The sequence below is a fragment of the Eleginops maclovinus genome, chromosome 24 (assembly GCF_036324505.1).
Source record: "Eleginops maclovinus isolate JMC-PN-2008 ecotype Puerto Natales chromosome 24, JC_Emac_rtc_rv5, whole genome shotgun sequence".
Taxonomy (NCBI): domain Eukaryota; kingdom Metazoa; phylum Chordata; class Actinopteri; order Perciformes; family Eleginopidae; genus Eleginops; species Eleginops maclovinus.
This window is the reverse complement of record NC_086372.1, coordinates 5,382,212-5,519,998: the sequence shown is the minus strand read 5'-3', so window position 1 is coordinate 5,519,998 and position 137,787 is coordinate 5,382,212. Positions and strand designations below refer to the sequence as shown.

Sequence of the window (137,787 nt, the reverse complement as noted above, 5' to 3'; positions counted from 1 at the left end):
CTTCGTCCTTCGTGCGGGAGGCCAAATTGGCATACTGATTCTTGACACTGTTAAGGATTTCGTCCATATCAAGGGATCGTTTGCTGTTTTCGCGTAAGACCACTGACTCGTTCTGGACCTGTGACTCCATCTCCTTGATCTCCTGCAGGGGCCAGACATGGGTACAACAAGGTTATTTATTAAAAACTCACTTCTTCTATGTTCAATAAAAAGGCAATTATTATTACCTCATCATAGCCAATCCTGAGGAAGTCCAGTTTTCCCATCAGGTCTTCCAGCTCCAAAGCCAGATCTACTGCATCCAAGTGGCCCTCATCTACTTCCTGTTAAATGCATACACATGTTACACATATATTTGGATTAAATATTGACATCTGTTGCCTGAAACTGTGTGAAAGTACCCCAATGTATATTAACCTGATATAGCAGAGTATTTACTGTCTTCCTAAAACTTTCCCAACTTTACCTTTTTCTTGAGGATAAACTCGTTCTCCAGATCAGCTTTCTTTACAAACTCAACTTCATATCTGAAACAAATAGAAATAAAGCATGAAGACTCTTACACAAATCAGGACAGCTTGTATGTGTCCCTGTGTTTTATTTATAGACATAATACTTGACCATTGGACATATTCAGATTTAGTTTGACCCCACTGACCTTTTCTTGGTGTCTTCCACCGCTTCCTGGTTCAAGAGCAGCTCAGCCTTCAGTTTTGCTTGGTCTTGGAGCAAGTTCTCGATCTGTTGCTCCATCTCGTTTTCCAGCTGCTTGACAATATCATTAATTTTCCCATCGTAGTCCTCCTTCTCCTTGAGGATCTTCAGTTTTGTGTCAAGCTTTTTGTTGTCATCCTCCAAGTTCTTTTTCTGAATAACACAGACCAAGTGGGGTCATTGTACACATTTGCCTCTTTGTTACAATTTATTCAGTTTCTATTTCGGAAATTACACTTAATATGTTGGATGAAAGAGGCAAACAAAACAGAAGCAATAAAACATAGATTATCTAATGAAGTATATGTGAACAAAACAAGATAAAATAGTCAAAACAGTTGTAATAATACAAAATATGCCATTGGTTAAGTCTGAGTTATGTCAGGTCTAAATATACATATACATATTTTTTGGTTAATGTTGCACTAATAGTAACAGGTAAGGACATAACATATCACATTAAATGATGATACTAATTGTAATAAGTCTGTTTTTGTTTTTAAATTGTTTTTTTACAAGCCACGACAGCTACTTTGCACACTTGTGTACATATAATCCAACGTCGATATGTTTCTATATCTTTCTTTTTCTTAGTTAAATTGAATACTGTACAGTATTCAGTATTTTATTTATACTGTATTCATTTGTGGGGAAAACCTCAATGCGCATGCCCAGAGCTGAAGGCATGTTGCCACGGTTACACCGCTGTAACATGATTAGCTGTTGACAAGCACTAGTTAGTAGTTCACAGCACCTGTTGGGTTTTTAACAACAAAGTAACTGCTGGATTTTATTCTTTGAGACAAACTTAAAACTCAGTCTTGTGAAGAAAAAACGTGGGATAAAACACCCCGGTGACAGTAGCCGCGAAATATTATCTTAAGCCAAAATGCTGGTTAAAGAAATAATAATTTAACACGGAGTTGCTAACCTTAGCTCCGCGAGCATCTTTTGAAGAGGATTACAAACATGAAAGCAGCACGAGCACACACAAAGCAAATACAAGCTGGAGCAGCACAACAGGAAGTTGAGGGGAACAGGTATGTGCCATGGATTTGTAGTCATCATGTAAAACAAAAGTGTAGTGTATCCAAGTTATGTTGACAGACCACAGTCTACGTTATCTAAGTATCCACTAGGGGGCGTCCGACATGTTTCAAGTTGTAACTATCGTTGTTTACGTGCAGAGAAGCTTGTAAAAGGAGGCACTTTTCATGGCTTCGGGTTACAGAAATAATAGCAGTAGACAGAAACAGGTTTTACATAAAATGATTTCCTCTACACATTTTTTGTTTGTTTACATGTACTGAATATTGATATGCCTTTATGAATGATATCGACATTTGTTTGGTGATTTAAATGAGTGAAGGATGAAAACAAAAACCCAAAAATATTACTTTCAGGTTGAAAAAAATAACAAAAAAATGCCCAAACATATTCCATTAAAAATAAGACTATTTGTCATTATTTGCCACTTTAAAAAAAACACGAAAAAATTAAAGAATATGATCTATTATATGCCTTAATGTTCGTATCATTTTTGTATTTACGTTTTTTTTAATCCGTCATAATTATCGAATACAAAAATGTGATTTACCAAAATAATTGCGTAACCAATAATTATTTGAGCTGAACTGTTAAAGAAATCATTATCATGACTTATTATATAATAAAATTAAAATGCACACACCTTTTCGATCAACCTGAGGAACTTGTCGTTGAGTCCCACCATGTCGTCCTTCTCTCTGGATTTGCCCTCAGTGTCGATCTTTTTTCCCGCAGTGCTTTTGACCGGTGCACTGCTCCCGGGAGAGTATGACTGGCTGCTGTAATCTCTCGTCTTAGACATATTGCTGCTGGTTAGAGGGAGATGACTCTCAGAGGAAGATCAGGTGAGAGGTGAGGATACCTGCAGTCGTCAGGAACACTTGCTTTTAAGGTGGACAGGGACCACCCAGTCCCTCCCAAAAACGATGCATGCGTCCAATCCAGAGAGGCCAAGTGTAAAATACAGTGAGAGAAATAAAAAAACTTGACCAGAAAAGCTTGAATTTTGAGTGTAAACTAGTTTGTCCAGGAGTGATGCCGTCACCGGGAGCCAATGGCATCGCTGTTAGGGGATTTACGCGTAAAAAACAGGTATAAAAACCACCTGTATCCATCACATCCGACATCTGATCTCTAGCCTGAATCGCTCCGTCGCTGTCAGCTCTCATAGAAATCATGCCTGCAAACACCTCAGCCAGTATGTTCGGTGGAGCCGGGGGAAGGGGCTCCAGGGTGTCCGTGGCGAGTCTGGAGGGGCTGCGCAATGTGCTGCGCAACGACACGGAGAGAGATGCTCCGGCCCCACCAGCTGCAGCTGCTCCTGCAGCCCCCCCTGCTCCGGCCGCCCCTGTTGTCCCCGCCGACGACAAGCAGACTCTGCGGGGTCTGAACGACCGTCTGTCCGGGTACCTGGGCAGGGTGAGGCAGCTGGAGCAGGAGAACAGCGACCTGGAGAAGCAGATTGATTCGATTTTGTCCAAGAGGAAGACACCTGAGGGTCGCAAATGGGATGAGGTTGAGAAACCACTGGATGACCTCAAGAAGCAGGTTAGTCTTCAGTGTATACCTTACCTTATTTCTTTGTAAAAATAATATTAAATTAAATAACTTTGAGTTTTTTCTTGTAATATATACCATGCATGTTATCTCCTTAGATCAAGGAAATCACCCGGGACAATGCCAAGTTGTTGCTCCAGATCGACAACACCAAACTGGCTAATAATGACTTCAAGAACAAGTGAGTTTAGTTTTAAAATGAGAAAAAATGTATATCCAATAATCCAGATCAGTCAGTGGTGTTAGTGTGAACATCCTCTCCCTGTGTGCAGGCTGGAGGAGGAGAAGAAAGCCAAGAAGGAATTGGAGAACGACCTGGAGGATCTGAAGAATACCATCGAGGACACCAAGCTGAACAGCATCCAGACCCAGAAAGAGATCGACTGGTGAAGGAAGAGCTCGACCGCCTCGAGAAGGAACACAAAGAGGTGAACACACACTTCAAGATCAAATAACAACATTTCAAGATGTAAAACTGAGTCTAACTTATAACCATGGCCTTTGTAGGAGGTGGATGCCCTGCAGGATAAGATCAAGGACTCTGAGGTGACGGTGGAAATCGAGTCCCAGGACTCCAACCTGGCTGAGATGGTTAACAACATCCGCGCCCAGTACGATAAACTGGCCCAGAAGAACCTGAAGGACACGGAGGACTGGTACCAAAACAAGGTGCATTACCTGCCAGAATTAATTCATTAATTGATGTTTCTTTAAACCTCTGTTTATCTCATCACTACTGTCTCATTTCCCTTCCTCCAGTTTGAGACCATCAAGGTGGAGGAGGCACAAAATAACGTGGAGCTGCAGTCCGGAAAGTCGGAGCTCAGGGAACTGCTCAAACAGAAACAGTCGCTAGAGATTAAAATCCACGGAGAACACAGAAAGGTAACCACACACACAAGCTTTCCGGACATAAAAGGACACTTTAGATCCAAAATGTTCCACTTTTTTACACCATCAATCTGCAGCTTTAGAAAGGCATCAGTCAAACAGTAGATGCCAAATTCCTCAAACCATTTTAAGCAATACTTCAAACATCTAGAAAATCTTTCCTTTGTCTGGACAGGAATGGTTAAACCGCCTGAGGGTTTTTCAGTGTCCCAATATGTTTCACAAGAATTCCTCACCAACCTGTCATTACACTGTACATCCTGGAACCTTAAACCTGACAAACAATGTCTCACTGACACAGGGATCTGCACTTACATAAGAAAACAAACAAAAGAAAAGGCTCCCAAGAATTCAAAGTGACCTATTCTATTAAGGACCTGACACTTTTGACCATGTTAGGATTTGAGTCCAAAAAAAGGGGATCAAAATAACCTCGCTTTGTTTCAGATCTATCATCTGGAGGAGTGCGTCACCATGACCAAAGTGGAGAACGGCCAGCATCTGGCTCCTCTCAACAAGGTCCTCCTGGAGCTGCAGGCCGAGCTGAAGGATGTGAGGGCCGAGGTGGAGCGCCTCGTGAGAAACAACAAGGACCTGCTGTGTGTGAAGATGAAGCTGGAGGCCGAGATGGATAACTACCAGAGACTGATTCATGGCATTACAGCCGACCCTGAGAGGTGAGGAACTCTTCCTGGTGATCGTGTGATGTCCCAGCTTTAGATTGGCTCAAACTAAATTCTCTTGTTGGGTACGGCCAGCGAGCTTGGCTAAATGTTTTCTAATCTTTCGGCCGGGCTAAGCTAACCGTTTGCTTCCTCTGCTATCTTAGAAATGAAACTAATAAATAAATCTGTAGCATAAACACACACAAAAGCATGGTGTACCTGCACGTTGGCATACTCATCCTCCTCTTCCTCGACAGCTTGGAGTTTGCTTTGGAAGATGCGCTGGACAGCGGTAAGTTCTGGATCGAGCCTGAAGCAAAAAATCAAATCACAGACACTCCAGCGCCTGTCTGTAGATTTGATAGGGTGTAAACAATATTGTTGATGGCATTCTTCACTGTTTCTGTGGATAACGAGGCCGTATTGTTTCCACTCTTTGTATTCTGTTGAAGCATGCAAAGGTCAACGGGAAATCTAACCCTCACGTCGCTTCTTGTAGGAGTAGTTTTGATAAACATGCTTATTTGCGCTCCTGACAAAAGAGGAAGAAAACCCTTTCAGATCTTTGTCTCTCTGCTGCACAAAGCACATAGGCACGTTCCCTTTAAAGCTGTCACTTAACTGCACACTGTAACTGCATGCACTACACTCGATTTTAACTCTACACCAACAAAATCAAATCGAATTGAATTTCTTTGTCCTGTGTTTTTAGTAAAGGGTCGCCTGACTCTCACACACACAGATTGCTTCATTCTTTCATTGATGTATTTTTTGTTTCCAGCCAAGCAAAAGCCTGAAGACAAGGCGCCCCAGCAGCAGGAAGAGGTGAAAGAGACGCCCCCGTGAAGAGAGAAAGCTCCTCCACTATCAAATCCACACCCCCCACAGCCCCTGCAGCAGTTGACCCCCTCGATGCGTTGGCGAAAGATCTCTTCAAGGAGGGTGCTGTTAAAAATGAAGCCGATCCTGTTGCACCAAGCGAAAAGAAAAAAACCTCTGAAAAAATTAGGAAAGATTCTTCCTCTTCCTCCTCTTCTTCCTCCTCCTCCTCCTCCTCCTCATCTTCTTCTTCCTCATCCTCCTCCTCCTCTGACGACGACGACAATAAAAATGAAAAGGCCCAGAAAGAAAAAAAGGGTGAGGGTGAGAAGGCCAAGAAAGAAAAAAAGGGTGAGGGTGAGAAGGCCAAGAAAGAAAAAAAGGGTGAGGGTGAAAAGGCCAAGAAAGAAAAAAAGGGTGAGGGTGAGAAGGCCAAAGCTTGATTTTAAAGATATACAAACCTGTGAAGCTTCTTTAAGTTTGTCCTTCAATAAATGATTTCAGAATGAAACGCACAGCCTTGTTTTATTTCCTCTCTTTTGACACGTCATTTAGAACAGGTGGCATTTTTTATAAGAATTAAACTAGTTATTCCTTAAACAAAGAGACTGAAACACAGAATATGTTTTGTGGGAAACAGTTTATCTCTGCCAGATCAGCACGGATAAACGTCCTGCTGGTACGCCATAGTTCACTTGACCACATTTATTAGGACACATTTACCTGGAGCGGAAGCTAAAGGAGTTCTGTCTCCAGAATAATCACTTTTTTACTCAACGGATGACTGTATGAATCAATATGTCTGTACAAAATGAAAACTACATCTCATGGGTCCCATTAAGGAACAGTAAACATACAAACTAGAACTCTGAGGAATGTATTGTAATACAATATATTTTAAAACCACTTTATAAAGACTTTGAAAGCAACGTTTATACCAAAGAACACAAGTGGTTGTACAAAATGTATCCGACCAGAGACGCTTTTTTGTAAGAGTGATTTATTTTATTTTTTCAGATGACAATGGTACAGACGACATGAAGCACAGAGAGGAGGGAAAGGGTTGGGGGGGGGGGGGGGGTTTGAAATCATCCAATGCGTGGATATTGCATGGTGAGGGGGTTGAGGGGCAAGCAAGAGTACCAAATGGAGTAAAAGATATCGTATCAAAAATTTCCTTTTTTTTCATATATATATTTATATAGGACTAATAATTCTCTTTAACTACGCAAAGCAAGGAATGCCCTTTTTCCATTTCTCCCCAAGCAGGGCCGACATTATTATTCATTTCAAAAAAAGAAAAGACGGGACATGTACGGGGGCTGGGCGGGGACATTTAGAGGCGTCCTGCGGTCCTGTCCGATGTGGCGTTCGAGTCTCAGTGTCGCACGTTTAGGTGTGTCCACAGGGGTTTGGATTACTGTGGTTGGGGGGGGGGGGGGGCGGTGCCTCAGCGGGAGAATGTTTTTCCACTGAAAAGCAAAACAAATACCAAGTTAGTACGATGGAAAGGAAATACAGTTCCACTGTACTGTCTCAAGAATCCTGCCCCTACAGGAAGTTGGAACACGTTCAAAGTTTTGACTCCACAGAACAAAGACTCTCTGTGTATAAGCACTGTATATTTCCCAATTATTTCAGAGATACGATACTAAAGCAAACTGAAACTGTAAAGCTGTTTAAATTCCTTTCTGACTCACTTCAAAAACACCGACACCTCAAAAACACACAAAAAAAGGGCAAAGATAGGGTGTCTCAGAGCTGTATTTCATTCTCTTCGGAAATATTTAAATAAAGGCTTAAATATCTTTAATGATAGATAATTGGATTAATAAAACCCACATCTTCTTAATTGAATAAGAAAAACACCATCAAATCATGGCTATTAGATTCAAAATGTCTCATCTTGTTTCTGCTGCTGCCTTTTAATCCGAGGAAGAGCGTAGAAACGACAGGAGGAGGACTACTTACGACATGGTCTTCATCTCCTTCTTCTCGGCGTCGGGGCGAGCGCGGTTCAGCACCTTGAGGAAGTCTGACGTCTTGGCCCTCATGCGTGTGTGAATGTAGGCCTGTGGAGGAGAGGACGTTATGATAAGGAGCTCCTCATCGCACACACATTGTTTATTTATCACAACACACGTAGACTTCTCAAGTGGAGACAATAGCAGGTGTTTTTACAAAGGTGTAATCAACCCAGCGCCTAAACCACTCATTAATCCGTCAAGCAAGGCTCCGGCTGCTGGTGTTTAGAGAATAACTAAAGAGCCCAAAAACAATCCTGCTATGCGAGCCATGTGAAAAATGGCTTTGATTAGGTTTTACAATCGAGAAGCGTCCATAGCTTGTGTTTAATTGCACAGCGCGCTTCCTTAGAAAACCTGAATGGCGAGTCGGGGCGGAGGAGAGCGCCGCCACCAGTCTGGATTGTGTTTGATCTCCGCTCAAAGACAGACTTTCTACTGTGAGAGCGACTCCAAAGAGGCTGGGATGAACTTTACCAAAGGACTTGATTTGCATCCTGTGTTTAAAGCAAAGTCTGTTATGTGAGTATTTGACAGGGCCGGCCTTATTTGTTTGGCTCCGGCGGTGGCTCAATTTAACGTTTGAACTAAGAGAAGGATAAAAACCAGTCCTGAACAGCGAATATAAACTCGAGGACAGTCGCATGAGTGAATGACACATTTAGAAAATAAAAAGAAACACAATACTGCGTTTATATCCAAAAAACGGCATCCTTTATTCTCCATCATCATAGGGTGTTTTTTTAAGAGGATCTGTTGCAAACAAATGTATTTTTTTGTGTCACTGACCTTGGAGCACTTTATGTGGTAGTGCAGGTAGTCCCTGAAGGTGTGGATGAGGTTGATGGTGTTGTCTCTGGCATTGGCATTGGTGTGACGTGGGAACAGGACTGTAAACAGGAAAGCGGAGCGTCAGTATTTGAGGAACGGATCAGTTCAGGCGATGTTGTACGGGAACTGACCGAAGGTGATGTATCCGATGTTGTCCCCGACAGCGGCGTCCGTGTCCTTCAGCTCCAGCGGGGGCTCCCGGTGGCTGAACAGCACCTGGGGGGCCGTGTGGCTGGCTCGCCGACCCTCTTTGAACTCCTACAGAGGGACATTTACAAAAATATGTTTTTAAAATGTCATATTGAAGATGATATACAAGTAAAAAAGACATATCAGCAGTTGCCCTTCAGTCCTTTGAGAAATCAGCTCACCTTAAACATTTCCCACCGTCATAAATCCTTTATTTCTGCCTTTTGATAATGAAAATATAATCTCTCAGTCATTTCTAAAAGGATTTAAGAGGAACTGAAATATTGAGAGCCCTTTTCACTTTACAAAAATCAAGTATGGTTAAATTCTTAAATTTTTTCATTTTAAGTGAAATGAGTGGATCAGATAAATACTAGCCAACTATTTTTACCCAAAAATAACAGAAAAATGCCATTTCTTTGACAAAACAATATGTAAATGTCCTGCTTTTCTCTATTTGACATCTTATTAAACTGAATATTATTCGAGTGATTAGTGGGTTTTAATTTAATGCCACTGTTACCTCAATGGCAGACTTTTACACACACGTGGCCCCACACACCTGCATGAAGACTTTGCCGATGATGACGTCGTCGTCGTCTTTGAACACCGTGCTGAACACCACCGTCACTCGGTCTTTCTTAGCCTCCAGATACCTGAGAGAAAGAAACCAGGTTTAAAAAAATGAATTCCTCCACTGATTCTGAGTGAATGTGTGGGAATGTGTGAAGGCTGTATATGTGAAGTGCTTGAAGGGGTCTTAAAAGCAGTTGATTTACAACAACCATTTCATTTAGGCAACAAAACCACTTGGTGAGTTCTAGGGATAAGTGACGACGTGTGTCAGACATCTGAAACCGAAAAGTTCCCACGTACATGGACTCATCGTCTCTGTAGTGGACCACGGCCCTCTTCTCGCCCTCCTTCCCCTCTTCCTGAAACTTGAAGTACTTCTCAAACACGGAGGCGAAGCAGTTCCTCTTCAGCATCCCTGCCTGGTGGATCACCTCTTCTTTGTTGGCTGGTAGCGCATCCAGGTCGTAGAGGAGGGACACGTTGTAGCCTGGGGAGGAAGCAGAGCAACAGATTGTACAAAATCAACAGCGAGACACTTTTAATTTGAGTTTTTCAAAACGGGGAACAGAGCTCCCGTAAGCTAACGACTACTGGGGAAGGAAATGAGGAACAGAGAAGCCATGTGGTGATACTAAAACTGATCTAATGTTAGCAGTGAAGTACATTTGTGAGAACTTACAAGCCTCTGTTGAAACCAGGAAGTCTCCATAGATCCTCTTGAGCAGCTGTAATAAAAAAAACATCATTTAGTTGAAGTAATTCCCCCCGGTAAAGGACACCAACAGCAAAAGAAAACAAGAGTGTATATTATGAAAGGCAAAACAAGCACCACAGGACTGTGACTTCGAAAATGGGATACTTTGATGCTAGAATAGAGAAAGGGTTCCCGAGAGTGAAGAAGATTGAAAGTTAGGTTCTTTCAAAGCCATCCTTTCATTTTCAACATACCCCGCAGAAATCTCTGAGACTTAGTAAGGGGGTTTAAGCGAGACAAGATAATTGCAAAAAATGTCACTAAAAAGCGGATAAAGACACAAACTGGCTGTCAAGCAAACGTTTTACACTATAGGGGATGGGAGGTATGTATTCTAACAACGAGGGGCCCCCATAATGGATACTTGTTACTGAGGAATGCAGTGGAAAAGACTTTGCAGTAAAATGCACATTTTAGAACTTCGATATGGCGATAACGGAGTAGAGAACTGTGCTCTTCCTCATTTCCACATCAGCAGCAGAGTTGGATATATAACAGGGTTTCTGCAGGTTATATTTAATACTGTTGCTCAATGACATGCTACTGAATTTTAATCTGAAGAAGCCAGAAGGGTGGCATGGCGTGACGTTTAAGACCCATTTATTGCAATTAAGACACTTTTAGAGCAAATATTAAGACTGCAATATCTTATATGGAGGATGCTGAATTCATTTCGGACATTTTCAGGATCGTATATGGCAGTTTTAACCAGAAAGTGGCCATACTTGTGCTCTCGGTTGGCTGATATGGACTACCGTGAGTAGTGTTGCAAGATGAAAATGAGTATCTCTACTGTTGACAAATCCTTCTCAAATCAATAAGCAATGTGTCCAATCCAAATGATCTGGAGTCCCCTAAATCTTCCAAACCGACCCAAAATGAATCAAAACCAGCCCGTACAGAGTACAAATCTAGGCATCTGGTTAAAAGAGACATTTTTGATATTAAACATGTCAGAAATGGATCTCAGTAACCCCCAAAACTACTCCAAAATCGGTCAAGCCATTTTTGTCCCTATAGGCTCTCGTGGTAATTCATGCTAATTAACGCAATTTATCCTAATTGTGCAAATTGCATAACATATGCAAGTTAGCATGCGGCAGTTTCTATATGCAAGGGACCCGTACTATACATTTCTATCATGACTACAGGCTTAATAACTGAATCTGATTCTCTTATTCCTCTGCTCTACAGTTTGAGGGAAGTCTCTGGACGGCAGCCAACACACTCACACAGCGGCGGTGGCTGCTGCTCACAGTCAGCATTTCCTCGGCTGGGGTGAGCCACACACACACACACACACACACACACACACACACACACACACACACACACACACACACACACACACACACACACACACACACACACACACACACACACACACACACACACACACACACACACACACACACACACACACACACACACACACACACACACACACACACACACACACACACACACTTCCTGTTTCTACCAGAAGCCTCGGCAGCTGCTTTCTTCCTTACATGGCAACAGAGCCTTTGTGCTGGAGGTGTGTGTGTGTGTGCAGATAGAAATCATGACCTCATTCTGACTTTTTAATACCCCTCATGTCACCAAATCAGACCGGATTCAAGCCTCAGAAAGCTTTAAGTGCTGCAGTAGTTTGCATGGTGACAGCACAAATGATCTTAATACTCAAAGGCATATCATGAAAGCAACTGTTGACCTCCACCTGGCCAGCTCATTTCAGCACCAGAGGTACATTTTTGTGGAGGGAAAGGGGAAAGGGGTGTTCGTATGAACTAGGAATATTTTTACAGGTTTTTTTTAAATTAGTGTTGCTCCCAAATGTCATACCTCGTCAGCTCCATGCTCCTGCAGCTCCTTGTAGAACTTCAGGGAGATGCTGACCATCACTTTGGTCTTATCCCCGTTGGGGTTGGAGATGTGGTACAGGACGCCATCGAAGTCTGCAGCAGAGATAAAGATTACAATCCTGCAGGTGGATAATGATAGACAACCTCCTAACCCTTCTGCCAACTTGCCTCCTTTTTTACTATCTTAATTAGTAACCTCAACCCATGCCTGTATTTAAGATTATTTCAGTCAATTCCACGTTTGTGATGTAACAGTTTGTGTCATCTAGCAGCGATTACTGGCAGGGCTGAGCATGTGCAACAGGTCGATTTGCATAATAGGAGCATAACTGCAGTGACAGCAGCAGAAACAGAAAATATTTTGAGACCGATAAGATATAATCTCACCTGCAAATGTCACATCGAGGGCCTCTGGCTTAGTGCTGCAAGGAGAAAAAAAAAAGAATGAGACATAATAATGAATTTACATAATACTGTACAATCCCTGTCAAAAGTATCCCTCAGAATAACAACAAATGACACGTTGAAGTGCAGATAGCTTTAACCAATAACTTCCAGCTTCTAAATTGTGAGGAATTGCTTGCGTGCCATTTCAAGTACTTACAGGTAGTTTAATCAGCATACTTTAAATATTTTCTGACATTTTAGACACTAAAACGACTTGGCGTGTAAGCAATATTAATATAATAGTAATACATTATTTGGAGGTGCCATAGTCTGCCAAGATAAGATTTTTTAATGAATTCAATTCAAGGGTTGGCGATATCTATGGTAAGATATGCATCATAGGCTTATTTATTGAGTGGAACAAAACAAATATATTTATCCATTTTACTAGAGCTATACACGTTAACAAGAAATGCCATCGGATTTCCAAAACAAAAAAAATAGACATGTTGACATTTTCACTCTGCATCAAAAATACTGGATTTTCTTTTTCTTCAAGTAGATATTAAATTGAGAAAAATAATAAAAGATAAAATCACATCATCACATTTATTCACGCTCTGATTTCATTTTAACATGGATTTTTTTGTTGTTGTATTAAACCAATTTTTCTGAAACCAGCAGGACACTATTTAAGGGACTTCCAGTTAAGTTTTCACATTTTTTAGGATGGTTTCTGCAGCAACTTGTCCAAACTGAAGAGCTACTGCAGCACAGACTTGACTCAGCTTGACTACAGGAATGCGGAAGCTGCAGCGGGGCGATGGTAGGCTAACATGTAGCCGCTAACGGGTCAAGCAAATAGCCTTAATTTAATAGAAGCAACCAACTTCAATTCCACATTACCAGCCCTGCGTTGTAACACTGTGGTTAATGATACATGACGTGCAGAAAGGACACCGGAAATGAGTATTGTTCTATTTTCAGACCTGTGAAATACTTCATTCCTTTGATATTATTTACCACTGCGTCCTGAGTTGATCCCCTGCGGCTGAAATGTCTTTAATAAATAGCTAGTCAAGTTTAATGTTGTGGTTTGACATGGGATATCCTGCAGTCCATTATTAGCTAGCCTACCACACATACTGCGGTTGGCTAGCTACTGTTAATCATATGCTAAACGTTTTAATTAACAGTTGTAGGGTAAGTAGTTGCACAATTATTAAAAATATGTTTTATTTTACCCCCAGGGATTCTGTGAAATCAACCAGGGAGATTAAAAAAAAATCATAGGGGTTTCAAATTGTGTCACAACACTGCCCGTGGTCAGCAGACACACCCCAGCTTTAGGCAATCCAGTCACGGAGTATCAGCGAGATAATTCACGGTGTTATATTTCGGTATTTTTCACAACAAATGCGAACAATTAGCCGACTTGTGTAAAGCTGCAAACGCTGCGTCTGATCCCTGCTCTGCTTCATTAAAATCAGTTTCATCTTCGGCAGAAAGCTAAAGGGGAAGCTAGCTGACGTTAGCTTAATGCTAGCCAGGTGTAACAATGATTTCTCACCCGTTGGACGCGCCGTCGAACTTCAGCGACAGCGTCTCCTCTATAATGCGGTTATTGATTTCTAACAGGATCATTGCGACACCGGTGGCGAGGAATAGGGGGGAAGATCGGTGCTATTTGGTGGGATTAACCGCTTTGTGTCAAATTCTGCTATTTCTTTTCCTCCCTTGACAGACCGAACCGCTTCCGTCGAGGCTCCTTCCGCCTGTCACTTCCGCGTATTTTACAATCAGGACCCCAAGAGATGAGGGGGGCGCAGTGATGCCGGTCGTAAATTCTTATCAGCATCAGCATTACAAACAGGTTTATTATTGCCAAGTAAATTTACACATTCAAGGAATTTGCTTTGATGTACATGGTACATACATAAAACATAGTTACAGAAGATACCAATAAATATTCCAAATACAACTATTATACGTTAAGATATCCAACATTGCTAACATGAAATCTGGATATATCAGAACAACTACGTATAGTGTATAGATATATGTAGACAGTAGTAGAATATATCAAAAGAAATGGGTCAGTTATTCAATGAATGGATGAGGGAGATGAACTACTTTTACTTTGCAGTTTTGCATCACAAAAATGTCCAAATATTGCTACACAAAACAGGTTATTACTTCTTGAAAAATGTATTTATTTTATAATCATATACTGATTTCACAAGCCCTCTACACTAAATGATTTGCTTTCTTCTTTAACTTCTCTCATTGTGTTTCCATGTTTTATACTTGTTGCTGTTTTAGGTTAAAAAGATGGCAAATTGTTTATGTTATTTTCTTTTTCCATTGTTCCAATGTGTGGGTATAAGAGGAAAACATTGTAAAATATAAATAGGCTATCAGATATATGGGATTGTAGTACATTTGTGTTATCTTTCCTTGTAATATACAGTATATATATTTTTTAACTCCTTAGGTTTCAGTTCAATATTTGTAATTTCATATTTAGAGGAGTTAGTCACATTGGCCAAGATTCCTGTAGACAGCAAAAGTCACTTGATTGTTGGTAATTGTTGTGTTTTACTCATAATTATATGTATTTAAACAGATAAATGACACTGCTGTTCTCCTGTCATCTAAAACGGGGTCAACATGTCATATATTTTCTTTTACCATGAAAAGTTTTAGGAGTAGTAATATATTACAGGTGTCAGACTACATGTCATGTCCTAATTGTCAGTTAGGACAGTAAAGGCTTTAACCACCAACTCAACTCACAATACTGGTTTGATTGACATGCGTGACAGCTCGGTAATTGTCTGATCGAGCAGTTTGATAAAAGAAGAAGTTCACGAACGTTATCAACAAACTATTGTTATTCTTAGTTAACGCCAATAACAAATAAATGTTAAAAGTAGACACAACTAATCATATTACTGATAGTTTGCCAATTTATGGTACATGTTGAACAAGAGTTATGAAGTCTGATATGTATTTAAAGAACAGCAGGATTTGAAACCAGTTTTTCATGTTCAATGAACTGTTCATGTTCAAATCTTAGATGGTTTTATTTAAATAAATGTTCAAGTTTATAAGAAAAGAAAATATCCCCGAAATATATGTAAAACAAGATTAGATAAGACAAAATCTAAAACAGTTCAATTATATTTGCATGGAAGCATCAGTGTTACAAATCTCATGTCACAGAAAGTACTCTCATTTTGGATACTTTAAGTACATTTGCTACTTGGTTATTGAATGCAGGCTTTTAATTGTAATGGAGTACTATAAAGGTAAAGGTTGTATTGGTACTCGTGTTATCAGGGCTTTAATATTATCTCAAAATGTTAAGTATTACATATGTATATCCCAGAGTACTATAGAAAACAAACAGTGAGTACAGCAGGGTGAGGACAGCAGAATACTGTCCAAAAGACTAACCTTTTTCAAATACAGAAACTAATAAAAAGTGTTATCTTATAGGAAGAAACCGGGATACTGCCACACTCCCAACATAAACCAAATTCCAAGCATAGTTGGGAATTTTAAAGACATGAAAGCTTTATGCAGGAATGACCTCCAGTTTGTAGTGCAACTTTAAGACAAATTATTAATCACTTATTACAGGATTTCATGATAATGCTGTCATTCTTGACAATATGTGGTTTTATAAAAGTGTTATTGTATTTCTGTTGTGGAATTTTGTTGATGTATATTTAGTAGTTTAGTTATATTGAGTGTATATTTCTCCTTCCTTCTTTGTATTGAACTGTTGCACCTCAATTTCCCTCGGGATGAATAAAGCTTCTTGAATCTTGAATTGTTTAAATATAGCCATACATCTGCATTATTATTTATTTTTATTGAAGAACTTTGAACAAAACAGCAAAAACTAAAAATGTAAACAGCTCAATAAAACGCAAAAATGAAGATATTTGCTTTTGCCTCACGGCCTTTCTCTTGGTTCATTTCCTTTTTGTTATAAATCTTAACAGCCTTTACCAGAGTGCACTAAAAAATTCAAAACCGGCCATGCTACGATGGAGGTGTGACACTACTACTGTCATTTGTGGAGGCTGTAAGTCTTCATTATGAAACAGCTGGAGGGTGAAAAGTTTAAGTATTGGGACATTTTGTACTCTTACAACCGGAATAAAGTTATTTACAAAGGGGGAAGAATAGGAGTTCATTTTGTGTCTGGGCACACATTTAGTTAGACTTTACAAAGGAGTGGTTTGTAAATATGGCCCTTTCATCAGCTTCCTCCTCTGTCATTACCAGGAAACTGCACAGACGTTTTAAGAGGCTGTGGCATTAACCTGACAAAAGAAGAAAAACCACAAATATGTTTGCTGCATTGCAGAAAAGCAGACATATGAATCAGAGACACTGGGTGAACTTCCGAATCCAATGCAGTTCATTTATTTTACATTCATTTTTTCATTTTGAATGGCTCTGGGTTGTCCCGCAGAGGCCTGGGTATCAAAAATAATAACGGTTTTGAATATATGGGGATTTATTGGGCTGACTTTAGCAATTACGATATCATATTTTCACTGCACTCTTACATTACCTTTAAAAACAGAACCCCTCGTAAGTTATTAAAGCAGTAGTCTCAGTAAAAAAAAAACAGGAGGAGGCTGGACTTGTGCAACAGTTAGAATGAGAACAAAACATCTAACTCATTTCCAGAAAATGACCCAATAAAACACCTTACCACACACACACACACACACCACCCTGTTACCCAATGACTTGAGACCAGATATTTTTTCTGGAGATCTTTTGAGCTGTTTGATAAAAAATGCTTCCACGAAAAAAAAAATATAAAATCTTTCAGTTCATCTAAGATATTTAGTCATAAAGTGATTTGCTTTTTCTTGTTTTGCAAAATGATATAGTACCATGTGATAAAAAATCCAATAAATACTAGAGAAGTTTTTAGAAAGTGACATTTGTGAATGAAATATTTATCCAATATAATCAAATATATTAATTTAGTTAAATAGGGCCATTTTCTAAAGCTTTGAAGAATATCTTGTTGCTTTGGCCTTACTACTACTTTATAGAGAAACCAGCAGCAATCATTGCTTTTACTATAAGCACGTATGCTTTTTCTATTGTGACATTTCAAAATCTGTGTGTCAAAAAAAAGTGATATGGCCCCGGCCGTGGCGCAACTGGCTGGGGCACCTGCACCGTACGCCGGCGACCCTTTCCGGATCCCACCCCGACTCTCTCTCCCACTTTCCTGTCACTCTCCACTGTCCTATCCGATTAAAGGCAAAAATCCCCTAAAAAAGATCTTTAAAAAAAATGATATTGCATCACACATATGTCGTAACACATTAGGTAAGGAAACAGGACATTGGGTCAACTCCATAAAAACGTTTAAAGGGATCCTCATTGGCATTTGAGGGGAGAGCTGCTGTCGTCTCTAAAGGATTTAAAGGTGAGCCTATGGACTATTTTATTATAATATGTGTGTATTAAAAGGAGACTTTATAAACACATTAAGTCAATATTGTCTTTAACCTTTCCATGAACTAGTATTGTGCATCATTTTGTTATCATTTCACCTTTTCTAAGTTGATTGAAGAGGAATATTTCAGCCCCAAAAATATAAGTGGTATATCAATATGTCACTGTGTCATCTTCTGAAGACGACTTTGTTTATCAGATGATGAAAGAATGTGCTGCCACTGTATGATAAAGGAATAATCTCGATCTGTCTTCCATCCATAGTCATGTCGTTCTTCTACTCATTTGAGGACTACACTTCAAATTATACCCATGACAATCACACACCCTACGTTGTGAATCCAAATACTTTATCATGTGAGACGGAACCGCTCACTGCGACACCAGCTATCATACTGTGTCTCATCCTCATAGCCATCTTTTTACTGGCCATACCAGGGAACCTGTTAGTGGGGTGGGTGATCGGCACCAGCAGACAGGCCAGGACTCCATCAGACATATACTTGTTCCACCTGACGATAGCAGACGGACTGATGGCCCTGACCATACCGTTCTGGGCCATCGCGTTGCTTAAAGGATGGATCTTTGGGGACTTCCTGTGTAAGTTCCTCAGCCTCACATTCGAAACAAACTTCTACACCAGCGTCCTCTTCCTGGCCTGCATTAGCATCGACCGTTATCTGGTGATCGTGCACGCAAGTGAGAACGTTGGGACTCGACAGAGGAAGTGCAGCCGGATCCTGTGCGGGGCGGTTTGGGCCTTCGGTTTGGCCCTTGCTCTTCCCGCACTTTTCAACGATGCCTTCAAGCTAACCACAAACTCAGAGAGGATTATCTGCCACGAAAGATTCGACATCGACAGCGCCAGCTCATGGAGGAATGTCACGCACGGTTTCCGCCATATTTTTGGCTTCTTTCTCCCTCTGTTTGTGATGATAATGTGCTACAGCATCACCATCACCAAGCTATTGCAAAGTCGAGGTTTCCGGAAGCACCGTGCCATGAAGGTCATCATAGCCGTGGTGGTGGTGTTCCTGCTGTGCTGGACGCCGTACCACATGACCACGATTATAGACCTCCTCATGAAGACAGGTCTGATTCGCTATGACTGTGCTTTGAGGATGTCAGTGGACCGGGCTATGGTGATAACAAACGGCCTGGCTCTGTTCCACAGCTGCATCAACCCTGTCCTCTACGCCTTCGTGGGAGAGAAGTTCAGGATGAAGATGATGCAGCTTTTTCACTGGAAAACCAGAGCGGACTGGGTGTCAAAGATCAGCAGGTCCACATCGCAGACCTCAGAGGGCAACGGAGCTGTTCTCTAAACGTCAAGCCAAGTACATTTCACAAATTCGGTCCTTTATTTTTTGCTGCACTGCTGCCATCTACTGAATGTACTGTTGTTGACATGTCTACTATTGAACCCTCCCACTTTTCAAGCCTCTGAGGTGGTTTTTTTTCATTAATTGATCATTTACGTTGCTTTAAATGGACCAGAATTATGATTCAGGAAATGCTTTTTCAATCAACGAATCATGGAGTGCATGCTATTTTAAATAACCATCAGATGCCCCAAGAGTAATTCAACAGTGACACCGCTTTCATAAAATGTTCCTGTGTTTATTGAAATGCTGTAAAGTATATATAAACTGTTATATACTGTAAATAGTGATGTTTTTATCATTACAACTCAATAAATGTTTCAAATGTTATTCACATTTCATGATCTGATATGTTCCTTCAAATAAAATATTTTGCAAAGTTACACAATATTCACATATCACGTAGGTATAATAGGAATTATAACATCATAATATTGCTATACAACATGTAATGAATTTCATATTTTATCATTAGAAATATCGCTAAATGATTTTGTTGATTACACTGTTATTTGTCCAGCAGAAGGCGAACACTTGCAATAAAAAAAGTTCTATAAAAGATGAAATGTACGAACATAATCGTCATTGTGTGTCTTCTTACATCGTATAATACATTTATAAATCCAGTTTGATTCACGTTTAGCTGATAATTCAGGGTTTTACCAGCTTGTCCTACAGCAGTTCAACTACATTTCCCAGAATTCCTTGCAACGACAGAAGCGCATGCGTGCAGAGAGTGGGGCAGCTAATTAAACCTCTGCATTCAGATGGACCACACGAGGTATGTGACGTTTAATCAGTTCCTTGCACACTAAAAAGCAAACAATCATTTGTCAAATAGTGCTTTCTTGACCTGTAGCACGCATGTTGTTTCGTACAGGGGCTGTCAGTTAATTTCTCTAAAGCTAATGTTATTGACATTTGTGTGGCAAAAAAAGCTACGAGACTGCATTGTTTTGTTAGTTGTACACTGTTAGCGAGCTGGGTAGCTAGCTATAACTTAGCCCCGTGTCATACTTTGTGCTATTAAGTGATTACACGCATTTTAGGTGCGTTGTGATACATAAACAACAACACCAATTAGCACCGTTAGCTCATTAGCAGCTAACTCACTGTGTTTACCATGAGCTGCTCGTGTTACTTGTTTGCGTTGCCCCTAAAAAAAATGACACGTAACGTCAAATCAGGCCAAGAAACCCTCTACACCCACCTCTCAGGAGCACACTTTCATTTAGTTTATTAAAGTACCACTACTCATTTTGAAGAACTATCCTGTAGGCTACTGCTTGCATCACGGGCAATTATATTTATATATATATTTGTCTCCATTATCAGTCATCCAGCATGGAGTAAATCAGTGTAGTTGTAAAGTGTGTACATATGTTTGTAGATATGTATTTTTGATTTTGCGTCATTTTTATGTATAACGTTTTGAACAATACATCTGCTGCATCAAGCACATTTCCCCACTGTTGAATCAATAAAGTTGTTATCTTATCTCTACTGAGCAATTAGTTGGAAAGTCCTGCTGTTTCCAAGTATGAGTGTAACAGAAAAGGGTCAATAATCCGGATTCCAGCTCAGTATTTTTCTACTATTCTATGACTAGGTTTTGGCACAAACTTATGTGATGGGGATGTTCCAGTGTCTCATGTTTTATACACCAAACAAGGGATTAAGTGGGAAAATAAGCCACAGATTTATTGTCATAGGTGGTAATTGTAGCTTTATTAAAGAAAACTCAATTCCTGATGTAATGTCACCTGTCTGCACAGTGTCAAAAATAGTCTGACTTACTGACAACATTGCTATCTTTTCAGGTTAACAATGACCCCACACCAGGCCACTGGATAGAATATGTCACAGTGTGGAATGGAGCAAAGGTCAGCATTTTACCTACCTTGTTATCCTCTGTTACATGGTTAAAGCTATCCCATACCTGTCATGGATACGCAGTTGGATTGAACTCCCCACAACATTTTGTTTCCTCATTTCATTTAGGCTGCTGACCAAACAACCTTTCACATGGTGATTTAACTCGGGAGTTAAAAAAGTTACACCCTGCATCACAGTTTGACACCATGGTCGCTGATGACACAGCAGGAAGTGGGGACAAATCAGAGGCGGAAAAAGAGATGGACTTGAAGGAAAATGGAGACGTGGAGATGGTCGTCCCTGCTTCCAAATGCCCTTCTCCCTCTGAGGGTCCCACAGAGGCAGCCGTAGAGCCAAGGAAGTGGAAGTGGGCTGTAATATTCCTGTGTTTCTTTGGGTTTATGTCATCGATGAAGCCTGGGGAGCCTTTCATTACACCATATCTACTCAGTACTGAGAAAAACTTCACAAGGCAAGAGGTAAGAATGAAATATAGGATACATCTTAGTCATTGTTTTGCAGAGTACATATGCAAGATACTAAGCTGAAAGTAAAGAAGTGAAGTTAACCTGTAAGAGTCTTTCGTAAGGTTGTCTACATGCAGTCAGGCACTCATTACACAGCACATTTAATGAATGTCCTGTCGAGGGTCTGCTGATCCATCTTACTGCGGTCAAAGTTCGCATTCCTCAAAACTGCTTTTTCAAAAGTCTACAATCAGAGAAGTGGATCTGGGATTTTTAGTTTCTTTTTGTCATCCTGACAACCTAGATTTGTTTCCTGTCAAAGTGTTTTTCAGAGAGGATACAATGTTGATAGTGGTAGAATTAGTCTGTGAAACTACATGTGAAAAACACTCTGTTAGGCAACTTTGCAACTAAGCCCTAGTGCTTATTGTCAGGGAATAAGCTGCTCTGACCTAAGTTGTAGTTACATGTGTATACAGCGTTGTTATGGATAAAAGTCAGACAGACTTAAACCAACGTCGCTATGTCACCAATCGTCAGGAAAATGGGTGGATGATATCATATATTGTTGTTGTATAAAAACTACATTTTCCAGACTAATTTTACCAAGCAAGCATGGACTAAACTCCACAAGCATTTTAAGGAGTTTGGTTTGAAATGCATGCTGGGTACTGTAGTGCTTAACTGTTATAATATATTTAATCAGACGTATCCTTTTTTTTGCCCGGCTATGTATAATACAGTACCAGAAACAAATTGGGAACTAAATCTGTAGCCTTCACCTGCCTCACTGATTGATTAATGTCTTTTCCAGGTGACCAATGAGATCACTCCTGTGCTGACATACTCCTACATGGTGGTGCTGGTGCCGGCCTTCCTGCTGACAGACTTCCTGCGCTACAAGCCGGTCCTGGTCACCCAGGGCGTCAGTCAGGTGGTCATCTGGCTCATCCTGCTGCTGGGCAACACCCTCTTACAGATGCAGTTCATGGAGTTTTTCTACGGCATCACCATGGCGTGCCGCGTGGCGTACTCATCCTACATCTTCTCGCTTGTCAGCCCCTCTCTCTACCAGCGAGTGGCGGGATACTCGCGCACCGCCATCCTCCTGGGGGTGTTCACCAGCTCGGTGCTGGGACAGTTATTCATTTCTGTCGGCCACATGAGCTTCTACACCCTCAACGCCATATCTCTGGGCTTCGTCAGCTTTGGTCTGACGCTGTCTATGTGCCTCCCCTGGCCTAAACGCTCCCTGTTCTTCAACCGGACGCAGAATCAGGAACAAAACGAAGTGGCGGCAAAGTCAGAACTTGACGTCATGAACCCGAAAGGGAAACCCGCGTCACGCTGGAGGAATTCTGTGTTGCTGCAGATGCTGCTGGAGCTCAGAAATGTGGTGAGGATTCCCAACCTGAGGCTCTGGTCCCTGTGGTGGATCTTCAACTCCACCGGGTACTACCTTGTCCTGTTCTACGTTCACATCCTGTGGAACAAAGTCTACCCAGCAACGGAGAACAAGCACATTTACAACGGGGGAGTGGAGGCGGCTTCTACCCTGCTCAGTGAGACTTTTATGCACATACAGTTTGTATTTATGGTATAACGATTTGAAAATACACAGACGGAGAACAGATGATATACAATGCAGGAGGAGGCAGGAAACCCATCGGGCTTATTTGAAGCCTCTGCCTAAATTATGTTAAAAATCAAAGAAAAAGAACAACAGCAACATTCAATTGTGGTGGCACACTTTAAGAACAGCTAAGGATATAATATCATAATGTAAAAAACCATGGGTACATCTTTTCATGTCAATATTAAGCACCAAGATATCAGTATGGCATTGAATCCAGGGATTAAAGTCTGAATCCGAGTGTTGCTTAATGTTTTATTAACCTTAATGGCGCTTTAATCAGCTGTAACGAACAAAGGTAGCAGCTTGTTTAAATAACCTGGAAGTCATGCCAGCAGTAAAAGTTGTGAAGTAATAAGAAACACATTGATGGCTCCTACCAGAGTTTTAGTGACGTCTCTCTCCCTGCAGGTGCAATCACCTCCTGCGCCGCCGGCTTTGTGAAGATCCGCTGGAACGTGTGGTCCGAGCTGGTGATCGGCGTCATCACAGCGCTGCAGGCGGCTCTGCTGCTGCTCATGGGAACCACAGACAACATCTGGGTCTGCTACACCGCCTACGTCCTCTTCAGAGGCTTCTACCAGTGCCTGGTGCCCATTGCCACGTGAGTCACAGTTCAGACACGTTGCTAAAACACTTCTTCTGAAAGGGGGGAGTGGTACTGATGCATCCCATGCGTGGTCGTTCTTTACTCCTCATAGTTTCCAGATAGCCTCGTCACTCACCAAGGAGCTGTGTGCCTTAGTGTTTGGCATCAACACGTTTTTCGGGACCATACTGAAGAGCATCATCAACCTCATATTTTCAGACAAGAGAGGCCTGGGGCTGGACGTGCACTCTCAGGTAAAACTGACATTTAATACCTAAACGCTGGCCTTGTGTCACCGGATGTGACTCATTCCACGAGGACATAGAATACAAATACTAGAATTTCAACCATATGGATTATTATTGTGATTAACGGGATAACATCTCTAAATAGATTCTGAAGATATCTGTTGTTCTTACAGTTCCTGGTGTACTTCATTTACTTCACCATCCTCACCGTTGTCTACCTGGTGTGCGCCGCTGTGGTCATCTGCCGTCACTATCGAAACGAGGCCAGGGAAGGGGGCGGAGCCGAAAAACAGGCCGCACCCACAGAGCTCAGCCCGGTGACCACGGAATCAGAGGTAGAACCTTTATCTAACGGGAACAGTGTCAAAGCTTAGCGACAGGAAGGGTTTTATCAGTTTTTACTGGGTCATTTTAAGCCTCTGATGTCCACAGAGGAGGTAAAAGTGTGTCTTAATCAAGTGCCTTGGGGAATCTTTTTGTAACTGAAAAGAGTCACTTTTTAATTTTATACCAATGTGGTACTTTGCTTTCATACAGAGCTCAGATCTTGAACACAGGGCCATTTCTGTTCTTCTTACAGGATGCTGACCTGTACTGTTTCACTGATGTAAAACGCTGCGTCACGATTACTATGTGATCACCTAGTATATTACTCTAAAACAGCCTTGCATTAAACACTCCTATCATAACTGACGTTACAAATAAATGCGCCATTTTGGATCATTTTGGGATATTTCTGAATAAGATACAGTTTTGAATTCTGTTTTTAAAATCACATTTCACATCATCTTCTGATAATCAGTTTATTTGAAGCTGCAGATTTGATGTAGCATGTTATATAGTGTGATTGAATGATTATATTGAATGTTATGGACAATAGGAGAACGTAGCATTAGTTTTGCTACTTATTTGCTCACTTTTGGTCCAAACCTGCAGGAAGCAGAACGTAGGAACACAGTGTTATGTGATGAAACAGGAACCACAGACATTCAATAGTTTTATAAAAAATGCTGATTTGTGTCCCTTATTTTAACACAAGGGAACCTTACACGACAGTGGTGTTTTGAGCTGTACTTGCATACAGAATGTATAATAATTGTTGATTGAAATCATTGCTGAAATATATTGTGACTGTGAATCTGTCCCACTGCTGTAAAGGAAAAACACTGACTTTAATCAAATGTTTATTTTTTAGTCACAAATAAAATAACCTTTGGTGGATAAAGAACACTTATATCCTCTTTATTTATAACAACATGAATCTATTCCCTGATACCGGATTTGCTGCTGAATTGTCAGTTTAAGATATACAATTTAAAAGGAGTTGCTTTGTCAGCTGCAGCCACAGCATGAGGACAGATACGCCTCGGATTGTAGTTTGTTTTTCTGCATTTCTTAGCAGGAGGTACATTTTTCTGTTGTTGCTACAGCTGAACACTGGCGTCTGATGAAATGTCTTCTTTAAAATGTTCAATTCTGCTCATTTTGAGGTTCATATTTTTATTTTGTGCCATTTTTCCATGCTTTTTAAAGTTAAAAGCTCTTTATTTTTCTCATTCTGCCTGTGCTGCAGCTGTCTTAATCAAATATACAATATAATCTGCAGCTGCAAGGTCATTTATAGGTTTATTAATAACTACACATACACATAATGGCATTCGACATTCCTTTATATACAAAAAAAGACAAAACCTTGTGAAACAAACAGGTTAGACATCAAATTAGGCCCAAAGTGACAGTGAAATGCGTCGACTTGCTGCCCTCAAGTGGTTAAATGTTGTACTACTCGGTTATTTAACAAAAGAAAGAAGACTAGTTAAAACACACTAACTGGATTGATTTACGTATAGTTTTATTACACACAGCCCGTTCAAAAACTCAAACGTCTTCTTTGTATCTACAATACATCTACAATAAATACTAAGCTCACAGGGTTTGGATAGCTTTGGTGGAAGTATGGAGGGTCAAGAACCCTACAATGTAAAAATATCACTGCCATCCTTTCTTTAGTATTTTTAAAAACACAGGTTTCAAAAATAAATCTTAAATCCGCAGAAAAAACACTGAGTAACTCACATCTATTGCATCTACACACACAAACCACACATTTCAACCAATTCCTTCAAAATAAAAGCAAAGTGAAATGATAATAACAATAACGAAACCCCAGAAAAAAATTCTGATTGACTTTTTCAAGCTTGATACGTCTGTGTTCACGCCTCTCGTGGTGTTCGCTGCAGTACAGCACAATGCTTTGTTTGTGGGCCACAATGGCGTCTTTTTTCCCCCTCTGATATCAGTGCACTTCCTCCCTTGACACACTCCTCTCTGACACTGTGAGGCTGCTCCAGAAATACGTGGCTTTATCACCCGTCGGTGTCAGGTATGATGTCTTATCTCAGGAAAGGATCTTTTGCGGAGGCTTCCTGGCATTGTCTAAGGCTTGAGGTGCCTCATAGGAACATTTTAAAGCTCTTCCCATTTTTTCTGCACTGCAACGGTAGTTTTCTTCAGTAACTTAAACACTAAGTGTTTTCAAAGTAACATTTCTGCATTTTAAATGACTGTTAAGTTTGGCGCTTATCCTGTTTCCCCTAAAGTCAGCATTGTGGTTGTCTAGCCGAAAGTTCCCTTTTTATACCTTATTAAAACATTCTTTTATGACACATCTTTTAGAACTAGGTTGTTTTTAACTATATACTTAATCCTAAGGAAACATTAGTGTTAACTGGTCCTTCAGGCCCTCCACCCTACACTATATCCACCAAACTGCATTGGAGAAACACTGATTTCGAACATAAAACTGCTTAATCAGAATTCTAAACCTCCAAAATTGTTATTACTGGTCTTAAAAAAGTATTGTTCAACAGTCTCTAACATGCCTTTGTATCCAGTTTTGTGTCTAAATTATATATTTAAAATAACCCCCAAGATATTTCCCTTCCTTTTGATGCTTGGCTATGATTTGAAGCATGGTAGCTGCCATTTTCATTAAGGGTTTTTCAATAAAATGTGTACTGTAAATAGGACAAACCCATCCAATTCGCCCTTCTACATTTCCTCTTCACTCTGCTTCGTCGTTGTTTGCACACCTATGTCATTGGTGTTTCCTCTGTCAAAGAAAAGGGAAGTCACATATAGTGATTTTAATTATAGAAAGTACATTTAAAGACAAGCAGGTGAGTTTATTTTAGTGTCCTACCGTCTGTCGCTCCCCTCTTTTGAGCAGGAGTGCCATTAGAATCAGCAGCATCTGTTTATGTAGTAATGATATGGAGGATTTATTATAGTGCAAAGTTAGAGATAAATAATTACGGGAAACTGTGGGTGAAACTTACATGTTCCCTCGTGCTTCCTCCAGAAGTCTGTAGTGGTGGACAGAAAACAGAAGAAGTTATTACATGTTTGAATGTCCATGGTTTGATATTACTTTGTGATATCCATAAGTTAGTTTACTGACTTGCTTCCCATGGCATGGACTCTGCAGAGTGAGAAAAGCAGCAAATAAGAGGTCAGGATTGATCACGTTTTCCCTCATGTTAAATGCTGCTGTATCCTACATTTCCCAGAATGCCTTTCAGATAACCCCCTACAAAACGGTCATACATTTATGGACTTCAAATTCCTCTTTGTTAAACTGTGTAAAAAGTATTTTAAGTCTACATTTTAAATGCTTTAAAAGATTTCTTACCTTTTTCATAGAACCACATCCCTAGAGGAAATCAGACAGAAGGATTAAATGTACTTCTGAAATTATTATCTGAATAACTTGAAATACAGACACCAAAATCTACTGGTCAAGAAGCCATTTTCAAGTGCGAATATTCCAGAATATATTTTATTTCAGCCAAAAACCCCTATTTAAATATCTCTTATGGCATATTTTTATATTTAGAAAGGATTATATATAACATTAACATGATCCTTTAAGGGTTGGAAAGGCCACGATGGAGCGAGCATGACCATGTTCATATATTTATGTTTCTAGGATCAAAAAAGGTATTTAGGAACTTGTATGGAATAAAAACACGACACTGTAGTAATGTATCGCAGAGTGTAAGCACTTGATAGGTCAATGTAACTAATTGGGTCGTTATAAATGGATGTAATTGAATTCATTATCGTAAATCCCTGATACAGAGTTCTGATTCTCACCTGCTTTTACTCTATGAATGATGATGGTCAGGAACACAGCTACCAGCAGAACGAAGAAGACTGTGAGTCCGACGTAGGGGTTCACTTTTCTTGCAGCTGATGTGAAAGACTTCAGTGAATGTTTTGGGTGGGAACCGGATGAATCAGTAATGAAATCTTGGTGTAGTTACTCACGAATGAAAGGGTTGGGAAACAGTTCGCTGCTCCCGATACTGACCGGGTTCTCCAGCGTACAGCTTAACTCGCTCGCAATATCGTCCTAGAAATAGAGACAAAAAGTGAGTATTACCTGACATGTATGCCGATATGCTCTGTCACTGTAACATCTTTAGTTGGATGATATGTATTTCCTGGGGTAATCGCAATATTTTTGTCATTTAAAGGCCGTTTCATGCAACTGATGTAAAGGGTAGAAATGTTCTGGGTAACATCATCACACTTTGCCGTTATAAAATACCTTTGTAATGTGTAGCTTCTCAGGTGAATCCATCTTGTTATCACCTGACCACCAGCTGATTGTGACCGGCTTAGCGTCTTTGTGGATGTCTCCTTTGCACGTCAATGTACAGAGGGTCATCTCTTCATCACATGATTTACTGACAGTGGGTTTAGGAACGGGAGCTGGAGAAAACATTTAGAAATAGGCCTTTTAGAGTCACGATGTAGCATTTCAGTTTCTACCTAGCATCACCAGATTACCCTATTTGAAACACCCTGCTAACCTGATTTATAGTGAGAGTAATTTAAGCACTTACACATGACTGTGAGATCATAAGTCTTGGCGTGCACTCCATTAATTTCTGCTGTGTATAATCCAGTGTCAATCACAATCAGTCCTTTGAGCGTCATCTCTCCACTTGAAGTGTTCAGGTAACTACGCCCTTTGAAAACACATGGATAGGGTCGGATCATCAATTAAACTCATGGACATATTTGACCCCACAGAGCTCGACCCCGCTCAGTATACCTTTGAAATGACGGTTATATTCAGTAACGTGTCCATCCCATTCGATAGCGATGTTAGGCCCGTCTTTCCACGATATCTCGTTGATGGGGACGCTCACGAAGGCGATGCCTGGTTTGAAGACAACATCATCGCCCTCCTTCTTATAGAGTTTCTCTGCAGGGACAAAAAGACGCTGCAGATTTTCTAAACATACTTTACACTGTAAAATGTCAGAAAATATTCAAGAATGACTCGTGAAAATATCAAAATAAACACTAAAAGAATATATAATTTAGGATGAAGCACAGGGCAAAACCAAAACAAATGCTGTTGGAACAAAACAATAATAATGTACTTATTCTTGACTGATAAGGAAAAAACGACCTGCTTTTTTTTACATCTTAATCTTCAGAACTATTCATCGATTTGAGATATTTCGATTATGGTCCTCTGCTCCTTTATACGTTTATTCTACTCTATTCCACTCCTAAATATGTCTATATTTCTTCTTCCTGAACAATTTATTCTCGTCCAAACTAGAGCATCAAATAGCAATACAGGACTAGGTGATTAGTGGAGAAAGTAGTTGTCACGATACCAACATTTTTGGTTCGATACCAAGTCAAGAATTGCGATTTCGGTACTTTTCTTTAAAAAAGGGGGAAACAAACAAACTACTTATAGTAGATGAACTACATTATTCAAAAGTGTACATTAACTTTGGAAAATCACACAGGATAAATGAATGGAGTGCTCTCTTTTCCCCTCTCCCTCTCCTGACAGCCAGTCTTATCCGTCTCATGCATCTCAATGATCCAGTGATGAGGGACCCGACAGTGAAGAATACACATATGTATAACTAGTTTAGCTGGTTCCAGAAGAAGATGAGGCAGTTAAGTGTGTTTTGCTCCGCGAACCCGTCCCGTCACAACGAGCTGCAGCGGTCATCACGTAGAGCTGCGTGTTCTCCGTCAGCAGAGATGTAACCAAAATATTTCCAATGTTCGTTTCTTGCGTCTTTTCTGTCAACAAGCCGAGGCGCATTGGCAATAGCACTCAGCACTTGCAGCCATGCTCTCATTTTGTCAATAGATATGACAGCTAGAGCGTGCACGAGAGAGGGGAGGCACCGAGGGGAGGCACTGAGTGGAAGCAGAGCATTGAACACACACGGGACATTTTCAAAACAAGTACCTGTACTGATGAAATGGGGGTCGTTTTTAACGGCAGGGTGTCGCGATACCTTTCTAGTATCGGTCCACCGTGCAACAAGAAAGAAACAATTCTATTAAGCAGCAATGTCGCTCTCGGCCTCTCAAACACTACTTTAATCATATTATTATTCTTTATTAGTATTGTATTGTTTCCGTTTACCTTACATTGTATTAAATAAACATGTCATAATCATAGATAAACACACACACACATGCTTTACTCCAAATTATTAATATAGCCTACATTGTTTTTTTTTTCATTAATAGGACTATTTATATTGGACCAGTTTCAGTAATTAGAATATTGCTGTTTGTAAGGCTTGATTGAGATATATTTTCGTAATTTTCTGACATATGTAGATGAGACCTACACGTTTGTTGTGGTTAATTAACCTGTTTTTATCTATATATAAACGACAACTAGCTCTCTACTCGAAATATAATAAATACACTGTGTTCTGCTTAATAAATGAACCCCTGTCTTGTTCCTCACTGTTCTATGGTTCAATAACTTTCCTGCTTTACACTTCTTTATTATTTTCCATTCAGTTCCCCCCCACGTTGATGCACTCTGCTGTTTACTTGCTTTGCTGTGACTGTAACGATCGCTCCATGCTGGTTCTCACAGGGCGCGGTCCTTGCTAAGGAACACCTCCATATGTTTCCCCCGAATATAACGCACATTTTAACGCATAAAACATGTAAGCTACGAAGTGATCCATCCGTAATAACCTTACCGGGGTCTGCGGAGACGACAGCCAGGAACAAGCACAGCAAACCGGCCACAATCATGGAGAACACAGGCGGCCACATTTCCGTCGGTTAAACTGTCAAAAACGCAACGGAATCTAAACTGCTTCTGTTGTGAGCCGACATAAACATGTCAAACCAAGTTATGTTAAGGATGAACCCATTACAAGCAGATATTGCTAGATGAAATGGGAAATGAAAGTTTGTGATTATAGTCGTGGGAGAGGCTAAAGCGAAAGTTGGGATTCAACAGTCTCCGCCTCCATCGGGACCAAATGTGGATATTTAATACTCTTACATTTAATTAATTTTGTTTCAGAGTCACCATGTATGCGGTACAGGTCATTACGACAAAAATATCTAGTTATTTACTGCTGTAAAAATACAAAATAAAGTAAAAATAAAAACAAAAAACAAATACAGAATCAGAAACAGTGCTATACCGCCGCCCAGTGGACAGATGTTGTCACTGCAGCCAGAATACACTACAGGCTATTTCTATAAAGTGGTACATTTTGGGAGTTTGCAAAATGTATTCAAAGTTGTTGTTTTTCTAATACTCTGAGCAAGAATTCTCCACTTCAGAATAAATTATTTTTAAAAATGTTGTTTGTTCATATCACAGCCATACCTTATACCTTAAATGCATTTTCCGCTGAGAACAACAAAGCAAAGTAATAGCAGAATTTACTTGAGTTACATTTGTAGTTCCAGGTTTTCTGTAGCTGCACGATGAGCATTCACACAAATTATATCACAATTTACTTTACATTAATTTCGTAAGAAACAAAGCTCCGAATGCATGTTACAACACAGTGACTGGTTTCATTCATCCATGTCGTGCAGGGTTATCGGCTCCAGCTGCAGCCACAATCCTCCCTCTGCACGTAGCACAAGTTGGGGGAGACGGCGAACTCCCCCTGAACTGCTTCCCACTTCAGGGTTGGATCCCGGGGTCAGACTAAACCTGAGCAGGGTCAACGCCACGACGACTCGCAGCTCTGCCATGGCGAATTTCTGACCAATGCAGTTCCTGTGAACACATACAGCACAGACTCTTAAACAGCTATCATCGTGTGAGATCTGATTTACCTTACTCCAATCAGGACGCAGTACCTGGGGCCCGAGGAGAAGGGGATGAAAGCGTGAGAAGACCGGCCATCTTTGTTTGCAGGGTCGAAACGCAGAGGATCAAACTCCTAAAAGAGAGAACATAACACAGGTCAGACAGGACACAGTTAAACCAAAGTGAAAAGGATAGGGTTATTTCTTACGTGTGGGTTTGTCCAGATGGCAGGGTTGTGGTGCGTCCCATAAATACTGACCAAAGAGATGACTCCTTGGAAATAACAACAGAAAAAAAGCAAATACTTTAAGAAAATGTGGTCATGTCTGCCTCTTTGCCTCTTATGTTATGTCACTGTAGTCATATGCTGTCTCTTTATGGTTGTTTTGCATCTCTTGGTAGTCATTTTATGTCTCTCTTTGTTCATTTAGAGTCGCTTCGTTATTGGTACATGTCTGTTTGACATGTCTGGCTGTTTCTCTCACCTTTAGGTACGGTGCGGTCGCCGGGCAGGTCCATGTCCTGGGTGTACTTCCTGGTTACAGCCTGCACAGGAGAGTGCAGCCGCAGAGACTCTCTGATGCACATGGTGGTGAAGGGGAGGTTGACCAGATCCTCCCTTTACATATAGATATCAACTTATAAATACCATGCATTCCAATCACACTTTCAGCAGCATTTCCATCTATTAAGCATTTGTGTGTTTTTTCTGACCACTGTATTTCATGTGTTTCTCGTCCTTCCATCAGATCTGTCACTTCCTGCCTGCATTTGTCCTGATATTGTGTGTGGCGCGCTAAATTATACAGCACCCAGCAAATCGCGCTGGCTGTTGTGTCGTGCCCTGTGGACGCAGTAGGACACTTTTCAATCGACATTTTAGAGTCTCAAAGTAATCGATTGTATGATAAGAACATTGTAAGTACTTGTGTCACTTGGTTCTCACCTGCAAACATGAAGGTGTTTGCCTCCGCCTGAATCTCCTCGTCTGTTAGGCCTCGTCCGTCCTCATCCTGTGGATAGACAGAATACTTTTTTGACAAATGTATAACCCCTGTAGAAGAAGGACAATAAAATAAATAGTTACAAAAATCAGAGTCCAATAACTAAGAATTATACAGAATATTTGATCTGATTCTTGTTTCTTCTTCTCTCCTACCTTAGACAGCAGGATGATGTCCACAAAATCCATCTTCTTCTTCAGTGGTGCTGCGGGGAAACCAGCTCCTGTCTTCTTCCGCTGGCTGATCAGGGCTCGACGCTTCTGAACCACCTCCATGGTAAACCTAAAAACACGTTAAAAAATCAAAAGATGAGACTGGTTTGAACACATGAAGGTCCCCCTCGTGCAGGTGCTGTACCTGTGCACGATGCTTAAGGCCTTCTTGAAGTGTTTCCCCTGCTGAGTCTTCCAGTAAATAAAATCCCAGTGGTGCAAAATCTTTGTGCGGCGATCTATGATCAGGTCACTCAGCTGCACTATGGCTGACACGTACTCGCTGGAAGACCTGAAGAGAGAAACGTATAACATTGGAAGGGAGAAGAACAATGGAAGAAGAGAATAAAAGTGTGTCCTCACCTCTGACAGTTGCTGTTGTAACTAAAGGCACACTTCAGTAAACTGTCGAGTGTCATCAGAGTGACGTGGTCAAACATTTCTACATGATTCGTGCCTTCTGCCAACAGTTTGTGCCACTTATCCTGAAAGCCATGAAAAGTACAGCAGAGATATCATGATCAGATTTGTATTTGGTTTCTTTGGTATTCATTTATTAGGATTTATTTATTATTGTATCATTTTTATACATTTGTAAAAAAGCAGTATGTAAAAAGACATTCCACACAAATGTGTTTGAAATTTAACAAAATAAATTATACATTTATTTGGAATGAAATGTATTTCATTATATGTAAACAAAGATAATAAAAATACCAGGCAATAAATAAAAATAAATGTATTTAAAATGCAATAAATTAATGTATTCATTTATTTGACATTACATCTATTTTTAAACATGTAAAATAATTGAAAAAATCACAAGGAAACCTGGCAAACTCAATAAACAACATAATCAGGTATTTAATGTTTGAGAAAGAGTGGCCCCCTAGTGTTTACCACACTGTAGCAGACAGATACTAACGTGTGTATGCAGCAGTGACAGCATGTGTGTGTGCATGCATTGCTGTGTGTCTTACGAGCATGGTGTTGGTGGAGTCGTTAAACTTGACGACGTAGTTCTTCAGGATATCAAAATGAAAAGCGGGACTCAGCAGCCGCCTCCTGCGAGACCACTCGCGTCCGTTTAAAAGCAACAGGCTGTGTCCTGGGGGGTGAAGGGGGGAGATGTTAGGAGGTGAGGATGACAGCATCAATACATACATATGGATCACAGTCGTCTCACTTTAGTTACAACAGCAAAGAGAATACTAAAATAGAAGGCACGAGTTAAATTAAATGAACATTTAGAGGCACAACATCATAATCAATCTTGTTTTTGAAATCCAAATCATGTTTGTTTTGGAAGGAAGGAGACAGTTGAGGGAAATCCTGAAAAACCTGAAGTACTTTACCGTATGCTCCACATCTATAAAAACAGGAAGTGTTATAAGCTCTATTGAAGTGGGTCAACCTGTTTTGCCTTCTTCTTATTCTGAATCAGAGAGCCATTTGACTCACCAAGCCACGGACGCAGATGTCCATAGATGAGCTCGTCTTTCACTGTGATGCTGGCTGGATGTCGTGGAAAGAGAAGAGAAGATTAAAGAGGTCGTATTCTGCTCGTTGTCAGGTTCATATTTGTATTTAGTGACTCTACTGAGACATGTCTCCATGTTTTAATGTTCAAAAAGCTCTTTATTTTTCTCATCCTGCCTGTTCTGCAACTCTTTTCACTCCCTGTCTGAAACCAGAGCCCCATCTGCTCTGATTGGTTAGCTGTTTCCAGTAATTATACAGTACCAGGTGCCATGAGCAGAGGTTTGATGTAGTCCGGGTGGAAGAGTCTGACCAGGTGATAGAAAGGGCCGATGAACCAGCTGCAGGAGTGTGTGTACATCTGCACCAAGTCATCCACCTGCAGGAGGCCTTCCTCTGTGCTCTGCATCTGAAGCACACACAATATTACTTTAAACAAACATTAAAATGCACCATAAGTAACGCTTGTAAAATGTGTAATGGTCTGTTGACACTGACCTGAATTCTCACACCACAAAGATTTGCAATAAAATATGTTGCAACATCCTGTATCTACATTTCCTTATCTTGTTTAACATTTGCCAAGAATTCAAATTGTAACACAACCTTTAACATGCCACCGTTGAGGCACAAAACACAAATATGCAGAATATGTCCTATTAGTAAATGATCCGAACACTTCCCTCACCAATGGTTCTACCAGTGTCTGTGTCCTACCTTGCCCATATGGCCCAACAACCAGGAGGGTGCATGTGGCTTGCTGAAGCAGGAAAGTCTGTGTGTGAACCAGGCGTGACGCACCAACAGCTTCACCGTCCACACTGCAACCACAGCTCCCAGTCCGGCACCGACCAGAACCAGCAGCTGACAGAGGCCCGTCCAGCTGAGGAGCTGAGAGAGGCCAACCCAGAGGAGAGACATCCTGAGAAAGTGAACAGTTTCCAGAGGTGGTTTTACACCGGCTCTGCTCTGACAGTGACTGTGCTCACTAGGAGTAAATTACCAATGTTGAAATATGCAAAAACCGTTGCACCCAGGTAACGAAACAGGAAGTGCTGTAACCATTAAGTTGACACCACTTCTTTTGTCTGTTACAATTGAATTTATGCTGTTGAATTTGGCTGCACAGGTTTCAACACATTGTACCCGATAGGCTAAGGGGCGGGATATCTCTTAAGTGGTTGACCAACCACACCAGAGCTGGTCAGCTAACCAATCAGAGCAGACTCGGCTCTAGTTTCAGACAGAGGGTGAAAAGAGGTGCTGCAGCACAGGCAGTATGAGAAAAATAAAGAGCTTTTTGAACATTAAAGCATGGAGACATTAGAGGCACTAAATACTTATATGAACCTGAAAATAAACACGATATGTCCTCTTTAAAAACTCGTCACTATAAAGTGTTATTAATTAGTTGGAGGTAGAGCCCAAATTGTTTTTTTTAACCTAGACGATAAAATAAGCAAGATAAACCAATCAAACAATTCCTATTAATCAACCTGCTATTTAATCATAATTAAAAAGTGCATAAGTTCATTCAAAAATACAGACATGCTCTTATTAAGAAAGAGAACCAAATCATAATCTCGTCTATACATTGAGATACGTATAAAACACAGATATTTGTATTACTTTTCAAATAACTTATGTTGGTGACTGTTAACTAATCTTTATTTCGGTTTTACGAGGAGCTCCTGAACGCCACACTGATTGGAACAGGTGCCCGCCGCGCACGCACCTCGCGGGAGCGCACGGAGACAACGAACAAACATTTGAATGATTTCTGCGGTTTCTGGTAACGTTAAATACTGATATAACATGACTTTGTGTGGTGGAAGACGGTTATTTCATGTAAATATGTTTGGATATCGACTTTAAAGTTCAAAAGCTTAGGCTAAAGGCTTAGAAGCCGTGGTAGTTTCATTCACTAGCCATTCTGAAAATTCAAACACCAAAGATACTAGCCTACATCAGAAAATCGCTGAATCCAATTTCTGTTGCAAGTGTTGCAACAACAGAAAACATTTTTGGGGAAATAAATCCATCTTTAACTTTATTTTAGTCCCTTTGAGCTGCTCTGAATAATTTCTGCATTTCAAAGTAATATTTAGTTAATCATTTATCTGCTTTTCACCAATATGAAGATACTTATATATTTTAATTGGGCCTAAATGAGAAGTATTCATTGTTTTTGGGATATTCATTGCTTTTGGGGATATGGAAATGTTGGTTGAGTGAAGAAGAGACAACCTAAAACTAATGTGTTCAAGCTGTAAAAAACACTACCACATTTTGCAATGCTTCATCAGTTGCTCTTGTAAATCTAACCAACCTTTAATGAAATGACTTAAATCCTTATGTGCTGTTCACAGTATTTTTTAAAGTAATGTTTATCCTCCTCTGTGTTCAGCTTGAGATGACTGAAACTGCAGAAGACAGATCTCTCCATGCTCCCTGCTCCTCTCTGTGGTCTCTCAGCTCCAAACAAACATGTCTACCATCTGAATCCCCTCTGCGGCCTTCCTGGATGAACGACCAGTACGTGGAGATGCAGTCGAGTCCGGCGTCTCCTTACAAGGGACTCTTCTGCACCTCCAGCTGTCTGGCCCCTCTGTCCGTCGCCCTCCTCACCTCTGCAGGGCAGCAGAGCGACGTGGTGAAACGAGGATACCTGGGAAAGCTGGAGAGGAAACACAGGAGCTATTTTGTCCTGAGAGAGGGAAGCCACATCGGGCCGAGCCGACTCGAGTGGTACAAGAGCCAGGAGAAGTTCACAGCGGTGGAGAAGTCTGCTGGAAGTCTGTTCGGCTCTAGCAAACAAGGGTAAGTAACTTAAACAATATATTGTAGGTCTCAGATGTATAGAAAACAAGACTTTTTGGGTCAAAATACCCCAAAAGATCATGCATTATAGCATCCCCTCTGTTTCAGCCCTGTTTCAAAAGTGCTGATTCTGTGTCTGTAGCTTGAAATGCTAATGAGCAGCTGCTGGCCACGCCCCTCTGTGAAGTGACTGATTTAAACAAACCAAATGGTGCTCTAGGTGGGGATCCAGGTGATAAGGTGGGTGGGGGTAACCTTGTTCTGTTATCAGACTAATGGAAACACAACCCAAAAAAACACTGTGACATCACAAAGTGGCCAAAATCTGATTTAGCTCCTTACTTTACTTTTGTACATTTAGTTAAGTACAAGACCCGAGTACTTCTTCCACTGCTGCTTCTAAATAACGTCCTACCAATTCCTTTTCCCCAGGGTGATCTACCTGAGGTGCTGTGTCGATGTGAGCCGCTGTGGCAGCTCCAGGAAAGGCCTCACGGTGGCGCTGTATGCCAAAAACCAAACCATGGTGCTGATGGTGGAGGAGGAGGAGGAGCAGGAGGAGTGGTACCTGGCCATTAAGAAACTGATGGAAGAGGAGCGTAAGGATGAGGAGCAGAGGGATGAAGATGATGACGGGTACTGCACTCTGCCCCCTGCTGCTTTCTTCAAAGAGGTCAGATCTTTAATGTTTTAAATAACTCTTATTGGCCTAAGGTGTATTATCTTCCCAAGATCTGGTGTTTGCATCAAAAGCCTGATTCTCTGCAATGTCTATATATATATATAAAATAATTACAGCAGGAGGTTATGTTATTTATTATATTAAATAACAGTCTTCAATAAAAGCTCCTTTTGAGTAGCTCTTCATCAGATTTAAACCTCCCCCTGGATCTTCCTTCACCGTCATCGAAGGTTTGGCCCGTCGCGGTGAAGCCCCGAGGTCTGGGTTGTACCAAGTCCCTGGCGGGGGATAGTCGTCTCTGCCTCACAGCTTCGTCGCTCATCCTGGTCAGAGCGGCTGCAGGCGGTGACTTGCCGTCGGTCACGATCCCCCTGCTGAGCGTTCGCCGCTTTGGCCACCTGGACGTTTCGTTCTTCCTGGAGCTGGGCAGGTCGGCGCCAAACGGTCCTGGAGAGATCTGGATGGAAGCAAGAGAGCAACGTACTTAAAGATTAAAACATCAACGAAATAGAGTACAGTTAAAATAAAGTAGTGCCAGAAGAAATGAAATAGTATAGAAGGCAATCATAAATAGGACCTCTAAATGTGTGCTCTGTGCAGGGAGCCCAGCAGTAGCCCGGCACATCCACGAGGCGGTCCGAGAGAGAGTCACAGCGCTGCGGGCCCTGCCTGACTTCAGCCGCTCTCCCACCTCCAACCATCAGCTTCAAACCCTTCTGGCCTCCAAACGCTGCAGACCCAAACTCCGAGACAAGCAGGCAGGTGTGGGACCACTCGCTTCTCGTGCCAGAAACCCTGAAAGTCCGACCAAATGTGACCTGGAGCCCCTCAACCCCCACGAAACAGACCCTCATCAGAGCTCCGAGTCGAGGACTTGCGGCTACATGGAGATGAAGATGGACCAACATCTCCCGGTGAGCCAAGGGAGGGAGAATGTGAGCAAAACGCCCTCTATGCTTACAGGGGAGGAGGACTCGGGTCAGCAGGGGCTCGGGTACATGGTGATGTCTCCTCAGTTGAGCCACAGTTTGTCTGCGCTGCCTCAGGACGACTACGTGGCAATGGCGAGCCCACAGAAACACACCAGGCCATCTTCCTCTCCTCTCCAGACATCCTTCAACAGGTTGGTTTGAGTCTGTGATATATTGTAGAGTTTATTGAATGACAGCACTAGTAAATGTAGCTATCACCTTTAAGGTGTTTGTACTTTAGGAAGGTCCTATTCTGCTTTTTGGGGTTCCTGTAAGGTTGTATAGGTTTTTGTACAAAATCCTGAAGTCCCTGAATACAAAAATGAACCTGAAAATGAACACATGTCCTCTTTAACTTAAATAAATGATCTTTTTGTAGCTCCACCTCTGAGAGCTCCTCCCCGCTGCACCATCAGACTGAGAGGAGAGACATCTGGCTGCTGGCAACCTCCATGCAACAGTCGGAAACACAAACTGTCCAATCACAGATGAGCATCAGCCAGGCGCAGGATGACGAACGAGGGGAACGGTCGCAGCAGATCCGCCTCCCGGCACACACCAGCACCACTCCCCCTCCGGCGAGTAGTGATGATGGCTCTGGTGGGATGACTCCATATGACTCGGGCGTAACGAGGCTAGTCCGGGCCAGTCCGAACTCTGGCAGACTCAAAGCTGCTACGGAACGATCCGTCCGAAGATACCGCCTGTCTTTGTGTCTGCCTTCCTGCCTGCAAGCTGAGGACAGAAACTGAGAACTATACAGTGTTTACATACAGACAGATATGGATGTGTTAAATATATATATATGTGTACATTTGGAAGTGCAAGTCATAAATACAGAAAGGTCTGTTCACGAATCAGGGCTTTAAACTCCTCAACAGAATGTGTTTGAGAAAAATAAAGTTGTCTCGGTGCCAGTTATAGTCTGTTGTTTGTCTGTAAATGCACTTACTGTAGTTTTGTCTCGAGTTCCTCGTTGTTTTTGTCAATTATTTGTCTCTTTTGGTGTGGATTAAGTCATGTCTTTTTGGTTTCTACACAGGTTTATTTAAAATGTTTAAAAAAATAAAGTCGTGAGAATGCATATTTGTATATGTTGACAGATTTAATTCAGACGGCTCAGGATAAGACAGGTTTGTCCCACCTATCAGAATTGTCATTATACATGACCTTGTACTTCCTCATATTTTGGACGTTCTATACTGTTGGATTTTTTGTAGCTTTATTGTTATTGTGACATAAATAACTGTAGAAAAGAAAAAACAAGCGAGAACATGCACGTTCAAACATCTTGCAGCCATATTGTTTCTGCAAAATCCATGAGTCCCTTTTAACACGACTGCATAGTCAGCCTTTCTAAACACTGACAAACATGGTATGTTTTAACCAGGGGTGGAAGAAGTACGTAGATTCTAGTATAAGTACAAATACCATGGTCTTAAAATACTCCTTTACAAGTAAAAGTCCTGAATTCAAAATAGTGCTGAAGTAGAAGTACAGAAGCTTCTCCAAAAACAGTCATTTGAAAGAAAAGTGAGTTTGTAAATAAATCCAGTTGTATCCAGTCCAACATTTTTAATAATACAGATGGTGTCCAAACATATTTCCTGGTTGTCTGTCAGAGAGAAAGCTCAATTATGGCTTCCAGCTTTGAGGAACATTTCATAAAGCGAGTCCCGTTTGTTTTTGGAGCAACACTCCCGCAGCATCTGTATACTCAGAGGGCGGGTGAGTGGGGTCAAAGGTCAAACAGCTTGACCCAGAAGGTCTCATCTTCAGATTATCTGAAGGTCATGTCTGAGGGCGGCTTGAACAGTCAATTTATGAGAAAGAAAGAAAGTTTGAAAGCACTTATGGACACGGTTACAAAGTGTGACAAAACAGCACGAACGTAACAGTCCACTTAACATAAATAAGGTTTAATAAACCCAGGTTCACATTTCTCTAACAAAGTACCTTTTCCTCTGTTAATATTCAGGCAAAAGTGAAAATGTGGCTCTATAAATAACCACATTTGTCATCGTATCTCTTATTCATTTCCCCAGTATTTATCGTTTATAAAGTATATATTAATGAGATTTACTTGTTTCACTTTGCTGCCACCTAGTGCACCGTTAACCTTCCACATGCACCGTTAATGTAATGCTGTTGAAGACTTCTTCAGTGAAGTCATTTTTAGTGGAATAAATGTATCTTAAAGGGGGAATAACTCACAGGCAGTATGAGAAAAATAAAGACCTTTATTTAAAAGCATGGAAACATGTCACAAGATATGAACCTGAAAATATAAATGCAGCTGATTTAGAAAACTTTGATTTTAATACTAAGGGGTTTTGTGTTAACGTCCCCAGTTATTCATTCTTATTACCACGGGGAATATCACACTGTGTGTTTTGATTTTCACACGTGGAAGTGAAAGCATGAAAAAAGGGGAACTGTGTCTCTGCCTCTCTGTGATGCTTTTGATGCCAGGAATTAGTCGGATCCAGAGATACAAAACAGGAGATTTCAGACAGCACTTTTCCTGTTAATAATCAGAGTTTTTATCTTATTAGAACAATGATTAACCTGACGCTGAACACTGAGAGGTCAAAGAGCATCTCCACAGCAGATGAGTGGATCTGTGTGTGGAGAGGACGCTCTTCTGTAAACTGTGAGTTTCTGCTTCATATATGTCATGTTCTTCTTTAAAGAATTGTACTTCATTTCAAATGTTAATGTAGATTTTTGCCTGATTGGATTGTGAATCAAAAACAATTATGGGTGTCAAAGCTCGGATATTGCCTAAACTTATAATTTAGTTCATTCATCAAGAGTGAAAACTTGCAGATTGTACAACAACATATCTTTAAGTTAAAGATACTCCATAAAACTGGGGTAAAAAGTATTAATTTTTGTAAAGCAGTGTTAATTAATGCAATCATTTGTGTTTTTTTTATTATAGAGGGCACATTTGTAGATTTATTTCCAAAAGAAGAATGCCTATTTCACTTGTTATTCAACCTTAACTAGCATGGGTTGTGAGAATGTTGGACATTAAATCAGTGCCCTTTGGTTTATCTCCTAGCTTCTGATTGGCTACTTCAGTCACATGTTAGTCAGAAACCCGGAAGTGTTGTGATTCTGAACTGTAAAAGCTGCTGACGGAAGTTATTTACCTCCTCCATTCTGCAGATTTTATTCATTGAAAGTCATCACAAACACAGCGTCACTTTGCAATATGTCACGCTTTAAAGAATGCCGTGTCTGCAGGCACAGTAATGGACCAGTTTGTGGGTTTAACTCCGAGGGAAACTCTGGCGAAAGTGTCCGCCTCTTTGGGTTGCAGCCCGACCTCTCCAAAGGTGGCTGCTTACCTGGACAAACACGACCCTGTGAGACACCTGCGGAAGGAGTTCCTGCTGCCCACTATAGCTGATCTGCCCCCTTGTGAGTAAACACGGATGCATTCAAGTACTGGAATATTTAATGTGTTTTTTATATTACAAGTATGTTGTTTTAATTGTGTTTTATGAATATGACCTTGTAAAAGTACCTTTAAGTACCCTAAAACCTGCTCATAGCATTTGTTATTATTTTTCGATTATTCATATTTAATAAATGATTATTATAAAAAGCATTATTATTATTTTAAATAAATGTATTGTTATCAGAATTTAAAAGCAGAAGAGCTGTACAGTTTGTAAAGTCTGAGAATAATTATGTAATACTTCCTGTTTTTTATATTTGTTGGCAGCTGACCTCTCTCAGGTGGATGGCAGTAAGGAATGTATCTACATGGTGGGAAACTCGTTGGGTCTTCAGCCCAAAAAAGCCAGGAAGTATTTGGAAGAGGAGCTGGACAACTGGGCCAAAATGTGAGTCAAATGTAATTTGAACAAAACCATTTCAATCAGAAATGTTCTGTCTGGAATGGCATTTAAAATGTGCTTTCTCTAGGGGTGTCCACGGCCATGTTTTAGGCCCTCGCCCCTGGGCCTGGGCTGAAAACACCATAGAGGAACTCATGGCTAAGGTTGTTGGTGAGTCATTTGTATGAGGTACAGAAAGATATGAACCTGAAGCATACTTTTTTATTTTATGAAATACTTTTACACATTGGTGCAGCTTTTTAATCCCTCTTAAGCTCCAGGTCACTGCACTGTTTGCAGAGTGCAAAGTTCACATGAAGGTCTGCAGTTAGGGAGCAGTGTCTTTATGTTAGTACGCTGCAGTGCAAACACCTGAGTTCATCTTGAAATGTCATACAGCTGTAGTTACAGTGAACCCTCACTTGATTTAAATGAAATCCACAGAGGATTTCCAGATCAATATCATGAGCCTTGGAGGCATCATTTAGGCTGAGAATCACATCATTTTCATTATGGACACATGTAGTGATCGTGTTTATAATTAACTGAATGTTTAGTCGTGAAAAAGCAGATGAATCTTAAAGTAACAATGTCAAATAACGACTTTTTGGGGGGGAAACCAACAGTTCACTCATTGTGATACATACAGATGAATATACGATCCAAAATACGTTTTGTGTGTGCTAGAATGGACCGTTAACATACATTTGCAAAGAAATAACGAATCCCTTCTGAGAACATGTTTTAATAATGATGCAAGCAGAATATCTCATCACGGATATACATTTCATTTTTAAAATGTCCATTTTAAATGATTAAGACTTTTTATGCTGTTCTTCTCTCTTCTTCAGGGGCTAAAACAGAGGAGGTGGCTCTGATGAATGGCTTGACAGTTAATCTACATCTTCTACTGGTAAAATACACACCATGTTTACGTTCTAAACACCTGTCCAAAGATTGTCAGATCAAGGTTGGGTCAACCAGTGGAGTCTTTGTCCTGTAAATATGTGATATCCATTCATCCGATGTCGACATTGAATCCACTTCAACACCAATATTGTCTTTATTCTGCAGCTCTCTTTCTACAAACCCACAGCGACTCGGCATAAAATCCTCCTGGAGGACAAAGCCTTTCCTTCAGACCACGTGAGTGAACCTGCAGAGGTCAAAGTCCCACAATATGACACTAAAACTCCACTTTTCTATAAAATTCTTTCCCTGCTAAAAGAACTGCTGCTGCACTTAGTATCCAGAGCAAAGGAACAAAGCCGACTTAGCCTTTGCAGATCATTTACATGCACAAAAACCTAAATAAATACCCCCCCCCCCCTTTCCTGTCCTCAGTATGCAGTGGAGTCTCAGATAAGACTGCGAGGGTTCGACCCTCAGACGAGCATGCTGCGGATTTCACCCAGGCTGGTACTGGGGCACCAAACTTCACACATTATTATTTACAGAGTGTATTCATGCCTGCTGCTGCCACTTCAATGCACATAAACTAAATTCCGCTTCCTGGTTGTGGTGCTGCTCTTCAGGGGGAGGAGACCCTGAGGACGAAGGACATCCTGAAGCGGATCAAGAAGGAGGGAGACTCCGTGGCCGTGGTGATGTTCAGTGGAGTCCAGTATTACACCGGACAGCTGTTCGACATGGCCGCCATCACTGAGGCCGGCCACGAGAAGGTAACACAGCCGATTGCTTTTCCACATTCTTTAAACATTTAGCCATGCATTTAGGGACTAGTTTCTTTGCAAAGTTAGAATATATATAGCAAAGAAAAATACCAACCCTGTGTGATATAAAATAGTTTAAATTTGCACTGTGTTTCAGGGCTGTTTTGTAGGTTTTGACTGTGCTCACGCTGCAGGAAATGTTGAGCTGAAGCTGCACGACTGGGGGGTCGACTTCGCCTGCTGGTGCTCCTACAAGGTCAGCAGACTGTATTTAAAACATGTTTCCATGAGAGTACAGTTCCATGAGGGTGATAAAGATATGAATGTCTGCTCACAGTATATAAACTCAGGTGCTGGTGGGATAGCCGGGGCGTTTGTCCACCAGAAACACAAACACACCGTCAAACCTGCGTGAGTCCCGACACCTCAGAAGCTGTGACTTAATTTCCTTTGTGGAATTTCAGTCTTGAATGACAAGCAATCTTAAGGAGAAACATAAAAGGTATACAAAATATTACAAATAACTTTTTCTTTTGTCCCGTGTCCTGCAGGCTGTTGGGCTGGTGGGGACATAACCTGAAAACTCGCTTTGAGATGGATAACGGTAAATTAAAAAAATATATACACATTTCCAATCAACCGTTCATGTTTATGTGGCGTAATGCTAGTTGGTAAATAATCAATCATTTTCAATCAAGCCTTATTTTCGGAAGTCAGGGAGGTCATTTTAAAAAGGTGTTATGCTGCCCTCTTGTGGTCCTTTTGGGTAACACACCTACCTAATTATTGTTCTTAATCGTCTCAACCAGCTGTATTTGTACTGTTACTGTGTTTGTGTGTCCTCAGTGTTGGACCTGCAGCCGGGTGTGAGCGGCTTCAGACTCTCCAACCAGCCCATCCTGCTGGTGTGCCCCCTGCAGGCCAGCCTGGAGGTAGTGTAAGGAAATAACTTCCCAAAACTTTTCCAAAAATATGATCTCCATTTTTTATTTCTTCTTCTTCTTCCCTCGCCCAAACTCTTAAAAAGTCTGAATAAATATAACATAATAAATACAATCCCTTCCTTGTTTCTTAAATGTCCGCTCTGTGGGATGCATTAAGGTATTCTTATTTATTGGTATATAAAGTTTTAAAAATGTTAAAACATGTTAATCAGGATTTTAAAAGCTGTTTTTTTCAGACATGCAATGCAATATTCCAAAAATAATTAACAATTTCTTCCGTTAAATAAACATTTAGCAATTTTTTTAAACAGAATCTTTGACTAAATTGACCAAATCCAATAGTAACTGATGTTTTTTTGTGTTCAAATTCACAAATGCACGTGTTCGAACATCAGACTTCTTCTTGAGAAGTGATTAGCATAGTCATCATTTCCCATTTTCTCCAGGTGTTCAACATGACAAGCATGAAGGTGCTGCGCAGGAAGTCCCTCCTCCTGACGGGGTACCTGGAGTTTCTGATCCTGCATTATTTCAGTGAGGATACCTCGCAGCCTCACAAAGCTTGCATCCGCATCATCACGCCCTCCGACCCGCAGCAGAGAGGCTGCCAGCTGTCGCTCTGCTTCTCCGTCCCCATCAGGACCGTGTTCAAGGAGATGGAGAAGAGGGGAGTCGCCGTGAGTACAGAGAAGAGGTTTTTATGCTGTGGTTTAGACAGCTTTGCGAAGAGGATGTATATTTATAAGAGGTTCTGATTGTTGTCTTTGTTCAGTGTGACATGAGGGAGCCCAGCGTGCTGCGGATCGCTCCGGTGCCGCTCTACAACTCCTTCACAGACGTTCATCGCTTCATAGAAACTCTGGGAGCCGCTCTCACTGCCAGCTGCAAATAAACACAGAGGTGTGTGTGTTACTCTGAACACACACCTTCTCATTGCTGCACACTCATAGGGGTGAGGTTCAGGGAAAACGTTTTAGAGATTTATCTATGTTTAGGAACTTAAATAATTTAGACGTATGTTCGGATGGTTTAATCCACTGGTTTCTAACTTGGGGGTCGTGAGGCCTTTTTGATTTGAAGGGGCTAGCAATACGGTTTGATTTAAATGATTCAGTTGGTCGGTACCGCAGCATTTCATTATTTTTTAGAGAAGAAAACGTAATATTATTATTATTTTTCAAATGAATTACTTTAGTTAAAGCAACCAAAGAGTGTCAAAACTATGACAGAGGCTCAGGGAAAAGAAGCGACACACGATACTATGTGTTCTGTTATTTCAGCATACTGTTCAATGTTTGGTATTTCTGATACTTTTGGCATACGATGCCGTTTTTCTAAAATACTATGACTTTCTCAGACTCCATGTCGTCCTTCATGTCTTTTCTTCCCCGGATAATAGTTTTTCACATTTTCCCAGGCACTTGTGTTTATCAGAGGACATGAAATACAGAGGTTTCATCTTTTAGTGATGAATAAGGACTAATTGGAGAGATGTGCATTACAGATTCACAATAAAGCCAGTAGTTTCAATCAGCTGCCAGCAGGTGTTTTTCTTTTAACATGGGTAATCAAAGGTATGAAATCTGAGTGTGTGTTTAAAAGTAAATTAAAAATGTTGGGGATTTTAAGACTCCTCATGTGTACCTCCACAGCCAGGATTCGATATGATGAACAGTTTTTCTATGTGGCGCGATTGTATGACATTCTTAACTCTGACTGTTTGCACTATGACTTGTTCTACTTCCATTTTTCACATTTTCTTTGTGTGACAAGATCTACCAAATAACCTCTGTCTGTCTCAAAGAAAATGGCTCAGAGATATCCAACACTGCTCAGGTAAACCAAAGCCTTGGGTTCGATCCTCATGTGGTGCAGGACTTTTCTAAATCTCACACCCAAAGTTAAGAATAGATTTACCAAATGAAAGTTGGAGATGTCAGGTCAAATGGCTCAGAGAGATAAAAGACAGACTGCAGGTTTTGGGTTCAAGGCTTTTCAGGTGTCCTCACCTTTAAGGTCCAAAAACCCAAATGAACAAGTCATAGGCTCTATGGAACAATAGCATCTCTGGACAAATAGCTCAGAGGATATGTGACCAGTCAGAACACCTGAGGTTGTGTGTTCGAATCATCATCAGGCATAGTGCTTTTAAAAGTGCTTTACTCTAAATGAAGAAGATAAACCCGCCCAGAGAACAGCTTTTCTCATACCTGAGTTGGTGGCTGATTGGGTTTGTTCTCAGCACTTATATTCAGGGATTTATTTATCATTTCTAATTAAACATATCTTTTCTCAGGAAACATCAACATGATTTTTTAATGATAAACTTCAATATAACATTTGTCACGCAGGATCCTCCACCACTGGTTTCAGGGACTTGGTGAACAAACAGGTTAACATTTGTCAAAATACCTGATCATTAATCTCCTGTATTTCAACATGCAGCTTTATACATGTTACTAAAAGTGTTCAAAGTAAATCCCTTTCTGAACACATGCAGTCATCCGGAGACTGATGAGTTGAACCCCCGGAGATGGAGATTTAAATGCTCATTCAGGACAGGCAAAGAAAGCCTGACTCTCGCGCTCACCAACAACTCTGTCTACTAACAGTATTTACTCACCAACGCTGAAAGGTTAGCCAGAGGCTGAACGCACACTTAAACAAAACAAAATGAAAATAAACTAAGAAGTAAAGAAACAAAGAAGCAAACAATCCAACACACGTGGCCACTGTGTGCTAAACTCATTTTAAAAAGGTGTTATGCTGCCCTCTTGTGGTCCCTTTGGGTAACACACCTACCTAATTATTGTTCTTAATCGTCTCAACCAGCTGTATTTGTACTGTTACTGAGTTTGTGTGTCCTCAGTGTTGGACCTGCAGCCCGGTGTGAGCGGCTTCAGACTCTCCAACCAGCCCATCCTGCTGGTGTGCCCCCTGCAGGCCAGCCTGGAGGTAGTGTAAGGAAATAACTTCCCAAAATGTTTCCAAAAATATGATCTCCATTTTTTATTTCTTCTTCTTCTTCTTCTTCTTCTTCACTCGCACAAACTCTTAAAAAAGTCTGAATAAATATAACATAATAAATACAATCCCTTCCTTGTTTCTTAAATGTCCGCTCTGTGGGATGCATAAAGGTATTCTTATTTATTGGTATATAAAGTTTTTAAAATGTTAAAACATGTTAATCAGGATTTTAAAAGCTGTTTTTTTCAGACATGCAATGCAATATTCCGAAATTATTAACAATTTCTTCTGTTAAATAAACATTTAGCAATTTTTAAAAACAGAATCTTTGACAAAATTGACCAAATCCAATAGTAACTGATGTTTTTTTGTGTTCAAATTCACAAATGCACGTGTTCGAACATCAGACTTCTTCTTGAGAAGTGATTAGCATAGTCATCATTTCCCATTTTCTCCAGGTGTTCAACATGACAAGCATGAAGGTGCTGCGCAGGAAGTCCCTCCTCCTGACGGGGTACCTGGAGTTTCTGATCCTGCATTATTTCGGAACAGCTCTGTGTGCTAAGCTAGCTGCTATGCTAATGCCCGTATAGTTGCTGCAGTCAAGGCTAATAAACCAACAACCCAGCGGTACATTCAGGAGAGATACATCAAACATTTAAACAGTAGAGATCATTGGGGAAAGAACATAGATTACTGTTTTATGGATTTAGTATTTGTTGTCCTACTGTTATTGTCAGAGGTAATCAACAACAGCTGTGGGTGAGCACTTCTGGTTACAGGCTCTGATGATGTACACACTATGATCCTCCATTAGTTTTCTCCTCCTTTAACCTGCTTCTATAGGTATGACATATGTGTGTGTTATATATTTAGCTGTAGTTGTATTTTTTGTGCAGGTGCATTTAATTGATGATGCTCCTATTTTCTTTCACACCTCTCCCCCACAAGGGACACACAATCATTCGCTGTGCAACAGCGACACCCAGTGGCCTGTCAGGGCTGCTACCACATTTACATAAATGGTGGGCAAACCGTTTGAGACCCATTGAGATAGCTTAGACTAAAGTTAACTCTAAACTCTGGGAGAGTCCTTTACCTCACTGAGCTGTAGTTATCTGAACCTCTCAGTCTGACAGGAGAGGACTCTCCTCGACCTTGTTCTAGAAACAGATCCTTTATATCCGTTAGCGCAGCTAGCTCCAGATGCTAACAACAACAATTCAATTCATTCATGAGGTATGACGCTCTGCTGTCCGTACGCTTCTCCATGTTTGGGATTGCAAGCACACGTGATGCATTCAGCCTCTGCAGCCTCTCTGCAGGACACACCCCGGAAGTATCATCGTGCAACACCTGGCAGAGAAGCAGCTTGATGGCGCCGGTGTGGATACACTTGTTGGCGTTTTACCTTCACTGCTAACAGCCTGCACATTGTGCTATCCCGTCAGCGTTGGTGAGTAAATACTGTTAGTAGACAGTGCTGTTGGTGAGCGCGAGAGTCAGGTTAGCTCCCAGTAAAGCACACAGTAAAAGTCCTGCAGTGAAAAGGTGACTTGATGTAGAATGGCTGGATTTAGAGTCATATTAAGTCATAGTTTAGAATCGTGTGACAAATATAATATTGTAGTTTATCATGAACAATCATGTTGATGTTTCCTGAGAAAAGATATGTTTAATTATAGATGGATAGAAGTACTTTATTGATCTCAATTTGGGAAATGTTTTCCTTGCAGCAGCATAAAAATCACATTTTAAATATTTGTTGTAATTACAATAAGATAAAATAGCTTTTAGAAAGAAAGTAAAACATACTGATAAATAAATCCCTGAAAAAGTTTAAGATGTCTTAAACCAGAATAATCCTAATGCTGTCCCTCTCTTCATTTCTCCCCAGGTGAGTGCAGAGTTTCTGGACCAAACCTGAGGACAGCCGGGTTTCTTCACATCATCCTCGTCCTCTTCTTCCTCCACTCGTGGTAAAGTATGTCATTTAAAAGTCTTAGTAAGCACACACTTTTAAATGTCAGCAGAAAGTCCTAGGATAGTAAAAGCTTTAAAATACCATAATAGTTTACCATGCCATTAGTAATCTGATATAGTGTCTGAAAAAGTCATAGGAAAGTCATAAATATAGCAAATAGAAAACCATCGCAAAAAGTAATTAAAGCTCACAATTATTTCATTGAAGTGTCACAAAAAAAAACGATTTAATTTTTGGTAAAAAGTCAGAGCTAATGATATAATATATAAAATCATAAATAATTTGAAAGAAATGTCTTAAAAATGTGAAATTTCTTTATAAAATCATAAAAAGTGTCAAATAAATCAAAGTTTATTTTAGAAGTCATTAATTAATGACTTCTAAAATAAACTTTGATTTATTTGACACTTTTTATTTTTTTAAAAGGTGATATTGACTTATTATGTTAAATAGAACTTCAACTTATTTCTCTTTGTATTACCCGGTGGCTCACCTGGTAGAGCAGGTGCACAGTGAGCCAAAAAAGAATCCTGGCAGCCAGGGTTCAAATCCCCCCTGCGGCTGCACTGCTGCTTTCAGGAACCAAAAAAACAAAAAAATTACAAAAAAAAAAAAGTTTTTCTCTTTTTCTGTACTTCCTTATCCTGACCCCTACTTTACTCTATCTGAGTCCTGCCTCTCCTTGTCTGCCTGCCTTCCTACTGTGTCTGCCTACGTCTGCCTGCCTGCCTGCCTCTCCTTCATGCCTGCCTGCCTACGTCTGCCTCTCCTTCATGCCTGCCTGCCTACTGTGTCTGCCTGCCTCTCCTTCATGCCTGCCTTCCTAATGTGTCTGCCTCTCCTTCTCTGCCTGCCTTCCTACTCTGCCTCACTGATCTACCTCTGATCTATTGTAACTATCTGCCTTGTTCGATATTCGAACCCCGTACACTTAAGTGGTGGATCTGAACTCGACACGGGCGCCTACGTGCCGAGAACAAACCCCTGAGGCCACATACATGTACATGAAGCTCTGCTCTCCGGGCACATTTAGCTTCTTCATTGAGTAAAGCACTTTAAAAATCACTACAGCTCACAAAGGATTTGAACACACAACCTCAGGTCTACTGACCTGTCACTTATCCCTCTGAGCTATTTGTCCTGAGAGACAGAACCTTCATTTGGTAAACTCATTCTCCACTTTGGGTGTTAGACTTGAAAATGCCTGGATGTCCCGGGATTCGAACCTAAGACTTCAGCTCACCAGAGAAGTGTTGTATCACAGCGAGCTATTTCACTTGAGGCAGTTATCAGTTGTTTGGTAGGATTTGTCACAAAGAAAATGTAAAATAGGAAATAGAACAAGTCATAGTTTAGTCCATCCAATAAAACTGTCAGTGAAGTATTTCATTAAACTGTGCCTCCAACATTTGTAAATGAGAAACTCTTCTCTGTTCTTTCTTCCATCATTGTGGATGTTCTACCTGAAAATCTGTGCAAATAAAGAGGATCGAACCCAGAACCTCCAGTCTTAAAGGCAGTGTTTTATCCCAGTGAGCCATATGACTTCAATAAAGGCTGTTTCATTTGGTAATCTTATTCTACACTTTGGGTTTTGAACATCCAAAACCTTTGCACCTTATGGGGATTGAACCTGAAACCTCAGTTCTTCAGAACAAAAGTGCATCTCACTGAGCCGTTTGACCTGAGAGTTTGGCATGGTGTTCAGTAGCCTATCATACAAAGTATATCTCAAATAGTCACAGTGTAGTCTGTCTGAGAAAGCAGTAATAGTTTAGTATGTCAAACAATTGATGCACAAACACATGTGAATGAAACTCTCTTCTCTTTCTTATTTCAGTTCATCATGTTTGATGTTTTAGCTGAAAAATCAGTGCAAATAATAAGGATTGAAACCAGAACCTCCAGTCTTTAAGGCAGTGTTTTATCTCAGTGAGCCATTTGACTTGTGCAAATTCTGTTTGGTTTGGTGATCTTATTCTGTACTTTGGGTGTTGGACCTGGACTGAAATCGCTGCACCTCATGAGGATTGAACCTAAGACTTCAGTTCCTCAGAGGAGTGTTGTATCACTCTGAGATATTTGATCTGAGAATGATTTTGTCTCACAACCTGAGCGTGTTTGACTCATTTATTATTGGTGTTGGACTTTAAAAACCTCAGCTCTACTGAGCTTCCTCACATCTCTCTGAGCTGTATGACAGGTCACAGAAACGTCTAAATATGAAAACCTTTCAAAGTAATTCTCTTTGGTGTTTGACACACACTCAGATCTACAGCCCACAAAGCCTCCACTCTGAGCTATAAACAACACGGTTGATTGTTGTCAGGTACACATTTGAACTTTTTCTGTGGGGAATTTGACTTGCAAAGTTACTGCAATGTATAATAATCAAACTCACAACTTCTTATCAGTGTCGTCTCCCTGTGAGCTATATGGAGAACACACTGGTCTTTGTTTGGTTGAGAATGTTGCAATAGTTATCATAGTCTTCGTTAATGGTCTTATTCTTAATTAGTTCTATGTATATTTATTCTAAACATTTCTTTATATTACATGTATGATGATTTTTATAATAGCTAAATAATTGATACATCTTTTTTTACAATTTAATTCAATTGACTGATTGGACTAAAGGGGTAACACTGAACTGACATTCTCAACAGACTAGTTCTGTTTTATTTGTAAGTTTGTTGACATACTATACAATGCCGGGTTTTCTTGCATATTTTTGACATAGTATACAGGGCCGGGTTAGGGCAATTCTTCTGAGGTTTATTAGTTATTAAACACCTCCCTCTACTCATACAATATTAGCTACATGCTATCTGAGGCTAAAACCAACATCGGGTTACAAAATAAACACTTTCAAAGTAAAACGGTTTTCACAATAAGACAGTATTCTAGTTACACATAATGTTGATTATTATTTCTTACAAAGACCAAGAGTTGGTCTTAAATGGACCCGGAAGCGTTGTTGTTTAAGCTTAACAGTATTTATTAATGCAATAGTATGATAGTTCTACAAAGGAAACCTAGCTGCGGTCCCCCACGCTACCAATCCACAGTCCACATTGAAGCAGTCAGCTGTCTCTTAGCAGCACGGAGAAAAGGCTCCGCTCTTGTGTTCACATCAGGCATTTTTACTCTCTGGCTCTTCCGGTCTCCTCTTCTCCCATTGGTTGGCGGCGGGGGCCGAATCCTATTGGCCCCTGGTCGTCACATGCACATACCCCGTCTTCGTCTTTATGATATATATTATACAGTTCTTCTAAGGATTATTGGTTATTAAACACAAACCAATATCAGTAATGCAGCGTTGAGTGAGAGTTGAAGACTGTGTGTTTAGTACGTGACTCCACATGTGAATGACTTTTACTCACATCCTCCATATACCATTAGCTACATGCTACTTGAGGCTAAAAAAAAATAACTTCCTATTTATTCTGTCATTTTGTATAACTATATTAATCATATTGTAGGAAATGTTCTTTTATTCGAAGCCCAGGAGTCGATTTAAAAGAAAACGAAGTGAAGCCTCTCTTATAAGTTTTAAAAGGAGTATTTAATTAAAGGATGCAGCAGTAGGTTTTACAGAGGTTTCACAGCTGTGGCTCAATAGCCCGGTACACGCGTCCACAGGCCGCTGACTGAGTGGAGCTCATCAATAGTTACTGTCTGGCGGTCCGGAACAAAAGAGAGATCGATTTCACAATACAAACACGACTTATAGAACCACCTCTTTCCGGCCATACAAAAAACAACTTTCAAATAAGACGTGCTCCGGTCTCGTGCTCTCATTGGTTGGCTGCTTGTCACATGGGGTTCTCTGGACTCTCCTATTGGCTGACGTCGTCGGGGGCGGGTCCTCCTATGACGTCACAGTCGCCTTCTTGTTAGTGATGCCCTGAAGCTCTCACATACGATATTCTATTATGCAATCCTTCTGAGGTTTATCAGTTATTAAACACGCAATAGTATCATTGCAGCATCAATGAGTGAGAGGTAGAGGCGGTGTGTTTAGTATGTAACTCCACTTGTCCTTCTCCCTCTGCTCATATACAATACAATATTAGCTACATGCTATCTGAGGCTAAAAACAACATCCGGTAATACTACCAGAATTGGACATATATGCTCCGTCATGAAACAGTGAATTATCTTTTAATGTTCCGTTTCAATATATTGATTATTTCTTACAATATCAATATAAGTGTCTTGGACATATGTTTACATAAATGATGACCAAACCGTTTGAGACCCACTGAGATAACTTAGACTAAAGTTAACTCTAAACTCTGGGAGAGTCCTTTACCTCACTGAGCTGTAGTTATCTGAGCCTCTCAGTCTGACAGGAGAGGACTCTCCTCGACCTTGTTCTAGAAACAGATCCTTATATCCGTTAGCGCAGCTAGCTCCAGATGCTAACAACAACAATTCAATTCATCCATGAGGTATGACGCTCTGCTGTCCGTACGCTTCTCCATGTTTGGGATTGCAAGAATATATCATACATTGACTTTATCCAGTTTGAAGACACATTTTGCTGCAGAGTTTGATTAACTGACGGTTTACTAACATGCTGTCTACAGAGCACATGTGATGCATTCAGCCTCTGCAGCCTCTCTGCAGGACACACCGCGGAAGTATCATCGTGCAACACCTGGCAGCGAAGCAGCGTGATGGCGCCGGTGTGGATACACTTGTTGGCGTTTTACCTTCACTGCTAACAGCCTGCACATTGTGCTATCCCGTCAGCGTTGGTGAGTAAATACTGTTAGTAGACAGTGCTGTTGGTGAGCGCGAGAGTCAGGTTAGCTCCCAGTAAAGCACACAGTAAAAGTCCTGCAGTGAAAAGGTGACTTGATGTAGAATGGCTGGATTTAGAGTCATATTAAGTCATAGTTTAGAATCGTGTGACAAATATAATATTGTAGTTTATCATGAACAATCATGTTGATGTTTCCTGAGAAAAGATATGTTTAATTATAGATGGATAGAAGTACTTTATTGATCCCAATTTGGGAAATGTTTTCGTTGCAGCAGCATAAAAATCACATTTTTAATATTTGTTGTAATTACAATAAGATAAATAGCTTTTAGAAAGAAAGTCAAACATATACTGATAAATAAATCCCTGAAAAAGTTTAAGATGTCTTAAACCAGAATAATCCTAATGCTGTCCCTCTCTTCATTTCTCCCCAGGTGAGTGCAGAGTTTCTGGACCAAACCTGAGGACAGCCGGGTTTCTTCACATCATCCTCGTCCTCTTCTTCCTCCACTCGTGGTAAAGTATGTCATTTAAAAGTCTTAGTAAGCACACACTTTTAAATGTAAGCAGAAAGTCCTAGGATAGTAAAAGCTTTAGAAATACCATAATAGTTTACCATGCCATTAGTAATCTGATATAGTGTCTGAAAAAGTCATAGGAAAGTCATAAGTATAGCAAATAGAAAACCATCGCAAAAAGTAATTAAAGCTCACAATGATTTCAATGAAGTGTCACAAAAAAAAACGATTTAATTTTTGGTAAAAAGTCAGAGCTAATTATATAATATATAAAATCATAAATAATTTGAAAGAAATGTCTTAAAAATGTGAAATTCTTTATAAAATCATAAAAAGTGTTAAATAAATCAAAGTTTATTTTAGAAGTCATTAATTAATGACTTCTAAAATAAACTTTGATTTATTTGACACTTTTTATTTTTTTAAAAGGTGATATTGACTTATTATGGTAAATAGAACTTCAACTTATTTCTCTTTGTATTACCCGGTGGCTCACCTGGTAGAGCAGGTGCACAGTGAGCCAAAAAAGAATCCTGGCAGCCAGGGTTCAAATCCCCCCTGCGGCTGCACTGCTGCTTTCAGGAACCAAAAAAACAAAAAAATTACAAAAAAAAAAAAGTTTTTCTCTTTTTCTGTACTTCCTTATCCTGACCCCTACTTTACTCTATCTGAGTCCTGCCTCTCCTTGTCTGCCTGCCTTCCTACTGTGTCTGCCTACGTCTGCCTGCCTACGTCTGCCTCTCCTTCATGCCTGCCTGCCTGCCTGCCTACGTCTGCCTCTCCTTCATGCCTGCCTGCCTACTGTGTCTGCCTGCCTCTCCTTCATGCCTGCCTTCCTAATGTGTCTGCCTCTCCTTCTCTGCCTGCCTTCCTACTCTGCCTCACTGATCTACCTCTGATCTATTGTAACTATCTGCCTTGTTCGATATTCGAACCCCGTACACTTAAGTGGTGGATCTGAACTCGACACGGGCGCCTACGTGCCGAGAACAAACCCCTGAGGCCACATACATGTACATGAAGCTCTGCTCTCCGGGCACATTTAGCTTCTCATTGAGTAAAGCACTTTAAAAATCACTACAGCTCACAAAGGATTTGAACACACAACCTCAGGTCTACTGACCTGTCACTTATCCCTCTGAGCTATTTGTCCTGAGAGACAGAACCTTCATTTGGTAAACTCATTCTCCACTTTGGGTGTTAGACTTGAAAATGCCTGGATGTCCCGGGATTCGAACCTAAGACTTCAGCTCACCAGAGAAGTGTTGTATCACAGCGAGCTATTTCACTTGAGGCAGTTATCAGTTGTTTGGTAGGATTTGTCACAAAGAAAATGTAAAATAGGAAATAGAACAAGTCATAGTTTAGTCCATCCAATAAAACTGTCAGTGAAGTATTTCATTAAACTGTGCCTCCAACATTTGTAAATGAGAAACTCTTCTCTGTTCTTTCTTCCATCATTGTGGATGTTCTACCTGAAAATCTGTGCAAATAAAGAGGATCGAACCCAGAACCTCCAGTCTTCAAGGCAGTGTTTTATCCCAGTGAGCCATATGACTTCAATGAAGGCTGTTTCATTTGGTAATCTTATTCTACACTTTGGGTTTTGAACATCCAAAACCTTTGCACCTTATGGGGATTGAACCTGAAACCTCAGTTCTTCTGAACAAAAGTGCATCTCACTGAGCCGTTTGACCTGAGAGTTTGGCATGGTGTTCAGTAGCCTATCATACAAAGTATATCTCAAATAGTCATAGTGTAGTCTGTCTGAGAAAGCAGTAATAGTTTAGTATGTCAAACAATTGATGCACAAACACATGTGAATGAAACTCTCTTCTCTTTCTTATTTCAGTTCATCATGTTTGATGTTTTAGCTGAAAAATCAGTGCAAATAATAAGGATTGAACCCAGAACCTCCAGTCTTTAAGGCAGTGTTTTATCTCAGTGAGCCATTTGACTTGTGCAAATTCTGTTTGGTTTGGTGATCTTATTCTGTACTTTGGGTGTTGGACATGGACTGAAATCTCTACCTCATGCACACCCCCCTCCCCCCAACTTTGCATGCACACCTATGCTATACAACCCTTATAAAGCTACATTATAGTTTGATAAAAGGTACTTGACTTCTTCCTTAAAAGTCACTGGAACGCACAAGACTCAAACCAAGAACCTTCTGGTCTACAAACCAGTGTTCCATCTCCATGAGCTATGGGTCCAGATTACAGCTCTCTGCTTTTACTTGTATTTGACTCCTTCCTTTAGAGTCAGACACCTTAAAAGTCACTGGAACGCAGAAGGTTTGAACCCACAACCTCCGAACATCGAGGTAGCTTCTTATCACCATGAGCCATTTGACCTGACAGAGTTGGATGTTCCTTTGCATATTTGACATTTTCATCTCAGGGTTGGACCTCAAAAGACACAGTCCAAGCACTTCCTGTTGAAAGACACATACTCCATGGTCAGACTTGAACCAGTGACCTTCCTTTTCCCAAGCAAAGTCCCTACAAAAAGTCAGAGCTAATTATATAATATATAAAATCATAAAAAGTGTCAAATAAATCAAAGTTTATTTTAGAAGTCATTAATTAATGACTTCTAAAATAAACTTTGATTTATTTGACACTTTATTTTTTTAAAAGGTGATATTGACTTATTATATTAAATAAAACTTAAACCTATTACTCTTTGTATTACCCGGTGGCTCACCTGGTAGCGCAGGTGCACAGTGAGCCAAAAAAGAATCCTAGATGCCAGGGTTCAAATCCCCCCTGCGGCTGCACTGCTGCTTTTAGGGACAAACATTTTTTACAAAAAAACCAAACTATTCTTCTGTACTTTCTTATCTTGACCCCCTACTTTACAGCCTATGTTACTCTATCTGAATCCTGCCTCTCCTTGCCTGCCTGCCTGCCTGCCCTTCATGCCTGCCTTCCTACTGTGTCTACCTCTCGTTCTCTGCCTGCCTTCCTACTCTGCCTCACTGAGCTACCTCTGACCTATTGTAACTATCTGCCTTGTTCGATATTCGAACCCCGTACACTTAAGTGGTGGATCTGAACTCGACACGGGCGCCTACGTGCCGAGAACAAACCCCTGAGGCCACATACATGTACATGAAGCTCTGTTCTCCGGGCACATTTCACTTCTCCATTGAGTAAAGCACTTTAAAAATCACTACAGCTCACAAAGGATTTGAACACACAACCTCAGGTCTACTGACCTGTCACTTAACCCTCTGAGCTATTTGTCCTGAGAGACAGAACCTTCATTTGGTAAACTCATTCTCCACTTTGGGTGTCAGACTTGAAAATGCCTGGATGTCCCGGGATTCGAACCTAAGACTTCAGCTCACCAGAGAAGTGTTGTATCACAGCGAGCTATTTCACTTGAGGCAGTTATCAGTTGTTTGGTAGGATTTGTCACAAAGAAAATGTAAAATAGGAAATAGAACAAGTCATAGTTTAGTCCATCCAATAAAACTGTCAGTGAAGTATTTCATTAAACTGTGCCTCCAACATTTGTAAATGAGAAACTCTTCTCTGTTCTTTCTTCCATCATTGTGGATGTTCTACCTGAAAATCTGTGCAAATAAAGAGGATCGAACCCAGAACCTCCAGTCTTCAAGGCAGTGTTTTATCCCAGTGAGCCATATGACTTCAATGAAGTCTGTTTCATTTGGTAATCTTATTCTACATTTTGGGTTTTGAACATCCAAAACCTTTGCACCTTATGGGGATCGAACCTGAAACCTCAGTTCTTCTGAACAAAAGTGTATCTCAGTGAGCCGTTTGATCTGAGAGTTTGGCATGGTGTTCAGTAGACTTTGTGACACAAAGATAAAAAAAGGATATAAAAGAAGTCATAGTTTAGTCCATCTGAAAAAAACTGTCATTTTAAGTATTTCTTACAATTGTGCCTCCAACGTTTGTAAATGGAAAACTCTTTTCTACAACATTTAGAAATGAAAACCAGTACAAACAAAGACGATTGAACCCAGAGCCTCCAGTCTTCAAGGTGTTTTATCTCAGTGAGTCACAGTTCATCATTTTGGATGTTTTACCTGAAAAATCAGTGCAAATAATAAGGACTGAACACAGATTCTCCAGTCTTCAAGGCAGTGTATTTATTGTATTGTAGCTAATTGGACTTCTAAATGTGCTGCACCTAACAAGAATCGAACACACAACCTCCGAGCTTCTACCCAAACATCTATCACACTGAGCTATCTGATCAGACATGCTTTCCTCACTTCTGTTCAGCGAACAGGAGCTGCTCAAACTCTGGTTCTGCAGAGGAGGGGTCGCTGCACCTCCTCAGCCACTCCCTGCGGCTCTCCATCAGGGCGAGCGCCACCAGCTGGTCGCTGTTGGGGTTACTGCTCGGGTGAGAGGAAAAGTGGTCCTTCAATGTGTTTGTGGCACAGGGGGAGAGGCAGAAACGGGACAGTGGTGAATCCACCTGTGAGATTTTGAGTCCTGGGCGCCACGCGTGAATGTGTGGAAGCTCGTTCCACAAGCACCCGTCCGGGTTCAGACCCCCAGCGCTTTTGCAGCCTGGCGTGCCATCTGCTCTGGAGATGCTCTTTGACCTCTCAGTGTTCAGCGTCAGGTTAATCATTGTTCTAATAAGATAAAAACTCTGATTATTAACAGGAAAAGTGCTGTCTGAAATCTCCTGTTTTGTATCTCTGGATCCGACTAATTCCTGGCATCAAAAGCGTCACAGAGAGGCAGAGACACAGTTCCCCTTTTTTCATGCTTTTACTTCCACGTGTGAAAATCAAAACACACAGTGTGATATTCCACATGTGGTAATAAGAATTAATAACTGGGGACGTTAACACAAAACCCCTTAGTATTAAAATCAAAGTTTTCTAAATCAGCTGCATTTATATTTTCAGGTTCATATCTTGTGACATGTTTCCGTGCTTTTAAATAAAGGTCTTTATTTTCCTCATACTGCCTGTGAGTTATTCCCCCTTTAAGATACATTTATTCCACTAAAAATGACTTCACTGAAGAAGTCTTCAACAGCATTACATTAACGGTGCATGTGGAAGGTTAACGGTGCACTAGGTGGCAGCAAAGTGAAACAAGAGCCATTTATAGAGCCACATTTTCACTTTTGCCTGAATATTAACAGAGGAAAAGGTACTTTGTTAGAGAAATGTGAACCTGGGTTTATTAAACCTTATTTATGTTAAGTGGACTGTTACGTTCGTGCTGTTTTGTCACACTTTGTAACCGTGTCCATAAGTGCTTTCAAACTTTCTTTCTTTCTCATAAATTGACTGTTCAAGCCGCCCTCAGACATGACCTTCAGATAATCTGAAGATGAGACCTTCTGGGTCAAGCTGTTTGACCTTTGACCCCACTCACCCGTCCTCTGAGTTTACTGATGCTGCGGGAGTGTTGCTCCAAAAACAAACGGGACGCGCTTTATGAAATGTCCACAAAGCTGGAAGCCATAATTGAGCTTTCTCTCTGACAGACAACCAGGAAATATGTTTGGACACCATCTGTATTATTAAAAATGTTGGACTGGATACAACTGGATTTATTTACAAACTCACTTTTCTTTCAAATCACTGTTTTTGGAGAAGCTGCTGTACTTCTACTTCAGCACTATTTTGAATTCAGGACTTTTACTTGTAAAGGAGTATTTTAAGACCATGGTATTTGTACTTATACTAGAATCCACGTACTTCTTCCACCCCTGGTTAAAACATACCATGTTTGTCAGTGTTTAGAAAGGCTGAGTATGCAGTCGTGTTAAAAGGGACTCATGGATTTTGCAGAAACAATATGGCTGCAAGATGTTTGAACGTGCATGTTCTCGCTTGTTTTTCTCACAGGGAAGAAAGACGTATGACATCTGGAAGCTCTCAAGAGGCCGGACTGTAACTCCCCCCTCGACGTTTCTCAGGACACGAACATCAAAGCAGGCGGCAGATAACGATTTCACTTAAACACACACACACACAGAGCGCTGCAGCAGCCTCTAACCAGGGGGCTCTGCAGGAGGTTGGGTGACAATGCTCTGCTGAAAACATGCAGCTAAGTTAAGAGGGTAAAGAATTACAGGATGAATTAAGGTTTTACTGCAGGATAACAGGGGAGATAAACAAGGAGTTCCCCTTTGAGTCTCCTGTGCATTCTGTGAGGTTTTCTATTTTCTTTCTAGTCAATTTGGCACATTTGTGTTTTTACCGTCTGCATTGTTTCTCAAACTGCACCACGTTTGCACCTGTCGGCCACCGTAGAATACCTTAAAGCTATTTAAAGCCCACTCTAATTGAATTTCTTAAGAGAAAATGGCAAGATCTTAATATCATTCTTAATAAAAAACATGACAGGGAATGGTGCATTTCCTGTTGAGCTTCTATTGAGAACATCTTCACAATATCTGGTGGCGTGGATGGCTTTCTGCATGGGGAAGCTGTTGGTTTGAATCCCAACAATGTAATAAAGGTTGAATAATATGAACCCTGACTGAAGGCTTTACCTTCTCAGGTGCACGTCTGAAAGCTGCAGCCCTGAGACTTTCTCACCTTACTGGAGAGGAGTGTGAATGAGAAGGCAACGCAGAACACCTGCTGCTGCTCTCCGCTCTTTATTTAGTGGAAAGGTATTTCTCTTTAGTCTGTGTGGCCTGCAGCACCTGATATTTACCGTCCTCTTCCCCCTGCAGGGAAATCACCTGAGTTACTTGGAGAGACGAGGAACTATCAGCAGTAATATTCAGGGAGTTTTCCTATGATTTAGAAACATAAAATGCATCATCTGCTGTAAAATTATAAAGATTTTCTGCTAATTTACTATAATTTGAGAAGGAAAATTAGGTAGAAACTACTACTATATATATATATATATATATATATATATATATATATATATATATATATATATATATATTTGTGTTTAGTTAAGTAAATATGTGCAGGGAAGCATAAGCACTAAACTTTTGGACTTGTTATGCTATAAAATGTCTGATAAAAATAATTTGAGATGAAAACTTCTCTTTTAGTAACAATAAAAAATGAAACATAATTAAAGTCAAAACAGCTTTAAAAAAATAAACCCAAATAAAGAATAAATGCAATTTTTTCAAATTAATTCATGAGATTAAGTCTTCCATTCACATGGTAATAATTAATATCATGTGCATCATTTTATCCTCGTGTGTCTAAATTAAAGCCTGGCTTGTTGTTACTTCCTCTGCAGCTGCTGTTGCGCACACACACACACACACACACACACACACACACACAGAGTACAGTCTGCGGCACTAAAATCCAAATTTTATTTTCGAAAATTCAGAAATTCGAAATTCAGAAGTGTCTCTCAGCAAAATACTGAAAATGTTTTGAAATGTGTCAGAAGTTTGGCTTGTCGTAGGCTACAGATGTGAACATGTGGCAGCATTATCAGCAACACGTATCTTTGAATGGCCTTCATCTGATGTGATAACATTGATCTCGCACACTTTGATCACGTGGTTTCATTTACGCTTGTTTCGCGTTTAAACGCATGTGTGTGTGTGTGTGTGTGTGTGTGTGGGGGGGGGGGGGGGGGGCACAGAGGACCCACCTATGGGAGCGGACTCCTCTGAAGGCTAGTTCCTCCTCCTTCCTCTCTCCTCTGGTCATCTTGCGCACTCCCCACATGAAACCCGCAGCCTGCAGAGAGAGGAGCGCAAATTGACGCCTCTTCTTTAATTACCTGAAGATAAGTGCAGTTTGCGCCACTTTTGCAGAGTTTCTCTCAATGGGACCTGAAGACTGACGCTAGCCTGCCACATCTCGTTAAGCTGCAGACATGGACTGCTGCGCATTGAAGTCTGTGTCCTCTGGATATTTACGCATCGCGTTGCTGTGGATGGTGCAAATAGGAGCTTTGGCGCAACAAGGTACAGTAGGTGGAATTCACTTTTCCTGGCTAATGCTTATCACTTTGAATCGCTTAAATGATTTCCTACCATTATGCAAATGATTTAACCCACAAGATATACTAATGCAAAGTGTCAAAAAGAGCATCTTGTATGTAAAAAGGACTGTGAGGCTGTATTGCTGTCAGTCAGCAGGTCCACAGGTTTGATGACCTGCAGATACAGAGATTGGAGACCCTTATACTCAAAGAAATCAAGGTTATTCAAGCCAAATGAATGTGTCAGGATATAATCTTCCACTACAGAGAGACTGTCTACTTTTAACCCAAATGCATCATGTTCAGCTGTCCAAAATTAGAGAACTATGAAAAATTCTATGAGGAAAAAGGTTTCAAAATAAGAGGATCCTGCTTGATAAGACATACTTTAATGTACCGAAAGGAAATTTGTTCTGGAATCACACAAACATCAAAAATAATTAACAAATTGTATGTACTTATACACAGTTTGCACATACATGTACACAGACATACTGACAATGGCAGATGTATTGCTTACCATATGTATTCAACTCTTTAAGATTAATTTCTGCTAAAAACAAGTCACACATTGCCAGGATTTACTCTTCCCTTCTCCATTATGTCTTATCTTTGTGGCGGCAATCACAAAAAATGCAGCTAGTATGTTTCTGAAGGACCTTTGCACATTTTGCTCATTCTAAACACTGAAAAGTCGAGAAAATGTCTAAATATTGCCAAGAATAAAGTCATTTTTTTCTAGTTACCAAACTTTATATTACAACACTTACAAAAATACTCCCAATTAGGTGTGGAAAACACAAAACAGGAAGATTTACAAGACGTTTTTGTCACAACAGCTGCATCGAAACAAGCTAATTATAATAAAATGGTGCCTTTTAACTCAAGTTTTAACAATGTCAGGATCCCTTTTACAGTATTTTTACTGGGAGCCCAGAATATATGTCTGGTTTGTCCCTGCTAATTACCACGTCCCAAAAAAATGTCCTGACTGAAACATTATTTACTGCTCTAAGACTTAATTAAAATCAGGACTAAACAACAAGCAGACTCGTAAACACAATCACAGAGTAGTGCTCCTAAACATATAATTGAAACAAGATTACACAACTCGTCTTCTGACTCATTCCACAATATGACACTTGTTGCCCAATATATAACAGTAAAAGCATCCTCCAGGGTCCTTCTCTCTCTGACATGACATTTAGAGCTGCTGTCTCTGCTCATATCTGTCTGCAGGGCGACACATCAAAGCTCACGTCGTAAACCTTAAGACGGGCTGTCGTAAAACCAAACGCTGTGTGTTCCTCTCGGAGCTTTGTGACAGGAATACCAGGCATTTCTGAGCCAAAACAAAGTCTACCGCAGCGCCTGTGACTCCAGGACACACATGGTGTACTGTGTGGGTTTCACCTGCTGAAAGGGATATTTTAAAACTTCAGCACATCTTAAAACGCCTTCAGTGGCTCCTCAACACAAAATGTGGTTGAGCAAACAAACATTTTTAAACCCTCTGAACGTTGTCTTTAAGATATAAGATCCTGAAGTTTACAAAAATGCCAAATATTTCAGACTGAAGTTGATTAAAACAGTGGCAAATGACCGATTTGAGTGCTTTTCCAGGCTTTACGTCGCCTCAAAGCGAAGGACAGCTTTTATTGGAAATTAGTTGTCATAATTCAGAGATGTGATATCAGCTGAGTCAATTATATGTATGTGGACAATGTTTTGCTCATTAAAAGATACTAAACCATCACAAAAGATGCAAGATGAACATGCAAAATGACTTAAAGACGCTAGGTTTGGTTAGCATGCTAACATAATCTAGGTTCTAAAGGAAAATGCTTAACGTTTAGCAGGTAAAGTGGATATTTTTCCACCATAATACAGCTTTAATAATGAGTGAAAATGTGTCTTATATCACACTGCAGCCCCCCCCCTGACCTTTGACCCTGTCCTGACTGTAGTTTCTGATCCTGGTGAGTGACAGTCGTCAGGGAAAAGCCTCAGTTGTGTTAACACCACGTTCTCACAAGTTAATCTCCTCTCCTGAGAAATGGCTGAGCTCCCTGCAGAGTCGCTGCACATCTGGGCTGCTGAGGGCCCCCCTCACAGCGGGACCTCTTCCCCCCCGAGGGCCGCTTCATTAGCTCACACCCCCCTCACCTCTCCCCCAGCTCTGTAAACTCATTAAGCCGCCAATTGGAACAGTTTACCCCTCGGCAGAAGTCTCAGGGAGGGTCCTCCTGCCTGCAAAGCTGACTGTTTGCACAACCTGTGACCCCGAGTCTTGTCTTGCAGACAGGGAACATGCAGCTGAGGTAAACACCAGTGGCTGTCAACACAAGACCCCGCCTGTAAGACTTTGTTTAGGCTTTATAACTTCGCCCTGTCCATTCATGGCTTTGTCAGTGTCAAAACATCCTAAATACCTGGTGTGTTTGTGTTTCCTGACCTAGCTCAGCCGCCACAAAGTCAAACAGGGGAAAGGGAACAGCCTTTGTTAGGAAAAGCCTCCGACTTTGAGCGATTTCTCTTGACAGATGTGCAGCTTTTCAGAGTTTGCTTGTGTGGAAAACAGCATGTTCTGTTTGGTTATATAGACCTGCAGAGACAGAAAGACATCAAGGTTATTTACAGTAATTAAAACATGTCAGGTTTAAATCCTCCCGTTCAGGGAGGTTGACATTTGCCAAATGCATTTCCATTTGTGTAAAAGTTCCTTAATCGATGTCAAATCGATAAAAAATAAAGTTGTAGTATTTAGACAAAATGATGTCATATTACAGACTAAAGTCACTTTTTGAGCTAGCTACCATACTTTATGCTATACATCTTGAACGAAACGAGTAACCAGGTCCAGAAAACACAAATTCCAGCAGACAGGGAAGATTCTTTGCATATTTCTTTAGAGATGTAGAGCTTTTCAGAGTGTGTTAGGGTGAAAAACTACAGGTTCCTCTCAGATAATTCCCAGTAGTCTCGAGCTGCAGCTGCAGGAGGTGTTCGGAGGTCGGTCATGCGCAGTTGGCTGTACTGTCTCCTCCCGGGGTGAGTTTAGAGAGGCGAGAGGCTCGCAGGAATGTCTGTTGTTCTTCGTGATGCTTCCTGCTCATCTGCTCAATGCCAGCTGACAGTATAAAGAGAAAGTCAAACACATGACTCCGTCACCTTTCCTCTGCAGCAACAAATCATCACGTTACAGGTACTCAAAACAGAATTCTGCAGGATGTAGATTGTTAAAATATGCTCAATTAAACCCTTTAAACTATCTCAGGCAGCTGAAGCTGAAATTAAACTACAGTACATCGACCTTAGACACAATGTTTTGCCAACTTTAACCGCCATGGTCAAGAATAAACGTCTCCTACCTGCAGTGTCAGGGGAGAAAGTCAATGTCTTTCCCACGCTGACTTGTGTTGCTTTTGTTTCGTCTATCTCCTTCACGTCTGTCGTCAGACCTCACAGCAGGACCCAGTCAAAGATAAAGACACGACTCCGGGGGGAAACAGGGCCTGAGATACTGCAGTTTTTCATTTCCTCATGATTAAATTCACAGATCTGGAACTCAAAGGACCAAACGGAAAGGAGGCGATCCAAAAAGAGACTTAAAAACAGACATCTGCTAAATCACTGTGTGATTTCCACCTTCCAGCTCCAGAGTGTTACCCCGGAGGTCACCGGACTCTGCGTAACCCCTATCGCAGCGTCGACTTCGACTCCACGGAGATCCAGGACACGGCCATCCAGGATCTAATCTGTGATCACTCTCTGTCCCCGGGCTGGTACCGCTTCTGGATCAACAACAAGCCGGCGGAGATGCCCACCTCCTGCGTAGAGGTATGCACAAAGAACAGGGGAGACTTTACTTCATTGTACCACTTCCTGTGTCCCTACTTTGACTTCTTAATTGTGTTGTAACTCATAATTGAGAGATGCTGCCTTCAGGGTCGGCTACGTCATCCCTGGACCACTCTATAGATACCTTTGGATGTATTGCCTGTTTTCAGATGAACCGCTGCGGCACTCAGGCTCCGGTGTGGCTGTCGCTGAAGGATGCCCCGCTGCCACGGCCCGGCGAGCTCCGGCAGCTCTCCGCCTGCGCCACCTGGCAGTTCTTCCATGGCAGCGCCAAGGACTGCTGCCTCTTTCGCATCCCCGTCACCGTGCGCAACTGCGGGGAGTTCATGGTGTACCGTCTGCAGCCCACACAGGGGTGCATGGGATACTGCGCCAAAGGTGAGCTAATCTGAAACACACAAAGAACTTTTTAGGCAGAAAACTGTATTGATTTATGATAGTTTTTCAAATCTGGTCAGGATATATACTGACTGATATCTGTGCATCATAATAAAGAAAATAAATGTGATAAATGTTTCAGTAACTCCAGATTTAGGACCCCGACTCTGCCCACCAGGGGAGGTCGAAGTGAACGGCCGCTGCAGAGGTGAGAGGAATTTTATTAGTATAACTGTAAAAATAGAAGTTGACAAGCTAAAAATATGATTATGCGTTCTCAGCCGTGGTCCCCTCGTTGCCGTCCCGGCCGGTGATCACCGCAGAGCTCCTCGGCCACAGCGTCCACCTCAGGTGCTCCTTCGTGCCGCCGCCGTGGAGCCGGCCGCTGGGCTTCCAGGTGGTGTGGGCAAGACACATCGGCCACAGCATGAAGGCGGAGATCCGGCAGGAGTCCACGCTGAAGCACTTCTCTCTGGTGGAGATGGACGGCGTCCACTTCAGGCTTGGAGAAACGGTAATGCCTGCCAGACGGTGGTGAGGGTTTCAGAGGAGCACACATGTGGAGGGTTTGACCCCAGAAGTGTGTAAGCCGTGGATCATGCCGACCTGTTTCTTTCTCAAAGCAAACGCAGATAGAGTGGCTTGTCATATCCCGTTAAGAGAAGAGGAGGGCGGGGACGGTAAATCAGTTGCAGGCTTCACATGCTTCACATTTAAAAGTCTTCATTCAACTCTCCACAGCAGATTCTAGGGAATTTATATTTACACCGACAGAACTCAACACTTGGATGGTAGAAAGAGCTGCTCCTAGGCTTTATTTTGCCGTTTTCTGTCAGATTAAAGTGTCCAGATTTTAACCGGCATACTCACAGGAAGTTGGAAGATTTAGGAGCTATGCATGTTTGCTCTTCTGCAAGCCTCTGGAACACGAACAACAGAGTCAAGGATACAAAACACTGTCTCTTTAAATCAGATTTGTTCTAATATGAGGGAAAAGCAGAGTAGATTTATAGTAAGAGCATGGTAGAGTAGATGTGTCTTTGCATTATGGTTAAATAAAAATCAGTGACTCCTCTCTGCAAAGTGAATGTGCATGTGGGAAGCAGAAGACACAGGGTGATGCACAACATTTGAACAGTCAGTTTTTTGTTAATTTTGGGGTCTTGCTTAAAGAGATTACGTCATTTTTTAATCCAGGATCAAGAAAAGGAACTAAATGTTGAATTGCATCTGATAAGACTGGAGCAGGAAAGTGTTACTGACCAATAAGCAGAAGTGAACTATCGCTCTCGTGAGGGAAACAAGGAAGAAATCTGTAAGCAGTTTGAGGGTTGGAGACTTTTGAATGAAGTTTATCTCTTTGAGGAGCCCTACTATGCTCATATTCAGGTTCATATTTGTATTTTAGTGCCTCCACTGTGACGTTTACATGCTTTAATGTTCAAAAAGCTCTTTATTTTTCTCATACTGCCTCTGTCTGAAACCATTCTGCTCTGTTTGGTTTGCTGTCCGGCTCGGTTGTGATTGGTCAACCCGCTTAGAGATGACACTATGCTGAACAGCCTCGGAGCCTGAAGGCATTTCACTTCCTAAAGAAATGACCTCCTGCCAGGAAACATTAACTTATTAGATTTCTAACGTGATGCTCGGTGAGGTGATGTAACTCCTCCAGCTGCACGGCTGAGCTCATTCTCCATATTTGGACACCAGGGTTGTGTTAGTTGTGTCTGGAAAGTGTTGCAGCGGTCTGGGTCCGCTCAAAGATACTTTCTTTAACACGTGTTGATGAAGAGGTCATCTACATTTTCATAAACGCTCAGAGAGAGTTAGTGTTTGTGCTTCTAGATAGTGATCAGGGAAGCAATGTACGCATGGAATATGTTTTTTTAAATACAACCATGGTTGAGGGAAAAAAACGTCTTAATCTTCTCTTAAACGTGTGTAATGATTAAGGCCTGTTTTCTTGCAGTTCTCCTGCAGTGTGTCGACTTTCAGAGCCAACTCCAGCCAAAGCAGATCTACTCCGAAAGAAAGTGAGGGCTTCTACGCCGGACTGAAGGTAAACACGTGTTTTGTATTTTAAAATGACTCCAAGACCTTCCCAGTTAAACTCACCGCAGACTTCTGTCTCTCCAGTTTTCTCCAGAATCGCTGCACATGGTGGAGAACAGTAAAGAGCACGAGGTGACGGTGCACAGCACGGTGCCCATCCCCTGTTTCGGCCCCGACCACGGCCACCGGTGTGGGGTCCCTCTGGCTCTGAGTGTGCAGGTCCCAGGTCAGACTTGCAGGGAACAGCAGCAGATATGAGCATGTTGAAATTACATTTACAAAGACTTACAATAAATCCAATCAGCCAAGAGGGTACAGATACACAACAGCAACGATACAGAATGTTGCATACTGTACAGAAATACTTTAATTTGTTAGGATTTTATTGGCTAAGGTGGGCTTTTCGGTCTACAATGGAAGATGTGTGGACTTTCTGCTGTCCTGACATCAATTAAGAGCATCTTTTTTTGTCTATTTGGGAGGCAGAAACTCACAATTTTTGCAAGAGAATGAGACGAGTTGGACTTTATCGATCCCAAATTGATGAAAATAATCTTATTTCGACTGTTTAAAAAAAGAAATGTGACCAAAAAAGAGGAACTATAGTAGCTGTTGAGAAACTCACTACCTTTTTATGTATATAGGATATTTTAGAGTGAAGTGCTTTCGCTGAACATCCTCACAAGCACCTTCAACTAGATCAGAGTAGACTACAGTACAACATGCATTAAAGCGTTCCTTGAGTTTTGCTGTGACTTGCCCCGTACATCCTCACATCAAAGCCGGTTAAGGAACATGATTACAGTCCTGCAGGCAGCTGTGCGCCGTCCCCTCACACTTACTCACGGCTGTGTTGACATCCGCAGACGGACTCGGACACGAGGCCCCAAACGTGGCGCTCTCAGCCTGCCAGGTGGAGCTGCAGCCGGACGCCTGCAGCGGAGGCAGCTGCGGCCGGGCGACGTTTCTAATCACCGCCGTCACCGACTTCACACGAGACGGGAACCGCCCGAGTCTGATCAGTGTTTTCCCCGGATCCAACGCACCCCGGCTCTGGAGAAGCTATGTCCCAACGTCCCTGAAAGTAAGCACAAGATAGAATTTATGGTCAAAGATTGATTCAAAGAAATCTATAGAGGGGTTCAAAAAGATCAAGGAGTTCAAGTTTATTTTGACAGTGTTCTCCATATTTAAGGGGTTTTATTGGACATTGAGGGATCCTTGAACAGGTTCAAAAAGTACTTCAGACACTTCAGGGGCTTCAAGAGGTTTTTGAGGAGGATCCTGGAAATCTGAGGCAATCTCATCGTCCCTTCAGAGCATGAGGAGATTGAGATGTTCAAGAGATCCTTGAGTGTTTAGAAACCAGTTTTCTGGGTTTTCCTTGAAAAGTGGACCACAAAGAGACATTTAGGACTCTCCTTTCATACTTCAGGGGCTTCAAGAGTTCTTTGAGGAGGATCCTGGAAATCTTGAAGAGGTTTAAGGAAAAACTGGAGTCTGAGGAATGCTTTTGAAAGCTCATCGTCCCTTGCAGAGCTTCATAAGTGGACTTTTATTGGTTCGCAGAAACTAAAAGATACTTCAGGGGTCCTTCAGAAGCCTCCATAAGATCTTTAGGGGTCATAGAGTAAATGAAAGCGGCCTCTTTTGAGAGCAAGAGGTCAGTTTGGTATCCTAGAAAAAGTCATTTGGTTCTTTGAGGGGGTTCCTCATGAATTTTCTAAGTGGACACAAGCGTCCAAGTGTCAAAGAAGTATAATTTGCAGCTGGATATAATTACAGGTTTTACTCTGTCTCTGTCATACTGTTTACATATACACACAGATGTACAGTGCTTAATAAACCTGAAGGGACGATGGGTGTTTGGGGTCTGAAGCGTGCCCGTTTGATAGGCTGACCTCATGTTAAAGGAGCGCTGCCGCACGCTGTCATTACGTTATGATGTAAGCCCTGCAGACACCGTGTCTGTGGGGGTCTGCAGCGGAGCAATTTTCCCATCTGTGTCAGAGGAAACATCAAAGCCAGCGGTGAGGGGGTCACGGCGGGGAGAGTCTCTAATAATCTGTGTTCTGCTGACCTCTGCCCCCAGGTCACGGTGCAGGACGTTCCCACTTCCATCTGCTACTCCCTCACTGACCCGCATGTCATCACTCTGGACGGCAGGTAATGCACCTCTTAATAAGTCATGAGCAGGTTATTTCAGTTGTGCCTGGGAAAGGAGACAAATATCACCATGGAAATAAAACAGAAGTCCGCTAGTTTGCATATAAGACAACAACAACAATCAATCACATGTTATTTTATAGCCTCATTACACCTTAACGACTGAAGGGTTACCTCTCCTTCTTTTGTCCTGTTTGTTCAGACGTTATGAAAACCACCAGACAGGCACCTTCACCCTCTACCGGAGCCTGGTCAGGGACTTCGAGGTGCACTCCCGTCAGTGGGACTGTGGCAGCCGGCACTACGCCGTGGCTTGCAACTGCGGCGTCGTGGCGCGAGAGGGGAATGACATCGCCGTGTTCGACATGTGCAACGGGCAGCCGCAGGAAACCCGGCCGGAGTTAACGCTAAGAAACATCGGGGACAGCGAAGGGAGCCGGGTCCGCGTCCTGGAGTCCCATCAGGGGAAGAAGGTCACCGTAGGTATCCGAACATTTTGACACTGATGCAGATCGGCACTGTTTATGTCTCCGCTGCTGGATGAAGCCATCGTCACTTTGATTCCATCCACTTTCACTTTGGCTGCATGAGCAGATGTTAATGAGCTGCTGGATGTGCCTCTCCTCTCGTAGTTGATCTTTCCCTCCGGGGCCTTTGTTAGGGCCGATGTTGGCGATTGGGGGATGAGTCTGTCTGTCCGTGCGCCCAGCGTCGACTACGGCCACACTCAGGGCCTCTGTGGCACCTTCGACCGCAACGGAAACAACGACTTCCACGGATCAGACGGGGGCATCTACGGCCCTGAGGACCTGCACCTATTCATAGAGGAGTGGAGGTCAGTCCTGCATGAATCAAAATTAAACATATTTTGATTTTACGGTTTGTCCCTTTACTCTAGTGTGTTATATAGGTGCATGTGAATGGTCTGCAGAGGCCAAAATCCTTCCAGACTTGCACACTCTCCACCTTTTTGTCCATTAAATGAAATACCTTTCTTTCTTTTTTCTGTTAGGATAGCTCCAGGTGAGAGTTTATTCGACAGGACGCCTCCTGGGAAAACGCAGGAAGTGCGGCGTCCGTTCTGTCAGTGTCAGAAAGGATTCAGCGCTCCTCACCACGGCAACAGAGGAATGAGGAACCTGTACAATCCATCCGCCCACTCTGACTGCATCGCATACGATGAAGTGGATTACACATCTGTGTTCCCCTCCATGGACACGACAGTGGAATACATCAAGAGTCCGGAGAGGGACGAGAGCATCCTGGACATGTCTGCGTTCATGAGTCTGGAGAGGGGGGGGCAGGAGGACGGAGATGAATCTGAGAGCGAGTTCAGGGAGGATTTCCTGCTCAGGCCGAAAAGACATGAGTTCAAACCCGTGTTCGCTGCGCAGAGCCTCAGCCAGGCCGATCTGGAGAGCTTCGCCTACTTCTTCCCAGAGGATCACTTGGAGGAGGCCCGAGAGGAGGTGCAGCCTCAGTGGCCCACGCCCAGCGGCCTCACCTCGGCTAAAGCTCTGGAGGTGTGTCAGATGGCGTTGACCAACTCCACGGTGGGCGCGGTGTGCAGGGGGCTGCTGGGACGCAGGCTGGACGAGGCGGTGGATCTGTGCATGCTGGACCTGCAGCTGAAGGACGATCTGGGCTGGGAGGAGGCGCTGCTGCCGTACCTGGAGAACGAGTGCGAGAGGAGGCTGCTGGAGAACCGTGCGCGGAGAGAGGAGGAGGCGGCGTCCACGGCGGAGGAGGTGGTGACGGCGCTGCGATGCCCCAACTTCTGCAACGGGAACGGGGAGTGCACGGAGTGGGGCTGCCAGTGTTTCCCCAGCTTCAGCTTCTACGACTGTAGCCTGGCCATCAGTGAGTGTCCAGAGACGGATCACATCTGTATAGGTTCAAGTAATTTGCAGGAATAAGACATATGTACATTTAAAATAGGATTAAAAGAGAGTTTAAAATGAATACCCTACTATCCTCTCTCTTAATAGTCCTGTGTTGAGCTTTGACCTGTCCCTCCTCTGACAGGCCAGCCGGTGGAGGTCACAGATCTGGAGAACGGAGGACTCTGTGACATCCGAGCGTTCAACTGTCGCAGCGTGCGCGTGTTTGGCCTCGGCTTCATCGACTCCTCCGACCTCAGCTGCCATGCCACCAGACTGAAGGTGAGGGGAGGTAAAGGTCATGCTAAGAGCCTGCAAAAAAAACATCTCGTCTGACTTTTTGTTTTGCGTTCACAGTCCATGAACGGAGTTTGGGTTCCCGGGGAGAAACAGAGGACCAAAGCCACCTTCCTAAACTCCAAGGCGTTAGACTGTGCCGTTCCATCGTTAAGCAACACGGCTGTAAACACAGAGGACTTCATGATGGACGACAAACCGTACGCACGCTGGGAGATCAAAGTAATGTCTCATCTTTTTCTTATTTGTTGGTGTTTTGAGAAAGTCTTTCCTGCAGCTCCTCTCCTTTCTCTTTCAGGTCACTAACGACGGCTCTCAGTACAGCCAGGCTAAAGTGCTGACCATCTACGACGGCGTGTGTCAGATCTGCGAGGCGTCGCGCTCAGGACTCTGTAAGTTAAAGGTAACTTGCATACAACAAAAAAATGAGTGCATGCACAGGGATCGGGACTGCAGAATCGATTCTCTAAACTTGTAGATGTTAGAATGATTAAAACCAGAGACAGTGTTTTCTCCATCCTCCTCTTTAAACCTGCAGCAGCTGCTTTTTAAGCAGACAAAGCTGCAGAAAGGTCCTGTTGTTACTGGAACGGCTTTTTATGAGAGGCAGGAAAACATGCATCCTTACAGAACAACCTGAACTGACTCATGTACAGAGAGACTAGGAGTAATTCATGCCAAATCTCGACTAAATTGAATTAACTTGAGTTCAGATGGAGCACAGGATTTCCTGTTGTGTACCTGGCATCCCCATAGAGAACCCACACAAGGAAAATAAACTTAAAAACACAAAGAGACCTTTTTTTTTTAATTCCAGGAGAAGACGTGTAACATCGATGGGATGTGTTTCGCAGCGGGGGTCTCCAGTCCCAGCAGCCCCTGCCTCCTCTGTGACCCCGACATCTCCAAATTCACCTGGTCTGTCAATCAAGGTACAAACTGCTTATTGTGCATCTACCTATGCAAAACAACAACATGAAAATGACCATAGATAATCAGGTCAATATATTAATCCATTATATGTTCGTTCATACGTCCAAACAAAATCACAGAAAGAAAAAAAAGAATAATAATTAATGACAAAAGTTGAATCTCACTAATATATAGAAAATATTAAAAAAAACAAGAACAAATAAATAATAACAACTACAATTTAGGACAAATAAACAAGTCGTCCTTTTGTTAGAGCAGCTGCCCCCCCCCCCATGCTTCAGTATATAGGGTTATTTGTTTCCCTCCAGGAAGTATTTTTGCCCTGCAGCCCTTTGATGATGAACACCAGGGGATCTTTATTTACCGTTTCAGTGCGCTGTTCCTGTGTCAGCCATCACACTGTGGTCCTGTTTGTCCTCATTAGCAGATCAAAGGAGCGGAGGTCTACGTTTCCCAGCATGCCCTGACCTGTCGCTTAACCACTGAGAGACAGAGGACAGAAAGAGGGGGGGGGGGTTAAACAAAAAAAACAGCTTCATAGACTGACATTTATCCTTACTTACACTCAACAAAACACAAGTCAATCTAACAGGCAGGGGTTTAAACGCCGTGCAAAAGCCCCCACAGTATAACGTCCCCTCTAAGGTTTAGACCTCCTCGTTTGTTTCCCTCTCCTCTGTCTTCAGTCAACGAGCCGCCGTCTTTCCTCCGGCCTCAGACCGCCCTGTGGACGTTTTCCGGGGAGAACTTCGTTTTCCAGTTTGCAGCGTCAGACCCCGAGGGCTCTGCACTCCTCTTCCAGCTGGAGGAGGGTCCAGGGGGGGCCGTCTTGTCCCCTGCAGGCCTCCTCATCTGGAGGGTCCCGTCACTCTCTGAGGATGAACAAGAAGAGCGTCCATCGCAGCGCTCCGTCCGCTTCACGCTGTCCGATGAGTGCAACGCGCAGAGCAGCTTCTCTGTGGAGGTAGAGCTGGAGGAGGAATATGAATTATGGGAAATGTGGTTTTAATTTTAAGAGCTATTAACATAAAACAATTTAAATTATAGCAGAAAAAACTTGAATATACGTAAATATTTGAATGAAATCGTGTCCTCCCTAAGCAGTGTCTCTTCCTCTGTGCTGCAGATCGACGTGGTGCCGTGTGGCTGTCAGAGCGGGGGCACCTGTGTGACGGACGTTCATTTCCCAGCTGGCAGTGGGAGGTACCTGTGTGTGTGTCCTGATGGGACGCAGGGCGACCTCTGTGAGCAGCATGAGGACGGCTGTCTGTCTGACCCGTGCACGGCGGGCACGTGCATCAACACAGAGGGCGGGTTCAGGTGCGAGTGTCCTGCAGGAGTGACAGGTGAGGCATTAAGGAAACTCCTTTAAATGCATGTGCAGGAAATTCACAAAAATAGAGCTAAAAAAAAATGGTTTTCTACCTATGAAAGGGCTAACCATAAAACCTGATGGTGTTTTACACATTTATAGGTGTATATATATATATTTTAAAGTACACACAATGAAGCCAACAACACCGCAGACATGATTTCCTGTGTGTGTGTGTGTGTGTGTGTGTGTGTGTGTGTGTGTGTGTGTGTGTTTGTAGGTGTGACCTGCCTGGAGGACATCGATGAGTGTGAAGGGACGCCGTGTTTCTCTGGAGTCCCGTGCCTCAACAGCTTCGGCTCCTATAGCTGCGGCCCGTGCCCTAAAGGCATGCTGGGAAATGGGACAATATGTACAGGTAAGCACGAGCATCTAGTGCATAATTAAGGTTTGCTTAATTATGGTGTTTTTACCAGAACAGTTAGAAAACATCATTTAAAAACGTGTGATTATATGTCTTTTTATTACAAAACACCAATTCTAGAGTTAAAATGACTTCTCAAATAACCCCTAACAGTGCACACATACAGTATGACCCCCATAAACCTGGATCTAGTTAGCAGGAATAACAGGACTATCAGATAGTGCTGAAATGGTTCATGCATCTCTGTTTATGTATACTTCTTTGCTGCTGTTGTACAATGACGTTGGATGAGAGCGTCTGCAGCCATGCGTCTCTGAGGAACGCTCTGCAGGGAAATAGTTTTTGTATGAATGGAAACCAGATGGCTGATGGGAGCTGATAGTGTGCTCCCTATAAATCGCAGCCACTGCTAACTGGAGTTAATGCTCTGGGCTGATACACAATGTTTGGGTACACGCAGGGATGTGAATTCACACAGTAAACACGTCACTAATACTTTGCAGGAATATAAGATATGAAGCTGCTTTACTGGGAAAAAATCTCTGCAGACAGACGTGTAGAGAAGCAGAAATGAAGGTTAATTAATGTAAATACTTTTAGACTAATTTAGCTTGTTTGTGGATTTTATTTGTATAAAATCCACAAACAAGCAAACTATTTATACCCATGTGTAGAGAAGCAGGGATGAATGGTCCAAGGAGGCAAAAACGGCAGATTTTTTGGGGTCGTTTGGAGCTAGTTCTTGGCTAATTTGTATTTTTCAAGGTCAGGAAAGCTCCTCTCACAATATTTTTGGGCTAAAATGGCTATTTCTTTCAATTTCTGCAAACTTTTTAATGCCAGACGGCCCTTTTTTTGCATTATGAAGTCACGTGAAGACACACTAGCTGGGGACAGACATTCGTTGTCACCAGACAAGGCGGTCCATAATGCATTGTTTTCCTTAAATAGAAACTTGAAACCTGGCATTTAAGTAGAAAAATATCAAAATGACATCCATGTTTCATTTCATTATCGTCCTCTAATGGAGGATTTGGCTGGGAGAAAGCACACACCATATATTGGTTTGTCATTTTTATGGCATTTGGAAGACAGGTCGTTAGATTTCTTCATCCCTTTTGTTTTACGGCTCACTCTCCTGTCATCTGATCCTCTCCAGTAAAGACTCTAGTTGGACTGATTTGACCTCAGTGCAAAAGATGCACAGCTTTAGGTGTCAGGGGTCTTTCAGGAGCCAGGGGTCAGAACTCAAGCTCCTAAATCTTAAATTTCCTGGATGCAATACGGGCTGTTTTTCTTTGACTGATTTGTTTTTTTCTGTCGTCCCCTTTGACATCAGGGCTGCAGGCAAAAGCATTAAAGTCACATCTCAGTAAATTAAAAGGATAGGGCCCCTTTAAGAGCCAAAACACCAGAAAAGTTGTGTGATGATGTAATCTGCCTCTTTGGCATTAGATTTAAACAAGAAATGTGGACATCCAACACACGATAAATCATGCTTTGTTTGAGTTTCTGCTCTCAATCACGAGAAGTGCTTTACAAATGTTGATAATCTATGAGTGGTAATCATGCCTCGGTGAGGTCTCAGGTCTCCTCCTGAGCGTCTGTCTGTGGTAATTGCATTGCATTACAAGGCAATCCAGAATAAATCTGTGTTTCTCCTCACTCAGTCCCCAACTCGCCCACATCTGCTCCCCATATGACCGTCTACAGAGCTCCAGATGTGCTGCTGCAGCCCAAAATAAAGACAGAAGCTTTCCGGAAGACCTCAAGCATTAGCTCCCCGCAGACAGTGAAGACGGCACAGAAGATCAACACCAACCCATCACAAGCCAAGACCACCACATGGAGAAGGCCTCCAGGAATTAGCCTGAACCCAGCGCTCAGTGAGGCGGAAACGAACTCAAGCGTCTCAGCAGTCACACCAAACACATCCCAGAATAAGGTTGAAGATCTGGGAAAAAGCCAGGGAATTAAATTAAACCCATCCTCGTCTCACACAGACACTTTGAAGGATATCCCAGGAATTACACCAGACCAAGTCAAGACTGATCCGCCCAGAATCAGCAACACTATTCCCATAACATCCTCTGCAGGCCAAACATCTGGAAATGGGAGCCCAGCCTCAAGTAAGTCATGTTCAACCAATCCTATCATCTGTATTAACAATTCAAACATTGTTAAGGTTGTAGTGGAGTCTACTTTTTTATTTGAGATTTAATTGTATTTATCTTTTATTTTACATTTGTGTTTATTTTAATACCACATCTAACATATTTTAGAATTCTTCTTAATTGTTGACTGAAATGCAAATAAATATAAATCTTAGTGCTTTATCTAGTAATCATTCATTAAAGTTCATTTTATCACCCAAGTAAACCAGTGATTATTGCATTACACTCTGTTTTGTGTCTCAGGATCTGGTTTGTCTCCGGCTTTGAATATTTCGGCGACATGTGCGAGCCGGCCGTGTTTCCCCGGCGTTCAGTGCATCAACCGCCGCCCGCCTCACGTCGGATACGTCTGCGGGCGCTGCCCCCCCGGGCTGCACGGAAATGGACGCGTCTGCATGAAGAACGCCAAGGCAGGTGAGGAGGTCTTTAACCGGTGGCTTTGACACCTTTGTGAGATGTCCAAACACTGAATGTGCAACGCTGATATCACTTCCTGTCTGTCCTCAGCATCCAACCACCTCCCGCAGCAGCAGACGCTAAGCAAGATCCGATCCCCACCGGGAGGAAGCAGCAAGGTGTCCCAGCTCCACCTGCCCCACCTGCCCTACAGACACACCGTCAAACACCTGTCCTGGTCGGTCACCCGAGGGGGCAGAGACAACACCCTGCAGGACCCAGCTGCAGGGAGGGGGGCCGACACCGGGAGGAGGGAGGCAGTAACTGCAGCCAGAGAAACCCCCAAAACATCAAACAGGGCAACGCACGTCACTGCAAATACACACATCGCCCGACACAGCGCCAGGACGTTTACCAGACCCAGCAGCACGGTCTCCAGAGAGATAAAGGCTCAACATGTGACGACCTCAAAGGTATTTCAAGTTCTCTCAAAATATTTTATACCATTTGTTATTACTTTACATTTATTAGTATTTGATGTTCTTGTTTTCACAAAATATATTTTTTTTCTATCCCCCTGCAGTCTGTAGGAGCACTGACTGCTGCCACGTCTGCTAAGGTAACACCCCCCGCTTCTCCCCTCTCCACCCAGTCCAAACAGGTAACACACCCCCAGCTCCACCACATGGCCTCCACCCAGCCCAAACCCTGGACCCCAGCGAGACCCGCCTCCCCACTCACCGCGGCCCTCACCGCTCTGTCCTACTCCCTCTCTGAGTCGGAGTTCTCTGCAGACGGAGACGAGGATGAGGTGAGCTTTGAGATAATCCCCGGATTCCCCTTCGTAACGGCGGGGAGGACGGGGCACAGCTCCTCGCAGCTGGGGCTGAGGAGCGGGACGACGGCGAGCAAACATGCGACCACCTGCGCAGACAGGCCATGTTTTCCTGGGGTATCCTGTGAGCCCACCGTGGAGGGGTTCCACTGTGGGAGGTGTCCTGTGGGATACACTGGAGATGGACGCTCCTGTAGAGGTAAGACACTCCTGAAGGCGCAGAAAATGCACGCAACGTTCAGATTTCTGTTCTGGAAATTAAGAGAAATTAGCACACCTTGACTAACATACCTTTGCATATCCAGCTGTTTGCAGGCACACGTGTGGTAGGAACATGGAGTGTGCGGCACCCAACACCTGCCGCTGCAAACCAGGCTACACCGGTTCAGACTGTCAGACAGGTACACGGATAAACGGCTCATAAAAAACATCTGCGCTTTCTTTTGAAATGGTTGTTATATTCTTATTTTGCATTCTTTCTCAGCCATCTGTGAGCCACGGTGTATGAACGGAGGTGTGTGTGTGGCTCCGGGTGTGTGTCAGTGTCCCACAGGGTTTCATGGAGAAACCTGTCAGGAAGGTAACCATTTTTAATGTCCTTCCTTTGTGATGAATAAAGGTTTTCTGATTTGAAATGACAGTTCATTTAAAAGGTGTGTGTGCAGCTCTGTGCAGGTCTCCCTGTGAGAACGGAGGCTCCTGTGTTGGACTGCAGACCTGCTCCTGTCCCTACGGGTTTGTGGGACCCCGCTGCGAGACAAGTGAGTGACACTAGCTCATTAAAAATGAATTTATCGGATTTTTATTTGCATGTTTTTATGAATATTTCTCCTGTTTGTAGTGGTGTGCAGCCGACACTGTCACAACGGCGGCAAATGTGCATCTACGGACAAGTGTGTGTGTCCTGCAGGCTGGACCGGGCTCTCCTGTGAGACTGGTAAGTGTGTGTGTTTTAGTGTGCTGTGTACTGACCTCTTGTCCTGACCTCTTGTCTCTCTCTGCAGCTCTCTGCTCTCCCGTGTGCCTCAATGGAGGAGTGTGTGCTCATCCGAATGTCTGCGAGTGTCCGCACGGGTCCTACGGTGCACAGTGTCAGAACGGTTCGAATTAACTCATCAATTAAAACATCCAACCATAGCTTTTCTCTGTGGGTCAAGCATTTATAAAGTCAGGAACATCATTGATTTTCTTCCCCCATGCAGCTGTGTGCAGTCCTCCCTGTAAGAATGGAGGTGTGTGTATCAGGAACAACGTGTGCTCCTGTCTGCAGGGATACACCGGGAAGCAATGTGAAAAAAGTCAGTACAAATTCCCTCCTCATCGTCAATTCATTCTGAGGCGCCTCCTGGGCATTGTTGTTCTTCATCTTTAAATCCTGTCTCCCTCTCCCTCTCTCTGCAGGTGTGTGTGAGCCGGTGTGTATGAACGGCGGCAGGTGTGTGGGTCCAGATGTTTGCGATTGTCCGTCAGGTTGGCGTGGAACCAGTTGTGATAAACGTGAGTGATACAAGAGTCCCGCCCGTGCCGATGCATAACTCTCTACATTTACAGCACGTTGGATCCCATAATGCATCAGTGTGAACATCTGTCAATGTTTCCAATAACCATGGAGGTAAAGAAAATAGAAAATATGTTGAAACAAAATGCAGAAATAGGCACATCACGATGATATATTGCCTACTCAAGATGTCCCCCCTTCCTTATCTGAAATGCCACTTCAGTCACTTCAAACCTGCTTCAAACAAAGTTGTTTTGTCCTAAAAAAACAGTGCAAATTGCAAAGATATCCAACTGAAAATGATATAAAACAAAGGAAAACAGTAAATCCTCATATGTAAGCAGCTGCATTTAGAGTGTTTGATTGAGAAAAAGCCTTAAAAGTGTGTGATGTGTGTAACATAACACTCACATCACTGAAGCAGGAACAGAGTCCAGAAAACAACCTCCAGTTTCTGCACAGCGAAGACGCCTCTCATATCTAAACATCAGCTGGAACGTGTGCAGGATTTCTTACCTAAAATAAAATCCATTGAGAAAATGGGATTGAGAACAGACACGTGCTGAGCTGTGTGTGCAGGGACCCCTCCTCCCACATCAGTGGCACACCTGTCACTCAGGTCTGCACACCTGATTCATCTGCAGCTCCTCCTCCCTTTCCTGCTGTATCTCCAACTTGATTTCTAAAAACATAAAGCTGTACATACTTTTTTGTATACTATCTGTATCCGTGTTTTAACCAACCAGTTTCTCTTTAGATATACAGTTTTATATTTCTAACAATATTTTTACTGTGACTTTTCTCTGACTTAAGTGTAGCTCTAATGTGTGTGTGTCTAATATGTGTGTGTTGTGTCTCCCTGCAGCCAGCTGTCTGCAGCGGTGTCTGAACGGGGGGGAGTGTGTGGGGGCAAACACCTGCCACTGCGGCCCGGGGTGGCAGGGCATGCTGTGCCAAATCCGTGAGTATCCTACAAAAAAAAAACTAAACAAAATAATGATGCACCTCCTACTATACCTCAGTTTCTAGTGAAAACATGCCATGATAAACCTGTTAGTGATGATTTTATACTCTTTTGTTTTGCGTGTTGTTCTTCAGCCATCTGTGAATCGAAGTGTCTCTACGGCAGTCGCTGCGTCCGGCCAAACGTCTGTGCCTGCAGGCACGGATTCTCCGGCTCTCAATGCTCCAGAAGGGTAAGAACACCAGAAAATAGAGCATTATTTGTTAATAAAAGGTGGCTCAGCATATGCAAAACAAGGCTTCTTTTCCAGTCTTCTAGTCAGTTTCACTCCTTAAGAATGAGCTCAAAGTCCAAAACAAGTAAGGTGCTAGCCTGGTAGCATTTTCAGGAAGGAATGCATGTGGTTCAGTTATTTCTCTGAGACACACGTGTCAGAAACATGGAAAACTGGTAACACATGAAAATGCATCCCACCTCACGAGCTGACCCGTGACACATGATGATGTATTGCTGCGCAGTGAAAGGTGAAACACAGGGGGCAGTGATCAAAGGCAAATGTAGTGAGTGTTTCAGCTGACATTTTTATCTGACAATGTCTCCAGGAATCCAGCTGCTGAACTGTGTCCTGCACCTTTCTGTAAACTAAACTCAGTTAGCTTTTGTTGATTATTGTAACTTTTAGTACCAATTTATAGATAAATACAGGTTATTCCAAAGGGTTCACTCACTGTACATGCACAAGAAGCTATACAACACAGGTCAATTTCATTTTAAAACCCTCTTGTTTTTCAGCTTCCTATTTCCCAGAGGTTGACCAAATAACAAACGGGAGTTCAACGAGCATAGATAAAATCTTCAGGAGAAACGAAGCAACGAGGAAGGAAAACCAAAGTGTTCCTCCACTGGGGAAGAAAGCCGTGTCGCATTCAGTCCCGATGCTTTGTGCTAAGCAAGGCTTACGAGATGCTGATTAAAGGTCCTGCAGCCTGGAAATTATTACCCGAATTTGACCATTGACGTCATAGACATGTACAAAACATGAACCCTTTTCTTTTAAAGACCACATTACAGGCTTAGTGTTTCATGCATTGACCATTTCTTGGGCTATTGTGCTTTCAAACTAATGAGAGAAAACCTCCAAAATGCATATTTCAGTCATATTTCTACTTTAGTCTGCTATTTTGTCTCCTCTTAAATAGAGGATTTCTTACTTTTGAGCAAACATGAACCATTCATTTACAAGCAGCTATTTCCTTATAAAGTCAGGTTGATCCTATTAGTAGCGGGGGGTATTCAGAGTCTTAACTGTAAATGTTATCAGGATATATAAAACCTCTGTATGAGTATTTATTTATTTGGTTGTTTTATATTGTCACATATTTCCTGTTGTATATATATCACTGTATAATCTATTCTTATTAAGGCATTGTTTATTGGTTGTTTGATAAGAAAACAAATAAAGATCCTTTAAAGGCGATGATGCTTCAGATTATTTATGCATAAAGGAAGAATTTAATGAGCTTTAATAATATTTGAGGTTGATTTGTGTCTAGGTTTTTAAAAAGAGAGTCGATTAGGTGTTGGAAAGAGTCCAAGTTTGACATTTCTTTATATTTTAACTTCAGTTTTTCAGCAGAGTTTCTGACTTGTGGGGCCAGACGAGTTCACAGGCAGCGGGTCGGAGAGGAAATGAGGATTAAGAGATTAATGAGGACGCATTAGCTCTGCACCACCTCCTCCCTCTGACTCCTGCACTCTGACTTTCTGCAGATAAAGAAATAGGTCATTGTTTTTTTTTTAATTTAGCTGCAAAAAGTGTTTTATCTACTGATTTAAGCTTAATTCTCAACCTACAAACATGTTTAACATAAAATAATTACAATACACTACTACTCAACCATCATAGCAGGTTATCAAAACATAATTTATTCATTTAGGACCCTAGGCACAACATTTGTTATTATGTAACCTAAGAAATAATCAAATATCTTATGTTTTATTTGCTTAGACACTGAAAATGTTCAATATATTTCAAGAAAAACTAGAAAAAAATGAAAAACTTAAACTTTCTGGACAGTTTTGGATGTTTACTGCCCTCTGGTGGCGTTATTAAAAACAACATAGAATAATATAAAAAACAATAAAGCTATAATAATAATAATAATAATAATAATAATAATAATAATAATACAATAAAATAAAATAGATAAATAACATTAAAAATAAAATAAAACTACTATAAAAATAAATAAACAATTAATGATAAAAAATCTGCACATAAAACTTTATCTTACCTTAGCTTTAACAGCCACACACACACACACACACACACACACACACACACACACACACACACAGTCCATCCGTCTGTACGACCGTCCAGATATTTATATCCACCCCCAAAGATGGCACTGGGCAAGGTGCTTGAGGTGGTGTTGGAGGGGGGGTGAGTGTGTCCATCCTGGTGGGCACGGACAGCAGGACACACCTGGACTGTTCACTCAGTGCACGCTCTGCAGCACTAGCCTGGACACACACAGTTCTTAGTTACACACACGATCTGTGGCCTGCAACCATTAATGACCCTTTATTCAATCTGAGCTGAGAGTGGAAGTTAAAACCCGTATGAAATCAGAAAGGTTTAGCCAGAGGTACAAAAAGTATGCAGGTATTATTTTAGTGAAAGCATTCAAATATTCATAAATAAGTGTAATGCATAATGCAGATCTCAGAATAATATGCATTATTATATGGCATTACAATGACGATGAAGTTCAATATTTCTCTGAGGTTTAAAGCACCACAAAATGTACATTCTTAATACAACTTTAATTAAATACAGCACTTAAATGTACTTTGTTATTTTCCCCATTGGTTTTACAGATATTAAAAGTATAATATATAATAATTGTTACATTTTCCTGTCAAATCAGATGAATATACATGTTTTTAAAATATGTAAAGTCTGAAAGACTAAGAGGCAAAACTAATTTTATATAATTTAAAATATTCATAAAATATCTATGATCATTTTCTTTTTATGTCCAATATGTGGTGAATTTCGAGGATAAACACTGATGTGAAGGAGTCTTTTTTGTTTGTTTTGCACAAAGCAGTTAAATATTGAAATTACTTTAACCTTTTTAATGCAGAATTTATAGTTTGACATCACTCTGCATGTTTAAACTTTTTGTTAAATGTTGCTGATGAAGCATATTGCGTTTGAAAGAGCAGGATATTTATTTTCATGTGTGCTTTAGCAAATGGTCTTTGATTACATTTGGGCCCACTATTGTCTATGTGTATAGGCTGACTGATCCATGAGGCTGTACATCTAGCAAAATGTGACTGAATCATTTGTTTTAAACACTGGATAGTGGTTAAGATTTCAGTGTTTTTGACCTGAAATTGGCCTTGAACGCAGCCCTCTATGAGTGCAGCCTAATTTAAACGTGTCTCCTGCAGACCACAACAGGTGCCCCCTCCTCCCCTCCTCCCTCCTTTAGGCTCCACCTGTCCTCCCTTCTCCGTGGCGCTCAGGCGACACAGAAAGCAGCCGTCATTCATCAGCTGTGGTATGCCGATCCGCCGGGGGGCCGGAGCGCGGAGCAGACCCCCTCTGGTCACCGGATCGGCGGCAGCTGCTTGGCCCCGGAGCTATTTTCACCCTGAGGATAAAGTGATGTGCAGCGCGGCCCCGGAGGCTCCAGTCAGAGAGCAGCAGCGAGGAACAGCGAGGAGCAGAGAGAGGATGAAGTGCACAGGCAACGCGCAGCCCGACGGCTTCAACTCCGACCTGGAGGACCTGGACAGTGGCAGCGACAGCTCGGACGGGAAGTCCACCGGAGACTGCAGCCCGCGCAGAGACCCGGGGGAGGAGGGAGAGGCCGGTGTACTGAGAGGCAGGAGAAGGAGAAGGCGGAGGCATAGCAGCAGCTGTGGCGGTGGAGACGGGTGTCTCGCCGGGGTAAGCAAACAGAGGCAGGCAGCCAACGCGCGGGAGCGGGACCGGACGCACAGCGTGAACACGGCCTTCACGTCGCTGCGCACCCTCATTCCCACAGAGCCCGCCGACAGGAAGCTCTCCAAGATCGAGACGCTGCGCCTGGCCTCGAGCTACATCTCGCACCTGACCAACGTGCTGCTGCTGGGGGAGGACTGCGGGGACGGGCAGCCCTGCCTCGGATACCCGAGCATCCTGCACGGCGGCGCCGCCTCCCTGAGGCCCATCTGCACTTTCTGCCTCAGCAACCAGAGGAAGCTGGTGAGCGGAACCTCACACATGTTGTACCAGGGTCAAATGTTTAAGAAAAAAACTATTTCCTGCAGCCAGAATTCACTGCGTAAAAGTACAAGTCACTCTATCCAGCAGGAAAACCTACATTTAAGTGTGGATAATAAGTTGTAGAAATACTGTGTTACAGGATAAGGTCCTGCATTCAAAATCTAACTTGAGTAAAAGTACACAAGTGTATTGAAAAAAACATATAAGTACCACAAACAGTACTTATTGTGCGTAATGGCCGTTTTCAGAACATCTTGGAATGGATTATGATTAGTGATGCTTTAACGTGTTTATCCCAACTACATTTAATTACTGTATAAACTGCTGCTGGGTATCTTTATTATATTACAATGTTTGTTTATATATTAATAGCAAATGTAACTAAAGCCGTCATAAATGTATTGGAGTCAAAGTGTACATTTCTCTGCCCCTGTGCATCCTGTTTATTGGATATGCATGTGTAGGTGGTTCAGAGAAGATTTGGATTGACCCAAAGCGGCACCTGTTGCTGAAGTGATTGACAACACAAAATGAAAACAAGCCATGGTGCCTTCAAAGGTTTATAATAAGAGTCAGGGCTTAACTCAGTTACACAGAACCCTCTGCTCTAAACTCTCTATAAAGACAACTGTTTCAGGTTAGAGATCTGGCACACAATCAAAGATAATGGATTATTTAGAAGTTCTGACTAATGATGAATTACAGTTACTTCTTATATATACAGACAGAAAGAGCTCTAGGATTTGTATCATGAGCGCTTTAGATGCCAAATTAAGTCATAATTGAATAAAATAAACTCAAAGCGCTCAAAGGAAATGGAAAATAACTTATCTTAAATATTCAAAATGTAAATTCACTTTAAAAATAAACAAAACTGGCAAATTATGTCCGAAAATACACTCATGTGTGAAGTGTTTACAGTGTTTGGGCTGATCCCCTTGCAGGTATAAAAAGATGCTAGGGACTGAGGGATGAGTTTGATTTCATTATCTTTATTAGAAATTATTTTAAGAAGGTTATAGTGGTAGTTCTGCTGGCAACCTACACCCACGTATTGTCTCATTTAGTCTTAAAATTCTAGTTGTTTTTAAAAAGTATTTAAAAAGATATTTACATAGTTGGATGAGGTGTTATTTTACATGTTTTTACCTGGAAATAGTTAAATTAGGAGTTATTTTAGAGCAATAGTGACTTTTAAATAACAGAAACCATAAATAATTGATAACAAAAATAAACCAGGCTTCAAATAAAGGTATAGTTAGGGTATTGATTAAGTAAACTAATTAATACCGGATATTAAGATCCATATTCGGATTCATTTCATGGTGCTTTCACTGAACTGACTTTTCTTGGTTAAAATGTGTTTTTCTTTGTGTCCACAGCTCAGAGATGGAGGGAAACACTCGGGGTCTTTGTGAAACGGACACACCTCCACCTGGATGTTGTTTACACACACCTGTAGGACTTTGTACATATATAAATAATAATATATTTATTTTTGGATTAGCCTAGAGAAAAAAATCAACACTGAAAAGCACTTTCTGCTCACGCTGCTTGGTGTGCCTCTGAATCTGTGTTTTGGTTGTAACCTGAGCCCATGTGTAAAGTTGCACCTGACGGAGGGGTGGTATTTTGGTCCCACGAATAGTACTAACCCCCACCCCCTCACACACCAACACCTAAATAAAAAGCCTCTCCGCCTTCAGTCACATGCAGAAACTAAAGAGCAGCGACTGCCGCTGTCAGTTCTGCAAACGCTGCCTTCAAGGGGCGTCAGAAATACAGCATTATTCAGGGTCACTGTAAAGGAGAGCTTCTGAACTCGTCTGGCGAAGGAAGGCACTGCATCAACACTGAAATTATGCACTATAAAAATATATACAACCACCTCAGGAATCAGAACAGTTCTCTCTTTTTTAAATATTACGTATCAATGTTCCCTCAAATTATTAGACGTCTGATTCAAGGAGTCCCTTTTTGCATTGGACCTTTAATGAGACGAAGCAGAAACCTTTAATTAAGTTTACATTTCTTTTGGAGCTTTGACAACAGCAGGGATTGAATGCTCTTTTATTATAGTTTGGAGTTTTTGGAGCAAGATTGAAGTCATTTGATTATAATCATTTTAAAAACTGGATGTTTAAATAAAGTTTTAGGCATTTAAACTCAAATCTTTTCACAAAAAATACGAGATTTGTTCCCAATCTGAAGAGGATGACCCCAAATTACGAGACAATCTTTACTCTTTTGTTCTTCTCATCTGTTTTGGCCTAAGAGGAAGTGTTCAGAGAAAACATATTTCCTAATGTTTGCTTTTGCATAGTTGCACATTCACTTTGAAAAACACAGCTGTGACATGTGTTCACATAGCACGCATCAGGTTGCACTCATCTGGAGAAACAGAAATATATCATTGAAGTGGATCCCTGGATATTTATTTTTGCAGCACATATGGATGAACAGGTTGCACACTACCTCAGAGCTGTTTGAATATGAAGGCCTACCTCTAAATGGAATGTGTCACATGACAACCAGAATGCACTTTGCACATCAGATACTGACGAGCTGCTTGAAGAGTATTTTTGTACAATACAAATAAAGATGAGAACAATGAACTGTCCTCTGTGCACTGTCTGCTAATGCTGAATATGCATGTCCTGATGTGTGTGAATACAAACATGCTGACATAGCTGAAGGAGACAGGGGAACCATTTCAATAATCTTTATTTTCATAAAAAAGTCAATCGGTTTATCAGATTAAAGAAAGTAGAAACCAATAGTCATGAGTTGGCCGGCGGGGCGTATGAACACGCGGTACAGGGTTTCCCAAAAAGTCGAGAGAGGAGCCGAAACGTGATCGGGGCAAGGAAATAAAATCAGAGAGGGGGGTATAAAAATAAAAACGTTGGCAAAATGAGTTTCATGTCCGCGTTGAATATCGATACATCGTGTTTTCCTGATTCATACGAGCGGCGCCGAGCGACCACATGGAATGCTTTGTATCCAAATTGAGCAAGGAAGTACGATAGTAGAAACCAAACATCTGGGAAATATTCATCGCTTTCCCGCTTCCACTGTGAGCCGCAGCAGGTTCAAAGGACAGAGCACTTTATCAGGTTTAAATAATCTTTAGAGGTGGAAGGGTGTGCGTGTGTCTTAGGTTTAAAACAGTAACAGGAGGTAGAAGAGAGGAGGAGAAAGACAGTCTACTGCTCCTGCTGCTACTTTTATTAAAAAAAAGGTTACAAAAAGAAGCTCATCTGGCGGTGGAGGCTTTAGTCCGTCTCCTCTTCTTCCGATTCAGACTCTGCAGAGAGGAAATACTGAATGAGTCAAAGAAATCAACTTATTTTGTGCCTGATTTTCATCCCCACATTTTTTTCTCCCCTGCTGTAACATGTCAAAATACCTGCCATGACACAGATTAATGCCTCAGGCTGAAGGTGTGTGTGTGTGTGTGTGTGTGTGTGTGTGTGTTTTCTTTTACCTTCCTCTGCATTTTTCAGCCACTCAACAAATTTTTTCATCTGCTCGAGGAAGACGCTCTTCCCCTTGGCAACGTGGGCCTCGTTGTACCACTTCAGTATGGCCTCTTCACTCAACACATCGGCTGTGAGGAGGAGGAGGAGGAGGAGGAGGAGGAGGAGGAGGAGAGTTTAGGAGCTGGCAAACATTACATTCAACATGATTTTAAAGTGCTTTAGCAAGAGCTCACTTTAAAGACATTTAACTGACGCATGATGTGAAGAACGACTTGTGCATCCGATTTATTCGACTTATTTTTAAGCGAGTTGTGAACACTGGAGGCTGCGGGTTGGGGTTTACAACGTGCCGAAACTGCAGGAAATCTGTTTCAAAAGGTGCATTGTAAATAATTGTTACAACAACTAGAGAAAAGTTGTTTTAAATGCAACTCCAAACGCAATTCTGGACAAATGTTACGCAGAATTCCTCTGATATCTTGATCACTATGACATCAATGCGAGACACTTTTGGTCAAAATAATAAAAGACGGTTTGTCTAAACCCATCTCACAAAAGCACAACAGTTCGGTTTAGATCCTCAGAAACCCTTTCACGGTCAACTTCTTTAAAACCCTCTAATAGTAAATAAGTGTTTGAGGAGGCGCCACTGACCTTTGTAGAGGAGCACGACGATCTTCTGGAAGGCCTTCATGAAGTGGATGTTGTCGTAGCAGTACTCCTGGATCTTCAGCAGCAGGCTGAGCTCAGACAGACCCTGGGAGGTGAAGGCTTTCAGCAGCAGGCTGTATTGCTGCAGAAACGTCAATCCGGGTCAGAACATAAAACACTGCTTTGCTTTCGGGGGCAGGGGTGGACATGCACTCCGCTCGCGCTCTCAGGAGTTATAATGCATGTTCTAAAAAGCGTGTTGGTGCCTCAAAGCGTATTGATTTACAGCAGCATGAAGCTTAATGGGCTGATCTCCACACTGCTGCAGATTTATTTCAGTTAGTCTCGGGCTTCTTTAACACCTTCCATCAACAGTACAAATTACACTTGTGAGGAAGGATCATTTCACAGTTTCTGAGCACTGAGTTATACCAATTCAGGGCAAAACAGCCAAAAATAAAGGAGTGTTAAGCAACAATTCTTCCTAAATTCACTGGTAATTCCTCAGCTGAAGTAAGAGAGCGTTTAGCATTAATCAGGCTCTAATAGCTCACCGATTACCAAGATTTTCTACAGCATTTAGTGGAAATACTGAGCAACAGTTGGTTTAACACCACCAAATAAACACATTTTCAACATGATCTTTCTTTGAGTACTTAAGAAAGCACTGTATGAATAAAAAATATAGGGCACTACATTTCTATTTTGCAATATCATTTGTTCTACTTGCATTATTACCGCTTTCTCTTTTGAGCCAATTCAGGTATTTTCAAGGTGCATTTAAGCTTTTCCACTACCTCACAGCAGTGTTTACCTGCATATGTGTAAACTTTACATACAGTATGATGGCTGCTACGTGTTCTCGATTATTTGTGACAGCAGCTACAGAAGGGCACAAAATTTGAGGAAAACACAATCAATGTTTCAAGTATTGACAGTACCAATGCGTAACCCTGCATTAAAAACGTACCAACTTTGAGGTAAAACATGTCATTTATATTCCCTAAAAGCACAATACAATGAAATACAAGGTCAATAGATACAGCATAAGAAAACTGTTCCACAGCCCTGAAACACATTTTTAGACTTGCAGGAATTTGCAGTCACGGTGGCAAGGTTTCCAACTTACTGCTCAACGCATGACATCATTTCAGTGCTGTATTTTAAAACTGTATTCAATGCATTCGTAACTGCTTCCAGTACATGCATTTCAACAAGTGCATACGTTTGCATACCTTCAAGTGTTTGATGGCTTGTTCGGTCACCAGCTCCTCCTTCTTGTTCCACTCCACGCAGCTCATCACGCTGGTCCAGATGATGTTGATCATGGCCTGCTCCGACATGTTGCCCTTTTTCATCTCCTCTCTGGTGAAGACGATAATCTGAACACACGGAGAGAGAACATTGGCCATGAAACAACACAACCAAATGTGCCAACTCTATGACTCATGGTGTCACTACCTCCGTTAGTGTGATGTTCAGAAGTTACAGCTAACGCGTCAGCCAGAAACACAGATCATGCAACATAGAAAAAGTGTCAATAATGAGGAAAACGGTAAAAGTGGAGAGATGACATTTACCAAAATTACACCACCGCTTTTTACTGCAAACACATCGTTTAATTTACGATATCTCCTATTAAAGCACTTCTAACACAGCCCCGTGATCCCAGAATAAGAGAGGAAGTTGTTAACTTTAACACTAATGGATATTCACCTCCTTCTGAGGGTCTCCACGTTCCATCTGCTCCTGGAGCTCCTTCTGCAGCTCCTTGCGGGCACCGATGGATTGCTGGTTGCGGGCGAAGTCGGAAAGTTCCTTCAGCCCAGCGTCGGTGAAGTACTTAGAAAAATGCTCGCAGCTCCGTTTGTTGGCAGGAAAGAGTTCCTGAGGGGGGGAGGTGGTTTCGGTTAAGAGTTAACATACAATTGGACTTGATGATTTTCCAAACATCTTGCATTGAAACGGGTGATTTACCATCAGCCTGTTATCCATGCCCACTTTGCGGAGAGAGCCGGCCACAGAGTTGATGTCCTTCTCGTTGATCCATGACTTGAACAGCTTGACGGCGAAGGCTGCAGATACTCCTAAAAAAAAACAACAAGAAAAGCATCCGTTATACAAAGCTGACGAAAAGCCAATATTATTTAACTGGGTTTTATTAGCATGAATATTTGAAGAAACCCTCTTTCTTGCTCATTTCTGCAGTAACACTGCTCACCTTCTTTGACGAGGTTCTCGTTGTAGAGGCTGTTAAGGATGGAGGCTGATATGTTTCCGTTGGCCAGCAGGATGCCGGTCAGCATGGCCAGTTTGTTGCGCTCAGACTCAGTGAACCCTTTTAGAAACAGCAGCAACTGCAGAGCACCCAAAGAAAAAACAAGTTCAGGTTTGTCTGGTGTACACGTTGCTTTCGGTAACTACTGATGTGGCTTTTTTGTGATTTATTTGATTGTTTTGTACCTGGAAAACAACCACAAAAAGTGCTTTATATCTAGACAAATGTTTACTGCACACTAAAATGACAAAACACCCATCAGGGAGCAACGTCTCACAGCTTGTTGTGCTAGTCAGAGAAGTTCTGTTAAAGCAGCCTCACATACTGATTCAAAAATCCTAAACCTGCTCACCTTCTTGATCTCTTCTTCGAAACCCTTCTCCAGGTACTTGTAACGCCGGATCAGCTTGTTAAAAACCTATATGGTGGGAAAAGACGAAGAAAGGTAACACAGAGCTTAAACAATTCCATGAAATCGAATGTCATTTGCAGATTAACAGCGGATGATATTGACATATCGCTTGTAAACAGGTTAAAACAATAGTTTGCTTTTACCTGAGCATATGCCTGCATGGTCTCCAGGTCTTCTTGTGCCGTAAACAGGCAGAACTCAGTGCGGGTCATGTCGTCAGACAGAGTCCCTCCTGGGGCTGCATGAGAGGAAATAAAACAAAATCAGAGTCAAAACAGGAGCTGCCTGCTGTGTAAGCATCGTCTCCTTCTGTCCATCACATTAAATCAAGGGTGTTATTTTGCCTTCAACAACATCTTAACGCCTACTACAGAAGTACCACTCACCCAGCATGCCGCCGGCCACCAGGATGTCAAAGAGCGTCTCTGCATATCGGCGATAGTCAAGCTTGGCGCCAGAGGCATCCAGGAATTTTGCGACAGCTTCCAAATCAGAGCCAGTTTGATTCAAGCCTTGTACGATACTTTCTTGAAACTGAGTAGGGTCAAATCTCTCCTTTTCATCTGTGGAAAGAGGACACAGATGTTGCATTTAGAAAAAATCTTCAGGTAAACTGCAAACATCTGTAAAGCAGCAACAATGAAGACAAACCTCTTTTCCTCGTTTTGAACCGCTGGCCTGTTAGCGTCGGCTTTGGCTGCTTTAGATTACTCATAAAAGACACCCTGAAAGAGGACAGGACAGACAGTTAATGTTTACTCAAGCTCTGCAGAGTACACATAACAGTGCTGGTTAACAATGCTTCCTTTAATTATGTGTTGCGTTTCCAGCGCTTGGGTGTAACTTGGGTGAGCTCCATGGCTCGGTAAAATTATTCTTACATAACACAAAACTTGGAATACTAAAGAACAAAGCTGGTGATGTGGACTACATTATCCCATGAAAACACAACAAAACAGCTCTGAGAAGATAATTTAATAAAAATAATACACAGATCCAAGAGCCACAGATGTCTCTTAATGAACCAAATATATTTTACTAGGTAAAGAGACCAAAATGTTTGTTCAAAACCATCATGCAAGGTTGTTTTGTTCAGTTTCTGAGCCATCTTTATACATTGTATAGGTCTAACATCACAGTGTAACTACATTTAAATGCGATAATACAGTGATTTCGTGTCATATTCTGTAAACATCATATTGTCATCTGTGCAAACTTACAAGAGGGAGTTTCGATGGGTACCCTTAAAGAAGCAAATGAGGTCCGAACAGACAAAAGACAATACTGGGTAATACAATGGAGCTGATGGGTGTAGCAAGATGGAGTTAATGAGATTAATGCGTTTATAAGTTTGCCAGAACTTTGACCCTATATTACACATATTTGGGGGATTTTTCAAAAGGGTGATACGATAAGTTTTGTCTCGATTAGAACAAGAAATGATCCAAAACAGGTATCCAAGTGCAGGTTAGCATCGGCTACCTCTGGGCCTCACCAAAGCCCCTAGAAAGTGCGCCGGCCAGTGAAGCCGAGTTCTGGAATAGCCTTAGTGGCCAAACCGTGGTACTACAGCTTCCGTGACGTCATTCTGACCCAAAAAGACTTTTCCCCATTAACTTACATTGGGGAAAAGAAGTCTGTAAATCAGCGTATATGTTTTCTGAGCTAAATAAACTTCCCAGCATGAACACTTGTAAAGCCCGTATTTAAATAATTAGGGTCTACAAGTTGTAAAGAGCCCTAAAAGTTAAACCCGGAGAGATGTTCTCCCTCCCATGCATTTGACAGCTCCAAGTGAGGGAGATCGGAGGCGGGGAGTTAAGAAAAACTCAAGTGCGCATGCTCTGTAGGCAAAAAGCCCCGGATGATCTGGTACGTTTTGGGCTTCATGCGCCACTGAGCAGCTCTCATAGGAATGAACGGTGTCTCCAGTCCTCTTTACATACATGGCCTCACCATGCACCGAGGCTGCGCTTCCTAACCCGGCCTGTTAGCTTGCTAATCACATTTCTTAAATTGCAATTAACTAATGCTTTCACACTTAACAAAAAAACAACAGGTGCATTATAGCCATTAAAGGTGACGTCCTGTCGAAATGTCTCCACTCATTTTGCATTAATATTAACATAGTCCTGAGGTTTGTGAGCTAAATTACGCTTGCGCTAAGTTAGCTAACCGAAGTAAAGACATTTGCCCTAAAGCAGCGCCCATGATGGTAGCAACCAGATTTTTCATTTCATTTTACACTATATATTCCGACATAATAGCGTCATGACGTTAAGATTAAGGTGTTAAACCACAGTGAGGAAGTGGAAATACAACAACTCACCGAAAGTATTGCAGATAAAAAACGGTTGTTAACCAGGGGAATCAAACTAATGTCGACTCTCGCGGCAGGCCCAAACAAAAAGACCTCTCCGTCAGGACTTCCGCAGGCTCCGCCCACTACGCATGCGCCATTTAAAGGGGCTTCAAGTTCCATGAAAATAAAAATACAAACTTATAAATGTACAAATATTATGTCACATCCACATCACTTGCATTTTTATTTGATAATGCCATTCACTGGCTACATGTGTTTCTGTGTCCCACTCTGATTTGATGTCAGCCAAAATAAAAAACAATATGACTAAAAGCTGTGTGTATCAGAACTCAAACCTAAAAACCTAAATCTGAAGTTTCAGCTGTCTTTAACAGGAATCAGTCATAAAACGGTTGTGTACAGCTAATGAATAAGTAAAGAGGAAACAATAATTTGTTGTTGTGTTTCATTATTTATTATTCTATTGAAATAGTGATACTGTAGGCTGAGCCAGTGCAAATAATGAAATGTATTGCAATAACACTGTACCAATACAACTACTTTTTTTAAATGAACAGAGACGGTATTAAAAGCATAACTGAATAACTACATTATTGTCTGCTGCATTCATTGCACTGCTTTAGCATTTAGAGTACAAATAAACAAGCAGGTTGATTTTCAGATGTTTAAGGCCCACGGTGTGAAAGATCCTGGTTTACTGGCTGGAATCTGGGAAGAAAATAAAACACAAACCCCAAAAAAATCACACCATGAAGCAGATACAATATAAAACAAACACTTTCTGTGTAATTACACCAGTATTTCTGCAGTTTTTACCTTCTGAGTGAACGGGGAGGCGCAGGCGAGGCAGATCCTCTCCGGAGTTGCAGGGCTGTTTAGAGAAAACGGGCCATATAACCCGGAGTCAGAGCGAGCTGCAGACACAGCGTCTTTGATGGCGAAGAACGCAGTACTGCCCAGGAAGAGGATGGGTTCTCCAATACCCTGCGGAACCAAACACCAGGGACATTTATGGTTTTAATAATTGAAGAAAACACATCAGAAAAAGTAAGAAGATATATACATTAACAGACAAAAACCAAGAAAACAGAAGTCTGTGCATGATGACCTCTGACCTTCGAGGAATAGATGGCGTGGGAGTTGTCAGAGTCGGACAGCAAGTAGACGTTGAAGTGAAGCGGCACGTCGCACACTGCCGGGATCTTATACTGAGACGGACCGCGAGTGTACAGGAGCCCGGCGGGGGAAAATTTCAACTCCTCCAGAGTGTACAGACCCAGACCCTGCATGAAGGCTCCTTCAATCTGAGGAGAGGAGGGAGGAGACAGGAAAGCAAGGGAGGAGGAGGCAAAAAAGATGTGAAACAGTCATGAAAAAAGGGGAAATGGACAACACAAAAAAACACATATAAAATACATTTGTTAACTCTGACTAACTATTGTTGCAAACCAAAAAAATATTGTTAGTCATCTAAAACTATATAGAAAGGATATCTTAACTAACCTTTATTGCTTTGTTTAAAATAAAAAAATAGAATAAAAATAAATGAAAACCACCGAGATTAATCTCAAGAAAAAAGCATGTTGGAAAATATAAAACACCACTCACCTGGCCGATGTCCATTGACGGGTTCACACTTTTCCCGATGTCCGCCACAATGTCTGTCCTCACCGTCTGCAGGATAAAACCCACAAAGTTATTTATTTATTTTGTAGATTTTCCTCTGTCAATATGAAACAAGGTGTTTGACTTCTGACCCTGTAGTCGCCTGTGAGGCAGTCCAGCTCCACCTCACAGCAACACACTCCGAAGGTGAAGTAAGTGTACGGCTGCCCCTCCATCTTCTCCCAGTCCATGTACTGGTCCGGACCTCTGAGGACACACAGGGATGTGTTACCGTCAGTTTATAAATACATAAATAGAAATAACAAAACATTTGAAGTTGTACCTGTAGAATCCAGTTGCTGATAAACTGATTTTCTCCAAAAATGCGGCCATGATCTGAGAACAAATAGAAGAGGTTATTAGGTGTATCAAACCATTCATTTGATAATTCATGTTTTCCATTCTTATACAATTGTACCCAGCTCTCCCATGATCCATTGGAGTCCTTCTTCCTGATTGGCTCCAGTCGCTGGTACAGAATCTGGCAGGCATCCTGAAAACAGAAAACAGAAAATAATACACGTGAACACCTTAGTGACCACTATATATAAAATAAAGTTTACAACTAAACGGTTTAATTTAGAGACTTTGATTACATTATCTTTTTTTTAAACAGAAAGTGAGGTGACCTTCACTGCCATGCCGTTGGCGTCCGTGCCGTAGGACGCAGCGGACGGGCAGGTGTTGGGCACGGTGTTGGTGCTGGTCTCACTGATGTAGATCTTAGAGGTCGGGATGTGGAGCTCCCGACTCGCAACCTGACAGGAAACAGGAAACAGAACCGAGAGGAAAGGATCCAATCTAATTTAGATCCTTTATTAAAACTTTAAATCAACAGCATATGAAAACTTCTTTGCAACCTTTTTTGTCATGTGATTTCCTGTATTACTGCAGGCAGATTTCACTAATTGCGACTCTTTTTCACTCGCACTGAAGAACTTCCTGTACCTGTTGCATCTTAGTGTGCAGCCCCTGACCCATCTCCGTCCCACCGTGAGAGACCAGAACAGAGCCGTCTTTATAGATGTGCACCAAAGCTGCAGCCTTAACACACAAACAAGCACACAATCACTATCGCCGTATATTAAGAGATGTACTGATACAAAACATGATAAGGATAACCTCCCAAGGGACAAAAAAAGACCAAACTGACCTGGTTTAAGAAGCCTTCCGAAAATGCAATCCCAAATTTGACAGGGACGATGGCCATGCCTCTCTTCCTCCAGCGGTGCTGCAGGTTGAACTGCTGCACGGCGCCGCGGCGGGCGCTGTACTCACACTTCTCCTTACACTCCTGCCAGCAGCGGCGCAGGTTCTCCGGGCTGAACGTAAACTTGTAGTGAGTCATCGACGGACCCTCGTACATGTTAATCTCCCGGATCTGATGCACAATTTGAAAACAGGAATTAGGGATTGAACCACTGATGATTAATACTAAGCATATTGAAAGGATTATGACCTGGTCTGCAGAGCGTCCCAGCACCACGGCCACGTCATTGATCATGTTCTCCAGGACCATGAGGCCTTGCGGTACGCCGAAGCCCCTGAAGGCGGTGTTGGAGGGCAGGTTGGTCCTGCAGGCGGCACCGCGGCCCCGCAGGTTGGGGATGTTGTAGGCGTTGTCAAAGTGGAGCAGAATCTTCTCGACTACCTGCCAGAAGGAGAAGGAGAAAATCGAGGGTTACATTTTCTGTGTTTATTTGGAAAATAAATGTGAACGGATGTTACGCACCAGAACAGATTCATCCACAGTGTTTCCAGCGTTGATGTAGTACTGGATATCTGCCGCCACGATCCTCCCATCATGCATGAAACCCACCTGAAAAAACCCCCAATATTTTATCACTTTTCCTGAAAACATTCACAATGCGGGATCCATCAAACTTCTGATTAAAGCTGCAAGCAGTAACAAGCTTCAGCGTCTGGCAAGTGTTTTTTATTACCTTGTATTTGGCGATGACAGGATGGCGGCCTCCTGTGATCAACATGTCCTCTCCTCGCTCCAAAACACAGCGCACTGCACGATTAGTCCTAGACAGAAACATTCAAAGCCATTAAAATAAATAAAAAGAAGAATTTCAGCCTCACACCGTTTTTTGGTTTCATTTCAATACACTAATTGGTTTTGAATCAAACTGATCGTTTCTGATGCTGTTGTCTTTTATTGTGACTTACTTCCACGCAGCCACAGACGTAATACAAGCCAGTATCTCTGTTTTTGTGACCTTCCCTCCGAAAGCTCCACCGATCCGTTTGACGCGACAGGTGACTCTGTTGGATGGGATACCCAACGTCTCCGCTATAGCGTGCTGCGCCCAGGAAAATGAGAGAAAGCCATCATTGGTTTTGAGGTGAACTAAACCTTAAACTCAAAGCCCCTAAAAATGTTTGGATGATCACTAACGGTCTTAAAATCATCAAAATGTCTGTGTACCTGAATCATTGTCAGAGCCTGAGTGGAGACGTAAACGTTGAACTCAGTCTCCTCTCCAACGGGAACTACGAGCATGCTTTGCGTCTCCATGTAGAAATGCTCTTGACCTCCCATCCTAAACTCTCCTGTGGAAGCAATTAGAAAACACAGTGACGTACAAACACTTTGGAAACAAATATACAAAAACAAAAGTAGTCACCCAAATAATTCAGGCAAACCTGAAAAATAAATGGAATAAGTTGAACACTTAAAACATGATAATAAAATAACGATACAAAAACTTAAAATAGTCATCAAGTGCAACAGTCTCCTGTCATACAGATACCTTCATGAATCTGATCCACAGTCTTAAACGCTTCGGTCACATTTCCTCTCTCGATGATCCTCAGAGGCTTGTAGAAAGACGACTTCTCAATGGCTTCCTGTCACAATAACGAGTGGAAAATAATGACTTGAAGCGGGGGAAATGTATTAATGTATCTTCTAAGACTTTTGAATCGATTTACAACTTCTTCAAAATATTCTAAATGGATCTAGATACATCTGCTGACAGGCAATAATCCTATAAGCACTATTATTATAAAATCAATTCCAGCTTAATGTTATTCCGTAAGTCATTTAGAAAAATATGAATGATAAACAAAAAGGCAGTTACCCTAAAGTAACCCAATTTATGGAATTTTATTCAACAGAAAGCATTTCTATTTTCTATACGTACTTTTACGTCCTTAACTAGGACTTTTTCTGTTTATCTTCTCCATAATCTTAAACAAACGTTACTCTGCTTTTATGCCATCATTTCCCAAAAAAGGAGGCACAACACCCGATTACATGTTGTGCTAAATCCAAAGAAAAAGTGCATCTAGGGTTGGATTTGTTACATGTCAGTCAATCTGGACTCCACACACCTCTGCGGTGAAGATGGGATCCGGCAGGTCTTCGTACCCGACCTTCACCGCCGCTGCTCCTCTTCTGGCGTGAGCCCTCGTATCAGCGAGCACCGCACACACCATCTGCCCCACGCAGGACACCTGCCCAGAAAGCACTTAATCAGTTCATAAAAACATGGGGGGGTCTGTAAATTAAAGCACTTCCCGATTAGCTTTTTTAAGGATCTACACAGTTGTATTAGTATAGAGAGTGTAAGACTTGAGTGTAAATGATTTGACATCAGTGTTTAAAGTCAATCAATTTCACTGTTTGCTAAGTTGTACCTTCAAAATAAAATAAAAAGCATTTGAAAATGTGTACACACACCATTACAAAGAGTAGTGCACATGCTCACACTGTACCTCGCTCTCAGCAAGCAGCTCCTCTTCATACCCGAACATTTCCTTGACTTTCTTTCCAGGAATGTCTTTGACTGTGATGACATCCACAACACCGGGAAGCAGTAGCGCCTCGCTCACATCCAGCCCTCTAAAAGTAAAAGTTTGAAAACGATGCAGGAAAACAAAAATGGAGTCAGACATCGGCGTCCCTTTTTCCTTACGTGATTTTAGCCTTGGCTCGAGAGCTGGTGACCAGAGCGAGGAACAGCTCCCCGTCTGTTGTTGGGATGTCATCGCAGTAAACCGCCTCTCCTGTGGCATGGCTGAGGGCGGAGCGATGCATTATGGGACGCCCCACAGGGTCCTGCTCGCTCTGGCTCTTTGACACATGCTGAAGAAGAAGAAGAAGTCAGGTTTGCGTATTCAAAGTGGATTATCCAAGTGTGAAATGCTTTAGAATAAATGAAATGTCTCACCTGGAACTCCTGCAGGCTGGGTTTGATCTCTTTAGGGAGAGGCTGCATTTTCTCAGGAACCTTATCTGTAATCACATTCTGCACACAGAATACATATCTTACTGGTCTCTTGTATAAATGTACATTTGAGGGATTAAAGTATGTTTTTTATCAGTGCCTTGTCCTACCATGTCTCTGAGATTCTGCAGGACCTCCAGGTTGAACTTGAAGAGGAAGCTGAGAGTCAAAGAGCGACGAAACTCCACCTTTCCTCCAGGAGCCGAAGAAGGGAGCACCAACTCCTCCAGCAGGATGTCATAAGCCCGGCTCAGTGTCTCGTCGTCCCAACGCCTGAAGGAACAACTTATTTATTAAAGAAATTAAAGATTTCGAACTTAAGAAAGACAAAAAGAAAGTTGGAAACTGAGGAAAGAAAAATCCTGCTGGTCTACTTCTAATAATCAAACACCTCGAGATGATAGCCTGGCAGGTTTTGGAGGCGCTAACAGTGGTGGGTCCCATCCCTCCGTAGTAAATACTAATGTCCTGCACCACCTGTGACCCCTCGGAGAAGAACACCCTCATCCCGGTGGTCAGCGTGGAGAAGCTGCTCTCCTTCCTGGGAGCCTGCCGGAAAGCTCGGACAAACTCCCCCTGCAGGAACACACAGAGGAGATATTTAACCTTTTAATCAGCGGTTACAAACAAAGGGAACCCATGCATTGTGTATTTGAGCACACAAAATTAAAGCTTGAGAGCAATATTTTTGAGGAGCTCTTTAAGAAAATATATGCCTACCTTCCTGGAGAAGGGAATAAAGACAGAAAGAAGAATCTCCTCTGGCTTCAGGATGGTTTTACCGAAGCTCACAAAGAAGTTTTGATCCAGAGGAACCTCTCGTCTTCCTCCTGGTCAAAAGGAGTAAAAGTGTCTGATATGAATCTTCATTTTTAGACAGTTTAAACTGCGCACAACAGAAATCTACTCACCGTTAGAAATGACGCTCACTCTGCAGTTCCCAGCAGCTAAGACAGGGTTCAGGTCTGAGTTTGGATACGCGCTCATGATGTTGCCTCCAAGAGACTAAACGTTCAAAATTAAAAAGAAAACCTCTTCAGTTATTTCCATTTCTATAGATCTCCTTCATGTTTTCTTTCTTTGTACTGGCTTTGTAGATAAACCTGAATGGAAGATAATTGACAAAAGTGTGAATATTGTCCAGCAGTGGCTCAGTCAGTAGGGGCTTAGACTGGGAATCGTAGGGTTGCCGGTTCAAGTCCCCAAACAGACTTGAAATATGGAAAGTGGACTGCTACTTGGAGAGGTCCCAGTTCACCTCCTAGGCCCTGCTGTGGTGCCCTTGAGCAAGGCACCGGACACCTCCAATCCCCCCTCCCCATTGCTCCCCGGGCGCTGCACGGTAGCTGCCCACTGCTCCTCGTACTAGGATGGGTTAAATGCAGAGGTCAAATTTCACTGTGTGTGCTCTGCTGTGTGCATGTATGTGACAATAAAGAGGGTTTCATCCTCCGACTCTAATATGTTTGCATAATGAAACGGAAACAAAAACTGAAAAAAAAGTTCCTCTAAATGGAAGGACTGATATTTCTCTGATACTACATAACAAATGAGTAAAGTGTTTTTACAGCAACGTTACGGATCTGCTGGCTCCCCAGGTTCCCCAGCTGTCGGATCAGAGCTCTGAACAGCTCAGTTTTCTCCTGCGGACTCTGAAGAAGCAGCTTCTCCAGGAGAGACTGAAGCTCAGAGAGGCTGCATCCCGCCCCCACCCAAACACCTGAAAAGATGCATGGGGGTTCAGAAACAAACAACCTATTGTACCTATATATTCTGCACTGGCAGGCAGGATTATAATCTAAACGATATTTACTTTCAAAAGTAATTATAAACGTGTTTTACCCACCGAGTGGAGTCTGAGTGACCTCAAACAGCTCCTTCACTCTGGTTGGAGAGATGATCAGCGGGTGCACGACGCCTTTAAACTTTATATCCGGACCTTCAACAAAAAACAGAGTATAGGTAAACTTGGGACAATAATGTAGAATAGAATATCAGAAGTTTATAATCTGAATATATATTTTTACCTGAAGTATTTTCACTTTGTTGCTTACTAAAATAGAACCACAGTTTGTGTGAAAAACACAAAAATGTGAAGAAAGTCTGATCAACTTCAAATTAAATCTCACCTATGTTTGTGTTCCCCATCACCAGAGGAGCTGCAGGGTTCCTGGTCTTCAGCTGCAGCAGCTCCTGCAGGGAGGAGGGGGACACCCAGCGCATCCTCTCCCCCTGGAAGGTGAGGCTCTGAGGGCTCGCCGTCTCTGACATCAGCTGTGGAGAAAGTGGCATTTTAATGCTGCAGATTAATGGCAAAGACATGATGAACACAAACTGGAATGACCCTCTGTAAGTAAACACTGCAAGCAGGAGGTTAAATGTTGACTTCTCGTAGCGTGAAAAACATCTTGTGACTTACGATCAGTTCAGGAGGAAAGATGAGCTCCTGCGTCGGGTCCAGAGGAAGAAACTCGTCCTTGTTAAACAACTGTGGCTTTTCCTGCAGAACAATGAGAGAGGAGGAAGAGCAAGCATTTAATGGGATACATGGGACACCATGGCACGATTATAGGAATGGTGTGGGAAGTAAAAGAAGAATTCTCACCCAGAGAAAAATAAATGGCATAATAAAAGCACGTTTTAATTTAGTTTATTTTGAGTTTATTTTGTTGTGCATGTTCTGTTTCGAACGTTTCTGAAAATGCAATAATAAACAATATAAAATATAATAAAATAATAAAAAAGTATTTGCATTTAACTAAAATAAATCCAATGAAATAAAACCAAAAGAAAATGTAAATTAAAATAACTTTAACTCACACGTTCTGCATCCTCAGTGTTTTCCTCTCCATTGAGGCAACAGTCTCCGGCTCCATTAGCTTGACAGCAGTTTGCTTCCTGTTGGTAAAAGCAAAAACCTATCACTAAAATGCATCAAAATGATTCACCCGAGTTTACTGCACCAGTTGTTTTTTGTTGTTGTTGTTTTTGCCATCACACATTACATTGCAGTCGCGCATGAACTGAATTATGTCATTTATTTTTGCCGTAGAGATGAGCTTTGTACCGGGCAGAAAGTCCTGCAGCCGTCGATAATGGGCCGGTATCCAGTACAGCGACACAGATTTCCTGGAAGAACAAAAACACACAAAGACGCTGCATGTCAGATTAAAGACACTTGTTTGTGGAATATGAACAAGGCACTAAAGAAAACATGTAGAAATATTTAAGTGACTTCAGAAAACTCACTATAAAAACAGTAGTACTTCCAACCTTGAAACGTGCACATTTTATCATTATTTTGGTGTTTCTCAACAAATGCATGCTGGCAACCGTTTGCCAAATCACAGATAAAAATTCACAGTGCTTTTAACATGTAATCATTGTTGTGTGTTGTATTTTAAAACAGTGCTCATTTCCAGGTTCATATTTGTATTTAGTGTCTCTACTGTGACATGTTTACATGCTTTAATCTTCAAAAAGCTCTTTATTTTTCTCATACTGCCTGGGCTCAGAGCCCCTCTTCACACCATCTGTCTGAAACTAGAACCCAGGCTCTCTAGACTTTAGAGTAGATGAATTATATTTAGTAATAAAAAACATCGACAGACCGGCAAGGTGCTGTGTGATGTCCTCCATGCTGGGCTGAGGTTTGTTCCTCAGCAGCGTGTACATCGACATCACCATCCCCGGAGTGCAGAAACCGCACTGAGAGCCGTGAGCCTTCGCTATGCGCTCCTAAAAAAAACACAGCATTAATAAAAAAAAGACATACATTTCTTCCTTGACGAAAGTGTGTTTTGCATTAAAAGTGAAGTGTGTTTGGGGCTGTACATCTAGAGGCATTTACTGTGGTGTAACGTGCATGTGTGTTATTAAAATTTGGGAAATGGAGGAAACAGTTCTGCAAACATACACTATCTTCATGGCAACTTCCTGCTGCTTGTGCAATAGTGCATTCTGAGGAGAGGTTGACTGACTTGAGTTTATGATACACTTTTATTGCGTGGTATTGTTTCACAAAGTTAGTTCGGTTCAGAGTGCATCAGCAGAAATGACATTCTTCTTAAAGATGGCTTTAAATGATAAACAGAGGGAAAAAGGACCAAGAACACAAGTGAAGAAATCCAAGCAGCCATAGAAAGTCAAAAAGAGATGTGACATTATTCAGATTTTAGATACAAATGATCCCTCTCTTCTCCCTCTGCACTTAATGTTGAGGCGGACATGAGCAAGGCGTCCCTCACTGACCTGCACTGGGTGGATGCGGCTCTTGGTGCTGCCGATTCCCTCCACCGTGGTGACGGCAGCCCCCTGCAGCGTGCAGAGCGGCAGCAGGCAGGCGTTCGCTGAGAAATGCCTGAAAGTAGGGTGAAGGGAAACTGACTCTTCTGCAGAAAACCTTTGAATACACCCCCATGGTCCTCCTTTGTTATCAGAAAGGATACATGATGGTTTTGGTGGCGGGTTGGTAGCGGGACACCATGACAGTGCACGCCCCGCAGCCACCACCCCCGCAGCCAGACTTTGTTCCCGTTAACCTCACTGCAGGCACCGTCAAGGGAAATAACCAAGATGCAAGCACACTAATAGACTCAAATCAAATAACTACCCATGCATTGTAAAATGTATTACAGAATCCTGTGTATTGCACAACAGGGTTATAGTTTGTATTTGTGTTTGTGTATGTGTGTGTAGTCCCCAAAATAAAAAGTGTTATAGTGGATTTAAAGCTGGTCTGAAGGATACACTTCTCCCTGAGGAAGGACAGCAGCATGGTCTCAGGGTCGGCATGCTTCTCTGTTACCTGTTCAACAAAAGAAGCAATACTTATCTTAATAAACTCAATTTGCATATGAAGAAAGAAATCACACATGCATTCAATAGTTGAAAACCAAATCCCACAGTGCCAGAAAACAGAATCCAGTTGAGACAAAAGTCGTGTGCAATGCCTTTTGCAAAATTCTGCTGCTTATAACAATATAATTTCCCAATCTGAGATCAATACATTTCATCTAATCTAATCTCATGTAATATAATGCAATCTAATGTTATGGCTGTTTTTGTTGCTGTAATTTTCCATCACCGTTTGCAGTGCAACACGAGTTTATGACTTAAAAAACGACTTTTATTTTTAATTTAAATGTCTATTTTCTATTTTCCATACCCCTCACACTGTTTTATGAGACGAAAATACAACTTTTGACGTTTGTGAAAACTGTGCAGCATTTCTGACAGACTTCAGCTGAAAAAACGACTGGCTAACAGCTCAGACTTATTATTATGAAATGCTAAAACGTACCTTTTTTCCGTTGATAAAAAAGCACAACATATCTCCTTCACCTGCAGACATCTTCAAAGTGAAAGAGACGACGTTGTCAACACTATAAAAATAAAGTCAGTCTGAATAAAACACAACTTTTGCCTAACTGGACTTTCAAAATAAAACAAAACGGAAAATACGTTAATTTGGTCAAAGTATAACACTGGTATTTTAAGATGTGACTATTTCAATGTACTTTCAAACTGTATTTGATGTGTTGAATGCGATTTTGTGAAATAATTGTATCTTTTGGATGAGCGTTATAAGTGAAAACCTGATGCTTTTATTTTGGATTCATTCTCAGTTAACTTCCGGTTTCTAACTGGACTGCCGCTGCTCTCTGACTTGATCAACAAACGCCCACCTCTGACCTCAAAGGACCTGCAACCTTAAACACAATTGACATACTTTTTCAGACACTAAATTGGCAACAATATAACTGGAAAACGTTATTATTATTCACTCTGGAAATATATAATTACATTCGCTGTTATTCTAGGGTTTTGGAGCATTTTAAAAGTGTAATCATTGCTGTAGAGGCCCCTTCCTCTGCAGCATGTTATGTAATTCATTTAATTTCATTTAATAATTAACCTGCATTGTGCTCGGCATGTAACGATCAATCTGTGTCAGGTTTTGAGGTTATGTAGTTGTGTTTTATGAGAAACAAATACCAAAAGAATTGCTCTTAAGACTCAGTTATTATCAAATTACAGTTTCTATCTTATCTCTCCCCTACCCTAGAGAGAAAATCTGTATCAGACATAAAAAATACTGACTTAAGGACGTATATTAATAAAGTGGGTGAGCTTTGACATGCAGAAAGTGGAGTATAAAACAAAAAACAACAAGAAAAAGTATATTTGTATGTTCCTTTTTCAGTTGATAGTAACATATAATCCAGAATGTACATATTAAAGTGTGCAATTTATCATAATCAGAACAGGTGTTTCAACAAAAACAACATCCTTATGTGTTATGTTATTGCAGAGTTAATATAATGCATTGTTATCATATAATAATATTATATTTTTAAGGCGAAACAACGTAAAGCAGTTTATGGTCACACAGGGTGCAGGACTTAAGTGTGCCCACAAGAGGGCGCTAAAGTATCAGCAGTCAGTTTACTGCAAATAGAAATATAATAAATAGATTGTATATTATATTAATATGTTGTGTCACTAATGAATGCTTGACTCTCACTTTATGTACAATACAAACTGTGCAGCTTCCAGGAAGTCTTCACCTCATCATTATATCCGGTTAGATTTCTGTGAGGTCACTGAGTACTAAATCAGTTGATCCTTGTCATAAACACTTTTCTTTATAAATGTTTTATATGCACAGATGCTTTCTTCACTTTCTTCACTTTCAATGTGTACATTGAGTACAGTAAAAACAAACTGCTCATGTACATTTCTGTTTATTTGTGCGCTCGTGGGGGTTTGCTTTTCCATTTCTGTCCCATATTCTGGGATGGGATTTAGTTGATTATTATCTGTCATCAGTTAACAGGAATTAACCTCCTGCTCCTCCTCCTGTTATTTCCTGCTGCAGATATGATCAGATATGTGACTTTTACCCCTCTAGCATTACTTTCTTTCTGGATATTTTGCAGCTATTAAGATATTTCTACAGTTTTTCAACTCAACACCAATATTTGTTTAAGCAATCATGATAAAGCCCTTCTTGGTTTATAATACAGTTTCAATAAAATAGCCATACATCAGTTTGAGAGATGGTATCCTCTCCAGACAGATTAACTTAAAATAATGTAACACAATGACACAGTCTGGGGGTTATTTCTGTCAACTCCCAGCTTGCTTTGGGAGAGGGTCCCGCCCTCTTGGTTACAGAGGTGTGCCGTGTAATTAAACATGGTAATGACATGCTCCTCCTAACAGCCGTCATTAAAGTGATAAATCTTCTTTCTTAAAAAGGATTTAGATTGGACTTATTTGAGATTTCAGTTCCTTTAAACTTGACTTCCAAAAGACAAAAGTTTTTTGTTCACATTTATATATTAAACATTCATTTTTTGTTTTGTTATATTTTTTCAAACATTTAGATACTTTAAAAAATGTGTTTTTCTAGAAGAATATATACAATTATATTTATTTAATTATCTATTTTTTAGTTTGTCCCCTTTTGGGTTGCCATATACTTTAAATGAGCTTTGTAAGAAACGTAAAATAATGTTGAAATGCTACAAAATGTTGAGCTGAACACATCTATTCTTCTCTACAGACTCTTATAGACTTGAATTGGCTTAAAAAAATAAGTGATATTTTTCAGTTTGAAGCGTTCAGTCTCCCTCTCTCCTCTCAGCCTGCAATTAAAATGATAATGAACGTGTTTTAAATGTGGCGTGACGTCAGCACTGACCCTGGGTTCACCCCGAAAACTCAGCAGGATTATCCTCTGCCTGAACTGTGTGTGTGTGTGTGTGTGTGTGTGTGTGTGTGTGTGTGTGTGTGTGTGTGTGTGTGTGTGTGTGTGTGTGTGTGTGTGTGTGTGTGTGTGTGTGTGTGAATGAATTCAAATGCAAAACTAACTGGATCAATCTGCAGCACAATTTGCATTTTAATACGCAGAGTTCATTTCCAAATTGTCTATTAAACCACTTGAAACAAACGGGTAGAGTCTGTAATGCTTTGACTGTGTGCAGAATACAGGGATTTTCTCTCCATATGTATATGCAACAGTGGCTATTTTTAGGACAGTGTTATGGGACAAATCATCGAAACAGAAGCAAGGCAGAGATTAAACTTTATCAAGATCGAGAAAAGCTTAGGGAAAAAAATGGATTTGTCTCGCTTGCTAGTCAAATAGCAATTCAATGGAGACATTTGACAGGTTATTTGTGTGAAAAGGTGGAAAACCTGTGTGTAAATGTGAAATCTGTGAATGTAAGACAATGCTTTGACCTTGGACCACCAATAAGGCTGCATGCAAGTCCTAATGTAAGCGATCAAAGCAGATTTTTTAGATTAAACCAGTGATGTTTTGTCCACAAACACAGCTCCTGAGATTTAAATACGTCTTATATTCAGATAAAAACAGTAAACATGTCTCCTTTACTTCCAGACTCCTAAATCCCTGAGGAGAGATAAAACGTCTTATTCTAGGAACACAAAGTACACGGTGCAATTTCCAGTAAATAACAGTAGTTTCACATGTCAGTGGTTACACTTTGACATGACAGCGGCTTACAGTCTCACAGACCATAATAATAAGAGGTTAAGAAGTCACGCACTAGACACTGCAGAAACGGGAGGGAAGGTCAATTCGTCTCGAGACTGAAAACATGTTCTTCAGGTTCCTGGAAATAGTTTGAAGGCAGATTCTTTTACAACATGAACATCTAGTTTCCTTGCATAATTTATTTCCATGTTTTTTGTTGCATATTTTCACTTTTTCTACTTCCTATTTTTATTAAACGTTTTGGTTTTAGTTGAATAGAAATAGAGCAAAGCCCCATTTCCCCCGGGATGAATAATAATGAAAAACAAGTTCCAGCATGCTGCTAAAGTGGGTCATATGAAGAATTTACTTTATATTGTAATAAAGTGAATCCTGTTTAATGACAACTTACAACAAGAGACACAACTGGCACTTATCTGCTGGGAACTCCCACCCTGAAGCTTCAGAAACAAAGTACACACACACACACACACACACGTTAAATTACAAAGACTTTAATCCCAAAAATATCTTTACTTTTTTCCCATTTTTGGCACATTGTTTGGTCTTGCTGTATATTGGCTGTAACACTGTACTGTATAACTTACATTGTGTGTCATGCAATGTTCAAAACAGCCCGATTACTTCAGAGATGCTACGTTCACGTCGGATCCATGTTGGGAATATAATATTCAAAAGAAATAAATATCTTGCCCCTTGTGGTTATTATAAGAGGGCATTTTTTCAGCATTCTTAAAGATTAAATGACCAAATCAACCTGAAAACATGCTGCAGTTTATCATTTAAAATCCATATCATCTTGTGAAAATGAAGCTGCAGCATTTCCTTTTTTTATTCTGACGTGAACACGGCATTAGAAATCACTCCATCTGAGAAATCAACAGTCCTGTCAGTAAGACAAGACATATTTTCTGTGAATTTTCTTTATCTTTTCTGCGAGCTGCTACATTATCGGGGTTGTGGACTGAATTACAGGTACTCATTTAACTTTATAACTATTTTATAACTCAACTGGAAGACCACTTTATGATTAAATATCATTCAATAAGAGAAGTCATGTTTTGGGAGAAGCAGAACAGGTTCCAGCCTGTTGTTTGTTTCATCGTGACAGGAAGACACTTTGCCCTTTCTGACGCATACAATCACGACTACACTGTGATTTCCCCCTTGTGAAACGCTAACAATGCACAATCATAGTTTGCATTTGAAGTCCATTTGTTTGGAGGCTTATTATGAGATAAAATGGTTATTTAAACAAGAATGAAAAGACACTTTCCAGCCATGGCACTGGTCTTTACACCTGCATATTTGGCTCACATGTACGGTGGCCGACAGGTGCAAACGTGTGCCAACAGCCCAAACCATTTCCATTAGGAGGAACATGCTGCAGTTTCAGAAACGATGCAGATATAAATACACAAAAGTGCTAAAACACAAAAAAAGAAACACCTGCACTCAGAAGTGCAGCTGGGACCGGAGCGCTCGGTGACGTTCTGAGATCCTAAAGCTGTGTGTTGTTGTTAAAATGTTTTACTGTTTGATTTGAACAATGTGATTCCTTCAGATATTATTGCCAATCTGCTGGTAGCTAGCTAGATAATGTAGCTAACCTGTAGCTAAATATACTATAATCCTCAAAAGTCGACACGCTCTCCGGTCCCAGCTGTGTGCATCCCTTTTTAGTGTCCCCAGGGTTCTGAGCTTCTTGCAGCTTTTTGTTTATGCAGCGCTCTCAGTAAACACTGCGCACGTTTCGTCAAGTTGGTGTCTTCATTTTCATGTGTTTTGGCACTTTTTTGTATTTGCATCTCTTCTGAAGCTGCAGTGCGTTTCTCCTAATGGAATGTTTTGGGCTGTTTGCACATTTCGGTCACCCTACAATGAGCATATGCTGCAAAAATAGCTACGTTAATCTGGGTTTTCATAACCCTGTATGTACGTTTGCAACAAATCAAGCTTTGTTCATGGCTGCTGGATGCGCTCTGTGCAAGTATTTGGCAGCAAACTGCAGCTGGAGATTAGTTTGCATTAATTGATGCTGCAGCAAATTCAGATTATGCAACTAGTTGTTACTTTTCTTGGAAGAAATTGTCTTGCAAAGAGTTAAATGCTCATGTAAAGTATAAAAAGCTTGTCATGGACTGAGAGAAACAGTCAAAATCACACAGAAACAAATAAAAATGGAGGATGGATGGAAGAGGTTTGCCTGCTCTGGGAATCATCTTTGGTGCAACACCATCTCTCAGCATCACATTAACAACAGTCTTGTTATATTATCTATAAAGTATCCCTAATAAAACTCTTATTTGTATATTTCTACATCAGGGACTCAATAGAGACACTGTCAGACAGGTTTACAGGTTAACACTGTTCAAGGCAAGAAGATTATATTGTCTGTGTTTTTGTCATTCATATCTGATTTGGTTGTTTTCTGTCAATTCAATTGTTGGTAAATGGAGTTTAGACAGCTCTCTTTCTTTATGTCCCTCTATAACATTCATATACAATCATATATCCTATTGAGATTAGAGTGACAATGTGTTTTAGCATCACTATCAATATATTTCTGTCATATATGGAGACTATGATGATATTTATGCTTCATGGTGTTTTTTTTCTATATATCTGCTATATGTATCGCTGTGGTAAAGATTAAGAAACCACTGTGTTCCTTTTTTTAGGTTTAAGGTCGAGGTAAATTAACATTTTGGTTTTATTCTCTAAACTATTGACATTTCTCCCACATTTCCCAAAAATATTGTCATTTAAAGATATTATTTGCATAAATAAATCAATGCAATTATGCAAAACTTTTTTTACTAAATTGTAACATTTTTAAAATAAATCGTAAAACATTTTCCCACAAAATATAATATAATAATATATAGATTTATAGAAAATATTAGCAATAAAATAATCAAAAATATGTAAATATTTATATAAATATAAAAAGCTAAAGTAAGAAAGTGAAAAATAAAATTGAAAAACTTTTACTAGACCTTAAAGCAAAAAGGAGAATTTGGGAGAAATGTTGTCATTTGTTGAGAGAATAAACACATGTTTTAATTTGACTCAAAACACCTTCCTAATAGCAAAACCAGTGGTCCCTTAATTTTAACCAGAGCTGTATTTATACTAATGTAAAGTTCTATATATTTCTACGCCATCACTGCCTCTTCTTCTTCTGCTTCAGAGACTTCCTCCTCTTCACGATCATCTCGTACAGTTTATCCATGCCCTCCTCCAGCCCCTCACCGATGATGGCGCAGGACGGCTGGACGTGGTAGGGGGTAGAGGGGGGGAGCTCTGAGAGGGCCAGCTGCCTCTCGATCTCCCCCACATCCAGAGCCCGGGGCAGGTCCTGCTTGTTGGCGATGACCAGCAGCGGGGTGCCCTGGTTCTCTGCGAAACGCGTGATCTTGTGCAGTTCGGTGCGGGCCTCCTCCAGCCGCTCTGCGTCCACTGAGTCCACCACGTACACGATGCCGTCCGTGCAGCGGCTGTACGGCTTCCACAGGGGCCGCAGCTTCTCCTGGCCCCCAACGTCCCAAAAGTGGCAGCTGATGCCCCGAGAGGCCCCTGCACCTCCCAGCCTGATCTTCTCTGTGTTGAAGCCGATGGTGGGCACCGTGTTGACAAACTCGTTGAATTTGAGCCGGTACAGCACGGTGGTTTTCCCCGCAGAGTCCAAGCCGAGCATGACTATGTGCAAAGACTGGAAGGCACCCAGGTTAGTGAAGCTGTTCCCCATGGTGCAGCCTGGGAAGGACACGCAGGAGATGCTCAAATGTCCCGGGAGTGATCCATAGTGCGATCAGATCACAAGGTGTGACAACGCGCCTGACCCGCGCTTCTCCTGCTCAGCACATGTGGAGGGTGCAGCCCCGTGTTGCGCGGTGGCACTCCGGCAGCCAAATAAGCCGCAGCATCCTTGGACTCAGTCCAACAGGCGCACAGACAATCACAACATCGCATGCAAAGCCGTGCATTCACAGTGCGCACAGCTCTCCAAATGCGCTAAATTACGCGTGGCCAAATGTCACATCGTGTCTCCAAGTGCGTAGCAGCTGTCCTCATGTAGTAACACACACAGACAAACACGAGTGATGGTGTGTGACGCGTGGATCAGCCTCTAAATGTTGCCATGAAAAGATGCGTCAAGCTGAGGTAGAAGACTACAAAATAAGACTCTGGTTAAGCAATGGTGCCTAAAAAATAAAAGCCTCTCCTGTTCTGATGCAAACCCGCCTAAAGCATCTTGGAGAGGGTTTTATTTTGGAAATCATTCATTCCTGTTTTCGGTTTTAGTGTTTCCTCTGCGCACTGACTGAGCTGCATGAGCTGCTAAAGTCTGACACTTCGTGGTGAAATATATAAACTGCAGCCTGGTAATGCTGTGTATTTTTATAATAATAAACCATTAAAAAAGTGTGTATGACAAAGAACCAGTAAGGACCCCATGTTTGCATGAGAAGTGAAAGGACAAAACGTATTATTTCAAAACTTTTTCAACTATATTTGTAATAAGTGTATTTATATTAATTTCGTATCATAATATAATACTCAACTCTAATCTATTTTATTTAATTACTCTTTCTTTAAGAAAGAACATTGTTCGACTCACAGATCCTTTAGGCTTTCACAGGTCAATGCATTTTATCAGGGACTTTATCTGTCATTGGTAATTTAAAGACTATTTAGTTGTGAGAAAAATAACCTTGTCCTACGTCAAATACACTGATGAGGATACAAATATTGCAATAGTAGAACATTTGACAAAATAAAAAATGGTTGTAATTATGTAATTTAAAGAAATGTTTGCTTGGTGTAATTGCAAGTTACTGCCGCTAGATGGCAGCAATGTGTTGCATAACAGGATACGCTCATCGTCAATCACAGTAAACTAAACCATTTTTGCATCACATTTTTGAGTTTTTGCATTAGAGTCAGACTTTTAAATGATAAAATTGAGCTAGGAGATTTGGGGGACGTGAAAACAACATTGATGTGAAGTCTGTGTTCATACAGCACCTGTCTGTCCTCCTCTGAAGTTTTTCTTTGGTGTTTGGAGACTGTTCTTGTACAAATCGACGGTCTAAAGATAGAGGGTGACTCATAGTGCAGGATACAGACTGTAAATACACTCTTCTGTGTAATTACTGTTAACTTGACTTTAATGTAGCTTAAAAGCCCCCAAAACACACACACACACAAACGGAGGAGTTGTTCACCTGTTGTGGATGATTTACTTCCGCATTGGACTGTGTGGGCGGGGTCAGATCCGGCTTGATTGGCAGATTCCTGTTAGATGATTTATAACTTTATTTTTACAGCAATTTTCAGACAGAAAATGCAGCAAAAAGTGTTTTAAAATATAGGAAAAAATATAAAAAATTGAATATAAAAGGAGGAATATAAAAAAATCTAAAAGGAAAAAATACATGTAAGATAAAACACACTTTAATTTAATTTAAAACAAGATGAACATGTTATAATTAAGATGAATTATTACAAAATATGCTAATGATGATCATAATATTTATTCTCTTATATTTACCTGTTTCTAGTTTAAAATAAAGGCTACTGCTTTCCATTTCAGCAGGTTTTAGTGTCCTTGCAGGCAAGTTTGCTCTATATACACACATTCAACCTGCAACACGGTCTAATTATATTGAAAAACGGAGTAAAACACCTGCAGAGGCTCTAATAACTTAAAGCAGTCCCTGAACACACACACACAAACAGGCAGCAACACTGACACTAATTGTTCCCCTTGCCCTCCTCCATCGATCCCCCTGCTAATGAGAGTGTGTGAGATCGATGAAAAGAATTATAAACAGGGCGTACACATGCACACACACATCCTGCTTTTATAATCTCATACACTTTCTTTCTAACAAGGCTCCTGAATGTGTCTCCTCACCCACCGCCCACACATCTTCTCATCCATTAAACAAGAGGCCTATTTACCTCTAATTTATTCCACTCCTCCTCGTTGTTCCTCAGGTAACAGACGACAAGCGGCTGGCAGATGTTGAGAAAGGTTAAAGAAAAAACAGGACAGGCTTCTCCTACTACAAGCAGGTTAACCCTCTGTGCTTCACCTGACGCAAAAAGGGGGGAAAATTTAATAAAATCTGGACAATAATGGAGGAGAGGTGATGTTATAAGAGGCCATGGTCTGTAGATACAAGAGGAGTCAAAGCATTTAAACTAAAACAATTTTTAAAAATCTGTGTTTTCTAATGAAGTATTAACATTTGAGTTACAGTATCATACTTTTAAATGTAAATTTAAAAGTTTCAGTTTAGTCATGATTTATTGCCCTTAGGTAAAAGATTTTCCTGTCAATTTTAAGGGACCAAAAGGTTCTTTGGTACCAGTTTTCTCATGTGCATACTGGAAATATTTGAAAGACAACATCGAGAGGGAACAAAGGGATTTTAGCCTCTGCAGACCCTTTACATGCACAAAACAACACACTACAAGAAAGGAAAAATCCAAAAAGCAGAATAGGGCCTCTTTAAAGTCAAGTTGAGCACAAATACCCATTCAGCAGATAAAGGACTTTTTCTTTATTCTTCCTCCAAATCTACAAGGTGAAACCAGCCTGGCCTGTTTCCACACAAACACTTGATAAAAGCTCCGGAAAAACAGTCGCAGATGAAACAGGCCGACGGCTCGTCCCAAAGCTTTTCATCTCACCACCTGCTCTCATTTTCAACTGCGTCTCCCATTTGTCCAGAATCTAGTTACAGAGAACCGGTTTGTAAAAATTACATTTTCCCCAGTGAGAAGATTGATGCACTCTTTTTAAAATACAGCAGCTTAATAAACAGTTTTTTATTTCCTGATCCACGCAATAAAAAGGGTTTCAAGTAGTATCCAGGAGACGAGCAGGAATGCTGAGGGTGAGTCAGCGAGGCTCGGTCAAGGTGGCCTGTCATCTCAGGGTGAATAATTATCTGCTTTAATTAAAGCACATTAAGACTGTGTGTGTGTGTGTGTGTGTGTGTGTGTGTGTGTGTGTGTGTGTGTGTGTGTGTGTGTGTGTGTGTGTGTGTAGAGGATGATTGTGTGACTGGGAAAGAGAGCATATGAGGATGGATCCGGGTCTTGTTTGTGCATGCATGTGTGATATTTATGAGTGTTTTCTGTGTGTTTACATGCAGGAATGTGCCCTATTGTCTGTGAGGAATTTATAGAAAAACACGATACAATTGACTCGTGAACGCAGCAGACATTCACAGTGGACGCATGATGTGCCCATTCTGCAACCCTTGGTCAGTGACATTTTTAGTAATGTCTTGTCGCTGAGAAGATGGCAGTCAGTTTCATCTCTGTGCATCAATGCAGAGACGTCGTTATAAGTTTAGCTTAGCATAAAGACTTGAAGCGGAGGGAAACTGCTAGCATGGCTCCAAGAACAGATCTGAAGCTGTCTTTTTTGCAGGATTTCTATCAAAAGTAGATGTCCAAATGAGTAAATGAGGCTTCAGGTTTTGGAGATTTTGCTCATGCATTTACATTTTTACATAATAATACGCAAAATGCATGCAAACTCCAGATAAAGTGCAATTATAGTATGCAAAACAAGGTATTCCACTGTCATAAAAAGACGTGTAAAAACCAGAACTTTACCAGCTTATTTTGTTAGCTTTTGGACAATAGCATTACATCTTTACGGCATGATGGAAGTCAGTGTTTAATAATATTAAACTTCATTGCATTTGATTTTTTTTCCAGTTTTATTGAAACTTTCTGAACAGAAACAGATCTGAGATGGCCTTCAGTACAAATATATAAACTCCTCGCAACATTTCTCTGTTCATAATCCAAAGAGTAAGCAACACTGCAGAACACATTTCGACGAAACGAGAACAACAAATACTGAATGAGAAATGAAAACAGATGTAGAAATGAACATCAAAAGCATCAAAGACACTGGAATAATACTTGCTGAAATCAAAGCGAAATGCTCAAAAACAAAAGTTAGGCTTCTTTTAATACACACTTTAAAACTAGAAACAATTCATTCAAATTAAATCTCCATTAAAAGATAACAATTTTATTCATGCTGCACTTTTTAGATGCACTTTAGAGTCAGAACGTTTAGAAAATACCGATTTTGCATGAAAAAGGTGACATAAATCCACCTTTGGCAGGAATTTCTGATTCTATTATTATCATGAAATGCATTTACGGTCTATCTTTATCATCTTTCATAAAAAAGAAGAATTTGTGTGTGCAACAGTTTTAATTCTGGAAATCATTGGATGCACTTAGAATAAATGCAACAATTGATGCTCAAAACATGAATTATTGACATGGCTCAACATTCAGGTTTGCATGCTTCATTTAGTTTTCAATTGGAAAGAACATACTAGATTTATTATTTGGACCAGATGAAACGTGATGTGAAAACAAAACTAAACATTAACACTGTGGATAACACATCCTCTGTATTCTTCTTCTACAAAAATAAAGTATATCTTGCATAAGATATAATGTAAAATCAACGCTGTAGAGTTAGCAATGTGCTAACAGGTTTTGGCTTTTTACTGAGCAATGTTCTTTTTGTTCTCATGTTTAAAACAATTCCTAATTCTGTTTTGTTTAATAACATCTGATGCATTGCAATGAGTGCCAAGGAAAGGACAAATGTTTGATTCATTCGGCTTGCAAACAGATGTTCAGTGTGGGGATCAAAGTGTTTAAAGATGGCCAAAGGTCACAGTATGTGAGGTTAAGTATTGCAGTGATTGAGGTCTCTGATGTTGTCCTGAAGAAGGTTTGAATACAGAAAAAACAAACTGTAATAAACTGGAAATCTTGAAAAATATATACAGAAAGCGGTAAAGAAACAGTGAGGTGATAAAAGATGAAGAAGAGTAAAAAGAAAGAAGGATTGATGTAACAAGAGGCATCAGAAACACTTTCACTTTGACTTTTTCAATACCATTATGTCTTTCAACGGTGTGATGTCTTCCATAACTCCAAAAAAGAAGACCAGAACGCTGATCTCCAGTAACTCTCGAAGTGGACAGAGTTTTTTTAAGTTCTGCAGGTGGATGTTCACACGGCGAAGTCCCCGTACCCGGTGGGGCAGAAGGCGGCGCCCCGCAGCGAGTCCAGGCAGTTGACGAGGATCAGCGTCCCCGTCAGGTGCTTCCACCTCTTAGTGATGGGGTTCCTCATCCGGTCCAGGCCCAGGTGCAGCTCCTGGATCACGTCCCGGTAGCTGTCCCCAACGTGGGCGGCCCACGTCAGGAGGAAGTCGTAGGCCGGCTTCCACATGGACTAAATGTGTCAAGGAGACAGAGGGGATTTAAAACATGTTTGTATATTTTGGACAATGCTAAGGCTCAGAACATCCACTCGACATTGTTCTTATATTATTATGACAATCTCCCTCACCTCGTTGTCCAGGAGTCCGTTCTTGTCCCGGTGCGGAGCCTCGTACGCGTCCATCTGCTGTCGGGAAACTCGAGCCAGCTTCTCTGCGAGTTCCCTCCATCGGGACGCCACCTCCACCGCCGTGGTCAGAAGCACGAAGTCCAGAACGAGTTTCGCCACCAGACCCTGACAGTCCATCTTCAGTAGCGCCTGGAGGAGGGGGGTGAGACACACAGGGTTAAATACATAAGACTGAAAGGTAGGATGTCGGTTGTTTTTGATGCATGAGCAGAAATATTTTATCCTAATCAATGAATTCATGTTTTTCTAGATTAATTAACATATCGGGATGTCTGTTTTTGGATTAGCTCCCCTTAAAAGTCCTAAAGAGGATTAGAAATAACCATTTATTCACAAGATATAAAGTAAGGATTGGACACTGAGTCAACATATGTGTAGAAAATGTTTGGTTTTGTTCCTCTCATCCTGTATTCTCACATGATGCCTCAATGGATAGAGTCCTGTTTGTCTTTAAAGTGGCCACAGGGCTAAATGTCAAACATTAAGAGGTTCAACACGAGAAAAACATCTTTCTTTATGTGTCAGGGTATGGATATAATCCCCCTGCTGTAAGTGCTGCTGACCCTCAGGCTGTAAATACGCAGCTAACCCGGTTCAATGAGAGTCTGACAGTTAATAAAAGCAGCTGACTGGATAATACACTGGAGGCGGGATTAGAAAAAATACGTTTTATCGAGAGCAGACAAGGCAGTGTGCGTCCACACAGAGATAAGATAAAAAAGCAACTGCTGCAGGCATCCTGCAGCCTCACACTGACACACACACACACACACACACACACACACACACACACACACACACACACACACACACACACACACACACACACACACACTTCAAAGTGATGCTCTGTCCTACGGTGATACCTTTCAGGCTCTTTGCAGGAGATTTGTCTTTGCAGAAATCAGCAAGTGAGCGGATGCACCCTGGAAATGTGTCTCCTTTTTCACTGGACAAGCTCTAACAAACATTGTAGGGGATTTTACTAAAAGACATTTCAAACTATACTCAAAAATATGCACTAGCAATAGCAGACAAAAAGATGCAGCATGTGCAAGAATAAAGTACTTTCCCAAATGAAATACTGCAAAAAATAAATGAAATAGTGCAAGACGAAATGAAAGGCAGTAACCAAATGATGCATTACTAAAAATGGAGGAATCTGGGGTGATGAGAAATGTAATGGGACTTCAGTTGTCAACATAGTGCACGGGAACATATTGCTGGATTATGTGCTGCTTTATGATATGAATAACGCTTCATTCCAGCTCAGCAGTTTATTTATGGCTTCATCAGATCACATCAGAGGTCAGTGTTGCGTGAACCTCCTCAGAAAAAAAAATGTTGTCTTAATGGCCATCAGGAAAAATAATAAACAGCAGCACCCTGAACGCATCACGATGTGATTCATCCCGTCTGATTACTCAGCATCCACGAGAATATAGAAAATTTGGTCGTTTGTTGAATGAAAACTTTGAGCAAATTGTTCTTTTTCGTAATAAATGTGAAATAAATCAGGCTTTGAATGATGTTGTGTTTAAACATATGAATGAAACATTATCTAACACTACTTTAGGAGGAATCTACACACCAAACACACAAATAATTGAAACATAAACGTGTATTTTAGTTGCTTTTTCTGAAAGAAGACATAGTATGGAAGCAAAATAGCTGCAAAATCCCAAATTTGATGAATGCATGACACAATTCATTCATGCTAGTAAACGTTGATGTATGGAATAAGCATGTTGCATTTATGAATAATACCGTACATGTAGAAATAAACACAACACATACATTTGATCTCTGTTTCCAGCCTGGTTTTGGTGGGTGTGGTCCATGTTATTAGGTGACATTGTGCTCTAAAAATAGATAACTCTGCTCCGCTTCAGACCAAAGCGTCTGATAATGAAATGCAGCGACCTGCAGGAAGCCTCGGGGCAGACGGACAGACGGAGCTGACAGCTGACCGAAAGCCTGTCACTGAACGAGCTGCAACTCCAAAAGCTATTATGGGATAACACTCTCAGGTAGAAAGGAAGGAGCGAAAAAGGAATAAAGTTTCTTAAATTTGCTCCAAAATCTGAAAAAATGCCTTTCTGAAACTCCCCAATAATACACGTTTAAATATGAATACTTCATTTCGTTTCGTTTAGGCTACATTCTGCAGAGGAGCTCAAATTTCTCAGACGCATTTCTTGTTTTTGGTGCAATTAGCTTGCAGTTAGGCCTGGATATTCAGGTTGAATATTCATGGCTTGATTCCCATTTTTAGTGTCCGCCACAGAAAGAGAATTATCTGCTGAGTTTAATGACTGTTGTCGTTGGTTTTATACGGGACTCTCCAGGCAGAGGATGGATTACCGGCCTGCAGGATGTTTTATTAAACATCTCTCCCCTCCCGCTGAAAAACAGCAGAGGCTCTCCACTGTGTCCTCTGCCCCTGTAACTCAAGCCGCGGCGATAAAAGATCCACAGGGCGGTGTCGGATGCCCCCGAGGCCCCCAGCCCGTCCTGATCAGTGCCTGCTCACATTTCACCTGAGAACACCTGTCGCTGCTTTTAGACACAAACCCTGAGAACCTCCGCACAGAAGCAGCAATATGCTGTCAAACCAGTGCAATTATTCAACTGATCAACTGTTCATATCAATATATATATTTCTTATAGCACAGTTTTAAAAATAACGCCTCCATTGGACTCCTTTGAACATAGTGACATCACCATGTAACACTTGGGCTGCTACTGGCTTGTGCTCCAACACATTGCACGTGATAGGCTAAGGGGCGGGACATCACAGAGCGGTTGACATATCACATCAGAGCCGGCCAGCTAACCAATCAGAGCAGACTGGGCTCTGGTTTCAGACAGAGGGTGAAAAGAGGTGCTGCAGCATCCATTAACGCATGGAGACATGTCACAGTAGAGGCTCAAAACACAAATATGAACCTGAGCAGATAATCTTTAAAGATAATGAATCTAGTTTTTATAAATCTAAGCACTAAGCAAAATCATTTCCTTCCAGAATCTAAAATAAGGCATCATAATAGCCCTGGTGTTGGTCAGTAAAGTTCTCCTGGGAAACACCAGAATAAACTATTGGCTAGTGCAGAAGAAAAGCCTCATTATTAGAAGAATGAAAGGTTTGTTTGTTTGTTAATCGAGGATTTTGATCCCAAAAGTTCTTCCCCACAGGATTCCTTTTTGCTTGAGCAACAACTACATAAGACGGCTTTTCTCTCTATCTGGAAGATTTAGTAACTCAAGCCTGTGTGATTCACTGGACCCTGATCCTGCGGCTTGATGACAATTTAATGCTCTCTGGGGAAAATGTCGCAGGGGACACATACGCTTTCACAACTTTCACACACACACCCTGATCCAGGACTGGTTTTAGTGCGGCAGGGAACTGAGCAGCAACTTTTGGTTGCAGGAAATAAGTTTCAGATGCATAGATGTAAAAATCCTGGAAATAAAACAACCTAAATCATTCTACTTTTCAGGAAAAATGAATAAAAAGCAAATAATTGAAGGGATTCAAAACTGATTTTATATACAAACAGGAATAAGTTGTTATCCCTGGTTGCAGGGTGAGTGGCAATGGACAACAGTTTAAGGTAGAAAGCATGAACCGCAACATCTTTACCTTAAAGAGTAACTGTCAAAAACCCATTTAGCAAGGCACTTTAACTCCAGCTGCTGCAAACTGCCTCCTCTCCTCTGAATGCATAAACAGTGGTTTGAAAATCTCAGGACTATTTGCTCCCCGCAGGGAGTTGTTGCTGAAGACTGACTTCTCTCAAACTGCAGATTGAAGTTTGATTTCTTCGCTTCCCTTTGAAGGATTTTCTCCCCCCGCTTCATTTCTCCTGTGTGAGCCTCCTCAGGCTGTAACACAAGTTCTTCACCACTCACGTGATGGAGCATTACAATGAAATCCTTCTAGTTTACACTCAGATTGTGTCTCCACTGCTGAAGGGGAAAGAAATCACGCTGTAGAGAGGCTTTAATCAATCAGACAGAGATTGACTCTGACTGTATGAAATTGCATTTCTGTTCTTTTTTCGCTCCAACAAAGCTTTCCTAACGATGCAGCAGCCAACTGAGGAACGCTCACTCGGTAATGGACATCATTTGAGCATAATAGCTGTTGCAGGAGTCACAATAATGCTGAACAATTTTCTCGTCATTTACCGGTGGAGGAAATGCTTTTGCAGCAATCTAACAGTTGGAGGGCAATGATAGCAATTGTAGGACTTAAAGTACTGCAATTGTTTTATTCAAGATAACTTAGTGATCCTGAACTTCCACTAAAATACAAAGAGAATAACACATTGAGTAATTCAATGAGCAAAAATGCAATATATAGCCTGTTTTCAGGTCTGAAATGTGAGAATTGACTGCTTTTCTCTGTTTAATATCATCACATTCACTGTTAAAGACATCACCTATGGCTCTGAGAACTTTCTAAAGGCTATGTTCACCATTTAAGGGGAATTTATGGATTAATTACTGTTGAAATGTAGACCTCATTTAGGCAGCACCCCATTGCTTTATCCAGGGGACAGTACAGTATGTTCATTCCCCTGGAAAGACTTGTAAAAGGTCAGTTTTGTACTTCTAACTTCAGGCAAAAGGATTCAGCTTCAAAGTCTGTGATCGTATAAGACCACCTTGAAGGCAAGAGATTCCTAAGTCTCACTGACCAAAAATCAAAGGTTGGACTTCAAAACGTCCAAGATTTATTCAAACGTCTGCTCAAAAATCCAAAAAACACAACCTGTTTGGGGAAATAAAGTCAAATCAAGTACACAAAACCACATGTTCTCACTTTCAGGCTTCTGCCGGGTCAGCATGACATTTGATCAATGTATCTATCAGGTTAATTTTGGGGAAAACAAGCCTTAAAAACATTGATTAAGTCCAATGTGCTGTTTCCACCCCTCACAATACGCACTTAGATGCTTAAAGACCTATTGCAACACTTTAGAAATTGGTCCACAATGAATCGGTCTTACCATCATTAGCTCTCTCTGGAAGGACTTCCTCTCCTTGTTCTCCATGTTCGTACACTCCTCTTTGAGTTTCTCCAGAACCGACGCCACTTTCTCCGGCTCGTTGTCCAGCTCTGTTCTGCAGAAATAATTCAGCGGCAAATTCCCGTATCCTAGTGCATCTGCAAACGCCCTCCAGCTGCCCACGTTCTCCATTAAAACCGTCCTCACTGTTGCGTAGATGTAGGTAAGAAACTTGCAAGGCTTCAGGATCTGCTCCAGCAGCACTGTGGTGGTTAGATCCGGCCCGATCCAATAAATAGGCTTGACTTTACCCAGAACTAAAACGTTCTTGGCATGGACCAGTCCCATCTTCCCCTGATAGTATCCAATGTACCACTCTTTAGTCCGCAGCTGACCTCGCAGTTTGATTTTCTCCTCGCTGAGCAAGGCAATAACATCCCCCTTTTTGTACTCCAACAGATATGTGCTCTTGTTCTGCCTGATTACCGTTTTGATCAACTTGCCAAATTTCAGGTTGGTGATACACCGGTCCTGAAACTTTGGGTATTTGGAAGTGGCGGCCAGCGGTGACAAGACGATCTTATCCACCTCTCTCTTTTTTAGAAACCTCCTCTGGCCTGATATCCTTGCTCCGGTTTTGGGTGGCGGTGGTGGTGTTTGGACGCAGAACTGCGTGAGGATGCAGTCAAGTGCGTCCTTAACTTGGACCCTGAGTGTAAAATCTGAAATGCTGTTTGGGTTATGCGATGTGATCATGTAAAGGAGCCTGCTCACTTTCCCCAGTTTAACTTGAAACCCCCGAATCACCCCCGTCCCCTCGCAGGACTTCACCTCGTAGTTAGACATGTTGGAGTACAGCCCCAACAGGAGGTCCTGAGGGTACCCCAGCACGAACTGATGCTTCCCCCAAAGCTGGAGGGCCACTGGCGGACTAGAATTCACCAGGTGACCCACCTCGTTTACCAGCAAGGTATTAGGGGCGCAGTCATGCCCAAACATGGCCACGACTGTCTTGAACGACGGGTGAATGTGCTTGGGTCCGTAGACGCCCAAAGTGACTTTCCTTTGCACATAATCCCAAACAGTTGTGTTGTGGCTGATGTATTGGGACTGAACAACCACAGCCACATACATGCACGGCTCCAGACTATCCAGCTGCACCTGGACTGTATCCTTGTAAAGGTAAGCATTAGGGATGGGCGTGTAAGGCCCTTCTTTGCAGTCACTGCGAACGCAAAGCACATCCGCAGTGTGACAACTCTCCTTCTTGACTGTAACCGATACCTTCATCTCCAACGTGAGGAAGGACTTTGTCTCCATGTTGCTCAACTTGATCTCCACCACAGGGCTCACTGAGGAGCAGTGATCTGTGTTGAGCTCCAGAGGAGGGTCTAGCAAGGCTTTCATGGAGATCTGCTGGTGTTCTCCATTGCTGACGTGGCCTTCAGGGATGTGAATGCTGATTTGGGTGTCCGGGAGCTGAACAACGCCTCCGTTAGAGTCCAACATGCACACAATGTTGGTCTCCACCGGCTGCGTCTGGCCCCACCCTGGACTCTGACCCAGAGAGTCAAGGTCATGGCACGACCTGGCTAGCTTTCTGTGGTTCAACCAAGCAGTCCTGAAGTCCTCCCGACTCTGAAACTGCTCCGGGGAAGGAGCCTTAAGGCCTGTGAAAAATCCCGAAGAAGGTAAGGTTGGATTGGACTGTGCCTGCAGGACGGACAGTTCTGAGAGACTGTGGGAACGTTTGCTCCTGAAAAACGGATTATCCCTGTGGAGGTTAGGTAAGACCTCTTGATTTGGGCTTGTGGGGGTTGTACTGTTAATGTGGCAGCTGCTGAACCCATTGGTCATGACTGTACTAGAGGTATAGTTTGAGCAAGATGACGGAGATGCCAGTGCATCAAACAGAATAAGATCCGTTGAGTTCCTAACACCAGAATCTTTGCAGTTTTGATCTTTAATAAAGGGGTTCACAGCAAAGGGAGTGTTGTTGTAAATTGGGGAGGGCTTAAGGGAACCCCCTGTCCACTCCCCTAGGCCTCCAAACTCCTTTGACCCGTCCTCGTACCCTTCCCCAAGACTGTCAATCATCCCGCTGTCGCTGAGCGAAGAGTTCCTGAAGTTGAGCGGCTGCACGTAGGCAGCAGGGATGTAGCCCATCTCCGTGTTGTTGTGTGCGTACCACCACTCCCCTCCTGACGTGTCCAACACATAGAGGCGATCACCTTTGGAGAACTTCAGTGTAGTGAAGCTGCTGGGGCAATAATCCTTTATGGCGACCACTTCCTGCGCAGCTCCATAGGAGGAGGAAGTGTCCAGCCTTAAGGCACTGGGAGAAGGCACTGAAAAGGACAAAACGATATTAGACATTATCTATAAAAATAACTGACGGTCTTTTAACTTGATTGCAAAGTGGGACAATCAATGGCTGATTACTCAAAACACTGCACTGCTCATAATCAGACAATCTAATGGGCCAGTTGAAATGATGAGGTGAGGGTACTACAGATCAGACAGGGGTCTAACAATGGGTTATCTCCAAATGGATCAGGAAGAAGTAAATCTGTTATAAAAAAAAAAAGGAGGTCAGTCAAAATGGTTCCAAAGAACAAAACCTTTAATCATTCTGAAAGCAAGGACACATTTTCCAGATCACTAAGCAAACATATGAGCAAATGAACTGCATAATTTACTGCACAATTCTCCTATTTTTAGTTGACATCATTAGCGTATATGGAGCATGTAAACAAAGCTTTAATGCAGAGCAACCAGTGAAATGAAAGAGCCAGAGAGGGAATAATAGGATTTCATTTCCACATATGACTGAGTAGAGTATTGTACCTGGCAAGATACTGTACATAATAGACATAAAAGTGGTGTGAATACAGTAAAAACAGACCTTTAACGTCATTGAGACTGGCCCCAGTGACCCCTTCGCTAATGTCGATGAGCGTCCCCTCGGACTTGCAGCGAGGCAGGACATGATTGTTGTTGGTCACTCTGATGATGCGATGGGCAGCCATGGCCGCTACTTAGCACAGAGCTCACTCATTGGCAGCTTTTCATCTGGATGGGAAACAAACAAAGCATTTCCAAATGGGATCGATCGATTTAATGCAATGCACAAATTGAATGAAATTAAGGGCAACGACGCAGGTAGGACTTTTGATTTTCTAGATCAGAGTTGCAAAGGTCAGAGTTGCAGCTGCAGGGAATAAGCTTGACAAATATCACTGCATTTATGAAGGATGTTCAGGGGGAAAGAAATGACTTGCAGCTTTTTTTCTAAATCGATGCAAAGAGCATGAGCGGTTCAGCTCGGAGAAGGAGAAAGAGAGAGATGTGATTGAGGAGCAGTGCACTGGAGAATAAATAAATATATGACACAAAACAAGATTGCATTTCTGAGTGATTTGAAAATGATGGTCAGAAACATAATGTGCAGAACGAGGCAAAAGCATCTCAGGAAACAATATTTCTTTAAGTGAACAGCTGAAGATAGTATCACTATTATGGTGGAGCCAGTATCATTCCCTATATGCCATACAGGGAATATGTAATACTTATCCTTCATACTCTGATTTAACAAAGTTGCATTTAAAATTGTATTTTGAATATTTGATTAGGGGTAAGAAATGCTGCTGAAAGTTGTGTGTGCGATGATTTAGACAGTTTTGGGCTATGTAATTCTACCTGGACAGTAAACTGAAACATTGCATCACTTATTCTGTAAAACTGATGTTTAGCAAAATGCAATCGGGTCTGTTTTTCTAAAAAAGCACCAGGACAGGAATTTGCAGAATAAAGTTTTTCCACACAAAGGTCAAAACAAAAAAAAAACCACATTTCTTTTCTTGTCAAAAAAAAGGGAGACAATACAAAAAAAAAGGGGAGAGCTGCAATATTGTCCAACAGGGGATTAAAGCAGCAAACATCTCTCCCTCCGGCTGTTTTCACTCTGCTGCTCTGTGTTTTCACCATTTAGATCTCTGATTGTGTTGAGCAAGTTACCAATTTGCTTGTCTGAATTGAGTTGTGATTCAATTTGTGTATGAAAACACAGAGTCAGCAGAGGAGAGTAATCTGATTAGAGGGAGATCCAGATATTGTTTTGTAGCAAAACGCCGTTCCCTCAGTCACCACAGACTTTTATTATTCCTGCAGGACGTGGTGAGCGGCGACACCGAGAACATTTGCATTGCCACACTAATGATGCCATTTTAATCTGATTAAAGCAACACAGACTGCAGGAGCTGCCACGTCCCTTTCACTCATTATCTTCATTAGGGAGGAATTTCTGCCCACATTAAACGCTGAGGTTTTTTAATTCAGCTGCAGGTGTTTGCTTTAACAAAATACAGCACTACACTTTGTTATAGCAGCTCCTGTTTTCAGACAAACCTGAGAACAACACACAGCAGAGGAGGGATATTATTAGAAATTGCTTGTTTTTCTAATAAGGGGCCCTAGTAATCTGCTTTCTCCAGAAAATCTACCTGATTTTTCAAAACTATGTCCATGAAAAGCAAATTTAGACGATATTTGACCATTTTAAACATGGAAAACTCAGACTTTCTTATCTCTCATACCTCAAAATGACAAAACAGTGAAAAAGTGGAGTGGTTTCAGAGCAGAGGTGCTCTCTGGGAAGTGCTTTGTTTAATGGCTGCATCTGTTTGAGCTTGTGTTGAAATCCAGTCAAACTCCTCTGAGGTGACATTTCATTTTCTTGCTCGTCAGGGAGCGTGTCGCCCGCCCGTCGATAAAAAAAGCCCCCTTTAGTTTCAAATGAACACTCAGCGGGCAGCTGCGATCAATAAGGAGCCGCTGACAGACAAAGACAGCGTCACCGGCTTTGATAGAACATGGAGGCCATCCCCACTGCATGCAGCAGGAGGTGAAAGGAGAAAAGAGGAGGAACTGGAAGCTGGAAACAGCAGGAGGTTCAGTTCAAAGCAAACTGGGTTCTTCAAAAACTCATTTCCAGGATTTGAAGAGAAGAAACGACACAAGCTATAAAAACACCAGAGGTGGAAAAGTAGAAATACGCACTCCATTAAAATTAAAGTCCTGAATCTAAAATGCTACTTAAAGTGGCCCTATTACTGGATGCTTTTGGCTGAAGTAAAGTACTCAGTATGCAGGAAGACACTTTTCACCTTTTATTTTTTATAAAATATTATGTTTCCATTACCAACACAAACATGTAAGGGCATTTTAAAGCTGTAGCTTGTCAATGGGGAGCCAGTTCAGATAAAATAATGGGTTATTTGCACAAACAGGACTGCGATACCCTGCATGAATACAGAATAACAACACACAGTTTATTCAGCATTGGGGGAAATGAACCTGCTTTACTTTATGTTGGAAGAGACATTTCTATTACAGGAGGAAAGAAAGATGCTCCCAGGAGATTTAAGGAAACTGCTGCAGGGCTTCTGGGTGAGCCTATTGACTGGAAATATGCGTCCCCCGTCCCCCACGAGTTTGTGAAATACTCTGCATTATAAACTCATTTCAGTCAGGCTGACGGAGAGGCGAAGCGGGGAGTAGAAAGTTTAATTAGCCGCATGCCGGCTGGGTCTAATCCCTGGATGAATTTCGCTATAATAACCATTTCCAGCATCCGTATGCTCGTGGAGAGTTTATCACTTTGCCATCACAGCTGTTTGAAATGAGCAGATTACAGGAGGGAGAATGAGACACAGAGCGGCACAACAAAATCATGTCAAACCTAACCAACAGTGTTTAATATCCAGGCTTTATCGGCTGTTGAATAAGTGTTCAAACAAAAACTAATCCCAGATCAAAGAGAGGAAGCTACAGGGCTCAATGTCTGTTAAATCTCGATCAAACAAACCAAAATACTCCGTAGTCAGTGTGATTATCGCTGGTTTTCCTTACATATGTCTCCTGATTATTCATAAGTTAGTTTCTCTCTTTCTTGCTACAGTTTGTCCCCTCAAGACAAAATAAAGTACCTTAAACGCACAACAACAACACTTCAAAGTCCATTAAAGGTCAGCTCTTTTATTTATCCTGCAGGAAACTGTGAGCAGGGTTTGATTCTGTCCTTTCCTCAGGGACACAAAAACATTTGGTCTACTTTGAGTCAGGTATACCTAAACGACTGCCCTGTTGTGGCCTGAGGCAATGCAGCCCAGCTCCCAGCATGCATTTGGTCAGTGTTCACACCTCCAATGCAGTGGCAGTGAACCAGTAGAACAAATGGATGGAAAAAGGGGTTTAGGGAAATGATGTCCTTGGAAGTTTGATAAATTCCTGCAACAGATTGTCCTCTACGGCCACCGCAGATGTTGCCTGAGGAGGGATTTCTGCATGAATGTGAATTAGAGTTAAATGAATGAGAGAAATCTAATCAAAGATAAATGAAGATTACCTTAATTGTCATTGTTTAAGGATATTTTGTGCCAAACCAGCCTGTTTCTGAAAGTGTTTCGATGCTAAGATGGGTTTTTTTGCAGGAATAATAGGGACACGTGTCAACTCACTGCAAAATCAACTGGGTTTCTTCAAGAGTGGGAAATCTTTGCAGGTTAAAGAACTTAATGTGATCATGCAGCTTTCAAATGTGCATCCTTAAACCATTCTGAATATGCATTTAGTTTTGTATTTTGACTGTTTGACACTTATATTGCTTCAGAGAGTAATGGTCGTCTCTGTGAGCACTTATCTCTCATGCACCTTTACATCCTGAAAATACTGATTCATCAAGCTTTTATGTATTTATGTGGAAATATGAAACAATAATGGTGAGTTTTTTCCTCCCTAACAAGTACAATTTAGCAGCATTAAATAGTTAGACTTTTGAGGAGTTTAATTTCATGCATTTGTGTAAAAAGTGATTATTTGGTTGCACCTAAAAGTTCCATAATTTTCCTCCAGGCTTATTTTTTCCACACTTCCTGCTGCAGCTTTGTGACATTATCAGGTTTAATTTTTTACCCTGCAGAGCAACCGAAATATAAAAATCCTCCGCTTGGCATGTGGTCAACTACATTAGAGTGGCACCGTTCATCACCGGGGAAATTCACCCGTAAAATATTACAATCTCTGCGCTCTCCTCAGGATGGATTTCCAGGTAACTGAGGCCGCTAAGTGCCGAGTTTTAGTGCTGCTTCCACCTCTAAAGCTGCAGGAAGCACTGGAAAAAGTCAGCTTTATGGCAGAAAATGAGTTTTTAGATCTATAATTTACCTCCAAAGTCTACTTCCAGCCGGGGGGGGGGAGCATTGAGTTGATAAATTGTGCTTGGAAATGTAATTAATTTAAAAAAACATCTAGATTTCAGATTTATAATTGCATGAAAACTGTTTTTAACTGATGGTGTAATAATGTGGATTAATGAAGTGAGGAGAACTCGTGTTGTTCAATCATTACGCCCTAATGTGACGCAGTTTTACATCATTTCACAAAGATATTAGATAGAGAAGACATGTTACATCAGGTAGCTACTACTTTTAATTTACATTCCAGTCTTACAGTTCTTTCTCAACCTTGCAGAAGTTTTGGGGTATAATTATCTCCCTTTTAGCAATTGTTTTAAGTTTTATAGCATTAGATTTCACATTTAATACCTTACTTAGTAACTATTATCAAGAGGATATATTTATTTATGAGTTTTAAATCAACACACAGAGTAAAGAATACTTGAAATGATGTTGTTTGTTGCTATACTAAAAAAAAACATGTGCAGAGAGTTAACATATAGTGTGTATGTATGTGTGTGTGTGTGTGTGTGTGTGTGTGTGTGTGTGTGTGTGTGTGTGTGTGTGTGTGTGTGTGTGTGTGTGTGTGTGTGTGTTGTGCTGAGAGGGCATTAATTACAAAATGGAGCACACCTTCGAGCGGAGCAGGAAAACGATGACATGCTAGTTTTCAGGCTTAGCGTCGAGGGGGGGAAAGACAACAGAGTGTGTGTGTGTGTGTGTGTGTGTGTGTGTGTGTGTGTGTGTGTGAGTGTGTGTGTGTGTGTGTGTGGTGTGAAGGTGTTTAGTGTCAATTTTAAATCAGTTTGTGTGCATGTGTTTGTTAACAGAGGAAAAGGACAAATAGTGAGGAAGAGGAAGTGATGAAGAGAGGAAAGGAAGAGGGAGTCTTTGCAAATGTTGTCCAGAGTGAAATATTAAAACAAACAGAGTCATTTCATCAACTGTGTAAGCAAAAAAACACACACTCGACAGCAGCCAAAGAGCAAAATCGAACAAGAGAGGAAGAGGAGGCAGCTGAGGAAGATTTTTGAGGACATATATTCAAACAGGGAGAGAAGAAGAAGAGTAAAGGAGAAAAGAAGAAGAAGAAGAAGAAGAAGAAGAAGAAGAAGAAGAAGAAGAAGAAGAAGAAGAAGAAGAAGAAGAAGAAGAAAGTGGAGGTGTTGAGGTGAGGAGGAAGAAGGCACAAGAAAAAGATGATGAAGAGGAGCAAGAGAGGAAAGTAATTGAACAGGGGAGGAAAGAGGAAGAGGAGGGAAGTAGGAGAAACCTTAAGGGAGAAGAAGAAATGGGAGGACAGGAATGAGAGAAAGAGAGGCTTGAAAGTCAATAAGAGGATATAAACAAGGGGAAGAGGAAAAATGAAATGAGGAAGGACAGGAAGAATTTGCCATACCTGAAACGCCAGGAAACACACACACACACACACACACACACACACACACACACACACACACACACACACACACACACACACACACACACACACACACACACACACACACACACACACACACACACACACACACACACACACACATACACACACACAGAGAGAGAGAAAATCACTCTGCATCTAATATCTAATTAAGCAGAGTTGCAGGCGGCAGCAGTGTGTGTGCTGCTGATAGAAAGAGAGAGGAGGATTTTCAGATTATCTGATGACCTTACTGGCAGGGCTGAGGGGGCGTGCACGTGCACCTCACCGCGTGCACACACTTGACGACGTGTAGTGCTAATTATCAAACTTATAATTCACTTTACCTCCATCTGCTAATGAGATTTCCACTAAAAAACAGTGGGTGTTTCTCTATGCCATGTGGATATTCTATAATTATTAGCAGATATAAGGTATTGGTAGATACATTGATTCGTAAAATAAGTAAAGAATGGAACAAATGTGCAGAAAAGCTTTGAATTTAAATATATAAATAGTGTTTAAAGAATAAATACAGCATCATAAGACATTAAAATGATCAAACATGGCACAATCAACTCGGAATAATCCATTAGAACACTGTAATATCAATATGGCCATAATATGCATTTAATGTAACTATAAAGACGCATGAAAACACCATGGAAACACTACCAGAAACAGACCATATCAACATAATACAATAGAATATTTTACTTTGAGTGAAGCCGAATTACTCTCCAGACTCTTTTCTGCTAAATTAGCTACAAAAAGAGCACATCTTTGGTGTTAAAAGATAATTAGAAGTAATTAAATTTAAATGAGTGCGAAATGTGAACTGACCTCCTGCTGGCTGGAAGCCCGGACGCGCAGAGTAGGTAAGTGAGAAGGTGAGGGAAACAGCTGATGGAGAGACTTCTTCTCCTTTCATTTGCCTTAACGACCAAAACAAATACCATGAGTTATTAAAAAGGTACGAATAAGATTATTACTCCACAGTTCTGGAAGTTTTCAGCGGTGATAGACGCGCACACACGCCACTCAACGTCCGTCTCTGCTCCGGTCTGCCGGAGGACTGAGGCACTATAGTGGAGGAGAGTGTGTGGCGTCACTGGGAGGGGGCGTGGCCACACACACACACACACACACACACACACACACACACACACACACACACACACACACACACACACACACACACACACACACACACACACACACACACACACACACACACACACACACACACACACACACTGATTGGCTATTACAGGCTTTCAGAAATTTCAACGGTGAAAAACGAATAGGATTTTTGACATTGAAATACGACTTTCGGTCCAGTAAGGTCGTGCAAAGCCAAAGTTAGCTATCTTTATTTTAGACTCTCTGGCTCTCCATCATTTAAAGGTCAGCTGTGAAGACCCATGTCAAAGGTCACCCAAGTTTAACTGGGACCTGGCCTTTAGTGTAAACTCTCTTCTTGCTCCGTTTTCTTTTTCTTTCTTCTTCTAATTGTCATGACAGTGGTCATTTCAATATGGAGCCTGGACTGATTCATTGAAGACATTAAATCCACTGAAATAAAATCAAACTGCACATCTTTGGGTTGCTACTTATCTTTTTATTATCAATGAAGAAACTTGTTTCCACAAACTGAGCATTAAAAAGGTGAATAAGACGGGCCCTGGAGTCAGTAACGATCAACACAACAGGCTCTATAAATAAAGCGGAGTGGATCTGCAGGGAAACGACTTGTGGTGCTAAAGAGGCGCTGCTCATTAAAGTGGTGATTAAAACGCTGTCACTGTGCACCATTAACAATAATAACAGCAGCAGAAGCTGTATTTGGAAATGTTATGTCTTGTGCGCGCAAAGATAGTTTGAATTCATCTTTTAAAAGCATAAAGACTTTATGTTTAACCGCTCTAGTATCTGATGGATATTAATTCAGTTTAAATGACAAATCAAAAGATTTAAAGGTGCATAAAAAGGCTGTTTGAGTGTTTTTCATTCCACATATTAGCCAAATAGAGCTTCTCTTTCATCTCATTGACTCAAACGCTGAATAAAGCTGCTGTCAGAACACACAACGCAGCGAAAAGACGACAAGAAGAAGACAAATTGTCTCGAAATAAGCTTCAAAACGCAGTGGAGAAGACTCCCTGGATGTGAAGATTTACTAATGACAGTTCTGTTTGAAAAGTAACATACCTGTCTGATTTGGTATTTAAGTCACATATATGAGCTGTTTTAAAACTCTATACTTACGGGTTGATTCTCAGGTGACAGTGGCAGCAGCTTCAGCTCTGCAGCTGTCACAAGGCAGAGTCAAAGGTCGTGACCTCTGTGCATCATGTGTTTGACTTATACCGTGCGCGGTCAAAAGAAAGAAAAAGGAAGTATTTAAAATGTGACTGCTTGGTAAAGTTAGCGAAATCAAACGCATTAAGAAATGCCTGGATGAAATGACCTCAAAAACATTACAAAAGATGAAGAAGACTTCCCGCTCTACTAAGGAAAGTTGTAGTCTTTTGCATCACATGCGGCGGATTCTCCCCCTCAGCAACGCCTGGGGGAACTACAGAAAGCAGCAACCAAAGTTTACAACAAGGCAGATAATTAGAGCAACAGCTGGAGAGGAGAACCCCCTTTAACCGCTTTAATTAAAACGCATTGTCCTACTTCATCATGCACAAAACTAAATCAGGTGTGTGTGCAGCTCTGCATCACTCTTTCCTACCTTTAGACACGTTGTTTTTTTATCTCTTCTCCTGCATTTAGTTTGCAATTTCATATTCATTCATGAATTTGTATCTTATTTAGCTCATGCTTTAATTCAATTTAATTCAAAGGTTTTATTTGAAATTAACATTAAAGTTACAGTTTGGTGTTTGGCAAGGAGCATCCTCCAACAGAACAAAATAAAATCTATTAAGGACAAAAAAGAATAAATAAATATAATATGGTGCAATTAAAAAATAAGTAAAATGGGTGAAATAAAATACAAGTATTAATAATAATAATTAATGCAAAATAAATAAATTGTGTAATAGAAAAGAAAGTTAAATGTGTGAAATGATGCAGGAAATATTACACTTTTGTACGGTTCAAAAACATCCCAGAAGCTTTAGGATATATATATATATATACACACAGGGTATTTCTCTACCCTTCGATCCTATGATGGATGCTTCAGCAGCTTCAGAAAGCATTATGATTTATGTGACCGCCCTCCTCATGCTCTCTCATTCTGCTCTGTCAGGGCCGGCAGGGGGGGGTGATGGATATCTGTAAGGCCACTTCTGAAGGGACCGAGGACCAGCGGGTCACCTTGGACCTGCCCGATTAGAAACAGATTTCTCAAACGTTTTCAGCGACTGCAGCTGACGAGAGCAGCGGCTAGATCAAATAAACTGAAGGGTTCATCGATCAAGATCAAGCCCCTGGATGTTGTGTCTTTTTTCTTTGACAATTTTCCTCCAAAAGTCCACTTGTTTTGCATGAAAGTATAAATTATACACACTTAAACCACTAAAAAACACAGCAAAATTAAGTAAAAACTGCTCCAATCGACAGCTTTCCTAAAGTTTAAGGAGCATAATCATTGACTTTTCTTTCCTTTTAGAGATCTTTGTGCATGTATTAATAACATAGGATTA

General features: G+C 41.5%; 15 protein-coding genes and 2 long non-coding RNA genes across 28 annotated transcripts in view; 8 read left to right on the top strand and 9 right to left on the bottom strand.

Moving 5' to 3' along the window:
- The window catches only part of LOC134860751 (keratin, type II cytoskeletal 8-like), a 4,186-nt gene extending 1,548 nt beyond the window's left edge, over positions 1–2,638 (bottom strand). For both annotated transcript variants that reach the window (XM_063877543.1, XM_063877542.1), the window contains exons 1-5: positions 2,405–2,638; positions 659–867; positions 467–527; positions 228–323; positions 1–142 (exon numbers count right to left, since the gene is read on the bottom strand). The exon at positions 1–142 is cut by the window's left edge and continues 23 nt beyond it. In XM_063877543.1, coding sequence (XP_063733613.1) covers positions 1–142; positions 228–323; positions 467–527; positions 659–867; positions 2,405–2,563 — 667 coding nt within the window. In that variant the 5' untranslated portion in view covers positions 2,564–2,638. The remainder of the gene's footprint in view (positions 143–227; positions 324–466; positions 528–658; positions 868–2,404) is intronic.
- LOC134860747 (keratin, type I cytoskeletal 18-like) lies at positions 2,637–6,208 on the top strand. The gene is given in 10 exon segments (XM_063877538.1): positions 2,637–3,309; positions 3,417–3,499; positions 3,591–3,697; positions 3,700–3,746; positions 3,826–3,987; positions 4,078–4,203; positions 4,657–4,886; positions 5,132–5,166; positions 5,656–5,703; positions 5,706–6,208. Coding segments are annotated over 10 exon segments (1,641 nt in total). The 5' UTR covers positions 2,637–2,937; the 3' UTR covers positions 6,137–6,208.
- A 467-nt stretch (positions 6,209–6,675) lies between these two features.
- Positions 6,676–14,112, bottom strand: arpc2 (actin related protein 2/3 complex, subunit 2). Its single transcript, XM_063877548.1, has 10 exons — positions 13,890–14,112; positions 12,320–12,354; positions 11,913–12,025; positions 9,993–10,038; positions 9,614–9,800; positions 9,300–9,393; positions 8,680–8,806; positions 8,507–8,607; positions 7,665–7,765; positions 6,676–7,165 (listed from the first exon to the last, which is right to left on the bottom strand). Exons 1-10 carry the CDS (start codon positions 13,961–13,963, stop codon positions 7,144–7,146), a joined length of 900 nt encoding a protein of 299 aa, XP_063733618.1. The 5' UTR covers positions 13,964–14,112; the 3' UTR covers positions 6,676–7,143.
- A 3,548-nt stretch (positions 14,113–17,660) lies between these two features.
- Positions 17,661–19,770, top strand: LOC134860752 (C-X-C chemokine receptor type 2-like). Its single transcript, XM_063877544.1, has 2 exons — positions 17,661–17,789; positions 18,083–19,770. Exon 2 carries the CDS (start codon positions 18,085–18,087, stop codon positions 19,141–19,143), a length of 1,059 nt encoding a protein of 352 aa, XP_063733614.1. The 5' UTR covers positions 17,661–17,789; positions 18,083–18,084; the 3' UTR covers positions 19,144–19,770.
- A 140-nt stretch (positions 19,771–19,910) lies between these two features.
- slc19a1 (solute carrier family 19 member 1) lies at positions 19,911–32,173 on the top strand. Of its 2 annotated transcripts, XM_063877540.1 has the most exons (8): positions 19,911–19,981; positions 21,021–21,083; positions 21,202–21,554; positions 22,357–23,104; positions 23,587–23,779; positions 23,877–24,018; positions 24,186–24,347; positions 31,924–32,173. In XM_063877540.1, exons 3-8 carry the CDS (start codon positions 21,282–21,284, stop codon positions 31,966–31,968), a joined length of 1,563 nt encoding a protein of 520 aa, XP_063733610.1. In that variant the 5' UTR covers positions 19,911–19,981; positions 21,021–21,083; positions 21,202–21,281; the 3' UTR covers positions 31,969–32,173. The 2 variants fall into 2 exon arrangements, with proteins under 2 accessions (XP_063733610.1, XP_063733611.1); XM_063877541.1 differs by lacking the exon at positions 31,924–32,173 and having other exon boundaries at positions 24,186–25,242.
- LOC134860755 (uncharacterized) lies at positions 25,665–31,319 on the bottom strand. Its single transcript, XM_063877549.1, has 11 exons — positions 31,065–31,319; positions 29,135–29,287; positions 28,923–29,048; positions 28,625–28,788; positions 28,342–28,426; positions 28,168–28,263; positions 27,704–27,724; positions 27,473–27,493; positions 27,351–27,377; positions 27,215–27,265; positions 25,665–27,124 (listed from the first exon to the last, which is right to left on the bottom strand). The coding sequence occupies exons 1-11, from the start codon at positions 31,138–31,140 to the stop codon at positions 27,105–27,107; spliced, it is 840 nt and encodes a 279-aa protein (XP_063733619.1). The 5' UTR covers positions 31,141–31,319; the 3' UTR covers positions 25,665–27,104.
- Positions 31,356–35,886, bottom strand: LOC134860748 (cytochrome P450 4F3). Its single transcript, XM_063877539.1, has 13 exons — positions 35,556–35,886; positions 35,103–35,247; positions 34,821–34,874; positions 34,340–34,467; positions 33,723–33,844; positions 33,505–33,651; positions 33,303–33,429; positions 33,090–33,156; positions 32,858–32,987; positions 32,629–32,762; positions 32,352–32,416; positions 32,194–32,276; positions 31,356–32,110 (listed from the first exon to the last, which is right to left on the bottom strand). Exons 1-13 carry the CDS (start codon positions 35,757–35,759, stop codon positions 31,903–31,905), a joined length of 1,614 nt encoding a protein of 537 aa, XP_063733609.1. The 5' UTR covers positions 35,760–35,886; the 3' UTR covers positions 31,356–31,902.
- Positions 32,729–40,502, top strand: LOC134860745 (insulin receptor substrate 2-B-like). Of its 7 annotated transcripts, none has more exons than XM_063877535.1 (9): positions 32,729–33,423; positions 34,804–34,910; positions 35,054–36,255; positions 36,527–36,630; positions 37,246–37,658; positions 38,091–38,331; positions 38,571–38,820; positions 38,941–39,463; positions 39,691–40,502. In XM_063877535.1, the coding sequence occupies exons 5-9, from the start codon at positions 37,252–37,254 to the stop codon at positions 40,061–40,063; spliced, it is 1,794 nt and encodes a 597-aa protein (XP_063733605.1). In that variant the 5' UTR covers positions 32,729–33,423; positions 34,804–34,910; positions 35,054–36,255; positions 36,527–36,630; positions 37,246–37,251; the 3' UTR covers positions 40,064–40,502. The 7 variants fall into 7 exon arrangements, with proteins under 7 accessions (XP_063733605.1, XP_063733604.1, XP_063733606.1 ...); XM_063877534.1 differs by having other exon boundaries at positions 34,804–34,932; XM_063877536.1 differs by lacking the exon at positions 35,054–36,255 and having other exon boundaries at positions 34,804–34,932.
- Positions 40,503–41,762: 1,260 nt separating this feature from the next.
- kynu (kynureninase) lies at positions 41,763–47,312 on the top strand. The gene is made up of 14 exons (XM_063877421.1): positions 41,763–41,964; positions 42,564–42,740; positions 43,048–43,168; positions 43,251–43,333; positions 44,014–44,075; positions 44,237–44,308; positions 44,507–44,581; positions 44,698–44,844; positions 44,993–45,091; positions 45,173–45,246; positions 45,387–45,439; positions 45,682–45,767; positions 46,226–46,456; positions 46,552–47,312. Exons 1-14 carry the CDS (start codon positions 41,871–41,873, stop codon positions 46,669–46,671), a joined length of 1,494 nt encoding a protein of 497 aa, XP_063733491.1. The 5' UTR covers positions 41,763–41,870; the 3' UTR covers positions 46,672–47,312.
- Positions 47,313–49,474: 2,162 nt separating this feature from the next.
- Positions 49,475–62,507, top strand: LOC134860601 (uncharacterized). 3 transcript variants are annotated; one of them, XR_010165252.1, is made up of 5 exons: positions 49,475–50,202; positions 50,644–50,730; positions 55,323–55,493; positions 55,936–56,017; positions 61,877–62,507. It is a non-coding gene; the product is annotated as an uncharacterized LOC134860601 (long non-coding RNA). The 3 variants fall into 3 exon arrangements; XR_010165251.1 differs by having other exon boundaries at positions 49,476–50,202; positions 50,644–50,725; positions 55,936–56,022; XR_010165250.1 differs by having other exon boundaries at positions 49,477–50,202; positions 50,644–50,725.
- A 1,243-nt stretch (positions 62,508–63,750) lies between these two features.
- On the top strand, positions 63,751–84,594 carry si:ch211-246m6.5 (von Willebrand factor D and EGF domain-containing protein). Its single transcript, XM_063877442.1, has 33 exons — positions 63,751–63,930; positions 67,603–67,787; positions 67,958–68,186; positions 68,329–68,394; positions 68,468–68,700; positions 70,156–70,245; positions 70,323–70,464; positions 71,105–71,322; positions 72,331–72,404; positions 72,607–72,883; positions 73,037–73,239; positions 73,417–74,264; positions 74,430–74,566; positions 74,642–74,803; positions 74,880–74,984; positions 75,399–75,513; positions 76,201–76,478; positions 76,641–76,860; positions 77,107–77,244; positions 78,921–79,379; positions 79,668–79,838; positions 79,932–80,293; positions 80,404–80,854; positions 80,961–81,056; positions 81,140–81,235; positions 81,321–81,416; positions 81,497–81,592; positions 81,660–81,755; positions 81,858–81,953; positions 82,057–82,152; positions 83,019–83,114; positions 83,252–83,349; positions 83,910–84,594. The coding sequence occupies exons 1-33, from the start codon at positions 63,840–63,842 to the stop codon at positions 83,937–83,939; spliced, it is 6,150 nt and encodes a 2,049-aa protein (XP_063733512.1). The 5' UTR covers positions 63,751–63,839; the 3' UTR covers positions 83,940–84,594.
- Positions 66,698–68,338, bottom strand: LOC134860673 (uncharacterized). The gene is made up of 3 exons (XR_010165274.1): positions 67,933–68,338; positions 67,319–67,777; positions 66,698–67,077 (listed from the first exon to the last, which is right to left on the bottom strand). It is a non-coding gene; the product is annotated as an uncharacterized LOC134860673 (long non-coding RNA).
- Positions 84,595–86,701: 2,107 nt separating the features above from the next.
- si:ch211-246m6.4 (basic helix-loop-helix transcription factor scleraxis) lies at positions 86,702–90,022 on the top strand. The gene is made up of 2 exons (XM_063878015.1): positions 86,702–87,381; positions 88,785–90,022. The coding sequence occupies exons 1-2, from the start codon at positions 86,800–86,802 to the stop codon at positions 88,818–88,820; spliced, it is 618 nt and encodes a 205-aa protein (XP_063734085.1). The 5' UTR covers positions 86,702–86,799; the 3' UTR covers positions 88,821–90,022.
- An 86-nt stretch (positions 90,023–90,108) lies between these two features.
- Positions 90,109–96,679, bottom strand: bzw1a (basic leucine zipper and W2 domains 1a). The gene is made up of 12 exons (XM_063878014.1): positions 96,555–96,679; positions 94,877–94,950; positions 94,612–94,788; positions 94,369–94,463; positions 94,166–94,231; positions 93,757–93,892; positions 93,513–93,622; positions 93,252–93,422; positions 92,771–92,917; positions 91,539–91,677; positions 90,890–91,012; positions 90,109–90,709 (listed from the first exon to the last, which is right to left on the bottom strand). Exons 2-12 carry the CDS (start codon positions 94,938–94,940, stop codon positions 90,678–90,680), a joined length of 1,260 nt encoding a protein of 419 aa, XP_063734084.1. The 5' UTR covers positions 94,941–94,950; positions 96,555–96,679; the 3' UTR covers positions 90,109–90,677.
- Positions 96,680–96,979: 300 nt separating this feature from the next.
- Positions 96,980–107,826, bottom strand: aox6 (aldehyde oxidase 6). 2 transcript variants are annotated; one of them, XM_063878177.1, is made up of 35 exons: positions 107,754–107,826; positions 107,201–107,258; positions 106,900–106,996; positions 106,703–106,811; positions 106,063–106,189; positions 105,519–105,580; positions 105,272–105,349; positions 104,871–104,951; positions 104,581–104,725; positions 104,298–104,390; positions 104,020–104,171; positions 103,363–103,456; positions 103,172–103,281; positions 102,843–103,027; positions 102,562–102,724; positions 102,395–102,472; positions 102,140–102,309; positions 101,940–102,066; positions 101,556–101,678; positions 100,973–101,069; positions 100,648–100,772; positions 100,389–100,522; positions 100,157–100,244; positions 99,946–100,032; positions 99,673–99,864; positions 99,367–99,594; positions 99,162–99,257; positions 98,843–98,971; positions 98,632–98,706; positions 98,497–98,549; positions 98,306–98,420; positions 98,157–98,222; positions 97,664–97,852; positions 97,365–97,532; positions 96,980–97,256 (listed from the first exon to the last, which is right to left on the bottom strand). In XM_063878177.1, the coding sequence occupies exons 1-35, from the start codon at positions 107,802–107,804 to the stop codon at positions 97,206–97,208; spliced, it is 3,996 nt and encodes a 1,331-aa protein (XP_063734247.1). In that variant the 5' UTR covers positions 107,805–107,826; the 3' UTR covers positions 96,980–97,205. The 2 variants fall into 2 exon arrangements, with proteins under 2 accessions (XP_063734247.1, XP_063734246.1); XM_063878176.1 differs by having other exon boundaries at positions 99,367–99,864.
- Positions 107,827–111,456: 3,630 nt separating this feature from the next.
- Positions 111,457–115,115, bottom strand: arl4ca (ADP-ribosylation factor-like 4Ca). The gene has a single exon (XM_063877980.1). The coding sequence runs from the start codon at positions 114,727–114,729 to the stop codon at positions 114,145–114,147; it is 585 nt and encodes a 194-aa protein (XP_063734050.1). The 5' UTR covers positions 114,730–115,115; the 3' UTR covers positions 111,457–114,144.
- A 3,592-nt stretch (positions 115,116–118,707) lies between these two features.
- Positions 118,708–135,195, bottom strand: sh3bp4a (SH3-domain binding protein 4a). The gene is made up of 5 exons (XM_063877979.1): positions 134,972–135,195; positions 128,379–128,545; positions 125,474–127,821; positions 120,396–120,584; positions 118,708–120,278 (listed from the first exon to the last, which is right to left on the bottom strand). Exons 2-5 carry the CDS (start codon positions 128,500–128,502, stop codon positions 120,054–120,056), a joined length of 2,886 nt encoding a protein of 961 aa, XP_063734049.1. The 5' UTR covers positions 128,503–128,545; positions 134,972–135,195; the 3' UTR covers positions 118,708–120,053.
- Between the last annotated feature and the right edge of the window lie 2,592 nt (positions 135,196–137,787).

Bases quoted from the DNA above. Each gene is read 5' to 3' on its own strand.
- LOC134860748 (XM_063877539.1), bottom strand. From the start codon at position 35,759: ATGTCTCTCCTCTGGGTTGGCCTCTCTCAGCTCCTCAGCTGGACGGGC. The intron at 33,157-33,302 runs GTAGGAGAGAAG...GTCTATCCACAG, and splicing joins ACATCATCCTGCTGTCTAAG to GATGAGGACGGACGAGGCCT. The intron at 32,763-32,857 runs GTCAGAAAAAAC...CTATATGTAAAG, and splicing joins GAAACACATGAAATACAGTG to GGAGGATCTGGTCAACCTCC.
- si:ch211-246m6.4 (XM_063878015.1), top strand. From the start codon at position 86,800: ATGTGCAGCGCGGCCCCGGAGGCTCCAGTCAGAGAGCAGCAGCGAGGA. The intron at 87,382-88,784 runs GTGAGCGGAACC...TTGTGTCCACAG, and splicing joins TCAGCAACCAGAGGAAGCTG to CTCAGAGATGGAGGGAAACA.
- sh3bp4a (XM_063877979.1), bottom strand. From the start codon at position 128,502: ATGGCTGCCCATCGCATCATCAGAGTGACCAACAACAATCATGTCCTG. The intron at 127,822-128,378 runs GTCTGTTTTTAC...TGTCCTTTTCAG, and splicing joins CAGTCTCAATGACGTTAAAG to TGCCTTCTCCCAGTGCCTTA. The intron at 120,279-120,395 runs GTGAGGGAGATT...TGACACATTTAG, and splicing joins ACGGACTCCTGGACAACGAG to TCCATGTGGAAGCCGGCCTA.
- kynu (XM_063877421.1), top strand. From the start codon at position 41,871: ATGATTAACCTGACGCTGAACACTGAGAGGTCAAAGAGCATCTCCACA. The intron at 41,965-42,563 runs GTGAGTTTCTGC...CCGTGTCTGCAG, and splicing joins AGGACGCTCTTCTGTAAACT to GCACAGTAATGGACCAGTTT. The intron at 43,334-44,013 runs GTGAGTCATTTG...TCTCTTCTTCAG, and splicing joins ACTCATGGCTAAGGTTGTTG to GGGCTAAAACAGAGGAGGTG.
- aox6 (XM_063878176.1), bottom strand. From the start codon at position 107,804: ATGTCTGCAGGTGAAGGAGATATGTTGTGCTTTTTTATCAACGGAAAA. The intron at 102,067-102,139 runs GTAAGGAAAAAG...TTTTACTTTTAG, and splicing joins CGAGCCAAGGCTAAAATCAC to AGGGCTGGATGTGAGCGAGG. The intron at 97,853-98,156 runs GTGAGTGGTGTT...TCCTCTCCTCAG, and splicing joins CGTCAATGGACATCGGCCAG to ATTGAAGGAGCCTTCATGCA.
- LOC134860755 (XM_063877549.1), bottom strand. From the start codon at position 31,140: ATGTGGCCGCCTGTGTTCTCCATGATTGTGGCCGGTTTGCTGTGCTTG. The intron at 28,264-28,341 runs GTGAGTAACTAC...CTTTCACATCAG, and splicing joins GTTTCCCAACCCTTTCATTC to CTGCAAGAAAAGTGAACCCC. The intron at 27,378-27,472 runs GTCAGTAAACTA...CCACCACTACAG, and splicing joins GTCCATGCCATGGGAAGCAA to ACTTCTGGAGGAAGCACGAG.
- bzw1a (XM_063878014.1), bottom strand. From the start codon at position 94,940: ATGAGTAATCTAAAGCAGCCAAAGCCGACGCTAACAGGCCAGCGGTTC. The intron at 92,918-93,251 runs GTGAATATCCAT...CCGTGTGTTCAG, and splicing joins GTGGAGACCCTCAGAAGGAG to ATTATCGTCTTCACCAGAGA. The intron at 91,678-92,770 runs GTATGCAAACGT...ACGTTTCTGCAG, and splicing joins AAGCCATCAAACACTTGAAG to CAATACAGCCTGCTGCTGAA.
- arpc2 (XM_063877548.1), bottom strand. From the start codon at position 13,963: ATGATCCTGTTAGAAATCAATAACCGCATTATAGAGGAGACGCTGTCG. The intron at 12,355-13,889 runs GTGAGAAATCAT...TTCTCCTTGCAG, and splicing joins TTCGACGGCGCGTCCAACGG to CACTAAGCCAGAGGCCCTCG. The intron at 8,807-9,299 runs GTGTGTGGGGCC...GTCCCTCTGTAG, and splicing joins TCGGCAAAGTCTTCATGCAG to GAGTTCAAAGAGGGTCGGCG.
- slc19a1 (XM_063877540.1), top strand. From the start codon at position 21,282: ATGGTCGCTGATGACACAGCAGGAAGTGGGGACAAATCAGAGGCGGAA. The intron at 23,105-23,586 runs GTGAGACTTTTA...CTCTCCCTGCAG, and splicing joins GGCGGCTTCTACCCTGCTCA to GTGCAATCACCTCCTGCGCC. The intron at 24,348-31,923 runs GTAGAACCTTTA...CATGTCGTGCAG, and splicing joins CGGTGACCACGGAATCAGAG to GGTTATCGGCTCCAGCTGCA.
- si:ch211-246m6.5 (XM_063877442.1), top strand. From the start codon at position 63,840: ATGGACTGCTGCGCATTGAAGTCTGTGTCCTCTGGATATTTACGCATC. The intron at 74,804-74,879 runs GTAATGTCTCAT...TTTCTCTTTCAG, and splicing joins ACGCACGCTGGGAGATCAAA to GTCACTAACGACGGCTCTCA. The intron at 81,057-81,139 runs GTACACGGATAA...ATTCTTTCTCAG, and splicing joins CGGTTCAGACTGTCAGACAG to CCATCTGTGAGCCACGGTGT.
- LOC134860752 (XM_063877544.1), top strand. From the start codon at position 18,085: ATGTCGTTCTTCTACTCATTTGAGGACTACACTTCAAATTATACCCAT.
- arl4ca (XM_063877980.1), bottom strand. From the start codon at position 114,729: ATGGGGAACAGCTTCACTAACCTGGGTGCCTTCCAGTCTTTGCACATA.
- LOC134860745 (XM_063877537.1), top strand. From the start codon at position 37,252: ATGACTGAAACTGCAGAAGACAGATCTCTCCATGCTCCCTGCTCCTCT. The intron at 37,659-38,090 runs GTAAGTAACTTA...CCTTTTCCCCAG, and splicing joins TTCGGCTCTAGCAAACAAGG to GGTGATCTACCTGAGGTGCT. The intron at 38,332-38,570 runs GTCAGATCTTTA...CCGTCATCGAAG, and splicing joins CTGCTGCTTTCTTCAAAGAG to GTTTGGCCCGTCGCGGTGAA.